The 144179-nt window shown below is 36.0% G+C and overlaps 3 protein-coding genes and 1 long non-coding RNA gene across 5 annotated transcripts; 2 read left to right on the forward strand and 2 right to left on the reverse strand.

The window, feature by feature from the left end:
- The first annotated feature begins 37720 nt into the window (after window positions 1-37720).
- Window positions 37721-65075, forward strand: LOC131164087 (multiple organellar RNA editing factor 1, mitochondrial). The gene is made up of 5 exons (XM_058121048.1): window positions 37721-38205; window positions 52822-52919; window positions 53001-53066; window positions 53237-54012; window positions 64859-65075. Exons 1-5 carry the CDS (start codon window positions 37817-37819, stop codon window positions 64868-64870), a joined length of 1341 nt encoding a protein of 446 aa, XP_057977031.1. The 5' UTR covers window positions 37721-37816; the 3' UTR covers window positions 64871-65075.
- Window positions 65076-94736: 29661 nt separating this feature from the next.
- On the forward strand, window positions 94737-141600 carry LOC131164141 (phospholipase D delta-like). 2 transcript variants are annotated; one of them, XM_058121126.1, is made up of 12 exons: window positions 94737-94957; window positions 98236-98475; window positions 99250-100257; window positions 100508-100624; window positions 100857-101051; window positions 101733-102005; window positions 102111-102179; window positions 102332-102479; window positions 119483-119631; window positions 128123-128296; window positions 129925-130122; window positions 140812-141600. In XM_058121126.1, the coding sequence occupies exons 3-12, from the start codon at window positions 99301-99303 to the stop codon at window positions 141103-141105; spliced, it is 2574 nt and encodes an 857-aa protein (XP_057977109.1). In that variant the 5' UTR covers window positions 94737-94957; window positions 98236-98475; window positions 99250-99300; the 3' UTR covers window positions 141106-141600. The 2 variants fall into 2 exon arrangements, with proteins under 2 accessions (XP_057977109.1, XP_057977110.1); XM_058121127.1 differs by lacking the exons at window positions 94737-94957; window positions 98236-98475 and having other exon boundaries at window positions 99173-100257.
- On the reverse strand, window positions 110649-113058 carry LOC131164142 (uncharacterized). The gene is made up of 4 exons (XM_058121129.1): window positions 112503-113058; window positions 111604-112413; window positions 111394-111512; window positions 110649-111291 (listed from the first exon to the last, which is right to left on the reverse strand). The coding sequence occupies exons 1-4, from the start codon at window positions 112999-113001 to the stop codon at window positions 110788-110790; spliced, it is 1932 nt and encodes a 643-aa protein (XP_057977112.1). The 5' UTR covers window positions 113002-113058; the 3' UTR covers window positions 110649-110787.
- Window positions 131442-141311, reverse strand: LOC131164143 (uncharacterized). Its single transcript, XR_009139219.1, has 3 exons — window positions 140798-141311; window positions 138410-138697; window positions 131442-131841 (listed from the first exon to the last, which is right to left on the reverse strand). It is a non-coding gene; the product is annotated as an uncharacterized LOC131164143 (long non-coding RNA).
- Window positions 141601-144179: the final 2579 nt, after the last annotated feature.

Consider the following 144179-nt stretch of genomic DNA (forward strand, 5'->3'; position numbering starts at 1 on the left):
TATATCATAATACATAACAAAATAATATATGACATTTTAAATAAAAATATGAATATTTTACAATTAAAAGTTTAATTGATAATTATATCAAATTTTCTAATTAAACGTTAATATTTTCTATACATTAAATTATATTATTTTTTAACTAACAATAATCTTGTCATTAATTTTTATTAATCACATATTATTATCACATTAAATTGTGTTAAAAATAATATTAATACTTAAATATAAATTTTAATTATTTAATATTAATTTAAATTTATAGATGATTCTATTCATTCGTTCCAAAATTGAATTATATTTCATTAATAATTATGCTATTAATAAAATAATATACTATTAATTAAAGTTTTAATCAATATTTAGGTTAATTTTTATTTTTAAATAACATTTAAATATTTTAATTAAGTAAAAATAATACAATATTAGAATTACTTCACAGAATGGTAAATCAATCTACTAGAATTGAAAACCTTTTAGAAAAAACATTAGATCCTAAGATAAATAAGATTTTTCAAAAAGGAGAATCTAGTAAGATAAAGAAACAAAAACCTATATATAAGCCTTTTACGTTAAAAAATAATTTTAAATTTAATTTAAAATCCAAAAATGAACAAGATATGGAGAAAATTTTAGAAATACTCAAAAAGGATTGTCAAGATAAAGGAAAGAATGTAAATACTTTATCAAAAGGTGAAGCCATTCACAATCTCGAGAAAAACTTTAATAATCAAAGTAACTGTGACTCAAAAATTAACAAATTGAGAAGTTCTTGGGAAAATAAGAGTAAGCAAACTATTGACTTCTTTTTCTTGCATTTTTTTTTTGAAAATTCAAACGTAATTTCTTGACTTCCGATTTTCGTATGAATTCCTTTTTCATCTACTTGAAATGGATAAAATAACGTAAAGAATGGTGTACCAAGAATAATTTCTTGTTCAATATTTTTGACAAGTATAAAAGTTGTTTTGAGACATATTTCTTTATTGCAAATATGGATGTTTGTAATTTTGTAGTCTATCTGTAATCTTGAGTTATTAGCACCATATAATTGAGTATTAGTCTTTTCGTAATATGCTGTTGGTATTAAACCTTCCTGAATACAATTCATATCAGCTCCAGTGTCTAAGAGGATACGGGCAATTAATACAAATGTTTTATTGACAACAATTTTAATTTCTGTATACTATTTATGTATATTGACTTTTGATAAGTATCCCAAGTAGATTTCTTTTTCCTTGTCTACCTGTGTATAATCTTCTTCATCTTCATATTCAACTACTTCAATTTTTTCCTTTTTCTAAAGATCTAACTTTAAACTGTAATGACTGCATTTATGTTTGAATCTTGTTAATTTGGTCTTTGGTCATATTTACTTCTCTTGTGACTCTTGTATTGTGGGTTGATTATTTTTATTTTCTTTTACTTCTTTCTCACTATATCTTTTGATTATTTTTACAAGATTATATCCTTCTTCAATTTTGGGTAATTTAGATTTTGTTAATCTTTCCTTTAGTCTTGTTAAACATTTACTTCTAATTTTTGGATCTTCAATATGCTTGATCATTTCAAGCATGTCTTCACTTTCTTTTGAGATAACGTTTATTTTATTTGTACATTTATCGCCGTAACAAAATCCAACTTCTTCATTACAAATTTCTTCTTCTCATGAAAATTGTGAATAGTTTGATGAGGTTTCTTGAATATTATAAATAACTTCTTATGAATCAGATGAAGATTCAAATGATTCAGATTCTGATAAACTACTTTTGATTAAAGAATTTTTTTTTTTAAGATCTTCTCCACAATTTAATTCTTTTATTTCTTGTTTAACTCTACAATCTTTTGAATAATGACCTTTCTTTCCACATTTGAAACAAATTACTTCTTTTTTATCCCTAGGTCTTTGTTGTCCTTTATTAATGAAATATAGTTCAGTTCTAGAACAAAGAAGAACCCTTCATTAATTTAAATTGATATTAAATAAATAAAATTTTTAATTTAATTAAAAATATTACTTTTGTTTCAAATTAATATTATAGTCATATGATATGAATATATATATTAATAAGAAGATTATTATTAATTAAAAATAATAATCTTAAATTATTTTATTTAATAAAAAAAATTTAAATTTATAATAAAATAATTGTTAATGAAATTATTAATTAGAAAATATTTATGTTTTTAATTTAAAATATATTTAAAAATAATCATGTGTCACTTTATAATAAAAGTAAGTTTCAAAATATCACTTATTTTTCACACAACAAAACATTAATTATAACTTTTAGCACTTTTCTAGGTCAAAACTCATTATCAATACTTATTAAATTCAATACTTTTTTTTTTCCTGAAAAACACGTTTGTAAAAATGGTTACAAATGATCATGTAGATAGTCATTTTTAACTAAACAAATCTTAACTCAATTAAAAAAATTAAAATTTGAGACAAAAACAAAGGGGAAAAAAAATTTCCACTTCAGGATCAACTAATCCCCTTCTTCCTTGTCTTTTTGCATATGCACAAAGGAGTTTTGGCATCAACTTGTAGACAAGCTACCAGTCTTCTAGGCCGATTGACGGGGCTAGTGCAAATTTGAATTTTGAATTCCTTTCTTCTTATTAGTTGAGCATTTTGATTGTGTCACATGCTCTAACTATTCTCACGTGTTAGGCAGCAAATGAAGACGTTAGCAGTTGGTTATTGGTAGTTATTTTAGTTTAAATTTTCAAAATTTTAAAATTAAAAGATGTGCAGAGGCCATTTTACTACACACCTACAAAGGGAAAAGAGAGGAGAATCGTAGAGACTTCGAGAATTTTCTTGCATACTTGGATGAGGTCTTTCATTCTTGAAATTCCATCATTTTTTTCATTTTTATCATACTTCCATCCATTCCATCTTTTCATATTTCTCTTGAGTTAAACTTCTTCCCCTATGATCTACATTGAAAGGTAATCTTCAAATCAGTCCTACACCATTCTATTTGTATTCTTTAGCATGTCATTTTTGTTTTATTGCATATTTGAGAACGTGAGTTGGCATGATTGATTTTGAATGATTCCTGTGCATGCATTATAGTTTTAAGTGATAGCATATCATCTAGAATTCACTTAGAATGGGATTGTATTATGGTTTCATTAAAATGACACAAAATTTTGAATATCATAGAGCATGTGTACAGGCGGTTGACTATCCTCTAGGGACGATCAACCATCCTCTAGGAACGGTTGGTCCTGACTTGGCCAGAATTGAAATGTTCTTTTTTTTTTGCATTCTCCTCCAATTTTCTTGAAATGTTGAGATGTTTATGTGTTGTATGATGAGATTGGTCAAGTCCTCTAATAATGATTGATGTCAATTTTATGATTTTTCTCTTCAAAAAGTCAAAAATCATTATTTTCAAGTTTTATGGTTTTTCCACTCCAAAAAGCCAAAAAATGTTTTTAGAAAATTTACTTTTTTAATCAATATCCATGATGTGGTTATTATATAGATTAAAAGCTCCTTTTCTAAGAACAAAATAAAAAAATGTTAAGTTGCATTTTATGGTTTTCCTCCAAAAGAAACCAAAAGATCATTTATAGAAAATTTACCTTTTTAATGAGCTATCCGTAATGTGGTTGTTAGGTAGATTAAAAAGGGTTTTTTTTAAAAGCAAAATTAGGAATTTCAAGTTAGGTTTTATGATTTTTCTTTCAAAGAAATTAAAAATAATCTCAAAAATGTTTTTAAATTAAAATTTGAAAATGTTTTTGGGAACTACATATGTTTTTATTTTTCTTCAAAAGATATGTATGCAGTCTACTTTGTAGATCCAATCATATATCAACCAAAAAATTTAAAAGTGTTCCTTTTTCTTCTTTCTTCTTCTTGTTTTTTTTCTTTTGTGCAAGAATGTATGTTTCATTTTGAAATGGCATAATATAGTGGGATCTCCATAAGGTTAAATCCTCTGTTTGGATCATACAAAAGTCTTTTAAAAAAGGGATTAGGGTATAAAAGTTTTCTGTAAATGAATAAAAAGGGAATAGAAGGCTACAACAAGTGGTTGACCAACCATTGTTACAACTTGTATTCGGTATTTTTAAATAGTAATTTTTCAGAAAATTACTTTCCATAAAAAGAGACACTCACAAGGTAAGTTCGATAACCACTCATAAAATAAGTGCTACAGGGTGCTAGTTTTTTGAATTTTATCAAAAAGAATTGAAAGAATTGTCTTCCCTATTCATAATGGTACTTTTGAACCTAAATATTTTTTAAGGTTTTCCTTTATTTTGTCTTTTTCAAAACTAAAATAAATTGTTGAATTCATTTTCTAAAATAAATAGGTAAGTTAGAGAACCAATGATTTGATTGTCTACACTTGCTTGATTTTCAAACAATCACCAAGCACGTTGCAACAAAATGAGCCACTCAAGCCTAGTGTTGACAACTTTGGCAACTCTATTGGGGACTTTGGAGAGCCAAGTCACATCTTATGTGATTGTGTGTTTGTTTATGCATATGTGATATAATTAAATGTGTTTGTCTTTATGTTTATGTCCTTTATGTATGATGGAAAGTTATGTCATGCCATGCCTTGTATGCTTTGACATGTCTATGCATCTTATATCTCATTGTGCTCTAATTGATACACTTCACACTACGCTACATGAGTCCTATACTTGGACTACTATTTAGGATGTGGGAGAAGGAAGGAGTAATGAGACCTTCATAGGGTTTTGTCTTCTGTATAGGTCTCATGAAAATTTTTTAACTTGGTTTGTTCTCCTTGATGACAATCCGAGAGCCTTTTATTGACTTTTTGAGTCCGATCCCGTTTTGATAATGACAAAACACAATTATCTCATATATGCATTGAGTTTTTTTAGCAGGATCATTATTTAGCACGCACGGATGATACGAATGGTAAGCATGATATAGAAGCCACGAGAAACTGAAAGAACATACCATCTGGCTTAATTCATGGAACTAGAAGTGTAGAAGAATGAAGATGCAAGCGTCAAGTCCAAGATCTTTATAGGAATGGGTATTTAGAAATTGAATGTATTTACATATATCATATGATGAAATTTGAAGCTCAAATATGACCTAAGATTGACCATAGGACCTCCAAGTAACATGACAAACCTTTTCTATAAAATTCCTAACTTATACAAATGTTTTCAAATGGTTTTAAAGTTAAAAGAAGGCAAAAACTAATTTTTATAAAGGGGTTAGTCAACCAGCCAATCGACCAAACAGTAAAGATGAGCAATTTTCTTAATCAATTAGTTCTTATCTTAAAGTGGGCTCAACATGAAAGTTATGGGATGTTCTCTTAGCTTTCTATTGATACTAGGAATGTCCAATTTGGAATCGTATAAAAAAAGTTATGGCCAAGACACTGAAAGGTGTACATAGTAGAAAAATTCCCTTCATGTTTCTTAAGTCATATTGATGGGCATTTTTATTAATCCATAACTTCTTGTCTTAAAATTCTTTCAGCATAAAAGTTGTGATATTTTCTCTTAACTTTCTATTTACACAAGAATGTCTAATTTGGAGTTATATAGTAAAAGTTATGTCGAAAACACTGAAGGTCGCTTGCGCAAAACGTTGGTTTAGTGTGGATACGCGCATAATTTATTTTAAATAAATTGGTCCAACGATGAGAAATCCATCTAAGGCTGAGAACTTTTATAAAATTAACCTAGAAACCCTAATGCCTCACTTTTTGCATAATATTGAAAGATTTGAACATTCTTGCACATCTCTTGAGAAGTTTGGAATACTCTTACTAAGAATTATTGCTTGCACTGCAAAAAACACACTTTTACTCAGGCATTCGCATATTCAAGATTTAAGCAAATACACGTGCAACTTCTGCTAAATCTAGGTTTGATCTTGAGGTTTGGAAAAATAGTTAATTGAGCTTTTAATTTTTTATTAATCGATCCATTATTTGTTTATTGAAATATCTTTTTTTGAGTAAGAAACTTTTAAAAAGAAAAAAAAAAATAGGGTGACATCTCCATTTATTTATTAATATACCCTCACTTTTGGCGGAAGAATACCGTGGTTACAAGATAAAATAAAAGGAAGAGTACAGAAAAAACCCTCTAAAAAAAAAACTAACACCAGCAACCAAACCAAACTAGGACAACAAAACTAAACATAACTAACAAAGAAGATAAAAACATGAACACAACCAAAATCAAATCAAAATACACCAAACGAAACTCTAGAATTGAACTAACGACGAACGGAAACGAGACCCCACCTATCCATCCGAAGAATACCTTTCAGATAACATGGTAGAAGCTATTGTTCTTCATAGATTACATTGTTTCCCATTTCTCCTTCTTTAGCAAGAAAATCAGCTGCACTATTGCCTTTCCTATATTGATGCATTACTATGACGTTCACTCCTTCTAGCTCTACCACGAGCTCCTCCCAAAATTCCCAAAGATACCACAAAGAACATCTACCTTTCTGAAACCAATCAACTACAATTTGTGAGTCACTTTCAATAATCACATTAAAATAATGCAAACGTTTGCACAAACGAATTTCTTCCTTGATTGCTTTTAATTCCACACTATTATTCGTACCATTACTAAAATAACTTGAAAAAGCTGTTTTTACCAGGCCATGACAATCCTGAATAATTCCTCCACCTCCTGAAGTACCCGGATTGCCCCTACAACTCCCATCATAATTAAGTTTTATCTACCCTATTGGAGGTTTAGCCCACGAAATAATTTTTTTCAGACCTGTCGCAAACTCCCTGATACTTAGTTTGAAACTCATTCGAAATCTTAATATCCAACTTCTTCAAATTTTGAAAAGAATTGGTGCTCTCAGCAATAAAACTAACCCAGAATCAAACACTTCTCTACATGTGATCTGTACTTTGATAAACTCCTTCCATTCTCGCTTTATATCTTCGGTTCCAGAGGCACCACGTAATCAAACACAGAATCAGCCCGATTAAAATACCTTTAATAGACGAATTTTGAGCATAGTGGAACCAATTTGCCATTTTATTTTTCCAAGGAAGGGATCGTTGGAAAGGAATCCCCAACGCCACACTAGCCCGATGCCAAACCTCTAAAGCCACCTCACCTAAAGAAATAATATAATCAATGTTTTCCTGACTTCTCTGAACGCAGCAATCACAAGTCGAAGTTATCGATATTCTTTTGACCTGAATTCTATCATCTACAACCAAGTATCTAAACCAAGCTCTCCATAAACACATTGAAATTCTTCTGGGCAATAAAGAATGCCAAAACTAGTCATTCCACACAAAATTATCATTTATGCTCCTCACTACCTCCCTAGCCCTTTTTGTAGAAAAACTACCGTCAGGGGCAGGCTTCTATACAAAAATATCCTGCCCACTTTTACCCGTCGACACCTGGTGCAAAATTTCCATTGTTTTATCGGCACCAACCAATTTTAGAACTAAATCAGAGTTCCAATTATTATTCAGCTAGCAATCCTCAATACATAGTTTCTAGTTCAAAATATCCCCGGTGCTCGCAAATAATGGGCCTGATGACAGCCACCTATCGAACCAAAAAGAAGAGTTCCCACTTCTCACCAAAATTTTAACATTATCCATAACTTATGGAATAGTGGTCATAATTGATTTCCAGAACCGAGAGTCATTTGGTCTCCCCTTCCTTATTAATAAATGATCATTTCTACAATATTTAGCCCTGAAAAAACCTACCCAAAGATTATTAGAGGTGAGCAATCTAAAGGTAAATTTCATGAGAAGAGATTTCTAAACTTCCTTAAGATCTCTCTGGCCCAGACCCCCTTCCAAGGTAGGTTTACAAATTTTCCCCCAAGAGCGCCAATGAATCTTCCTTTTATCTCTTACCACGCCCCATAAAAAATTGAAAGAAGAGAGTTAATGCGAGAATATGTGACCTACGAAACCTTAATAACAGACATCAAATGAATAGGCATGCTAGACAACACATGTCTTAATAAAATCAATCTTCCACCTTGCGAGAGCAACTTAGATTTCCACCCTACAATTTTCTTTCTAATCTTTTCCATAAGAGGCTCCAATGTCCTGGACGACAATTTTCCAGACACCAAAGGCGCACCCAAATATGTAACTGGAAATTTACCTTCCATGAAACCCGTGATTCTCAATAAATCACACTTCCGAGCAGGAGTGATGTATTTCGAAAGGAATAACGTTGACTTCGCCTTACTGATTTTTTGACCCGACCACTTCTCATACATTTCCAGAGCGTAAACTAAATTCCTAATAGACATCCTCCCACCATTCGCAAAAATAAGAATATCATCTGCATATAACAAATGCAAAACTAATAGGGCCTCAATTAGATGATTAAATTGACCAATTCGACCAGTCTCATAATTTTTCCTAAGCAACCTTGTCAAAATCTCGTCCATTATGATTAATAAATAAGGAGAGAGTGGATCCCCTTGCTACAAGCCTCTCGTAGATTGAAAAAACCCTTTAAAGGTTCCTTTCATCAAAACGAAAAATCGTGGGGACTCCACAAAATTTTTTATGAGCTTGCAAAACCTCTCAGAGAAACCAAAAGCCTTAAGAACCTTAAGAAGAAAATTTCAATTCACTCTATCATAAGCCTTAGCCATATCAAGTTTTATCATCACATTGTCGCCAACCATTTTTTTGTGTAAAGATTGAACCATTTCTTGAGTAAGTATAATATTTTCAAAAATACTATGCACAGGAATAAAAGCGCCTTGTTCATGCGAGACCAACTTATCAACAACCTCGGTTAGTCTAAAAACAATACTCTTGGAAAGAATTTTATAAGTCATAGAGCATAAACTAATAAGCCAAAATTTATCAAAGCTAGACAGATTATCCACCTTCGGAATTAAAACAAAAAACAAAGAGGAAAAAAACTTGGAAAGAGTAGTGCCCTAAAAAAAAAATCCATTGCCGCATCCAAGAGATATTTTTTTACAATGTCCCAACAAGATTTATAAAATTCATAGACAAATCCATCCGGTCCCGGACTGCTTTCTTTGGGAATAGAGAACACCGCTCTTTTAACTTCTTCTTATGTCTGTTCGACACAGAGGAAATTATTATCAACGTCTAAGATTTGCCTTTGAATTAACTCAGAAAGATCGCATGGTTTAATCGGTGAAGACTCTAAAAGAAAATTTTGGGAAAAAACAGCTGCTTCATTATGAATTGCTTCCGCACCCTCCGATATCCTCCCGTCGTTCAGAATCATACGGTCTATACGACTCTTATTCCGCTTCTAATTGATAACTGAATGGAAGAATTTAGAGTTTTGATCCCTTTCAATCAATCATTTTTTTTTTTTTTTTGTAATTTGTCCTAGGCGAGATGCTTCCCTATTCTTCACACCTGAATCTCCAACTTAGTAGTCAAGTAATCAACTTTGACGTCCTCAGAAAAACCTGCTTGTAGTTGATTCTCTAGATATTCCATCCTTTCCTCAAGAGCTTTTAAATTTTCTCCCAGTCTCCCAAAGACATTTTTATTCCATGCACGTAATGTAACTTTAGTTCTCTTAAGGTGAATAGCAAGTTTCAAAAGACCTAAGGCCGAGTCATTCCTGATCTAGGCATCTTTAATGCATGATAAAAACATATCATGCGAGCTCCACATATTCAAGAACCGAAATAGGGTAGGGCCATACCGAGAGAAAGACGTATTTGTATACACCACCATAGGACTATGATATGAGGATTTCCGACTCAGATATTTGAATTGAGCCGAACCATATAGGTTGGAAAAAACATTATCCAACTATGAGCCATCCCTTCATGGACATTGCACCACGACATTCGTGAGCCTGTGTTTGATAAATAAAAGAGACCATAATGATGTAAGCAGTCATTAAACTCCATCATAGGTAACAGTGGTCTTGGATTTCCACCAATTCTTTTGGTATCCATTCGAATAACATTAAAATCACCCAGGACCAACCAAGGAAAATCTGATTGACCCTCCTCTAGTTGCTGCCATAACTCTCTTCTTTCAACATAAGAACATTTAGCATAGACAAAACTCACCAAAATTCTTTGTCCGTCCTTAAAAAACCACCCAAAAATATTCTGAGTCATGATTGAAATCACCTTAAAGGCATTTATATCCTTCCAAAACAGCCACAATTTACCGCCCTTATTTCATTAGATGTAAAATGGTGATAATTCAGAAAATTACCCAGCATTTCCATCCGCTCCTCAGCAGTGAAAGGTTCTGAAATCACAAATAACCCAACATTAAATTTTTTAATTAGCTTCTTTAACCTACCTCTAGACTTGCCCAACCCCCTTATATTCTAGAAAAGAATTGTATCAGTCATAAATTTATTTTATACGATCAGATAAGAATCCTCTGGGATTTCCTTACATAATTTTTTACAAAAATCCATCCCTACCCTGTATCAGACTCATTCATTTTTTCTTTGCCCTTTAAAACTGATATTTCTTCTTCCTCCCTCTCGGACGAATAACCCCAAGCCAATTCCCCTGATACAAACCTTGGTCCCCACCTTCAGTCAATTTAAAACTATCCATATGATTCACTTCCTCTTGAGATATAGGTTCATCATTTGAAACTCGAGGATCATCATCACACCTGACTTCCTCACAGTCCACTTCATTCCTCTTTGTTGAACCTTCATTCCCATTATTTTCCAATCCTCTCTACGGTATATCAGAGTTTTGTCTTGCATGATCCCCTTTTCCTTGAAACACAAGAATTCCTGCTATTTTAGGGCCCTTATCATTAATCTGCTTCGTCATATGCACATTACGGGGTCCTGCTTATTGCACCACCCTTTTTGCCCCTTTACCCACATTGGTATCGGTTTCTATTACACCGTTATTAGTCTTTGGTTTCCATATCTTTTTTTCTTTATATTTTCCATCCTCCCTTCGCTTCTCTCCCACCCTGCAAACAAATGTCCTTACCTGTAACATTTAGAGCAGAAAAAACCCATCTTTTCATATTTGGCCTATTGCCAAATACATTATTTCGGAGATAAAACAAGAGGAAATCCCTTTACCGGTTCCATTGTTAGGTCAACTTCCAGGCAAATACGTGCCACTGATGCTCTTATACGGTTGATTGTTGCATTATCAGTTCCAAGATAACGACAAAAACGAGTCGTTATTATTTGAAGAAAATCCGTTCGGTAAAGATGCATTGGTAACCCCAGTAAGAAAATACATCGAGGAGCCAACGAAGATTCTTTTTTGGTATCATAATCCTTCGTCCACTTGAACAACCAAAAAGAATTGCCTTCCATAGTTCTACCTTCCCTTGCCCAACCATGCAGAAAGTCAGGTTCGTTTTTCATGTGAATTAACACATGATAATCATCCATAACACTGATCGTTGAAATTTCTGTCAAACCCCACGTTTTCACAATCGATAACCGAATTTTATCAATAGATGGCCGATTCCACAAAAATTTCATTACAATTGCAAAACGAGATTCTTCCTCAGCCTTAACCACCTCTGCTTCTAAGAAAATAAATCCCAATTCCCCATTGATATTAATGGGCAATCTCATAGGAATTTTGAACGCAAACATCTCCACTTTTTTACTCACAACTTGTGCATATGACTGCACCCCGGGACTAGCCTGGACGGCATTCCTCCCCGACGGTGCGGCCATCGGCGGGGGACAACACTGAATTGCAATATATTGAGATTAAAGTTAAACTTTTTTAAATGGAAAAGAGACTAACCTACATTGTTTGATGACTCCCTGAGCAGCGACGACGTGCAGTTTCCGTGATTTGTCCTCGACGGCGACGACTCGCAGTTTTGTCACAAATCATTTATTCTCTAAATCAAAGCCGTGTTTTGGGGCCAGAATCTCTCAGCCCATCTAGGTTCAATGAACCTAGGTTGTTGCGTTCTCCGTTTTCAAGCTTCTAGTGTAATAACCTAAGGAATTTTCTCATGGCCTCGTCGATGAACACAGGTGATTCGTCGATGAGGGTATAAGAGGGTCTCGTCGACAAGGACATGTTTCGTCGACGAGAAGATACCGAGAGGATATTTTGGGCGATTTTGAATTTCATCGACAAAGGGCAGAGTTCATCGACGAATTGCTTCTTAGTCTTGTCGACAAATCCGGCAGTATAAATAGTGCTAAACTCAGTTTTTACGCAGGAAAATTCACAGAAACTCTCTCTCTCCTCTCTCTACAGTCTCTCCCTTCTCTCTCCTCAATTTCAGACCCGTCGACCACCGAATCAACGATTTGAGGCTACCAAGACGCTTTTGGGAAAGTTCTTCCTAAGTCTGCCAGAGCAAATTGTTGGTGGGGCGAAGTTGGATTTCATCCCAGATTCAGGGTAAGGTCTTTTTGTCAAAGGTTGACTTTTCAGCAGTTGTAGGAAATGTAGTACGTAAGGAAATAATAATATTTTGTTCTGGGATTTATGATTTTGAGGATGTTGAGTGGAGAACCCTGCGGGTGTAGGACCCGCCACAATAGGGGATTCTAGCAGGAAATAGGTAAGGGAAATATGCTATGTTAGGCAATTCTATTATGTTTCCAGTATAAATTATACGTTTTTACCAGATTATCATTCACGACAGAAATATATACAATTTATCAACTATGTTATTATGTTTTAAATTATTGTGTGGCTTGAGAATATAGATATAATACAGAAACATGTCTCACAGTAATTTCCAGGATTATGTTTTACAGAATATATTTCCAGGATTACGTTTTACAAAATATATTTTCAGGATTACGTTTTACAGAATATATAGACAGGAAATATGTTTTACAGCAATTTCAGAATACCATGATTATATAATTTACAGTACCATGACATACAGATTTACAATTAATTATAGAAATACAATTGTTATAGAAATAGTTTATATCAGCGTCATGGTTAATACAGTTATTACAGAATCATGGTAAAACAGATAGATTGTATATAGAAATATATTATATAGTAACCCGATAGACCATTACAGATACAGATTACAGAGCACGGTACCGTAGCTATGTACAGTTTAGAGTGCAACCACGTATTCGGATAATACGTGGTAGATAAGTCGATCGTGCCTATGTTGTGAATAGGCTCCCCATCAGATATGGGTTGAGGAGGGCCGATCTGATTGACGAAGTATAGTGGTTTATCCTAGTAGGCCGGCCAATGATAGATCTCGCCTACGGGCTGTGCAACCCTGTCATGAGGGGTTAAATCATAACATACAGTTATCTACAGGGAAGTTTTTCAGTATTTATATGTATATACAGTTTACAAAAATAGAGGATGTACTTATGTATATTGGAAATATTATGAATAGAAAACTTATAAAGACAGTTATGTTAAGCAACTTGAACAAGGTGGTATTTTATATTATTTGTACCGTATTTACAGATTCAACTGTACATAATTATATAGAATCAGAATTTTATAGAATTGTAACTCATTTGCCACACACTAGCAATAGCATATTTCGTCTATTGAGCGTTGGCTCATCCCATTACTTTAACATTTTTCAGGTAATCCAGGTAGGCAAGCAGATTAGACTCGCAAGTAGAGGGGCTTCAGTGTTGCCCCATCAGTAGAGTGAGTATTTTTGGGAGATTAATTTTGTATAACTCTAGCACAGATGAGGGTTTCTTTTTAAGGAATAGTTGTATATGCATATTTTGGGAACATCTTAACGCTCCAGTAATGTGTATATATGTGTTTATGGTTATATGGATACAGCTTCCTGCTGCATAGGTTGATAGTTAAATATATTTATATATCAGAAGGTATCGGAGATATGGAATTTCATGGTATTGATTTCATGGAATTTCATGGAGATATGAAAAATTTTAAAATATTTATAAAGTATAATAGGTCGTTACATCCAACTTTTTGTTTGACCCTACGTGCCAACACCTCGTCTTGTAGACTTGCAACTTTCAAAACCTAGGAGATGAGAAAAGAGCCCTGAAAACGAGTGTCTTCGTCCTCTAATTGATTGTTGGAGAGATCAAGCGCAACCCACGAAAATCCCCAAAAGCCTCGTGAGGAAGAGACCTCAACAATCGTTATCTGAGTGGGGACTGGGGAGGGAGGTAGATCCGCAAGGTGGCAATGGTGGTAGCCCTCTAGCCTCTGGAAAAAGCCAAGATCAAGGCTTTTTCTTGCGGGGTTGGACTTGAAGACTTTCACTTCAATTTGTAGACTGCAGAGATGGTCGTCGCTGGCCTGGCCAAGTAGGGACCAGGGAGAGAGGCGGTGGGCGGAGGCGGTTAGCAATTTCCGAGTCGGAGGCGGTGGCGGCGACCAGTTGCTCCGTTGAAACCTTCGAAGCAGTCCTTCCCGAAACCTTTCACTTCGATTTGCATGCTGCAAAGATGGTCGTCGCTGGCCTAGCCGAGTGGGGACTAAGGAGAGAGGTGGTGGGCGGAGTCGGTTGGCAGTTGTCAAGTTGGAGGCGGTGGTGGCGGCCAGCTGCTTCGTCGAAACCTTTGATGGGAGTAAGAAACTTATTTTTCTATAGTTATTTATTTGAAAAATCTTTTAGGGATAGCTTTCTAAAGTTTGAATCCTTGTGATATTCAAAGTTGTATTTTTATTCAAAGAGATCTATCTTATTGGTGCAAAAAGTATTTGAAAAATATTATTTAAATCTTTGAAATATTCAAAGTCACATTTTTATTCAAAGATTTAATCATACGAGTTATTTGATAGCAAGAACTTAGATCTACATAATACTCAAAGATTTTTTCATCTTACAAACTTATTCTTGAATATTCATTCTGAGAGATTGGAACTATTTGATTGCAAATAATAAGAGCCTCTAAATACATATCCTTGAAGAATATTATTTTTGAAATATAGTGTTTAAATCTTTGCAATATTGAAGGTCGTATATTTATTCAAAGATTCAACTTGAAAAATTATTGATAGCAAGAACATAGATCTGCATATTATTAACAATTATTTTTGAAATGATCTTATTTTCTAATCTTGTATAAAGTATTCTGGAATCGAATCATACGTTTCTCCAAAGCATTTATTTATAAAACCATTTTTGGGAGATATTGATTTAAAAGGTAAATTTGTGAAGCATATCATTCATGTAACGATCTTATCGTTACATACATACTGAGTTTTAAGTTTTATCATATGAAAGTATTAGGAATTTTTACTGTACTCATTAACTTGTTCAGAAGCATTTTTGTGTTCAAGAATTTCATCTATCTATTGTATTGACGGTTCGAATTGTGAATCGAGAATGAGGAAGCTGTGCCTCGTGTAAGCAGTGGAGTAGGAGGAAGCTGTGCCTCTTGTAAGCAGCGGAGTGGGAGGAAGTTGTGCCTCTTGTAAGCAGCAGGTTTGTAATGGGAAGCTCCGTCCCAATTAAAGGAGCGAATTAGTGCAATCCTTGGGGGTTTTGCCCAAGGCGAGGACGCAGGCGGGGTTTGGCCAAATCTCGTTAAAAATTCAGTGTCTGTGCTCTATCTCTCTATCTCTCTTTATATTTCCGTACTTATATTCATATTATATCTGTTGTGCATGTGTTAAATATTGATATGTATTAATATCTAAATTACTTGAGAACAATTGGGTAATACTGAATTAATTGAGATATCCACGGATTAAATCATTTGAGTTGTACAATATTGAAATCGGTGTGTATCCAAATTTGTACTTGTAAGTTTGGGTTTTCAATTAAGGATTGAAGTACCAAAATATTTTTAATTACCCAATTCACCCTCGCTCTTAGGATTACACCTAAATTAACACCTTTAAATGTATAATGTGTAGAGCCTAACCATGCACTAAAAAATTTTACCCTAGACCTTTAGGATAGAGTCTTACCCGATGTTTGGAGATGAACAACATACTAAGACACATGGAGTTGTAGACATTATTCTTAGGGGCATACCAATATTCCATCATGTGCCTTTGTCCTTATAAAATTTGGTTGCAAGAGGAGCACGACACGTCACTTCGATTGATTGAAAAGGACTTTGGGTTGAATTGATATCAAGACTACTTTGATATGTTGGCCTAGTTATGTCGCTAAATCCTATCTTCTTGGTTGTTTATGCATGTGCCTCATGGAATATTTATGTTTTCTCTTCATGCATGGAATATTTATGTTTTTTCTTCATGCACATCTTGATTTATACAATCTTTTGAGGGTTGTGAAAATTCCATGAAGAAACAAAATTTATTTAGCTACTCGTGACCCAATTATGACTAGAGTTCATTAAAATGAAGCATATTTTAAGGATGACACCTGGAGTGGTTTCTACTTATAAGAAGCAAATGGAATTGAAGACACAGGGAAAAGATGTGCTAAAATCGTTAAAATGAATGGAGAATAGAAATCCACAGAGAAGACTTTCATCTCAGAGATTTGAATGATATCAATTACATCTCTTTCTCTCTCTCTCTTGCCCTTATCTCTCCACATGCATATTTTTCTCTCGTTGCATTGTATTTATCAATCCACATGCACCACTGGACCTAGAATCAAATCATCATTATATTATGTATTCGGTACAAGAATCAAGCCATGAACATCCCATGTTCTGTAGAACAAAAACAACATTAAAAAAAATAGAAGATTGGGTAAAGAATATAAAAACATGAAACAAATGAATTTAAAATGGGAAAGTTGAAACACGTCAATGGGCTACTGGAGTTGGATTAAAACTAAACATTACTAGTTTTAGATAAAGGAATTGAGCAAATTTCTTCATTTTATGAATTTTTTCAAAGTGAGGAGAGAATTATTAAAAATCAAAGAACATTACCAATTTTAGAGAGAAAAAATAGGTAGATTTATTCTTTTTGTAGATTTTGCTAAAGTGATGAGAGATGTGCATCATCTGACATAGAAAACTAACCTAGAAATCAAATTTTGGGTATCAAAAATATCATTCAAATTTTGAAATTGAAACATAGGGGTAGGGGAAGTGCTATGACAATTATGCAAAATGGTCATGATTACCTACGGTGAGTGCGAAAATGGTTTGAAGATAGTCTAGATTGTTGTTGCATTGTTAGAAGAGGTAATATTGAATCACAAAAGGAAAGAATGGGAGAGTATAATTAGGAAGGGGGCCAAGCAAGGTTGCATAGGTGGAGAAGAGATGTTGACTTGATAATTATTTTTCTAACACATTTTAAAAATGCAACAAATCAAATTAAGAGATTTGAAGCTCCAACCAATGAGGTATTAGATAAAAATTTAATTTTTTTCAAAATTTGAGAAAATTGGGATTGGGATGTGGAAGCAATTGAATGCATAATGATCTGCTTTAATATATTGTATATACAAATATAAATTATTTATGCAATTGTATATATAATTATATATGAAAAGATATATAGTTTATATATTACATCCCGTTGACGTCACCAGTTCGTGGTCCAATAGATGCAATGGTCTTGCTAAGACGACCATTGATCTGATTTTTAAGACCATGACTCTTAACTCTTTCTTTCCAATACTTTCTACGTTTCTTGGTAATTTATCTTGAGTTATCCACCTCAAATAGGTTTGTTTGACAAATTTTTGTATGAAAGTGGGCTAGATTGAATTGAGAATTCATATTGTGAAACTAAAAAAGTTGCTTGTTTCATTTTTTAGCGGAGCCCAAATGGACCAATAGTGGCTTGAGTTGGCGCTGATGAAAACTCTTTGCTTCTAAAATATTTTTGGACTACCTCACACTAAAAATTCAAAAGAAACAAATTTGAATAGCTTATTGTCTTAAAGGCATCACCCATAAGATGGCAAAAGGATTAATTAATTTTTGCAAGTTTTTGTTTTTTTATTTTTTTTATTTCTCAGCAACTAAACAAAAATTTGAGAATACGGCATATAGCTGCAATGATAAAGGAAGGAAAATGACAAAAGTAACAATACATTATTTCCATGATAAAATAAACCTTGTTTAAAATGTAGGATGTTTGGTTAAGCTAAAATACCATCCTTTCCTCTTTATTCACTTGCCCCTAATTGCATATCTTGCACTTAAGGATTAATTATGGTGATATGTTATAGCTTCCTTATGTGAACATAGGTAGAATATTTTTGTAGGAAGATGGAACAAAAATACTACAAAACCTCGTAGAATAATAGAGATGTAAATCTTGAGGCTAAACATGTCTAGACTAAATTAGATGACATAACTCATTCAAAGCTAGCGGTTTTTTCTTTGAGTTGGTTTAATGCATGGACTTATATTACAACTAAAGAGCAATAGCTCTACGTCTTAAAGATTAATTTTGTGGGGTACCAAGGAGTTTAATTTGTAGGATATCTACCATGTGTGTGCTAAAGGTATATTAATTGGAGAAAACATTTTCAAATATTTGATTTGAGTTGTATTTTTGTAAGATAAACTTTTGAGTTGTCATTACTTTATATTCTTCTTTTGTGTTTGCTTGGTTTCACTAAGCTTGGTGATATGTGGTATTAAAGTAAGTGCTCTTTACTTCTTTTTTTTTTAATAAATCCGTAGTTTTCATATTTATTTGACTCATACATTTCAATTTGAAATAACCGACTCATCATTAGTCCACTAGATGCTTAAACTCCAATCTCACCATCTCCCCTTAGGCACCACCAAAGTTAGTATTAGGATTTTCAGTTAAAAAGGACAAAATAATAATGTTTTTGTGTTTATGATCAATCATAAAATTGAATATTTTTTTTTTCCTTTTACAAATTAACTTTGCATCAACTTTAATTCAACTAAAAAAAATTCACTGAACATTCAACTATACTAAGTTAATTATTTTATAGTCATTTTTATTACCATTCATTAATCTTTAATTCAACTAGAATCATTGAACTCATGATGTCTAGCGTCTCTAAGTAAGACACAGACTGGTTTGTTAAGACCTGCTCTTGTTAAAGGAAACAGTCCTACTTTGACCATTCCAATATGAATCCTATCATATTTTGATCTAAAGGCTTCTAGATCTTCTATACTTAAAAGTCTTTTTTGTTGTCTAACTTCATTCGTAACTAAGGAGACTGACTTATTTACAATTTTGACAAAATATTCTTCATTCACTTCTAATGAACCCTTTTGTTTAATTACTTGAACTTCTGTTCTGATCATTTTCCGAATTTCTTTTGGATCTTGTTTAGGTAAATCTCTACCATTCCAATTGGCTAGTCTTTTCTCAATTTTGCCTAATGAAATTTGAATTTCTTTTTTATCTGATCTTTTGCTTGATAAGGATTCTTTTTGTTCCATTTTTACTTCCTTTAAAAACTTTCCCGTTTTCTTGATATTTTGAACCTACCTATCCATAATCTTTCTAAATTTTTCTTAGTCTTGCAAATTTTATTTCTTCTAATCGGGACCACCACCAGGACCACCCTAAACGCTCTCCTGGCTTAGTGGACTGACCATCGGATTTTCAATAGCTGACCAATGCTTAGTGAAAACAAAACATGCAATTTTTTCAGAAAAATTTTTAAAAAATGATGAATAGAACTTGGACATGGACTGATTTGTTAAGACCTACTCTTGTTAAAGGAAACAGTCCTACTTGGACCATTCCAATATGAATCCTATCATATTTTGATCTAAAGGCTTCTAGATTTTTTATACTTAAAAGCTTTTTTGTTGTCTAACTTCATTCGTAACTAAAGAGACTGACTTATTAACAATTTTGACAAAATATTCTTCATTCACTTCTAATGAACCCTTTTGTTTAATTACTTGAGCTTCTGTTCTGGTCATTTTCCAAATTTCTTTTAGATCTTGTTTAGGTAAATCTTTACCATTCCAATTGGCTAGTCTTTTCTCAATTTTGCCTAATGAAATTTGAATTTCTTTTTTATCTGATCTTTTGCTTGATGAAGATTCTTTTTGCTCCATTTTTACTTCCTTTAAAAACTTTCTTGTTTTCTTGATATTTTGAACCAACCTATCCATAATATTTCTAAATTTTTCTTAATCTTGCAGATTTTATTTCTCCTAATCGAGACCACCACCGGGACCACCCTAAACGCTCTCCTGGCTTAGCGGGCTGACCATCGGATTTTCACTAGCTGACCAACGCTTAGTGAAAACAAAACATGCAATTTTTTCAAAAAAAAATTTGATTGCTTTCTATTCTTCTTTTGTGTTTGCTTGGTATTAAAGTAAGTGCTCTTTACTCTTTTTTTTTTTTAATAAATCTGTGGTTTTAATATTTATTTTACTCATACATTTCGATTTGAAATAACCGACTCGTCATTAGTCCAATAGATGCTTAAACTCCAACCTCACCATCTCCCCTTAGGCACCACCAAAGTTAGTACTAGGATTTTCAGTTAAAAAAGGACAAAATAAGAATGTTTTTGTGTTTATGATCAATCATAAAATTGAATATTTTTTTTCCTTTTACAAATTAACTTTGCATCAACTTTAATTCAACTAAAAAAAATTCACTGAACATTCAACTATACTAGGTTAATTATTTTATAGTCATTTTTATTACCATTCATTAATCTTTTGTTTGTTTGCATTTCAAGTCCTGAATGGGATGGGAACCAATTCTTTGAGTCATATAATTGTCATTGCCTATTTTAACATAATTTCAAGAGAATACTCAAGAGGACTTTAGATGCTCATTCATAAATATCTATTTCAATTATTTGGTACACTAAAGTCGAGTATAATTTTTCTTTTATTTTACAAACATCAGTTGCTTCTATTTGATTAGAATAAAGGAAAAAATATTCAAAAAAAATCAGCGACTTCTCTTTGGTTTTGAACAAAAGAGAAAATCTTTAAAAGAAGAAAAAGAAAAATAATTAAATATATAGATGATTACATGAAAGGATATTGTGTCTATCATATTTCATAAGACACGATCTGTTTGCCTAAAGTTTATAATGAGGTTAATTGGGCATTGAAGAGAATTAAAGGGGATAATAAAGGCCTATAAGTTTAGTTTATAATCTTTGGTATAAAGGTCCATAAATCCTTAATGGGGGAATTAATGAGACAAAGACCTATATAACGATAAAATAGGTCATGACGAGAAGATGTAAGATAATCTTAGAAATTTTAAATCTTATACTATTGTCATTCAATATACACCCTTTCATTTTACTGACTTAGGCATCGAAATGAGTCCGCGGAGTACATCCAAGGTCCTCCACGCCTTTTTTTTTTGGTAAGTGGCCAATAATGTGATCGAGCCAAAAAATCTTGATCTAGATTTTAGTGGCAAAAATTTGTTGTCATCTATAGGAACTTGGGAAGGCTGAATTAATAATGATCATGATCACATCTCTTAATTTTGGTTTCAGTCATACGTTTGAAATTTTTCACCTTTATTAGTTCATTTACTACAACCCAATGTCTCATCACGAACATATGATACTAATGGAGCAATTTATGGCTTTTCCTTAAAAAAAAATGGAAGAAAGTGCTTCTAAAAAATAATAAGAAAAAAAGATCATCCATAACGGAGTTTGGAAATGCATCATTTGGATACGTCACGAAAGGAACCTGTGACGCCCTGATTTCTAAAAAAAAAAATTTCATTTACTAATTATTTATCTACACCAATCGGCCATGTCATCAATTCTAATGCCATGAACTCGACCCACGTTGGGTACCGGGTATATTAGGTCATAACATAAATAAATCACCTAGCAGCGGAAGTCATCATATATAAACAAGCTACAACAAATACACATACCAGAGTATATTCCACCCAAATCCATACACATGTCCAAGTACATTCCCAAACATAAAAACCCTAAAAAGTTATCCAACCTGATCTAACATACTCACCCTGTATATCAGGTTCCCTGCTCCACTCTATCTAGGAGCTCTATCACCAGCTCGATCCCCGTCTCCTGAAAAGTTTAATATTTGGATGAGACACATCTCAGTAAGACGAAATAAATTATTAACAGTGTGTGGCAATATGAGTGTAGTTGTAATAATAAATAAAAGCTCTTTCAAATTGTTAATCATCTGAGAAAATAATGGTATATACGTATAATTACATAAATATATAACATAGCTTTTATAAGCTTTATCCACATTTTCAAATTCATTAATTTCCCATTTCCTTATTCTTTATATTTTTTTCCCTTTTCCCTTTATTTTCCATGTTTCTTTTAATAGGCCCACAAGTATCCTCAGTAACTTGTACAATGCCATGTCTATAACTCATGATCACTTTCCTTTCACTATCCAGCCCATGGGTATCCTCAGTACCTTGTACCATGCCGTGTTTGTAACCCATGGTTGCCCTGAGAATTTTTCTCTATGCCATGCTTCCCCCCATGGTCAGGGTTGTGCGGCCTGAAGGTTGGATCTAACCGTGGTTGGCCGACCTGGTTAAATCAAATAATACCATAAACATGTTTGTAGTAATGAATGACCTATGTCATACCCTGGTCCAGAATCCAGTGGGCAATATACAACCCTACTCTGACCCATTCGCATTGCCACACCACACGCTCTGTGAGTCCATGTGATCCACTAGCATCGGTACCACGCTCGATATCACAACCCATCGCTGGGGTTTACATATCCATCCATCAGGTTTTTTCATTTTTACCATTTTACTTTCTCATATTATCATTTTCCATTTCCATATATATACATACATTGTAGTTGTTACATTGCAATGTTTACATTTCCAATATTCACAAATCAGTATTCATATGTCAATTTCCACATTTCAGTATTCCCAGCATTTCACATCCTATTTCGTCTCATAGCAATATATACATACATACGAAAATACATTGCATTTCACATATTTCGTCAATTCCACCAGACATATATCAATATTTCATATTTTCTTCATTTCATAAAATCATTCTCATATTTCACATATCTCTATATATACATATACTAACATATCATGCTTTCCTTGTTTCCATAAAATCATTTTAACATCCATTTATCCCCTTTCCATTATTTTTCATAAAAATCACGTTAACATTTCCAGTTTCAACCATTTTCCAAGGATATTAATTATCATATCAATTTCCCGAATTTTCCACATTTCAAGTCATATACCACAATATTCATTTCACCATTTTTTCCAAAATCATATGCCACACAGTATCTGTAGAGACCCAAAGAATTATAACAATTAAATAATAAAAGAAGGAGAGTAAAAGAAATTTTCTTAAGAATTTTCAGCAGGGTCTCGTCGATGAGTGAAAGGTGTTCGTCGACGAGCAAGGGTCTTGGGCTCGTTCAAAGGGACATGCGACTCGTCAACTGGAAGATATCGAAAGGGTTGTTTCCTAACTCTGCAACTTGTCGACGAGGAAAAGGTGTTCATTGATGAGCTCCCTTCATTAACTCGTCAACGAGGAGATGTGACTCATCAACGAGGTCCTGTGGACTGACAATTCCATAAAAGGCCAAGACTACGTTTTTCCTGCGAGAATTTGTAGAAAACTTCCTCTCTCTCTCTCTCTCTCTCTCTCTCTCTCTCTCTCTCTCCTACGACTCTCTCCCCCTTCTCTCTAGAAATTTGGCCCCATTCTTCGTCGGTTCGACGATATGAAGCCGCCACGTCACTCTTGGGAAGATTTTCTGCACATCTGTTGGAGTGATTTGTTGGTTAGGCTAATTTGGGAACCATCCCAAATTTTGGGTAAGTTAGTTATTTTAATATTTATTAAGGTATTTGGTATTTCTGGGTTGTGAAAAGTGTTAGATGGGTTTATACTGAAGTTTTGTTGGGGAAAATGCAAATTTTAGGGTGTTGAGTTAGGAAACGTACAAGGGTGATTTTGGGTATTTTGTGGGCTTCTCAGAAGGCCAGGTAAGAGGATAAACTAAGTCAGTTTCCTTATGAAATTATATTTATTATTTTATAGCATTTAATTTCAGGTAAATATGTATATTGCAGAATTATGTTATAAATAATGTTGTTGATCAGAAATATGGTTTTCAAGTATAATATCATAAATATGATTTTAGAATAGATTTTATGTACTGGATATAACCACTTTTATGTGGCATGAGTAGCATTTACCATGGAAACTATGATGATGAAATATTATGCTTTTAAAATAAGCATGTTATTACTATTTCAAGAAAATGTCAAAAATGATACAGAGATTTTCAAACTATGGATTTTATATGATATGTCGGCATAAGGGCCATAGAATTTATATGATATGCCGACGTAAGGGCCGTAGATTTTATATAATATGTCGGCGTAAGGGCTGTAGATTTTATATGATAAGGGCTGTAGATTTTATATGATATGCCGGTGTAAGGGCCGTGAATTTTATATGCTATGCCGGCATAAGGGCCGTAAATTTTATATGATATGCTACGTAAGGTTTTATGAAAATATTAACATGACAGATATTATTATGAAATAGTCATGTATCATTATTTGGAAATATATTATGTGTTATCAGAACCTAGTTGGCTTGGATTAGGTTTTCACGAAGTACGGTACCGTAACTATATGATCACGATCATTTATATGTTAGTGCTGCCACTTACTGTAAGGGGCAGTGGAAGATCGGCAGTCGATGTGGTTTTATGGTAGTGCAGGCGTCCCTCTGGTGTCCGGACCAACAGGGGCAGACCTATCGTACTTACAGACTTATGTTGATCTAACGTGGTTGGCCAGCCATTGCTAGGTCCCGCTTTCGGGCCGCACAACCCAGTTATGTGGGGGTAAGCATGACACCAGCTAGCTATCCATCGAGGCTGTTATTTCATGTATAGCTATATGAGATGATTTTTATGTATAGAAATTCAGTATGTACACCATGTTATGATAAATCATGTTTTCTCAGATATGATACAGGTAATTTTACCATATATGATTTATGTACTGTTATATGTATAACACGAAAATACTCATGTTGCCACATACTGATATTAGTTTATTTCCCTTACTAAGAGGTGTCTCACCCCAGCATACAAAACATTTCAGGAAATCCAGTTAAACAGGCGGACTGAGCTCCACGTCAGTAGAGGCAGTTTATACCACCCCAGTGGGAGGGTGAGTTATTGAGTTAGGGTCAGATGGTTTTTGAATTATGATCCTAGACTTTTCTTTTGGTCCTTTGGGATGTATATATATATATATACTTGGCAGATTTGTAGTACTTTGGTACTGTAACTGTTAGATGGTATGTATGTAATTTATGTTTTTTGTTATTTAGGTTTCAGTGTTGTATTTCAGGTATATCCCTGGTACCCATGGGTATAGGTTGATTATGTTTTGTTGGAATTATTATATTAAATGAAAGAAAAAGAAAATATGGTAAGATAAGCAGGTCATTACAGTTTGGTATTAGAGCCTAAGTTGCTAGGTTCTGTAGACTTTAAAGTGCAGCGAAAACGATACCAGAGTATAGGAAAAGGATTTAAGGATTTGTTCTACAGTATAGAGGCAGGACTTCCATGGTGGTTTCTGTGTCTTTCTTGGGGTGATGATTTCAGGAAAGTCATAGTAAACTATTGTTGAGTTGTGTTTCTATAGTGTAGGATTGGATTTTGAAATGAGATAAGGATGTCAAGATAAAGGATTTTAGTTAGACGTGTAAATTATAAGAATAAGAACCCTAAGCCATGTTTATTGTCTTTTTAGGATGGACCTGGAGGAGGTAGTGCCCATGCGAGCGGTAGTGACGGTGCAGGGCCCTCAAGTGCAGGCGGGGCTGATTCTGATGCGTTGTTATGCAGTGTGGTTCAGCAGGTTATGCTTGAGATCGCTAGGAGCTCCTTTGGCATTTTCAGGAGGAGTTGATCTTGCAGCCGCAGAGAATTGGATGCAGGTGATTGAGAAAGTTTTGACGGTATTACAGTGTATGAAGGAGCAAAGGGTTTTTTTTCGTCACCTATAAACTGATAGGGAGGCCGAGAGATGGTGGACTGCTGTGAGACTTTTGGAGCAGTAAAGGACGACGCCAATAGCTATGATATGGGACCGATTTAAAGAATTATTCTTTGATAGATATTTCCCAGCCACTATCAGAGAAGTTAAAGTGGAAGAGTTCCTGAATCTGAAGCAAGGATAGCAATAGGTCCAACAGTACGTGGCGAGGTTTATAGAACTTTCCCGCTTCGCTTCGTATATTGTTCCTAATGAAGTAAGAAGGCAAGACAATTTTAAAGAGGGTTAAGGCGTGAAATATACAAGCAGGTAGTAGTGTTGAAGATACAAGACTTTGCTAAATTAGTCGATAGAGCAGCTTTGGCCGAGGCTAGCGAGCGCATGGATGCTAAGGAGCAGGGACAGAAGAAGAGATCTACGCCTTCAGGCTTCTAGCAGGGAGCTAGGCAAGGTCAGTGGAGGAAAGGAAACTATGGTAGAGGACAGAGGCAGGAGACTGGAGGTTGTGAGTTTCAAGCGGTGCAAAATTTTCCTGTCTGTCAGACTTGGGGAAAGTGTAGGGAGAGTGTCGAGTGGGGAGAGTCGTCTGCTATCGTTGCAGTATACAGGAACATCTGGTGCGAGATTGCCCTACACCACCAGATATCGCTCCTACTCCCAAACTGTGCCGGGGAGATTATCAAGCGTCTTGTGGAGGTCAGCAGAGGAATGTAGCTCCAGCGAGGGTCTATGTTTTGATGCTTGGAGATGCTGAGACAGCCGGCGATGTGGTGACAGGCATGATTAACGTGCTTTCTTTTAAAATTATTGTATTATTTGATTCAGGAGCCACATATTTGTTCATGTCTATGAAGTGTATTATATTATGTGGGGCAGAAACATAGTTGTTAGACACCGGATTATTTGTAACTACACCGACAAGGTCAGTAGTGAAGTGTAGTAGAGTGCTCCTAGGCTGCCCAGTTGATATTTAGGGGAAAGTCTTGCTAGCTGATTTAATAGTACTGGACATGCATAGGTTCGATATAATTTTTTTTATGGACTGGTTGACAGCCAATTACGCTAGTATAGACTGTCATTTGAAAGAAGTAATATTCATACCTCCGGGAAGATCAAAATTCAAGTTCATAGGGTCACGTGTACAATCCCCATCATAGTTAGTATCAGCCATACAAGCGAGGAGATTACTCTAGCTGGTTGTCAAAGGTTTATGACTTTTGTAAAGTAGGTGTCAGAGAATGAATTGAAGGCAATACACCGGTGGTTAAGGAATTTCCAGACGTTTTTCTAAAAGATCTACTTGGGTTATCTCCCAACCACGAGGTAGATTTCGCTATTGATCTGCTTCCCGGGACGACACCAATCTCTAAAGCTCCTGACAGAATGGCTCTAGCAGTGTTGGGAGAACTAAAGGATCAGTTGCAAGAATTGTTGAGTAAAGGATTTATTCGGCCTAGTGTATCACTGTGGGGAGCTCCAATGTTATTTGTAAAGAAAAAAAGATGGGTCTATGAGGATGTGTGTAGATTATAGGGAAATTAATAAGGTGACAATCAAGAACAGGTATCCTCTACCCCATATAGACGATTTATTTGACTAGCTTCAGGGTATGAGGGTTTATTCCAATATTGATCTCAGATTAGGCTACTATAAGGTGAAAGTAAAAGCAGAAGACGTCTCGAAGATAGCCTTCAGGACCAGATATGGGCATTATGAATTCCTTGTTATGCCTTTTAGTTTAACGAATGCTCCTGTTGTATTCATGGACTTGATGAATAGAGTCTTTCACCAGTATTTGGACCAGTTCGTTGTAGTTTTCATTGATGATATACTAGTCTACTTGAGGAGTTTTGAGGAGCATGAGACGCATTTACGGCTAGTACTTCAGATGTTCAGGGAAAAGAAGTTGTATGCCAAGTTTAGTAAATGTGAATTTTGGCTAGAGAAAGTGTCATTTCTAGGGCATGTTATTTCAGGGGATGGTATTTCATTATATCCCATCAAGATTAAGACAGTGTTGAATTGGGAAAGGCCGAATAACATCCAGGATATTAGGAGTTTCTTGGGACTGGCGGGTTATTACCGTCGGTTTATTGAGGGGTTTTTAGTTTTATCAAGACCTCTCATATAGTTGACTTAAAAGAATGTTAGGTTTGAATGGGATGAGGATTGCGAGCAGCTCCCAGGAACTAAAATAGAGGCTTGTCACTGCATTAGTATTAATCATTCCGTCAGGGGGTGATGGTTACGTAATTTACAATGACGCGTTTTTGAAAGAGCTTGGCTTTGTATTGATGCAACATGGTAAGGTTGTAGCTTATGCCTCCCAACGGTTGAAAGAGTATGAAAAGAACTACCCTACCCATGATCTGGAATTGGATGCGGTGGTGAACACGTTAAAGATTTGGAGGTATTACTTGTATGGTAAGAGATGCGAGGTATTCTCCGATCACAAAAGTTTAAAGTACTTTTTCACTCAAAATGAGCTGAACATGAGACAAAGAAGGTGGTTGAAACTTATTAAAGATTATGACTGCACTATTAGTTACCACCCAGAGAAAGCAAACGTGGTAGCTGATGCTCTAAGCAGGAAATCAGTGGGACCAGCACTGACAGTTATGGAGGTTCAGCATCCGATCTAGATGGATCTAGAGAGACTCGGTGTAGAGTTGGTAGAGAGTGATCCTCAGGCATTTATCGTTAGCCTGGTAGTGCAGCCTATTCTAGAGGAAAGGATTAAGACAACTCAAAGAGATGATGCAGAATTAGGAGAGCTGATGACTAAGGTGCAGGACGAACAGGGGAAGCCTTGAGGTTCCATTCCAGGTTGTGTGTGCTTGTAGATATGGACATCAGGAGGACGATATTAGAGGAAGCTCACTGGTCCTTGTACACAGTTCATCCAGGTAGTACTAAAATGTATAGGGATATGTGAGAGTTTTATTAGTGAAGCGGCATGAAGAGGAAAATTGTCGAGTTCGTACAGCAGTGTCTGATGTGCCAGCAGGTAAAGGCTGAGCACCAGAGGTCGGCAGCCAGTTGCAGTCACTTTACATCCCAGAGTGGAAGTGGGATCATGTATCTATGGACTTTGTGATGGGTTTGCCACCAGCATCGCATGGTCAGAATGCTATTTGGGTGGTTGTTGATGGATTGACAAAGACCGCTTACTTTATTCCTATTAAAGTCAATTACTCCATAGATAGACTGGCAGATATTTATATTCAGGAGATAGTCCATTCTTATGGTGTGCCAGTGTCTATAGTGTCAGACCGAGACCCACGTCTCATGTCACGATTTTTGAGGAGCTTGCAGGAGACTCTGGGGTCTCAGTTATCTTTCAGCATGACGTTTCATCCTCAGATGGATAACTAGACTGAGAGGGTGATTTAGATATTAGAAGATATGTTGCGGGCATGCGTGTTAGATTTTGGGGGTAGTTTGACTCAGTATATGCCGCTGGTAGAGTTCGCATACAATAACAGCTATCAGACCAGCATTGGAATGACACCTTATGAGGCGTTTTATGGTAGGAGATGTCATTCTCCTCTATACTGGGATGAGTTAGGGAGCGGCGAGTTGTGAGGCAAAAGTTAGTGTAGCAGACATATGATAAAGTTCGGCTCATCAGAGACAAAATCAATGCAACTCAGATCCGGCAGAAGAATTATGCTGATACTCGCCGCAGGAAACTAGAATTTGATGTTAGAGATAACTTGTTTTTTAAAATAGCTCAATTAAAGGGAATTATAAGATTTAGAAGGAAGGGTAAGCTTAGCCCTAGGTTTATTGGCCCATTTGAGATCCTTAAGAGAGTAGAGTCAGTTGTCTACAGGCTAACCTTACCACCCGTTTGGTCCATAATACACGATGTGTTCCATGTCTCCATGTTAAGGAAATACATCACAGATCCCTCCCATGTGATCAGCTATGGGGAGATAGAGCTCGGGAATACTTTGCATATAAGGAGGTACCAGTGCAGATTTTGGACAGGAAAGAACAGGAATTGCGCAATAAGAAGATTCATTTAGTAAAAGTCTTATGGAGAAATCATGCGATAGAGGAAGCTTCATGGGAGCTCGAGGAGCAGATACGACAGAAGTATCCGTATCTCTTCATCGGGGATCAGTAGTAGTTGAGAAAAATTACTGGTAAGTATGTAAAAATTTCTTTTGTGCAGGTTAGTTAGATGTAATAATTTTCTAGTAATAGATAGTATTTTGGTTGTGGGAGAATTTTATTTTATGTGTATATGTAATCTCCCAGAGCCTTGAATGTAACCACGGTATTCCTCCGCCACAAGTGAGAGTAAGTAATAAAATAAGTAGCCCATTTTCTTTTAAGGATAGTGCCAATATAGATAGTAAATTTCGAGGACGAAATTTTATAAGAGGGGAAGAATGTAGAGACCCAAAGAATTATAACAATTAAATAATAAAAGAAGGAGAGTAAGAGAAATTTTCTTAAGGATTTTCAGCAGGGTCTCATCAATGAGTGAAAGGTGTTCGTTGACGAGCAGGGTTCTTGGGCTCGTTCATAGGGAAATACGTCTCGTCGGCAAGAAGATACCGAAAAGGCTGTTTTCGGACTCTGCAACTCGTCGATGAGGAAAAGGTGTTCATTGAGGAGCTCCCTTCATTGACTCGTTGACGAGGAGATGTGACTCATCAACGAGGCCACGTGGGCAGACAATTCTATAAAAAGCCAAGACTACATTTTTCCTGTGAGAATTTTCAAGAAACTTCCTCTCTCTCTCTCTCTCTCTCTCTCTCTCTCTCTCTCTTTTTCTTCTACGACTCTCTCCCCCTTCTCTCTAGAAATCCGACCTCGTTCTTCGTCGATTCGACAATCCGAAGCTACCATATCACTCCTAGGAAGATTTTCTACACATCTGTTGGAGTGATTTGTTGGTTAGGCTAACTTGGGAACCATCTCAATATTTGGGTAAGTTTAGTTATTTTAATATTTATTAAGGTATTTAGTATTTTTGGGTCGAGGAAGGTGTTAGATGGGTTTATACTGAAATTTTGTTGGGGGAAATGCAAATTTCAGGGTGTTGAACTAGGGAACACATGGGGGTGATTTTGGGTATTTTGTGGGCTTCCCAAGTGGCCAGGTAAAGGGATAAATTAAGTCAGTTTTCTTATGAAAATATATTTATTATTTTACAACATTTAATTTCAGGTAAATATGTATATTGTAGAATATGTTGGAAATAATGTTGTTAATCAGAAATATGATTTTCAAATATAATATCTGAAATATGATTTTAGAACGAATTTTATGTACTGGATATTACCCCTTTTTGTGTGGCATGAGTAGCATTTACTATAGAAACTATGATGATGAAATATTATGTTTTCGGAATAAGCATGTTATTACTATTTCAGGAAAATGTCAAAAACGATACAGGGATTTTCAAACTATGGATTTTATATGATATGTAGGCGTAAGAGTCGTAAATTTTATATAATATGTGTACCGCCCCGACCCTTTACGTGGGGCCAGAGTGCTACTAATTCATTCATTTACCTGATAATCCATATATTAATATCATGTACACAGCGAAAAACATAAATATAATCTCCACAATTATATAATACTAGAGTTTACTATACCTATCCATATTCCAAATTAACTATTCACCACCTATACTCATATATATACATGTCTTTAAAACATTATCTACAAATACCAATATTCACAACTATTCATCTACCTGAAGACTTCAATACATAAAACATAAAACATAAAATATACATCGCAAAATTAACATAAAAATATACCCTTTTCTCTTTCTATTTCCCAAATATGTTATAAAATCTCGAGCTCTATAAGCTCGATCTCGAGGGAATATTGAAAAAAAATAAATTCATATTCGGGTGAGACACATCTCGGTAAGGGAAGAAACAATATATTAAAACAATGTGTGGTTAACATGAGTTTATATAACAACATAATATTTGACATTTGAAATCGTTAACATAATTTCTGAAATCATTCTCTGAACCTAATTAATCACATGCAAAAGATTTAACTCACGATATGACCCAAGGATAGGGGTGATTACCCGCCCACACAAGTAGCACCCATTTACTCTGATACATTGGCAACCCGAAGGTCACAATTGATGCATACCAGGGCACTCACCTTACTCAGTAAACCCTCAAGTATTAGATTGATCTCGTACTCATACAATTCAAACAAAGACTTACCAGCGAAGGCCCCAAGTATAGGGAAATCTACCCGTCTATATAAGTGATTCCCTCTGCTCTAGTATGCCATGCTGCTATTACTACATCTGAAGTTACTAGCACGCTCACCTTTCTCAACAAGCCCTCAGGCGAAGAGTACGCCCCGCCCCAATCGTAACATGTTTTACGAGCATAGATACTTCTAATATCATAATACATTATTCTTTCTGTTATTATTCAACCATTCACCTATGTTCATGTTCATAACTTTAACATTTCATTAAGTGACTCTTTCCCATTTTATATTGTTCACATTTCACACTTCATTTTCATTTCATTCATTTCCATTTCATTTCATTACATACCCAGCATCTTTCAGCTGTTTTACCCAGCATTTTTTAGCTGTTTAACCCAGCATCTTTCAACTGTTTTACCCAACATCTTTCAACTATTTTACCCAATATTTTCAGCTGTTTTACCCAACATTTTTCAGTTGTTTACATGATTGCATTAACACACACAAGCAGCATAGTTCATATTATATTTCATTCTCAATGCCTTACTTACTTAACCTGCATCTCATACATTTAACATATATTTGCACAAAACTTACATTTACTCATGCCACACAATTTAGTATTAAAATTCACACATTGCCTGTAAAATAAGCCAACCAACATTTAGCATTTATATACTGAAAATACCTTTTATTTTTTACATAATTATCGTGAAAGTATTTTTCACTTTCATCAGCTCATTTTCGCATATACTTACCTAATAAACAGCCTTAAAATCGAAAAAAACATAATTTAAATGGTTGATATTTTAAACTCATACCAAAACATATACACGTATATATAACACAATTTATTTTTCATCAAATTCATAAAAAATTATGGTTTAATATATATATATATTTTCTACTTACCTAGTTTCTTAAACTACGCCTATAAGGGTCCCGAAAAGATACTTGCGGCGCTTACCCGGATCCTGAAATAAAAATCCTAATTCAATTAAATCAACCCTAAATAAAAAATTATTTTAATATTTTTTAGACTCATAAATTTTAAATAAATAATTATACCCTTAAATATAGTCAATTTACTAAAATTTTCAAATCTCACTCTCGCTTTGGAGTGGGATCTAGAAAACCCCAATTAGAAATTTACTTACGTCAAAATGACGATGATCACGACTAGAATCCCATGGTGATGTATGATCGTCGATTTAACGACAAATTTAATGAGAAATTGAGAAAATAGAAAATTAGTCTTACCTCAGGAATTGTGCCTACACCACTCTCACGACAAATCCACTTTAGTAGAAATGTCGGTGGCGAAGTTATGAGCCTAACGATACCTTCTGTTTCCTGATCAATCGAATATTTATCGAGAAAATAAGGCGAGAGAGGAGGAAGGACGGAGGAGGCGTCGACGAGAGTGACGGCGCAGAGAGTCTCTATTTCCTAATTCAAATCTTGAATTTCTATTTCCTAATTCAAATTCAGGATTAAGCTATGTATATATTATATAATATTCTAAAACATATATATATATATATATATATATTATATTATATTATTTAATAATAATTATTATATAATTATTTAATTATAATTTGATTTTATTTTAATTAATTAATTATTTATTTATTTATTTTTTAGGACTCACTACATCCTTCTGTAATATACATATATATGTATACTCACATATCCATCATATCATTTATTTATTTACATTAATTTAATAATGTTTAACTAATTAATTGATTAATAATTTTACTTAATTAAATAATTTTAATTTTAATTTTTTTCAGATTATTACAATATGCAGACGTAAGGGCCGTAATTTTATATGATATGTCGGCGTAAGAATCGTGAATTTTATATGATATGCTATGCAAGGTTTTATGAAAATATTAACATAACATATATTATTATGAAATAGCCATGTATCATTATTTGAAAATATATTATATGTTATCAGAACCTGATTGGTTTGGTTTAGGCTTTCACAAAGCACGATACCGTAGTTATATGATCACGATCATTTATATGTTAGTGCTACCACTTGCCATAAGGGGCAATGGGAGATCGGCAGTCGATGTGGTTTTATGGTAGTGCAGGCATCCCTTTGGTGTCCGAACCAGGAGGGGCAGACCCATCATACTTACAGACTTATGTTGATCTAACGTGGTTAACCAGTCACTGTTAGGTCCCGCATTCGGGCCGCACAACCTAGTCATGTGGGGGTAAAACATGACACTAGCCAACTATCCATCCAGGGTGTTATTTCAGGTATTACTAACTATATGAGATGATTTTTATGTATAGAAATTCAATATATACACCATTTTATGATAAATAATGTTTTCTCAGATATGATACAGGCAGTTTTACCATATATGATTTATGTACTGTTATATGTATAACACGGAAATACTCATGTTGTCACACACTGATATTGGTTTATTTCCCTTACTGAGAGGTGTCTCACACGAGCTTACAAAACATTTCAGGAAATCGAGTTAGACAGGCGGACAGAGCTCCGCGTCAGTAGAGGCAGTTTATACCACCCCGGTGGGAGGGTGAGTTATTGAGTTAGAGTCAGATGGTTTTTGAATTATGATTCTAAACTTGTCTTTTGGTCATTTGGGATGTATATATATATTTAATAGATTTGTAGTACTCTGGTATTGTAATTGTTGGATGGTATGTATGTAATTTATGTTTTTCGCTGTTTAGGTTTCAGTGTTGTATTTCAGGTATATCATTGGTACCCATGGGTCCAAGTTGATTATGTTTTATCAGAATTATTATATTAAATGAAAGAAAATTTTTTTTGGTAAGATAAGCAGGTCGTTACAGTATCTCATTTATCAATAATAATAATAATAATAAAAATAATTCAAGAAAATTATAATAATCCATTTCATAACTAAATCAACCAATATTTCACCAAAATCCTACTATAATTTATTCCCCTTACTTGTCTTACTGAGATGTCTACACAATTCAATCCTGGGTCCATGGCATTTCTAGCTCAAATCTATAATTTCCATTTTCCCATTACATTCAACAGAATTCTAACATAATTTCCATAAAACATTTTCAAAGCTCCCAATGACCTAAATAAATTGTTAAACTCCAAGATAATCAACTTATCTCAGCTTTCCTAAACTATGCCCGTAGGGTCCTAAAATTCTGCGGTGCTTACCCGAGTCCTGAATTCATTAACCCTAATTCAACTTGAGAATGTTTAATATTTAACATTTCCAAATCTAGAATAATTAAATAATAATTAGTCCCTTAATAATCCCCTTAGCCTAATTTTGGGGTTATGCTTACGACGACCTTACGAAAAATTTGCTTCGTTAGATTTGTAGAGAATCATCCATAGATTCTCGTGGTGGTGTCCGATCGTTAATTAGACTTAATATTTACGAGAAATTGAGGTAAAAGTGAGAATTAAGCTTACCCCAAGAGATAGGCCTACGCTACTCTTATGACAAATCCGATCTAATAGAAATGTCAGTGGCGGAAAATGAAGTCCAGCGATATTTTTTTAGATTTTTGATCGGGTGAAAATCAGTCGAAAAATTTAAGAGAATGGGAAAGAGAGACGGAGGAGACGAGAGAGAGTGTGAGAGAATAGAGAGAAAAGAAAAATAAAATAAATGCACAGGGGGAGGGGCGACTGCAGAAGAATGAAAAGGGTTTGGAATCCAATCCATCTAATTCCAAAAACATATATTATATTAATATTATATATATATATATTACTTAATCCATATATATATATATATATATATATATATGTATACCTATATATCTTTTCAATCATTTATTAAATTACTTTAATTTAATAATCCTTAATTTATTAATTGATTAATGATTAATATATTATTATTCATTATTTATTTATTTATTTATTTTTATTTTTACATACACTGGGGTCGTCACAGAACCAATGCATAAACCTCAAACCTCCAAGACATCAAAGACTAAAAACAATCATAATAGATATATTTCAATTTAATTACACATGTATGAAGTAAATACGGTCCTCAAGAGCAGGAATCATTTAATAGTAAAAAATATTTTTGTTTTAAAATAATTGACAAATTTTTTACTCATTTTAAAAATTTTTAAGATTCATATTAACAAGATAAAAAATAAAGAAAAAAAACTTGTTTTCTAAATTTTTAAATTTTATATAAGGTAATATTTAAAATTATAGATTTTAGAGTTTAAATTTTGATTTATATAGATTTACAAGAAACTCTATGCACAATGCACACAAATTAAAGTTTAAAATCCAAATTATGTGTTCTCATATGTAGAGTAAGAGTTAAAAATCTAAAAATAAAAAATAAGAAAATGTTTCCAACTTTTCTATATAAATTTGAAAATTTGAAAATAAGGTGATATTTATATAATTATTTGAAAAAAAACTATTTTCAAAAGCAAATATTGTCAAAATTATTTATTGTCGATCATTTATCTCATACAAATATTTTTTAAAAAATTAGCTAGTTTTTAATAAATTTTTTAGAAAACTAAAATGAAAAATGAACATTATTTATGGACCTAATTAAAAACCGTGATACATAAATATCTCATATCATTTATTTTCACATCAATCATATCATTTCACATATATACGTGTATCATGAAAATCATCGGCCCGTACGCCGGTATTACACATTTTATCATAGCTCGGCCCGTACGCCGGCAAATCACATAGCACAGCCCGTACGCTGGCAAACCACATAGCACGGCTCGTACGCCGGCAAATCACATAGCACAGCCTATACGCTGGCAAATCATATAGCATGACCCATACGCCGGCAAATCTCATCCACATAGCACGGCCCATACGCCGGCAAATCACATATACATATAAAAATATCTTGGCCCGTACGCCGGTTTTCCATCATAGAATTCCATATCGTCTCTATTAAAAAAAAAAACAGTATTTCACAACATTTTTATACTCATGCCACACTAAACAAATTTTCTACGTATTTAACATATCATCATTTAAACAGTATTTTCCAAATATAAATCATATATATAAATATATTTATTTTTCCTGAAACCAGATGTTACATATATATACATACATTTTTTCAAAACAAAACTAATTTAGTTTATCCCCTTATCTGATTCCTGAAAAGCCCATAAGAAAATCTTTCCCGTACCCACAAGGTTCTCAACTCAATACCTTGAAAATGAAAACTCGCAGAATTAAAGTTTAGTATTTTCGTACGTACAACATTTTCTATAACTACCACTAAGTCAAATTCGACTTAAAAAGTCTTACCTCAACTTAGGGATGATTCCCAACGTTTCCAATCAAAAATCTATTAAACTCTAAAATCTATAATTTTAAATATTACCTTATATAAAATTTAAAAATTTAGAAAACAAGTTTTTTTTCTTTATTTTTTATCTTGTTAATATGAATCTTAAAAATTTTAAAAATGAGTAAAAAATTTGTCAATTACTTTAAAACAAAAATATTTTTTACTATTAAATGATTCCTGCTCTTGAGGACCGTATTTACTTCGTACATGTGTAATTAAATTGAAATATATCTATTATCTATTAAGCACGTGTAGTGCACGTGTCCTCCTTCCGGTTATTTTGAAAACCAGCGCATGGACATTTTTAACCAGAAAAACACAGGAGAAGAATTCTCGAAGCTTCACTCTAAACCCAAAACCCTACTCTCTTCTTCTTCTTTCTACCCCGGCTGCACTGCCAGCTATGGCTCTATACTCTTTGCGTATCCGTCGATCCCTAACCAGCTTATCCTCTCTCCTCAACCACCACAGAACTCTCTCTTCATTATCCACGCCTCCACGCTCATCTTCCTCTCTTCTCCGGGCTTTCATTTCTTCATCATCGTTGTTGCCCCCCCCGCAGTGCGCAGCTCGACAAGTTCAATCTCGTCCGTTCAAGTCAACATCTGTTTCGCTGTCGTCTTCAACCACGTTCAACAACGAGACCGAGATATCGCCTGACACGATCCTTTTCGAAGGCTGCGATTATAACCACTGGCTGATCACTATTGACTTCCCCAAAGACCCCAAGCCCACCGCGGAAGAGATGGTCGAGTTTTATGTTCAAACCCTGGCCAAAGGCCTGAACATCAGGTCCCCTCGTCTCTCTCCTCTTTTATTTCTTAACCCTAGAAAATAAAAACGAAAAAATTGTTTTAAGCGCTAAGGCTCTGTTTGGTAAAGGAAGAACAACCGTTTGGAAAATATTCTCTATCTGCTGTTTGTCGGTCCACATAAAAATGTTTATGGATGTGTTTTTAGAGCACTGATTCTTTGACAACGGGGAAGTTTTGGAGGTGCCCCAAATGCATTGGACACCAGCACTCTTATTTGACATGAGTCCGACGCAGCTTCGGGCTTATTATATATATATATATATATATAATTTACCTGGACATGAGGACACTTCAAAAAGATTAAGGCTTCTACGGAATGCTTATTCTATAAAATAAATGAGTTTAATAGGTTATTTACAATTAGTTATACAAAAAAATTATGTTGTTATTATAAAATAAATAAAAATGTGAAACAACTTTATTAGTCTATAATAAGGAATAGGTAAGGAACAACTATTCCCAAATTTCATCATAGAGATATCTATTCCTTTCTTATTACATGTTGAAAGAAATAATTAGGAATATATAAGGAATAATTGTTCCCTTGATTTCCAAAATTTAAACTATATTCCATCTTATTCTAATGAACAACTATTCTGCCAAACCAAAGGAAGTATGCGGCACTTACATGACACAACCGGTCTTTGTATTGTATGAGGAAAAAATGAAAACTTTAAGGGTGTGTTTTAATATATCAAATTTCGGAGATTTCATTTTCTTTTTCATCTTAAAGGTTTATTGCCTAAATTAAGCGAACTTGTAGCTTGCATTGACCACATTATTTAAAAAAAAACATTGCATCAAGCAATGAATACTTAAAAAATTAGAGGGACCATATTTATCAACATTAAATTCAAATTCAGTCAGTTAAAATTTTACCTTGAATAGTATGATTTAAGGATCATGTTTCAATTAAAAAAAGTGTTATTAACACAATCATATATAAAAGATATGTTGTTTAAATCTTTGTGTCCTTGCTATGTCATGTCTTGAATTTTTAAGATTTGCCGTGTCAACATGTTACATGCACTATCCAACCCATTCGTATGTCACTTTCATGCACGGAGCATGTGGCATATGTACCCTTGTGTGCCATGTAGCTTGTGCTCGCCAAGGTCTTAAATTTCGTTTTTGACTCAAATTTCAAAGCTTCAAAAATATAGAAATTTCCATTTTGATGTAAATTTCAATTTCGGTTTAAAAAATAACAAAAATCAATAGTGAAGCATGGAATCCTTGTATGAAACCTTAGAAATGGTTAATAGACATATTGATGTAAGTTGTAGGACTAATATATTACAAGTTAAATACATCTATGTTGTGTATGAGGTCGAAAAGTTGTAATATAATGTGTATCAAACATATTTGTAAGATAATGTGCATTAAACATATTCAATTAATACAAATGAAATTTGTTAATCATTTAAATATTATTTTTTATACAAATAATGATAATTTAGATATGAATGGTTAAATAAAATGTTGTTGTAAGTTTATATAAATTTAAATATTATTTATTATACAGATAATGATAATTTAGACATGAACAGTTAAATAAAATATTGTTGTAAGTTTATTTGTTCATATAATTTCAAAAGCCCTTGTAATAATCTTTTATTTTGATAAAAAAATATAAATTAAGAGAAAAATTTCACTTCACTCCTAAATCTCTCATTTGAATTTCAAGAATATTTCATTCTATGGTTAAAATTTTGACAAGTTTCCCTGAAATTTTGAGATTTTGATAAATTTTGGATGATTCGTTGAGATTTTGACGGAGATTATGTAAGACAGAAATTGACTGGAATTTCGATTTTGAAGGTGACGGAAACTGGAAATTTTGATGGAAATTTTGACAATTTCATGGAAATTTAAGACCATGGTACTTGTACGTCGCTGCGACATGCCCACGTGCAATGTGTGCTTGCTTGTGGCTGCAAGATGCACACATGCTCGCTCCTACATAAGTTCTTCATAACTCTATGCTTGTATATGCATATAAGTGTGCACGCATATGGGAAAATATATGAACATAATGCCGTGTGCAAAATTAATAATTGTTTTTGTGTAGTGTCATTGCCTTTGTGCGACCAAGATAAGGTTGGTGAGCAACAACAGCAACAACCCTCAAGTCCCATTAGGTTGGGTTGGTTACATGAATCTTTTTTCGCCAATTCACCCGATTCAGAGCATTTTGCTCAACTAGATTAAGAGTTATTAAATCTTTCCTTACTACCTCATTCAAAGTTATTTTAGGCGTACCATGCCTTTTTTTTCATGTTAGAGACAATAACTAACTCACACCTCCTCGCAAGTGTGCTTCTAGGTCTGTGTTTCAAATGCTCAAATCATTTAAGCTTCCCCTACCCTAACTTGTCTTCGATCGGTGCTATGCTTAGATTATTGCATATTTATTTTACTACTTTGCTTGTTGCTCATATATCTATACATTTTTTTGATAATAAAAGAAGAATTTTGTTAATTTAGTAAGAATATATAGCTAGGAAAATAAGACATCTCCTTAACAAAGTTTGAAAAATCTAGGTAAAAAACAAAAAGAAACCACTTGAGGACTACAAAACAAGAGAGAAAACCCAGCACAAACAAACACTCCAACACATAACGCTAGTTGTGCTGAATATCAGAAAAGCTCATCCCCTTAAAATTCCCTTGTCCCACACAACAAAGAGAAGCCAAATAATGTATCTTTTCCCAAGCTAGCAATTGAGACGACTTCTTCCCTAGAAAAATGCGCGCATTATGCTCCATCCACAACCCCCAAAAGACTGCAAACAATGCATATTTTCAAAGCATTGCCTTTTCCTTCTTCTGGCAAAGCCAGCAAAAGACACTACCAAAAAATCCTCCTCTATTTTGAAACTCACCCAACATTCTCCTAAAATACGAAATAACTTATTCCAAACCCTTCAAGCATAGTCACAATGAGTGAACACATGTGATGATGATTTTGAACAATTAAAGCAAACTTACAAAGGAAAGCTTCAAAGGAGAGGGGGTGGAAGAGTTGGGGCAACGCGATGACCATAAACAAAGTGTACAGTTGTATGAGGAAGTGAGGAAGAGTGAGTTCAATTGTTCTTGAAAATTGTGTAAAGGGGGTAGAAATGATACTAAACACAATTTAAACCAGACGGAAGGATTGATAGATAAGGGGTCGTTGTCCCTTACCCTTGAGCCTTAATCGGACATGGTGGACTTTGTTGACATTCGTTCGGTAAATTGGGGGGGGGGGTGTTGAGGAGAACGCAACTATTTCTATGGTCAGTCTGAATTCATACAAATTTGGAAAAAAGATATTTCTTCCCTTCCTATTCAATTCGTTATTTTTTCAGACACTTTATGCCACACGGAGTGTTCATTTGGAGGCAGCCCTTCTAGCATTGGTCTAGAGGTAGGAAGAGAGAATCTAGATCCAAATAAACTCTTGGAGGACTTGGGTTTGAAATGAGTAAGCCCAATAGAGGTTGAGGTGAAATTGTTAGTGAGCTTAAAACTTATGAGCGGAATAAAAGGTGCAGAAAGAACTTAAGAACCTAGTTTCTTATTAAACTTATGAGCAGAATTAGGAGAGATAAGATTTTGAGAAGTAAAATTAAAACCTGGAACGTGGAAGTTCTTTAAGATATTCGGTCTAGGAAAAAGAAAAAAAGGCATTTTGTAGGGGCTTGTTATATTAGACGGTCTAGCGAGAGGGGTGGGCATCCTCTTAGAAGAATATTTTTGTAGAATTTTATTGACTAATGTGCTTGAACTTATTCTAAGTAAAGATATAAGTCGGAGGCAGAAATCTAGGATGAAGTAGGTCAAGGATGGGGATTGTAACAAGAGATTGTTTCATAGGGTGGCGAGTGATAGGAGGAAAAGGAATTTAATTAAAGAATTTGAGGATGATAGAGTTTGGTGACTAGGAATTTGGATTGTGTTGCAACCTAATTGTAGACTTTTATAGGCTTGTATAGGAACTCATTTTTTGAGGATGTAGGAAGAGCAATAATTGATGGTTTGCACTGGTGCCCTATCTTGAGGGATGGAGTGGAATGGCTAGCTTAAGAGGCCTTATGAGGAGGAGATTAGAGGCATTGGATTTGAAATAGATGGCCCTAGAAAAAGATGTTATACAATGGCTTTTTTTTTTTTAAAACGATTTTTGTGCTTTTTTGAAGCTTGATCTTTTAGAGTCTTTAAGTTTTTTGATAGCGGGATGGTTTTTGGAAATTTCAACTCTACATTTATTACCTTGGCCCCTAAAATTACTATTTGAGTTAATGACTTTAGACCAATTAGCTTGGTTACAAGTGTTCATAAGATTTTAACTAAAGTCCTATTCAAGATATTATCAACTATCTTGGTGGACACCATCTCCATAGTCATATTGCTTTTATGGGTGAAAGACAAATCCTAGATGTTGCATTGGTGGCTATTGGCTAATGAGGTGATTGAGGATGCAATTAAAAGAAAAAGAAGGGTTTTGGTTTTGAAATTGGACTTTGAGAAAGCTTATGATTGGGTTAGTAGGGGTTTCTTGAATAGAGTTACAGACATAAAAGGTTGGAGGAAGATGGTGGCAATGGGTTTTTGGGTTTCTCTCCTCTGTGGTCTTTTTTGCCTTAGTTAACAAGGAAGTTAAGTCTTGGGTTTGAGCTTCTAGGGGTGAGAGGTAGGGTGGCCCCCTACCCTCCTGCCTTTTCACTATAGCAGCTGATGCTTTAAAAAGATCGATTGATAGAGGGGTTGAAAGAGGTCTGGTGGTAGGGATTAAGGTGGGTAGTGAGGATATGACAATTTCCCTTTCTAATGTGTTTATTGTTCTATAGGTTTTTGAGAAGGTGTTGGGGTTAAAAATTAATTTCTCTAACCTATGTTTAGGGGAGGTTTTGGATTTGGATTTGTGTGCATTTGGATAAAATGTAATACAAAATTATATTAAATTTTGTCCAAATCCACCCAAATCCAAATTAAAGGCATGAAATCCATGCTCCTAGACGTGTTAAGAGTGTTTTGGTGGGAAATTGTATTAAATTTTGTTCAACCAAATCCAAATCAAAGAAATGAAATCCATTCTCCGAGACACGTTAGAGCGTTTGGTGGGATTTAGCATGGACTTGAGCCCTTTTTCTAGGTTAGCGAGTTGAGGTGTTTTGATCTGGCCTATTATTTTTATTTAGGAGTTCCTTTAGGGGGTAATATTATTTGTGTTGGGACCTGGTATTTGAGAGAATTGCTAGGGGTTGGATGGGTGGAAAGGAGCACTTTTCACTTTAGGGGGTTGCTATGCATGTCTTTCTTCTATCCCCTTGTATTATTTATCCCTTCCTAGAATTCCTAAGATAGTTTCCCGAAGATTAGAGGAGTTGGTGAGGGATTCCTTGTGGTTGGGCGATGGTGAATGAGAGTTCATTTAGGAGGGTAGAACATTGTGAGTAGTTCTAAACGGGATGGATGCTTGGGTCTAGGTAATTTGGTGTCTAAAAACATCTCCTTGGTGGGGGAAGTGGCATTGGCATTTTCAACCTTATTCTCTTTGGCACAAGCTTGTTAGCAACAAATTTTTCCTTTCACAAGAAACGGGTGGAATGCTTTTGCAGGAATTAATCTCTAGTCCTCGGAGATTTGTGTCTTAAACCTTTTGGTCTTTATTTTCTCATGTTTGTTATAAAGTGCATAATGGATGTGTCTTTGGCTATTGGTTTCCCCCATTTGTTTTGTCTATCTCATCTTCATGAGCTCCTATTGCAGCCCTTCTTAGTTGCAAGATGGCAGCCTCGACCACCTTTCTTGAGATTTTCATTTTGGGAGGAATCTTTATGAGAGAACTAATGAGGTTGCGAAGACTATTATGCTGGATTCTTTTTGCATCTAGGTGGTGAGCAATTAACGCGTTTGAAATCTTGATTCTTCTTGGGATTTCTTGTGCAATCATTTTTCTCTCATTTGGTCCATAACTCTAATGTCAACCCCTGTGGTGTTTATTTGTAATCTGTAAGGGTAAAGTTCCTTCAAAGATAAAGGCCTTTTCCTTGTTGTTCATTCTTTAGAAAATCAATACTAATGATTTACCTTAGAAGCAAAGACCCATCAAGGCCCTATATCCTGATAATTATGTTCTCTGCTTCATGAAAGGAAAACATGCTCTCACTTGTTTTTACATTGCCCTTTTTCTTCGGGACTTTGGAATATATTATTTGGGATATTTAGAGAAAATTGGGTATGCCAAACTTCTTTGGAACATTTTTATATTACTATGTTTGAAGGCTTTGGTAAGAGAAAGTTTTGTGGTGATGTATTGTGTTGGGTATTATTTGGTGCATTTGGTTGGGAAGAAATGGCAGGATCATTAAAGGTGTTTGACTTCCACTACTTTGCTTTGGAGCAGAGTGTGTTTTTTGACGTCTCTTTGGTGTTTGGCAAAAGGATTCTTTTGGCATGTTTCTTTGGAAGATATGCAGCTGGATTGGCTGTTGTTACTTTTTTGATTTGTCTTGTATTTGCTTTGTGTATTTACTTTTTATTTAGTTGCTTATTGTAATGAGAGGATATCTTGTTTTCCATGGGTTTTTTTTTTGATTTTCCTTTCTGTTTTCTTGATTGTATTCCTTCTTTCTTCTTTTTGTACAATTCTTTGTTTATGAAAAGAAATGTCATTAAGGAATTGGAATGAGATCCAGGGAGTAGGAATAGGAAATATACTCAGTTTGGAGGGGATCAGAGATTGCCCTACCAGGCCAATGTTGGAGGGTCTAAATAGGATTCCCATCAAGGTAAGCTCTGTTTAATGGATAGAGAGAGGCCTTTGAAAGATGGAGCTGATAAAAAAATGATGGAGATGTGTAGATAGAAAGCCCTTGGCCCTAATGGTTTCATGAGAGTGAGGGATCTTAGCCATTAGCCTTGTTACTAGCTTGCACAAGATCCCTTCTTAGTGGGCAATTTGTTTATGATCTTAATGTAATCCTTGATGTTTGCGACACTCTACGAAGTGGTTAATGTTTTGTACCACAAGATGGCATCCCCTTGATGCCTTATTGATGTAAATTTCTCTTTACTAATAAAAAAAAATAAAAAAATAAATAAATTAAAGGCGTTGTGAATCGTGGCTCACATTCTAAGGGAAAGCATGAAGAAAATCAAAATGCAGCAGTGCAGCAGGGTTAGTATTTCTATTTTGTCTGAAGCCGTCGATGGTTTGGCTCGAAACAACCTACACAAATTTTGAATTTTGAATATTTGGACGTTAATTTGGTTGGGTCTCGGGGGGAAACTTCCGAGGAGGCTTATATATACATAGAATACATTATATGTAGTGTGCCTTGTGTGCCTAAGTGTCAAGGGGTGCCAAGGAAGCCAAAGGGGTGCCAAGTGTGGTTGAGAGTATTATTGAGAGAGTTCATGTATTGTTCATTTAATTTGGATAAGGAGATAGTGAATTCTTGCTGTTTGCTCCCGTGGATGTAGGCATTGCCGAACCACGTAATTCCTGGTGTCATTGTTATTGTTATTGCTTTATTTACTTGCTATGGTTGTAGAATTATTCTGTATTCACCATTTAGATTGCTGCATTGTATGTTTGATCCGTTGTACAAATATGTATATTTTGCTATGCATGATTGGGGGTTTTTACACAACAATTGGTATTAGAGCATTGTTGTAATGACCTTTGCATCTTCGTCTGCAAAATTTGATGTTGTCAAGTTTGATGGAACCGAGAATTTCGGTTTGTGGCAGAGAAGGGTGAATGATCTTTTGGCAGCAAGGCATGGTGAAGGTCTTATACAAAATTCATCCGGAAGGTATGGATGAAGTGACTTGGGATGAGTTGGGGGCAATGACAGTATCAAGCACCCGACTTTGTTTGGCTAATGACGTGTTGTATCATGTCATGGATGAGGATTCTTCGGCATCAGTTGGCGAAAATTGAAAAGTCGATATATGTCTAAGGGTCCGTCAAAATCTGCAAGTGTAGTGAAAGAAGATTCTGAATGCAGTGATGGGGGGATATGCTATGTGTTTTATCGGGTTTGGAGTGTCTCACGGATGATTCTTGGATCCTAGATACTAGATGCTCTTATGGCATGACAACAAATAGAAAATGGTTCAACACCTACAGGTTAGTTAATGGTGGTTGTATTTTGATGAGAAATGATATTTCATGCAAAATACTTAGTATTAGAAATGTCAAAATCAAAATGTATGATGGTGTTTTAAGAACCATATATGATGTAAGGCATGTACCGGGTCTAAGGAAGAATGTCATTTCATTGGGTATTTTAGACTATAACGGGTATAGTTATAAGTCTGAAAGTGGGAAAATGAAAGTGTGTGAAGGCGACTCGATAGTGATGAAAGGAGAAAAGGCAGTGCGAAATATCTATGCACTGCAGGGTGTTATGGTTGTAGGTGGAGCTACAGCTGTAGAATCTGAGTTAGATGCTCTGTGGCATTTGTAGTTATGGCATATGGGTGATTACATGTATTCAGATGTTTCGGGACCGGTGATGATAGCATCACGAGGCAGACATGTTTTTCGTGGGTATAGCACGAAAGGTCGTGGTTTATCTCATGTGGCACAAGCCTCATGTGTTTCCTAAGTTTAACTTGTGGTTGAGGTGGAGAACCAAACCGGGAGAGAGTTCCTTAGGTAAGACATTGTGGTTGACTACGCTGATTTTGTTCAAGAAGTTTTGTGAACAGGGTTGGTTATATGTAGGGCTTACAGGGTACTTCTAGGTGAAGTTAGTGAATATGACACATTTCTCGTGTGACCGATCGCCAAAAGTATCGCTAGATGGGAAAGTTGCAGGTGAATTGTGGGCAGGTTTTGTGGTAGACTACTCGGTTGTCAGTGGATGTCCACTGGTGCACTATTCTAGTGATAGAAGATCTAGGCTTGGTGTTATGTCCGGACTATACATCTTTTTGGGGTGTAAGAAAGGTGGGTGTAAGTTGGGTGATCCTGTGGCATACAAAGGGGTGATCGAGGACTTGACTTTTGGTGATAAAGTCATGGGGCAGTGTACTTAGGTAAAGGAAGAGAAACAAATGTAAAACTGCGGCAGCAGCAATCATGTAATTCAGGTGGAGTTAGATACTTAGGGCAGAAATGCAGGGAGTTCTATCTCGGGTCAACAGTATCACGGTTTGAATGGACATGTGATGTAGGTGGAGCTATAGACTCAGGGTAGAGATGACATTGTTCATATTGCAGGGAGTTTTAGCTCGGGAGACCAGCAGGATCATGGTGGGCCTATGTGCACTATCAGACCACCACTCAGGTATAAATTTGACGTTCTGGTGTTTCATGTATTCATTACTACCAACAGCAAGGTTCGTACTATTTTTCAAGTTGCAATGCATGACAAAGGAAAAAATAGAAGGATAAGTGTTATGGTGGAGGAAATGGAGATATTGCATAAGAACCAGGTGTGTGAGTTGGTGAGGTTTCCAGTGTGGAGGAGGGTGATAGGATGCAGCGGAGTGAAGTATCTGTTGTGTGTGAATGACATGTTATTGGCTGGGAAAGCTTTGATTGAGGCTGATCAATTGGGAGTTTTGTTGAAAGGTTTTGACATGAATGTGTTGGATACGGCCAAGAAGGGTCTTGGTTTGCTGATTCGCATGGACAAGATGAAGCTACCATCGGCAAGTTCAAGCGGCATTGCTTGGGCTTGGTGTTTGCCTAACGTCCCAAGTTCAAGGTAGAGCAACAGATTCATGTTTTTGGTTTCTCCTAAGGTGGAGTTTGTTGTGAATTGTGACTCACATTCCAAGGGAAAACATGAAGGAAATCAGAATGTAGTAGTGCAATAGGTGTAGTATTTCTATTTTGTCTGAAACTGTTGACGGTTTGGCTCAGAACATCCTGCACAAATTTTGAATTTTGAATATATGATTGTTATTTTGGTTGGGTCTCGAGGGAAAACTTCCGAGGAGGCTTATATATACGTTGAATACGTTTTATATAGTGTACCTTATGTGCCTAAAGTGCCAAGGGGTGCCAAATGTGGTTGAGAGTATGATTGAGAGAGTTCATGTATTGTTCATGTAATTTGGGCTAGGAGATAGTGAATTCTTGCCATTTACTCCCATGAATGAGTGAATTCTTGCCGTTTACTCCCGTGGATGTACGAATTGCTGAATCACGTAATTCCTGGTGTCATTGTTATTGTTATTGCTTTATTTACTTGCTGTGGTTGTGGAATTATTCTGTACTCACCATTTAGATTGCTGCATTGTATGTTTGATATATATATTCCGCTGTGCATGATTGGAGGTTTTTACACAACAAAAGGGTTTACTAATACAAGGGTGATGGATTAGTTGAAAGATCCTCATTTAGCTGCAACACTCGATATACCTAGCAATATGTGACCCTAAAGGGCCATGTTGGTCCAATAGTACTTTGTGCGCCCTTGTGATATACCAACCATTTGTTAGTACTAAGATTTGGGGTTGATACTATTGCAATGTGTCTTAGGAGGACCATGCATGCACACAAGGACATTGAAGCAAGTTTCTAGTTGGCATTCTTCAACACGCAATGCATATGTAATGCAAACAAATTATGCACATGAAAGTGTAGTGAATGTGCGTGAAGAAGATTTAATATAACCAACTTGCCATGTTTGAAGTCCAATTCTTAATGTTTCAAACATTACCCTTTGGTCCACTAAAAATATTTTTCTTGAAATATTAAAATTCCTAGTTTAATAAAAGATTTTTTTTTTTGAAATTATGGATTTTGGGCTAAAATGGTTTTGGGTTTCCTTTCCAAGTTTATTCATGTTTAGAGAAGGCATTCTTGCCAAATTAAAATATTAAATAAATCAAGTGGCAGGAATCGTAAAATGAGCCTTCACCTAGTTTATTCAATTTTTAATATAGGAGCTTAGATAACCCAATACAGTGACCACCACCCCTGACATGGAGTGGTAGGAATCCAATTAAATATAAAGGAGCCGTTGTTTTATTATTTTTAGGAATTTGGACTCCAAACTTGGCATGGGCATACTAAAGGAAGTTAAGGTTTGATAATTAAGTTATAAATTGAGAAGGTTAATTTTTTCTGGGGGAGATCCATTATTTCTAAGCACCTCAATATACCCTATTGATCTTGTTATGTCTAATATTTCGAGTAAATTATTAAATATTAGCTACCTCTATCACAAACCACATGATTCTAATCAACATTCATCGTCTGATCAACATTTAATTGAAACTCAAACAAATAAAAGATGAATAAATAATCACCATACTTTTCTCAAATAAATAAAAGATGAATAAATAATCACCATACTTTAAATAATAGTAAGATTATGTTAAGAAATGCACAGAAATATTTTAGCTGTCGATTTGGACATGGGATGACAATCCAAGCTGCCTACTTATCCTCATTTGATTGGGAATCAAAATTGTTGTTGTTGATGATCTCCTATTAAGTGGGCCATACATGAATAATGCGCATGCATGTGCTTATGCACACGAGATTCACACATTGAGCATATAGCTTGAGCACAAAATGCATCCTTGCAATAACAATCATGCCTCAATAATCACACACCCGAAACATGCTTTTCATATTGCAAATTAACCTTAAAAAAACAAAATGCATTCAACGTAGTGTAAGTATAGTTGGAAGAGCCAATTGTTTTGAAGGGTGTTGCTAGTGAGAGAGTTAGCATCTGCAAGGAAAAAAAAAGTAGAGGGATGTCTCGGACAATGATAATGTAGGCGTTAGTATTCTTTTTTTAATAGATAAATGGCATTTAGTGATTTTGAGTGTGATGGGGCTTTGCTTTTGGGCAAGATTGGGGATCAGCATGGCTCTATTTTGACTCTTCTTCTGATTGTCGTGGGTATTTAACTCATGTGCTGCCACCTCCAACAGATGGATCGGAGGGGTTTAGTATTTTTGAAGATGATGGTTCTGTTAGAAAACAAATGAGTAGTGATGAAATATGGCTGATCCCAGTTGAAAAGACTTTCGTGAAGGATCTTCATGCTCAGATTTTGTTGGGAAAATTGGGTTTACGCTTGTCTGATTGTGGAGGAAACGAAGTTTGGCTTGATGGTGGTAAATCTAACATGAAGAAGGGTTAGAGGGAACTAGCAAATTTGGAGTGCTTAGTGAATTACGATTGGAAGGGCTTAAAGAGGGGTTTCTTCAGTTAATTTTAGTTTTTTTTTAATAATTTTTTTTGTTTTTGTTTTTCGTATTCTTATTTATTTATTTATTTTTTTGATGACATTATATCTTGCCTAGATTGTATCCTCTCTCTCTCCCTCTCTCATTCTCTCTCAATATACCCTTTTTTTACTCAAAAAATAAATTCATTCAAGGTACCCGAGGTCCATATAGTGGGAGAAACATGAACATCAAAGCAAATAATCAATCGAGAACCCTATGCAGTATCCAACAGATCACAATGGCCCACAATCCCCCTAATTTGACCAAAGAATACTTGGATAAGGCATCAAGCAGCAAGAAGAGAGAGGCCAGCATGTTGCCAGTGGCAGGCAAGGGGCTTGACATGGATGCTGTTCAGTGCTGATTTTCATAGTTTCTCCCTTTCCTTTCGCCGTTTCAAACTTCAAATTTGCCTTATCCAAGCCTATTTGGTGATATGGCTGAATTTTGAGCACCGCTTCTATTTTAGTCCAGAAATACCCTTTAAATGGTTTTAGTTACCAAAGAACAAATCGTTACAATATGGAGCTTAAAGATTGAATAAATTGCACCAGACCCTTGTATTTGTGAAAATTTCTACCATTTTGGCCTCATTTTAATGAAAAGAAATTAATCATTCATTCTTTTTGGGAATCTATATGTCTCTTGAGCTTTTATTAGGGTTTATTATGCACTTGTCTTTCGTAAGTGAATCAGATGGTTGAAATTGAAGGTGAGATTTGGAGGTTAAAGGGCTGGGTTTGTAGAGTTCCTGTAACTCAATATAAAACCCTCTCCTAAAGGCTGTAGTTTCAGGTTTTTTCCCTCGGAATTTAGCGAAAAAATTTCAGATATGAGTTCTTTCTGTTGGAAACTGTTAAGGACTTGTCTGTTTTTGTCCCTCTTCAATTTCCTAGTATTCTTTGGGTATTTTTCTGTTTGTATTGCTGTTGGAAGTGTGTGTTCAGTGAGGAAAGCAACTTTCATGGTGCCTTGTTGCATCGGCCTGGAACAACCAGGAAACTAGAACTTTGCTCAATGATGAGTAGCTAGCAAACAACCCATTTGATTGCAGCCATGCCCACACATATACCCGGTCAGGAAATTATTCTGCGATTTAACTCCCTCCTATGTCGATCAATCCAATGGGGAGAGAGGAGAGAGTAAGATTACCAATTGAGTTGATCTTGGGCCCCATTTGGGTGACCTCTTGCATATGACAGTCCCAAATTATCAAATAGCCCCAGCACAATGTTGGTTATTTTGCTTTCTTTTATTTTTTTTATAAAATGAAGTTTCTCTGGCTTGTACTCCTATTTTTGGTCTCAAATGATGTGGATAAAATGCAGCTGAATTACATATAGCTGCTCAAATGAACTGCTGAAGAGGGATCCATAATAACTATGTTAAGATCTTGAGCTTAATATTTTTAACAATTAAACTAGTGATTTTGGCATGAGTTCACCCATGGACAATTTTAATAGCATGCCGTTGTAGCAATGTGAAAATGCTTGATTTTACATTCTTTGGAGTGGGCTTTATATTTTTTGTTTTTAATTTTTTTTATGATTAGTCAACTGTTGAGCTGTTACAATTTTAAGATTTGCATTGGAGTTGTGATTTCATTTCTTTTGGTAAATGTTAGTTAAATATTGTTGGGATGCTGGACCAAAGAAGGACAATTTAGAATCTCATGTTACTTCTTTCAATTGATGTTGTTGCTGTTGTTTTTCCCCCTTTTCTTTTGTTTCTTTCTAATGGCATGTGCAGTTGAGTCTAGCACCAAGAATTGAACATAACCAAATGGTACCTTTTTTATGTGGGTAATAATTTCATTCTTTGAATATATCTTGGAGTAATGAGGGGGGTTTTTTTGGGGGGGGGGGGGGTTTAAATATTTTAAATGATAGCCCTGAAACTATAATCTGTCATTACCTGTTGGTTGGCTCTTATACACTGCAATACTGCATTTAAAGTTTGGATAATTTGGATACACAATTTACAGTTGCATTTCTTGGAGAAAAAAAAAATCTTTTCAGATTGAGAGTTGTTGGAAGAAATGTTTTCATAAAGTGAGACCTAATATGCTATGTATCTCTAACAGCCATAAGTGATGCAATTGAGGTGGACCTTTTATACCTAGTCTTAAGTTGAAAAAAAGCATCCCTTCCTGTGGTACTTCTTGGTTTCTACTTTGCACCATTTTTAAAATGTTAAATTGATTATGTCATTTAGATTATGGGTACAAAAAATTTCAATCTGTTAATTTTGATTTGGCTGCTGATGGATATCCTTTTTGTCTCTTTTATGTTTTTATTGCATCTTGTTTTAATTGTTACATAAGATAGCATTATTTTAGAGCTTAATTAATTGAAATAGCCAAGCTGATTATAAGTTATTTTTTTTTTTCAGTGTTGAAGAGGCAAAGAAAAAAATGTATGCTTGCAGCACAACAACTTATAATGGCTTCCAGGCTGTGATGACAGAAGAAGAGTCGGAGAAGTTTAGAGGTTTGATACTGTTGTATTGACCACAAAAGAGGATTATATTGATAATGGATCATGATTCTTTTCCTAATTTTCTCGGATCAGGTTTGCCTGGAGTTGTGTTCATATTGCCAGATTCTTACATTGATCCAGTAAACAAGGAGTATGGAGGTAGTCCTACCCTCCCTTAAGATATGTCTTGTTATTATTTAAAGGTTTTTTTTATTGCATTTTATAAGCTGACTAGTCATTGTGATGTATTCAAAATTTTGGATTTTCAAATATCATTGTGAGTTAATATTTTTTGGTTTATATTCACACTGTTCTTCCATAAATTTTAGGAGACAAATATGTGGATGGAGTGATCATTCCCAGACCTCCTCCTGTACAGTATGGGAGGACTAGGGGAGGATTCTCTAGAAATAGAGACCAGAACTTTGGCCGGAATTATGATCAACCTTTCCGTGGAGGGAGGCGAGAGGTGGACCCAAATCAACCAAGAAATCCTCCATCTGGTCATCAGGTTTCCGTGCAGGGAGATGGAAGAGACTACAGGGCCTCACAAAGTTATGGTCCACCCCAGCAAAATTATGGTCCACCACAGCAAAATTATGTTCCCCCACCACCACAGCAAAATTATGGTCCACCACAGCAAAATTATGTTCCCCCTCCACCACAGCAAAATTATGGTCCACCACAGCAAAATTATGATCCCCCTCCACCACAGCAAAATTATGGTCCAATAAACAATAGAGGTTATGCCCCTGGAGTAGGGGACAATTATCAGGGTGATAGGCCAAGGCCTTCATATCAGGGTGGCAACAATGCGGGGATTTATAAACAGGGAGATAGGAGGGATTATGCTCCTCAACAAAGGGACTTCAGAGGAGATAATCAGAATTATGCTCCTCCACAAGGTGCAAATTATGGACAAGGAATGGGCAGAACTCATGGGCAAGGAGTAGGTGCATCTTATGGACATGGAGCAGGGGCTGACAATGAGCAGGCTTACCCAAGCAATGGAGGAAGTCAAAGGTTCCCACAAATGGAGCAAAGAAGTGGCATGCAAGGAGAGCAACGAGACTATTTGCCCATGGGACATGCAGAGGCAAACCAAGTATGTTGATTTTTTACTTATCTAGTTTCTGTATGAACCCTTGACTTTATGTGCACCAAATCATGTTTTGGAGTCTTCAATATATATATATATATATATATATATATATATAATTTGTTTGTTCTATTGTGATATATAGTGTGTAAAGGTGTGAATGTTTATAACTGCTTATTTTTCTTGCTTGCAATTTGCTAGTCAATTAATTTAACCTTTCTTATTTAGAGTGTGTTTTAAGGTAAATGATTTTTTTTCCGATATTTATCTTTTATAATTGAGCAAAACTTGACCTAATGGTAGAGTGCTACTCTCAAAAAACAAGGTCACAGGTTCAAGGCTTGAAAATAGCCTCTCCAAATGTGAAGGTAAGGCTGCATATATCATGTCCTTAACCTTGGTACAGCTTGGGAGCCTTGTGAATTGTTCCTCTAAATGTTATTACATTTTGGAAGAGTTTTAGAAGATGTAAATAGGCTTTCTCACTCTACATTTTTTTCAGGATGTATCTTCTGTATACTTTCATCTTGATTTTGAACCTGATGGATATTTTTAGTTTATGTGATTTATGTTTTGGTTAATTGCTATAAAAGATGATGATAATTAGATATTTCTTGAAGTTCAAATGTCAATAACAAATCATTGAAAGCTTCATGGTGAAAAATTATTTGATCTGTTGCTGCACAATAGAAACAAAGTCCTGGTATAACAAGCAAATTAAACCCTTGCAAAAAAAGTTCTCCAGTTCAATTACTAACCTGTCTATATTATACTTTATTTTAGGTGTGCTTCTAGAGTTGACACTCAATTGTTCACTCTTCCTATTTTGAAGGGTCCATGATGCGTTCTGTTGGTTTATGGGCCTTTGAGTATGGTCTTGCCGTCTAGGTTTGGTCTCCTAATTGGATTCTAGAAGGAAACCTGTCTATAATTAATACTTCAAATTTTAGGTGTGCTTCTAGAGTTGATAGTCCTTCTCAATCATCATTCTTCCTATTAGTCTTGTCACAAGTCTTCAAAAGATTCTCTCCAAGGTCCTATGCTAAGAGACTTCGAGAGGTCTTGGGGATTACTATAGCCATGGCACAATTGGCATTTCCTAGATATAGACAGATTCTAGATGCTGCACTTATGGCTAACGAGGTAGTGGAGGATGTAAGGAGGGGGATTTTATTCAAGATGGGTTTCTAGAAAGCCTGTGATATGGTTAACTGGGGCTTCTTGGATAGGTAATGTGTAGGACGAGGTTTGGGGAGGTGTGGAGAACATGGATCAAACGGTTGCCTGAGCTGGGCCAATTTGTCAGTGATTGTCAATGGTCAACCTAGAGAGTGGTTTAGAGAGCTTGTATGAGGCTTAGGCAAGGGGCTTAGGATTTGGGGGTGATTAGTGGCCTTTGCATGGGGAGAGGGAGGAAGCGGAGGTATCCCACCTTCAGCTTGCAGATGATACTATGTTGTTTCTCTAGGACGGCATTGCCAAATTCCACAAGGCCATTACCTTGCTTAAGATTTTTAAGATGATCAAAAGGCTAAAGATCAACCTGTCCAAAAGTAGGGTGGTAGGCATTAATTTCAGTGCTAACGGGTAGAAAGCTTCAAAACCTTTGCAGGATATGACGTGTGTCTCCCTCGAGTGGCTGGTTTCCTATCTTGGCCTCCCTCTTTGGGCAATCCAAACTCCTTGGCCTTTTGAGACCTGGTGATTGAGTGGGCAGGCAGAAGATTGAAGGGTTGGAAGTCGGCCTATTTATCTCTCAGGGTTTGCACGACACTCACTAGTGCTTCACTCCCCAACACCCCTATCTACTCTCTCTTTTTAGAGTGCCCTTAAAGGTGGCTAGGGCGCTGGAGAAGCTGATGCATGATTTCCTTTGGTTGGGTTTTGGAGTGAGTAACAGGGACCATTTAGTTAGCTGGGATATTGCTAGAAAAATCCAGATCCAAAGAGGGACTAGGACTCGCAGCATGGTATCAGAAAACATCTCCCTAGGTAAAAGGTTGTGGAGGTTCCCTTTGGAAAACTCCCCATGGCACAAGGAGATTGGAAGTAAATATGGGCTTTGTCAAAATGGTTGGAGACTAAAGCAAGTGGTATTATCTCATATGCAAGCCCTTGGAAGTTCGTTATCTAGATAGTGTGTTAATACTTTCCTCTCACTTGTTTCAATGTGGGTAAAGGGAGCAAAGTTTTTTGTTTTTGGATGGGAGAGGTTTCTTTGGAGTTGAAATTGCGTTGGTTGTTTTTCCTCTTCACAAAAAGGGAAAACAAAAGAGAGGTTGAAGAGCTTGCCATATTTATTTTTGTATTGGTTTGTTCTGTTCCTTTCAATAAGATGGATGAGAGAGTGTCGGAGGGCAATTCCTTAATCCTTAGGGTTCTCCTCAAAATCCTTTCTGTCACATCTCCTAAAGGCACCCTCTCCCAATCCTTTCCCTTAGAGTCAATCCATTTGGAAAGCTAAGGTTCCCGTTTGGACCATGTCGTTTGATAGAATTAATATGCATGGCATGTTACAAATAAGAGAACCCTGCATTTCTCTCAGTCTGAACATGTGCTTGATGTGTGGTGAAACAAACACCCACCTGTTTCTTTATTGCAAGGTGGCATTGTACCTTTGGAATGCTCTCTTTTTTCATATAGAGGAGATGCATGTGTGGTGCCTCGTAATGTGAGGGACCTCTTGTTAGTGAGGTATGGGGGTTTTTAGTTCAAGTAGAGAGGGGCGCTTTATGGAACAGAGCCGCTTTTCTGATCATTTGGACTTTTTAGCTCGAGAGGAACACGAGAAGTTTGGGCATCTTGTCCATGTTCATTATGGGGTAGAGTGGCACTCGGCTTCTTTTTGGGCCCATTCTCTTGATTTCCTTTGGGGATTATTGCTGTCCGATCTTCAAAGGGAGTGGAGGGCAGCTCTTTTGTAATCTTTTTGGTTATTGATCATTGTTAATGTTCTACGTCGATATCTTGTACTTTGGCTTGGATATTAATAAAATTTTTTCTCTCATCCAGCCAAAATTCGCACGAGAGTTTTTTTATGTTGTTAGATTTCTATAGGATATACAAGGATGCTCTAGCGTTACTTTTAAAATGAAGTCTTTCGATAATCTTATTAGAGAAAAGTGGGTTGAGGGATTTCCCTTTGGCTAAAGCCATGTTTACATGGTCTTTTTTCCTCTTTCATTTTGGTTTTACTTTTTATTTTTTTTTTTTTGGGGGGGGGGGGGGGGGGGGGTTTTATCAAATAGCTGAAAATGGAGTTAGGAGCTTTGTGAAGTTATAGACACAATGTTGGTGGCTAATGACGTGATTGAGGATGTGTGTAGAAGGGCAGGAAGGGGGCTTATCTTTAAGTTGGATTTTGAGAAACCTTTTGAAATGGTGAGCTAGGGTGGATAGAGTTATGATTAGGAAATGTTTTTGGGCTGTGTGGAGGAAGTGGGTTAGAGGTTGTTTGAGTTCTATCAATCTGTTGCTCATTGTCAATGTTCTGCCTAGGGAGTGCTTCAACAACTTAGGGGGCTTAGACAAGGGGATCAATTATCACCATTTTTTTCACTCTTGTGGTGGACGAGTAGGATGCTTAAGTGCACCTAGGATTTGAGGGTGAAAAAGTGATTAGATCTCTTTCGGTGGGAGGAGGTTGAGGTGTCTCATCTCTATTTCATGGACGGTACCATGCTATTCCTTGAGGACAATGTTGTGATATTTCAAAAGGTCATTTTCTTGTTGAAAATCTTCCAAAAGTTTTCAAGTGTACTTTTTGTTGGCAACCCTAATTCTTTGGTGTTTTGGGATCTGATGAATGAGAGGGTGGTAGGAGATTGTTGGGGTGGAGAGGGCGGTAGGAGATTGTTGGCGTGGAGAGGGCATACTTATCTCTTAGGGGTTGAATCACAGTCATTAGTGCCTTCTTCTAACCTTCCAATTTATTTCTTATCCATTTTTTTAGTGTTTAGGGGTGTTGCTAGGATTCTTAAGAGGTTGATGTCATACTTGTTTTGGTTGGGTAGTGGAGAGAATAAACCACCTCATTAGCGGGAGGGTTCCCCCCCCCTAAGAAGTTAACTCCCTTTGGCACAAGGCCATAAGAAGTAAATATGTACTTCATCGGAATGGGTGGGGTGTTTCCATGAAGTTCATCTCCTCGGTTAATTATATTTTCTTTCCTCTCACCTGTTGTTTCACAGTAGTTAATGGTAGTAGATTTGGTTTTGAAAATGCTTGGGTGGGAGACCAGTCTTTGGAGTGCCCTGTTCTTTTAAATTTTCTTCCCTTGACAATTCACTTATCAGCTCTTTCTTTTCTTTCAGGGGAGGGGGTTACTTTCTTTGGAGTTCCACACTTTTAGGAATCTCAGTGAAAGAGAGGTTGATGAGCTCTCCAAGGATCATTTTGTGCCGTTTGATGGGGAATGAGAGGGTTTGGGATGGTGATTCTTCTTGTATCTTTTTCTTCCAAATCCTTCTTCCATCACCTCTTGAGAATTCCTTCCCCAATATTTTTCCTTGGAGCCACAACATTTGGAAGGCAAAGGTGTCATTTAGGATTCAAGCTTTCATCTGGACTATGATACTCAATAGGATTAACACACATGATGTGTTATAGATTAGGGGCCCCTGTAAGTATTTGCTCCGTGGTACTCTCACTTCTTGAAAACAGCAGGAATGAAAGAGGGTTTTAGCACTGTTCGATTTTTGTAGTTCTTGTGGACTCTTTGGCTTGAGAGGAATGCTAGAACTTTCAAGGGTCAGTATAGCTCTCCTTGTTCATTACAAGTTATAATGATGCCTTTGGCATCTCTCTAGGCTCTTTCTTTTGGTCTTTTCTGGGAGTTGTCTCTGTCTCAACTTCAAAGAGATTGGAGGGAAGCTCTAACTTAGTTTGTTTGCATTGTTTGCACTTTTCTTCTTGCCTTTTTGGAGGTCATCTCATCCTCCTTGCCTTGTAATTGTGTTTTTTTTTGTTAATAAATATCCAAAGAAAAATTTGTGGAAGTGTGATTCCACTTTCATCACCTTAGTTCCTATAGTAAACTTCATCACCTTAGTTCCTATAATAGACTCATCTATTTGGGTGAATGAGTTTAGACCTATTAGTTTGGCCTCTAGTGTTTATAAGATTATTTCCAAGTTACTTTCTCTTAGGTTGAGGGAGTTTTTAGATGATACTCTCGCTAGTTCAGTCTGCTTTTGTTGGTGGAAGGTAGATATTTGATTCATTTTTTGTAGCTAATGAGGTGGTTGAAGATGTCAGGAAAGGTTGAGTTTAAATTAAATTTTCAGAAAGCTTATGACGGTGAATTTGAACCTTGATTTTGAGAAACCTTATGATAGAGTGTATTGGGGCTTTTTGGACAGGGATTTAGATAGGAAAGTTTGGTTTAAGATGGAGAGATTGGACTAGGGTTGTCTTCGTTTGCTTCTTTTTTAATAACCAATGGTAAACCTAAGTCTTAGTGTTTGCCTCTTACAGAGTGAGGCACAGTGATACTTTTATCTCCTTTTCTATTTGTTTTAGTTGGAGATATTGAGTGGGATTATTGATATGGCTGTTGATGGAGATCTTTTTTAGGGACCTTCAGAGACGTTGTTTACTTGTTTTGCATTGTTAGGTTACTGATGACACCTTTTTTTTTTTTTTTTGTTCTTTTGTCGGTTCTTGATGATAGGTCCTTACTTTGTAAACTATTTCTTACAGATTTTGCGTTAGTGTTAGGGTTGAAGATTAGTTTGAGTAGGTGGGTTCAAGGTGCTATCTGAGTCCAGGATGTGCATTCTGCCGTCAATGCTCTGGTGGATTTGCATGGTCTTAGCCCTTAGGTTGATTCAGGAGTCCAGTTTAGTGATAACACCCTTAGTCTTTGCAGTTTTGGGATCCAATTATTGATGAGATTTTGAAGGGTCTTGATGGTTGGAAGGGGCTTGCTTTGCACTTGGGGGATTGTATTAGTTTGATCAAGACCCGTCTCTCTTCAATTACCCTTTTTTTTGTCTTGTTTAAGGTTCTTCCAGAGGTAGCTGCTAGATTGGAGGCGGTTATGGTAGATTTATTTGGTTGGGCACAAGTGGAAAGAGGGATCACCTTGTGTCAAGGGTGATTTATAGGTCCATGGATTTCGTTGGGGGTGAAGGTCTTGGTGATTTGGTGTTCAAGACCCTTTTGCTTATGCTAGCTTTTATAGAGAAATAGAAGGAAAAAAGTGCGAAGGATATCCTAAGATTGCAAAGTCAGCATGAGGACCCCTTTTCTTATGCAGTTCCTCCAAATGCTCTATTTAAGAAACTGAGGTTAAGTTTTACTCCTGGAATTGATGGACAGCCAATGGAAAATTTAGGGGCTTACTTTATAGATATTAGTTTAGAGAATAGATTTTTTTTTTTAATTTTTAATTTTAGTTCAAAAAATTTGTTTGTTTTAGAAGTTCTAGTTAATTTGAGTATATGTTTGGGTATTTTATTAGTTCTTTGTGTGTGTTTTTTTTAAATAATTATTTGTTTTAATTTAGTGTGAGGTTTTAAATTCACTGTTATGTGTATTCACTGAATTGCATGGTTAGAATGTAGTTGTAAATTGAAATCAATTTTCTACTACTTTTTTCTCTCCTTCCTATGTTCTATTCTTGCTGTATTCCTCCTCTTCTCCTCTTTTTTTCCTTCTCTCTGTTTTAGTTTTTTTTTTTTTTCTTCTTTCTTCTCTATTTTATCTCTTTATCCTTCTCTTCTGTTTCTTTATGTTGTCCTAAATCACCTGTATCTTGACATTTGTGTGATGTGTTATGCTAGTAATGAGTCTCATGCTCGCATATTCTTGATTTCTTTGTCTTGGAGTTTATGGAATAAGATTTTTGGATTGTTTGGTGATTACTGGGTGCCCCTATTTCCTTAGAGGCCTTTTTGTTGATTATTTCAAAGGTTTGGGGCACTGCAACAGTGGAGAAGGTTAAATGGTGGTATGCAGTTTTTTATATTTTTAGGGTGGCCTGTTTGGAGAGTAATGGTTGTATCTTTTGTGATTGCCCTGTGCATATTCATTTGGTTTGGGAATGGTCGTCTTTTTTGCATTCTTGTGTGGATTCTTCTGTTTGTTTTAGTTGGTATTGTTTCTTTGATCTTTAGAATGATTGGTTGGCTTAACTAGTTGTAATTGTCTTCTCTCTCTCTCTCTTGATAGCAGTCTCTTCTTTCTTTTTTGGTTCTTTGTTTGGTTGCTTTATTTTTTGCTAGATACTTTATATGTCTTATACAATCTTCATTATCTTAAAATATTTATTTTGCTATAAAAGTACTTCAAATGTAATTCTAAATCATTTTGGTTAAATTTGACTATCTTTCATTTTGAACAGTGGGGATATTTTTGTTCACAAAATGATCTACACTATTAATACTTTCATATAGGGATCTTTCTATCCAAAAATTGTTTACTGTTTATACTTCTATATACAATAGATATAGATATCGACAATGACAATTATATATTTGTGAAGATTTCAACTATTAATAATATATCACTGAAATTTTAATTGTGAATTATTTGATACTTTGCAATGGAAACAAAATCCTTCAAAGCTAATATTGGAAGCAAATTGAAGTTGTGTGCAAAATTTTTAGTGTCAAAACTTAACCTATTTAAGATAAATACTCAATGTTATTTTATATGACTTGTTAAACTTAATTTTTTAAAAGAATGTTGCCTTATTTTTTAAAGAATAGGGATAATTATTATTATTTTTACTTCTAATATATGGTATAATTGGTTTTAGGCTTTTGCAATGATGGTTAAGCATTTAATGATTTGTTTGTGATCCTCCATTTGTGGTGTTCATATGGGTAACTCTCTATTGAGTGAACAATATAGCAACTACTCATGCACACAAGCACGCACACGCACAAACGCTTCATTTATAATGTTGTCCCTGGCCAGTGTGAGCATTTTGGGTTGCAACATGGTTTAGGGATTTTTCCACCAGGATTGGTAAGTATGTTGAGTTGTGGCTCAAATTTAAAAGGGTTATTCACTTGAAGTTTGTTATTAGTGGGAGATTTCATAAGGGGTGAGGGGGCTTGTTTCCCTCCACGCATGAAACCTCCTTTTTCCTCTTAAAACACATGTGCACAAGGGTTTTTTGGGGGGGGGGGGGGGGTAGCAAAACTCCCTTCAGTACAGTACGTTTTTTGAGTCAAGCTGTAGAGTCATTGTAATGTTGTACGAGGACATTTTGTGGCTTTCACATGGAGGATATATATGTGTGTGTGTGCTTGTAACTTAAGAGTTGAAACCCTAAGGCAGTTTTCCTTGACGAGATAGTGGAAATTGCATAAAGGTTCTATGGATGTAGGCACACAAATGAACTGCATAAGTCATTGTGTTATTTTCTTCTGTTTTTTCTTTTGACTTCTTGTATGCGTGCGCATAACCCTAGCGTGCTTTTTCACAACAATTGGTATTAGATCACCGGGCTTGTGCTAGTTTTTTTTTTTTCTAGAGTTTGTATCTTGATTGGAGCAAGGATGAGCGGGATGAAAGCCAGCTTGGTGGGAAAGGAAACCAACTTGTCGATTCAGAAGCCTTACTGGCACTAACAAGAGAGAAATCTGATGAAGGCAATCGGATGGAACTAGAATATTGTACTATCCAATCTTGTTTGGCAGATTTTTTCATATTCATGGAGGAGAAAACTGCCAAGGGTCTATGGATGAAATTGAATAGTTTGTAAGCAATATCAACAGACTACTCTTGAACAAGTTACATATGTTCTTCTTAATATGCTTGTGAGTGGAGTTGCGAATTAATCAGATTCTTGGCGATTTGCTCAAAGTGGAGGTGAGGATTGAACGAAGATAAAGTGTTATCTTGTTCTTTCTTTGTTTTGAGCACTTGGTTATGATACTGCTACCAAAGCTATGAAGAAGCTTTTGAGGTTTTCAGGTCAAACAAAGTGAGGAGGAGACGCCATGAACTGAAGGGCTTTGTTGCCAGGGCCGTGCATATGAGAGGGAGATCCAAAGGACAAGGGCAAGCAGAGGGGCAAACTGAATTCTTAATCAAGGGCCAACAACATTGACTGCTTCAAGTGCTATTGAAACGGGTTATTCTAAGTGAGATAGCCCTCTTTGCAAGAAAAAGGAAGAGAGGGAAGACCAACCATCAAGTTCCGCAAGTGTGGTGTAGATAGTTGAGATGGTGAAGAGCTCTTATGGTTTGGTGAAAATTATTTTTAGGATACTTGGATTATGGATTTTGTTGCTCCTTTCATTAGTTTCCAAATAGGGAGTGGTTTTGATGCCTAAAGGGATTGTGATGGTGGGTCCTTTTGGGGGATTATCATCCTTGTGCTGTCATTGGCGTCAAAATTTGTGAAAGTCGGAATGTTTTGTGTCATTGTCAGGACATTACAAAATGTTTAGACATGTTCCAGAATTGAAGAACTTGCTCTCCGTTTTATGTAGAAAAGATTGTGCATGGACTATCAACAACTCGAGTAGTAGAATTCTGGAAGTGTCAAAAGAGTTGTGTTGGTTATGAGGTAAACAAGTTGATAACAATCCATGTCAGCTACTACATAAACAATTGTGGATGGTGCATCAGCTACTTCATTGGATACCGACATGGTTAAGTGTATGTGCTTAGGACATGAGTACATGGGATATGATGGAACTCCATAAGAGAAAATTGCTAAAAATGTTGATACTTGTTATATTGTTTTGGGTAAACATGTATATTGAAAGTCAAGTATCCTCCTAGAAGAGTAGAGGCATTCAAGACTATATTCACACTTTTGTTTGGGGGTCTGCAAGGGTGTAGCAGCTGGGAATGGAGCCTAGTGATCACCCTGTGACTCTGATCTGGGTTTTAAACTATGATCCAAACTTGTTGGGTTCGAGATTGTTGATTGTAGGATTTTAGAGATTAAGGAGGCTGAAAATGATCTGAATTTGGAGAAGGGGTTGTTTCCGGGTGGACAAGGTTTAGCAAGGGGGAAGTTTTGATCAGTAGGATATTACACTGAGGGTAGAAGGTGATCCCTCAGGATTGAATGGATCTAAGTTCTGTCAAGAGGAGTGTCAGGTGATGGTCCTGCCCAAGAGCAAATCTTGGCCTTTTCACTGATGGTTGCTCCCAAATGAAGGTAGATTCTGAAGCAAAAGAGAGTTTCTGGTGTCCAACAGTTATGGCCTGGTTGGTTCTGATCAAACTTCTTAGTTGTAGAATTTCTGAGTTGCATACTCATTTTGAGCATGGGGATGAGCAAAGAGAAATGGCGATGGAAGTTTTTTGATGGTGGAGGTTCATCTGATATAAGCAGCACTTGTTCTGGGGCGAAGGAGAGATTGGGATTCTGATCACATGGGAAGAAAATTGGGACAATAAATATGGAGAGGAGGATGACTTTGAAGGGTTATGATGAGGATTCATTGCTAGAGAAGGCTTCTCATGTCTCCAAAAATCCTTCAGTGAGTTGTGTCTATTTGATGGGAGGTAATATTTTTAATGCTAAAGTTTCTCACGGGTGAAGGATTTAAAGGGAGCTTCCAGGCGGTTACCTGAAGTTGTTTTAGAGGATGTAGGTCACATTTTCCTGTATTTCCTTATTTCCCTTCTATTAGCTTTTCTTTTTATTTGAAAAAGGAGAAAAATGTCATTTAAAAATATAATTCAGTTACCTGAAGTTGTGTTTGGGTACCTGTAGTAAAAACGTAGGGCATATTTGGACTCTTTTTGTGGTTATTCTATATTGAACAGTTTTGTTAAGTAGCAAGTTGTTTCTTTTTTTTTTTTCTCTTTCATGTTCCCTGCAGTTTCTGGTGCATAGGCAATATTTGACATATTTGTGCTGATTGCTTTGCTACAGGGGAGATACTGAGAAGTTGCAGACCAAGTTGAGGAGATAACGAGAGGAAAGTGCATCTGAACATTATCAAATGAAAAAAGGTCTCACCTGTATTCTCAGTATAGAAAGGAAGATCTGTGCTTTTTGTTCTGCCTGAAGAAAATTCTAGTATCACTCCTATTAGATAGTTGTGTTATATACCTCTTCCACCTTCTGAAAATGGAATTTCCAAACCAAATCTTTTGCGTTCTTGTTTTTGATTAGTGTTGTTCTTGCTATTTTTTATCTTTATCTTTAATTATTATAATGATAATAATAATAATAATAAAAATAAATGTACAGGGAGAAATTTGATAGTTTTCCTTTTTTTTCAGATGAAAAACAACTAAAAAGCTCCAAGTTGGCCTTTTGTTTGACCAGTTTGTGAGCTGTTTATTTATAGCTGGCATTAGAAATTTTCAAGAAAATCAAGGTTGAACCACTAAATAAAATATTACCATGTTTGTTTGTAAGATATAAATGATTGATGGAATTAAATATGCCATTTGTTGCTAATGTCTCCCCTAAACATGTATAAGTAAGATTAAGATTTAAAATTCTTTGTATTCTTTTTCTTTTTTCTTTCACGAAAGTTTTTCGGATTAATGTTACTTTTTACCCCCGATTTGAGTCAGAGATGATAATCGCAATTCGTACTAATTAATTGGTGTCTTTTAGATTAAAAAATAAAATGGGTAAAATAGGTATGTTAGCTTAACTCGTCAACGCCTTTAAATTATTAATTATTATAATAGTAATCAATTTGATGCATCATATTTGATATTATGAGTATGTAATTAATATATAATTTACATAATTATATAATTGATATTTACATAAATACGTAATATAGGTATGTAATTAATTTGGTTTGGTTTTGATAATTAATTATAGTTCAAAAATTTATATATGTAATTACATAAATATGTAAATGTTGATAGGCCGGTTTGAGTATGTTCACAATAATGGTGCTACGCTAATCCTTTGAAACTAATTGCCCAATTACATCACCAAATTTATGATTTGCAAATCTATGTATGTAATTATGGACATTTCATTTAGAATTTATACCTAATTACGGAGTTATATATGAACATAATTTATTTGGTTCGATGATTTGAACCCATTAATATCTGTGTATGCAATTATATAATGTATATACGTTGTATATAATTAGTTTGACTCAATCATGTGATCCAATTAAGATGAGTGTATGTAATTATGTAAGTTGTTCAGTTTATATATATATATGCACTTACGTATTTAAGTAACTATAGCTACTATACTTATTTAAAATCAAACTACATAATTAATATGATCATTTGGATACGCATATGCACACACAAAATTTTGTAATTATTAACAATTTGACTCAAATTTGTACATAAATAGTAATTGGGTACATTCTATTTGGTTTGGTTTCTGAACCAAATTAATTAATATGCATGAATATATGTAGTTACGTAATTAGTTTAGTTTAAATGTGTAGTAATTATATAAGCATATAATTATAGTATTTACTGTACTTATCATTTGAAATTAAACTATGTAATTATGGTGATGTTTGAGGCTGTAAATTTTATCTGGTCTCCAATAATTGGTTTTGCATGCTCTAAAATTAAATGGAAAATAAATTTACCAATATTTGAATAGGTAAATAAGTCAGTAATGACTTCACCACTTTGATCTAATCCACTTTTACCTATACCCATCTATTTAACATGTCTAATTCCCCATTCTAAAGCTACCCTTTTGCATCATCTTAAGCTTGTTCTCATTGCTTGCAGTATTGTTACTACTGGTTGGCCTCATCAACATCAAACAAAATTTGCCACATTAATGGACCTTGCAGCATCAGGTGCTACAATATGCTTTTACCTTGGATAATTATAAAAGAAGTAATTCATGAAAAAAATATGTTATTTTATCCGACTTAAAATACGATGGGAATAGACATTAATACAGTGGAATTGGGGGATGTAGCTTATTTTTGTCCATTCTATATTGTGGACTCTAAAAAAATTGTATTAATATAAGAACATACTTCTACCATAGTTGCTCTAGTATAAATCACTCAATCTCACAATAATTTAATAGTATCTTTTAACCTAGGTCAAAACTAGATGCCTTCAATTGATAGTGAACACGTGTTGTTTATAGACTATACTATCAGACTCCTACTCCGACTCTTTCTACCATCAAGAAAGCATATCTGTAGTGGAGATAGGACAACTGTTTCCATGAGATAAGAATGTGATAATACTCTTAATTATCGTCTTAATTATCACTAGAATGTGATAATATACTCTTAATTATTACCAAAATGTGATAGTACTCGCCTTAGATGTATACTATTTTATCTTTATGTATGTGATAAGGGGGCCATGTAAGTCTCTTTTAAAAGAGACATTTACATTCTTCCACTTGGCGTACCCAAAAATACTACTTAGGTGATAAAATATTTGCCTAAATTGGCTATTTTTGGAATAACTGTAGCCATAAGAATTCCACTCAAATAAAGAATTTAATACATGAATCAATGATGGTTGTATCCTTTAAATGGAACACTTCCTTTCTTGTACTACAGTGTACGACATTCTTTATAAGAGTACTTTATGAGCTAATACCATATGAATATATTTTTTATTGGTAATTCATAATCCTTTATTTATAATAGATATTTCTTATGGCCACAATACATAAATATTTACTTTATTTCGAGAACAATGTTTGAAACAAAAGTAGAAAAGCAAACTTAAATACAAAATAAACTAACAAGTCCCATACGATTCACATGATCTCTATACTATTTAGTTGACAATCCTTTAGTCATGGCATCAATGATCATTGCTTGAACTAATATGTTGGATATCCATTGATGCTTCTTGGCATGATCTCTAATAGCAACGTACTTTATGTCAGTATGCTTGCTTTAGCTTCAACTTTTGTTAATATTAAAGGAAAATATTACAGCTAAGTTGTCACAATAAATCTTTATTGATCTTGCTATAGAATCAATAACTAGCAACCTAGAAACAAAATTTCTCAACATGAAGTTAGTAATGTAGCTTGATAGCATATAGGAAATTGCCTCGACAATGCTATAATAGTTTACTTAATGCTTCTATAAGACATTGGTCCTCCATCAAGAAGGAAGACGTACCCTTAAGTAGACTTTCTCATGTCTACATAACCAATGAAATATGATTCTGAATACCCAATCAACTCCAAATGGTTAATGTGTCTTTAGTGAATTTGTAATTCTTGTTTCCATTCAAGTACCTTAGACCTTCTTAGCAGGTTTCCAATGCTCAATTCTTGGATTACTTTAGTATCTTCCAAGCATTGTCTCTGCAAATCTAGGATTAGCTCTTTGTGCAGACCTAAGCATACATCAAACTACTTACTATTGATGCACATTGAATATTCTTTGTTTTTTCCTTTTCCAAATCATCTCATGCAATTGATCCTTTTTAACAATGGGTGCTACTATAGATGCCCAATCTACCATTTAAAAAAACATTTTGAATGTAGGCTTTTTGAGGTAGTGCAAATGTCCTTTGGGATCTATCTTTATGAATCTCTATGCCAATGGCATAACAAGCTTCAGCTAAATCCTTCAAAAGTTTTGGGAAAGAAATTTTTTGGTTTCATGTAGGAACCACAAATCACTACTTGCAAGCAAAATGTTATCTACATATAGGACTAGAAAAATGTATTTGCTCCCACTAACTTTGAGGTATATACATTGATTAACGATATTCTCATTAAATCCATATGAGACTACAACATTGTTAAACTCAAATATCATTGGCAGGAAGCCTATTTTAGCCCATGTACAAACTCCTTTAGCTTACAAACAAGGTGAATATTTTTTTTTTCAACATAAAAATGTTGAGTCATGTATAGCTCCTTTTCTAAGTGCCTATTGATGTATGCCATTTTCACATCCATTTGATGCAATTCTAAGCCAAAGTGAGCTACCAAAGCCATGATGATTTTAAAAGAATCCGTTATAAGCACTAGTGAGAAAATGTTATGATAGTCAATGCCTTCTTTTTGAGTGTAACCTTTGGCCACAAGTTTAGATTTTTATCTTTCTACATCACTAGAATAATGTTTTTTTGGTTTTATCAACCTATTTGCAACCAACAACAATAGATCCCTTTGGTAATTGAACAAGATCCCATACTTGATTTTTATACATAGACATCTTTTCTTTCATGGCATCATACCACAATATGGCGTTTTCCCCTCTTGTGGCTTGTGAAAACAAACATGGACCATCCTTCGGCCCAATATTAAAATTAGACTCTTGAAGGTATACAATAAAGCCATAAAAATTTGTTGATTTATTATTCGTGAGGAACTCCTTAATTTAAGTTCTTCATGTGCGTTTCCTATTTCTTGAACTGACTGCTCTTAAATTTGTTGTTCAATGACATTTGGTTGATTCTCTTAAATGCCAATCAAATTTCTTGTACTTGGAAGCAATTAGATGATTATTGTGTTTGCTCAAGATGTAACATCTAAGGAAAATCACTCCCAATATAAAAAAAATCCTTAAGAAATTTGATATTTCTTGCCTCAATTATAATCACTCCCAACAAAAACAAGATCCTCAATAAATTTGGTATTTCTTGCCTCAACTATTCTTGGAGTGCATGAAGGACAAACCCGTACATATAAATGATTCAAACTAGGTTTACACCCATTCATTGCTTAAAGGCATTATAGACAATCTTGGATGGAACCATGTTTAAAATAATTGTACTCTTTAAAACTTCACTCCATAAGGACAATGAAATATTAGAATTACTAATCATGCTTCTTACCATATCCATAAGTATATGGTTTCTTCTTTCCATTACACCATTTTGTTGTGGTGTACCAAGCATCGTGTAATAAGCCACAACACCCTCTCGATAAGGAACTTTGCAAATGGACCTAAAATTTGTCCCTTTTCTATATACCTTCTACAGTGCTCCTGACCTCCATTTTTGCAGTTTTAATTTTCTCTTTTTGTTTCTTTACCTTTGCCTTATAGGTCTTGAAAGCATATAATGCTTCAACCTTATCAAACAAAAGATAGAGATACATAAATCTAGTGTGGTTATTAATGAATAAGATAAAATATCTCTAACCATTTAGGCAAGGAGTATTTAATGGTCCATAGATATTAGTGTGTATGATCTCAAAATTTTTTTAGCCCCTAGTGGAACCTTTTTGTGAACTTGTTGGTTTGCTTTCCCTTGATACAATCCATACAAGTGCCAAAATTAGTAAAATCAAGAGTCATAAGAACTCTATGATTTATTAATCTTCTAATTCTTTCAATGGAGACATGTCCCAATTTCTTATGCCAAAAATAGAGGAATTCTCATCAATCCTGCTCCTTTTAACACCAATATTGATATGCATTGATAAATAGTTGAGCTCAAAATTGAGGTCTAAATCAATTCTGTATAAACCATCAATCAATGTTTGACTACCAATAGAAATTTATTTTTCAAGAGATCAGAAGTTGTTCCTTCAAAAATAAAACCATAGCTAGAGTGAACAAGTCTTGAATTTGAAATTACTTTTCTAGAGAAAGAAAAAAAACATAAAAGACATTTTCTAAATCTAATATAGATCCAGATTTCAAAATCAATCTAAGTCTCCATAGCTTCAACTTGAGATTGCATATAATTTCCCAAAGTCTGTGTATGGTATTCACTATATAGATTGTAGAACTAGAACTGATCCACCATGTATTGGTAGGAGCCTCAATAAGAAAATATTCTTGACACACTAAATAATAATGTGTTTGCATAATATTCTTGAGCACCCCTTCATAATAGTCAAATGAATTATTAGGAAGCCTTGTCAGATCACACAAAATTTTCTTCTATAGCTTTCAAGAAATTTGTTACATGCCTTGTCATTGGGGTGTTGGCTAGTGCCTTGTCAGATCACACAAATTTCTCATCTATAGCTTTCAGGAAATCTGCTACATTAAAGCATTCATAGATAGAACCCTTGATACTCTTACTTATGTGTGACTTTATGGGCATCAAACTTAAGTGATTAGATCGCTCGCACTACTCATGATCAAGATCAATCTTATCCTGTGGCATATTTGAATTTGTTGGAATGTGTGGTACATTCGCTTGGAGTGCCAAATCCAAATCGACCCTCCTTAAGGAAAAGAGAACATTTTTTTGACCAATTACCAAGTCTAATAAGGGTGAAGATCATGCTATGATTTTACATAAATTGTTTGGCCAATTAAGGAAGTATTAGTTGAAGTTAAACCCCAAAAAATGTGTATTTAGAGCTACATTAGGGAAATTGTTGGGCATCATAGTTAGCCAAGATGGAATTAAGGTAGACATGGATAATTGAAAGGTATCCTTAAGGAAATGAGAACATTTTTTTGACCAATTACCAAGTCTAATAAGGGTGAAGATCATACTATGATTTTACTGGCCAATTAAGGAAGTATTAGTTGAAGTTAAACCCCAAAAAATGTGTATTTAGAGCTACATTAGGGAAATTGTTGGGCATCATAGTTAGCCAAGATGGAATTAAGGTAGACACGGATAATTGAAAGGTATCCAAGAAATTCTACCACCAACGTCCCAAAAGGAAATTCGTGGTTACTTTAGAAGTTTGAATTACATAGCAAGGTTTATTTCAAAGTTAATCAGTACATGTGAGCCCATCTTCAATTTATTTCATAAGAATGGTCCTAAAATTTTGAATAAAGACTATTAGGAGGAGTTAGCCTTAGAGGCTACATGAGTTTTATTATCTTGTTTTGATGATAACAACCCATTATTGGTTCTATGTGAGCTTATCTTTACATGTTAAGTTTTGGCAAGAATAAATACAAATTCAAAGATTAAGTAAAATAGCAATAGGTTATATATCATAAAAAAGGGGGAGCTTGTTAGCCCTGGGGGCTACATAATTATAGTTGATATGTTTTGATGATATTAACCTATATGTTGTTCCTAGTGTTTTTCATCTTTGTAGATTATGTTTAGTACAGGTTCCAGTGAGGAATACATGAAGTACTGGATCAAAGACAAAGATCGGACCGAGTTGACGTTCAAATGGGGAGATCAAATGGACACGTACTCAGAAGGATCCAAGCTCAACCAAAGGATGCTTATTCATGAATTATATGTAATAAGGGTTGTGTGTGGTAGGAACGTGTTGTAACTTTTGCGTTTTGTTTCTTGCATAATTTCTGAGCAAGATTTGAGCAAATGCATGCATACTAGGACACATGAGTATATAAGATTGCACTAAAATCACAAACTCAATATTCATAGTTTTCTAATATAAAACAAAGAGTTTGTCAAACGAATCCTAAACTCAAATATGTTTTTATAAGGGACAAGTTTTCAACATCTTGGTTTTATAAACATCTTCATACTTAGTCCTGGTTTTATTAAAACAAGTCTTATGTCCTAAGGGTTCAAAGAAAGTAAAGTATATTTTCAAGAAAGGACATACAAGTATATAAGATATCAAAATGGTTTTTCAAATGTGTTTTTAATGAACAAGATATCATATATTGAAGGGGAAACTCATTTGGACAAGTATTAAACTTTATTAGACTTAATATATTTCATATACTTTTGTCCAAGAATGTTTTAAGTGATTAAAAGACTTTTTGGTTGGGTTTAAAACCTCACTTATGCACCTATCAAATTTCTTGAACACCCTTCGGTATTTGGGGCATAATTTTTACTAGAAGAGTCCAAAAAGCACGATTTTGGTTGTTGTTGTTGTTTTTTTTTTTTCTTTTTCCTGATTCAGGGGTCTGGTTGACAAGAGTAGGGGAATGGTCGACCAACTTAACCAGTAGCTAATTCCTTCTCGCGAACCAGGTGTCTGGTCGACCAGTGCAAGACATTGGTTAACCAGCAAGCATGACTGGTCGACCAGTACAGGAGAATGGTCGACCAGCGGTTTCAGCAGAGTGTAATACATGTGTAGAAAACGGCTAGTTTTGTTTGGCAATTGCTCCCAACGACTAGTTAATGACTATAAGGGGTTTTTTTCTATATATACAAGTTCATAAACTTGTTTAGCAAGGTTTTTGATTATTGTTGATCATATTTGTGAAAAATATCTTTGAATCCGAAACCTAGCACTTTGCACTTGCATTTTAGTTATTCATTCACAAAGTGCTCAATCCTCTCTTGCTCATTGTTCTTGTGTGAATCAATTCTTGAGAGATAAGAGTGAGGATTTTATTGTATTTCATATTAGCTCATTTGAGGAGCAATTCTTTGTATATCATATTCGTTGTAAAGGTTCTTTGTGAACCAACTTGGTGAAGGTTCTTTGTGAACTGAATTTGCAAGGCATCTTGGTGATCCTTGTGGCTTTTGGTGAGCGCGGTAGGGATTTGTTCCCAAGTGTAGAGATTTGTTCCCGAGTTATAAGACTTCTCCGCTGGTGAAGGAGATCATAATGGATTGTGGAATCCTTGGCTTGGTGCTAAGGTGTGGGCGTAGGCTTGGTGCCAAACCATGTAAAAATACTTGTGTTGATCTTTCTCAACCATTCTCTTAATTTTATTATCTTGTGCTTTATTTATTTTATATATATTGTGATATAATTTCTTGCAATCTTGCCAAGGGATTTTATTTTGTAGAGAAAATCGAAATACGCATAAAGAGTCCATTCACCCCCCTTTGACTCTATATACTCCCGGCTGGGATGGTCAATAGGAGGTCTTCATGAAGATTAAACAATACCTTCTAAAGCCAACCAGCTTGAGGATTCCGCTACCTTGCTCATTTAATCGGGTGGAGCGGCACCGTTTACAATACTCTTTACAGGGCGGAGTCTCCCTAGCTCACTTAACTGGGCGAAGCCAAACCGTTTCTCCTTACAAGGTGGAGTCCCCTTAGCTTACTTACCGGGTGGAGTCAAACCATTTCTCCTTACAGGGCAGAGTCTCCCTAGCTCACTTAACCGGGTGGAGCCAAACTGGTTCTCCTTACAGGGCGGAGTCACCCTAGCTCACTTAGCCAAGTGGAGCCAAACCGATTCTCCTTATAGGGCGGAGTCTCCCTAGCTCCCTTAATCGGGTGGAGCCAAACTGATACACATATATGAAAATTTGCATACAAATATGAATGCTTCTCAAATAAGCAGAGATGTATAAAATGAAGTTCTATATTCACTCTCAGATGATATGAAATTAAGCTCAATAGAGTATGGTAGTTTTCTTAATGAAACTTTTGGAATCTTTGAATAAAATGTATATGATGAATATTTCAACGATTCAACCCCAAATGATTTCTTCCAAAAAGATAATTCAAAAATTTGTTCAAAGGAAGTTAGGGTTTTTGCTCAAAATGGATTTTGCAAAAAAGACAAGTGAGCTTTTGAATCTTGCAATGTGATGCTTAAAGATTCACAAGCTATAAAACAAGTTTCCCCAAAAATATTTATCAAAGAAATAAGCGGGAGAAACTCTAAGCTTACTCTCAAAAATGATTTTCAAAATAAGAAGATGAGTGAGAGTAAATGCTTTAAAATGGAAGAATAAATGCCCAAATAAATGCTTCTTTCAATAACCCTCAAATGCAATCAATTTGCAAATGAAAGAAGTGAAAAAAGCCAATGCTCTCTTAAAAGGATTTTCAAAAAAATGAGAGTAAGAGAGTATAAATGAATAAAGCACAAAATAATTTGAGAGGATTTTCAATATAATCAAAAGTTGTTAAATGAGTTTATGAATGAGCTATTTATAGACTCTCTCAAAAATATGACGGTTAGGGACTTATTGGGCATAATTAGATTTGTTTAAGCAAAAATTAATGACCATTTTTGACTTAAAACTCGCCCAATCTGAGAGTTCCGATCGACTAAGGAAGGCGTTGGTCGGCTAGCCTAAGTCAAAATTCAAACTTCCAGAGAGTTCTGGTCGACTGGGGAAGGCGCCGACCGACTGGCCTTGGGCGATTTTCCAAAGCCGCGAGAAACGGTTGACTAGCCTGATAATCCGGTCTACCGAGCTTGAAGGCCAGCCAATTGGGGCTTTTATGTGCTAACATGGCCGATCGACTGAGCTTTAGAAAGCTGGCCAAATACAAAGGCCGGTCGACTAGGCTTTTATGCTTTGACAATAGCCAGTTGGTTAGGGTTTACTCAATACATGCCAAATGAATGGCTGGTCGACCGGGGCTTGTAAAACATAAAGGGGTGGGGCTTCATAAAACTACCTAAATGGCTGGTCGGTCGGCTGGGCAAAATAAAGCTTGGAAGGGCCGGTCGACAGGGTCTCGATAAAATTTTAGTTTTAGCCCCCTTTTGACCTCAAAACCATTTAAAAACCTTTGTAAGATTTTATCATTTAATAAAACGGTCTTTCATTAAAGGTTAAGTGCCCTAAGGTTTGTCTATGATCATGTTTGAGTTAGCATCGTATCATAAAAGTCATGCATTATTATAGACAAAATCTAAATGTATTACAAATCAAATAACACATGTCTTCTTCTTCTTTGCTCTTCAATCCTTATGAAATGTGCTAGTCAATATGAGCATACTGGAACTGCTATGAAAATGCAAGAAGTTTATTTGACGGCTACGGACCAGATTTCACATAATGATGTGTTTTGTGAAATTATTTCAAAAGAGTGTTTAAATTGTTTAAATTGCACAATATGCTTTAGGAACCCTGGGGACTGATAGTGTAGGCACGGATCCGTTGCAAATGAGGGCACCATACTTTTGATCTATATGAACCCAGGCTGTATTGAGACAGTAGAGGTGGTCTTAGTGTGAGTTTTGCCTCTTGATCGTGTACCCTGGCTGTATTGAGACAGTAGGGGCGGTCAACCCCGATTGTGGGAATTTATACATGGTATAGAGTTTGAGGGTGTGTCCTATCCTACATATTTGTACATTTATGTAATTGTTGTTATGTACTATGAGGCTGTTCATATGTTGAAATGGGCTACGTATTTTACAATTATGGAAATAGTGATTATATATGTTTATGTTTTTGTTAAACACTTAAAGCATGCTGGCCACACAATGTTATTAGTTTAATCGTCCCTTATTGAGAGGTGTCTCACCCTATCATACAAACTATCTTTTCAGGTCCTTATCGAGGTTGAGATTAGCAAGGAATGGGGCAGGGTAGTGATTTGTTTTTGAGTGAACGTCTCCACGAGCTCGATTTTGTAGGTTATGTTATAGGTTTTTAGAACTTGTAAAATGTTGTAAAACTTGAGGATGCGTCAAGTATCATACAATATTGTATATGGATGTTGAAATAGATGTATGTATCTATCAGGCAGTTAGAATTCTGGTAATAGTTTGATGGATATTTATGTTTTTCCCTGCGTATATATCTGTTGGGAAGTATATCAGGTACACGAACGTCATTACAGTAACACCAGGGTCGTAAGTTGGGACTGGGGCGTTACAAGTGGTATTAGAGCCTAGGTTTGCTAGGTTCTGTACACTTTGATGGTTAGTGAGTAAATTACTAGATTATTGGCTGTAATGAGATAGAATTAGAGAGTTAGTCGGGTTTTTGTCTGGAGGCTCGGAGGCGGGATTTCCTTCGACGGTCTTCTGTGCTTTTCCGGGAATGACAATTTTGGAAAAACCATGGTAAATCCATCAATGGTTTCATTTCCAGGTTGAGAGACTTGACTCGGATGTTGAGATGAGAGGTTAGACGGTCTAGTGTGTATGGGCTGTCGGTGTCTCGAATACGTGTTGTTTAATATTCTTGTTCCATATTTGCATTTATTGTGTTAAATGTGGAATGATTAAGTTAGCTTTTACCTATGTGCAAGATGAAACCCAGAGGGAAGGGGATTATAGCAGGAGGCGATAATCACTTGGATGCCTCCAGTGAGGATGAGACTGAGGCTCCTGTGTTCCTCTGCGATATAGCGAGGCAAGCCAGGAAGGAACCCAGGAGGGGTTCTAGGGAGCAAGATCAGATGGTTGCAAATAGAGGCTGATCGTACCAACAGTTCTCCAAAACGAATCCGCTGACATTTTTGGGAGGGCTAAACATGATTGCGGCGGAGGACTGGTTACAAGAGATGGAGGATTTGCTGGAGGTGTCTGAGTGCACAGAGGAACAGAAGGTTAAATACTCCGCCCTCAAGCTAGTGGGGGAGGCTGAAAGATGGTGACGATCAGCTAGGCTGGTCGAGGAGCTGTGCCTAGGGTGCGTGTCAACTACTTGGTGTCACTTCATGGAGGTGTTCTTCACACGATACTTCCCTATCACCACCCATGAGGAGAAGTCCGAGGAGTTCCTCCACTTGACTCAGGGATCGATGCTAGTGCAGTAGTACATGGCTAGGTTCATGGAGTTACCTCGGTTTACCCCTCAGATGGTTTCAGATGAGCCGAAGAAGGCTCGTATTTAAGAGGGGCTTAAAGTAGGCTATACACGCACAGGTGGCAACGTTGATGGTCCAGAGCTTTTGACAAGCTTGTGGATAGAGCCATGGCGGCTAAAACTAGCATCCAGGAGGGGGAGAAAGAGGCGAATCTGAAGAAGGGGCTTTTTCCCCAAAACTCGCAGTCAGGCTCCGGCAAGAGTTATTAGAAGAAGTCCGGTGGTCCTTTAGGCCAATAGCAGCAGTAGTCAGGATCTCAAGCTTCTTAGGGGAGCTCAGAGAAGCCAATGTGTCCTAAGTGCCAGAAGCAGCATTGGGGCGAGTGCAAGTCTCGATTCAAGGGCTACTGCAGGTGCGGGGAGTCAAGGCATCTGATATGAGACTATCGGGCGACAGTGACTCTCCCTTCAGCATACTCAGAACTGGGGTGGTAACCAAGCACCTTGAGGTGGTCACTAGGGAGGCACCGCTTAGGTTAAGGTGTACTCAATGACATCAGGCGATGCAGAGAATGCTGACAATGTGGTGACAGGTACCATTTATAGCTTATCATATAATGTTGTAGCTCTTTTTTATTCGGGTGCAACCCACTCCTTTATATCTCTAGAATTTGTTAAATGGTGTGGAGTGGAGGCTCAACCGTTAGAGGTTGAGTTAGGGTTAGTGGTGGTATGCAATAGAGTGCTCAGGGATTACCCGATAGAGATTCAGGGGAGGAGGTTTCCTGCCAGTCTAATCGTGTTTGATATGCATAGGTTTGATGTAATCCTAGGGATGGATTGGCTGGCATCTAGTTTTGCGAGCATTGACTTCCGTAGGAAGGAAGTAGTGTTCAGGCCTCTTGGAGAGCAGGAATCTCTATTTGTTGGGTTGTGTATACATTCTGCACCATGGATCCTCTCGCTGATGCATGCGAGATAACTGCTTCTAGAGGGTTGTTAGGGATACCTGGCGAGTGTGAAAAAGTCACCTAAGGAGGGATTGAAGTTGGAGGATATCCCAGTGATAAGGGAGTTCTCCGATGTCTTTCCTGAAGACTTGCTAGGGTTGCCTCTAGATAGGGAAGTGGAGTTTGCTATTGAGTTAGCACCGAGGATGGCACCAATCTCCAAGGCACCTTATGGCTCTAGCTGAGTTGAAAGAGCTAAAGGAGCAGCTGCAGGAACTTTTGGACAATGGGTTCATCAGGCCAAGCGTGTCACCCTAGGGTGCACCTATGTTGTTCGTGAAATAGAAGGATGGGTCGATAAGGATGTGCATCGATTATCAGGAGATCAATAAGGTGACTGTGAAGAACTGATATCTGTTGCCTTGGATTGACGACTTATTTGACCAGTTGCAGGGCACTCAGGTCTTTTTCAAGATCAATCTGCGGTCTGGGTATCACCAGCTGAAGGTGAAAGCATAGGATGTATTGAAGACTGCTTTCTGAACCTGGTATGGCCATTACAAGTTTTTGGTTATGCCGTTTGGTTTGACGAATGCACCTACAACATTCATGGACTTGATGAACAAGGTGTTCCACGAGTACCTGGATAAATTCGTGGTGGTGTTTATCGACGACATCTTGGTGTATTCGAAGAGTCCAACAAAGCATGATGCTCATCTTAGAGTAGTCCTTCAAGTACTTAGAGAGAAGGAACTATTCGCTAAATTTAAGAAATGCAAATTCTGGCTTGAGCAGGTTCCATTTCTAGGGCACGTGGTGTTTAAGGAAGGGATTTCAATTGACCCAGGTAAAGTTGAGGCTGTAGTTGATTGAATGAGACCAAGGAACATGCATGGGGTTTGTAGTTTCTTTGGTCTGGCCGGGTGTTATCGTCGCTTCGTCAAGGGTTTCTCTAAGTTGTCGGGCCCTTTGACGCAGCTTACCAGGATGGGTAGCAGGTTTGGTGACCAGTGTTGAGGTGGCACCATATGAGGCCTTGTATGGTCGTCGGTGCCGAACTCCGTTATACTAGGATAGGGTAGGTGAGCAGCAAAATTTGGGACCGAAGTTGGTTCAGCAGACCTTTGCAAAGGTCGAACTTATCAGAGAAAGGATTAGATCAGCTCAGAGTCAGAAGAAGAGTTATGCCGATACTCATCGACGGGAGTTGAAATTTGATATCGGAGATTTGGTATTTCTGAGCGTTGCTCCTATGAAAAGAGTGATAAGGTTAGAAAGGAAGGGCAAGTTGAGTCCTAGGTACATTGGACTGTTCGAGATCCTGGAGAGGATAGGTCCAGTTGCTTATCGAGTAGCCTTTCCCCTGACCTTATCTAGGGTGCATGATGTGTTTCATGCATCGATGCTGAGAAAGTACGTGCTAGTTCCGTTGCACGTGATCAATTATAAGTGCTTAGAGATTAGTGAAGCACTAGCTTATGGTGAGATACGGGTTCAAATTTTGGATTAGATGGATCAGAAGGTACGGAAGCTGCGTACCAAGGACATACCATTGGTAAAGGTGCTTTGGTGTAACCATGCAGTTGAGGAGGTTTCTTGGGAATTCGAGGCCAAGATACGTCAAAAGTATCCTCAACTATTCAAAGATGTTCAAAGTTAGACAGGTAATGTGGATATGTGACCGTATCCCTTTTTGCTTATGGTAATGGTATGTGGATTGTCTTTGGGAGAGTTTGTATATGTAATGTGAGCTTCCGAGACTATTGTATGTAACCATGGTATTCCTCCGCCATAAGTGAGGGTAGGTAATAAATTTGGGATAAGGCTGCTATGTGGGTGGTCGCTGGCTCTTCCTAGAGACAAAGCAGTTAGAGTTCAGACAATGTGATAGGAACAGTTAGCAAATTTCGAGGACAAAATTTTTTAAGGAGGGGAGATTGTAGTAACCTGATTAAAAAAAATATGTATAATAAATAAATAAATAAAGAGATATTTTGGAGAAGATATTTTGAAAGGAGATATTTTGAGATATATATATATATATATATATATATATAAATATCTTGGAGGAGATATATATTTTGATTACTTAAAGGTTAAGTTAGGTTTTTCTTTATAAACTCTCATTCTCCCTTTCTCTCTTTTGACATGAACTCCACTCTCTCTCTCTCTCTCTCTCTCGCTCTCTCTCTCTCTCTCTCTCTCTCTCTCTCTCTCTCTCTCTCTCTCTCTATCTCTCTCTCTCTCTCTAGACACGAACTCTACTCTCGCTCACTCTCTTTAAGATTTCCGGATCGTGTGTTGCCGGAATCGACGATCTGACATTGCAACGTGGATCAAGGAAGGAATCTCTACCAGTTCTACGGATAAGAATTTCATTTCAGAAATTTTTGAGTTTTTCTCAAAAATTGAGGTAAGGGTCGGTTTTTGCTTTTAGTCCAATAGATCTGTAGTATACGAGATTATACTGAAGTGTTGTTCTTCAAGTATTAGGTTTCGGGGTTTTCGTGTCGTCGATTTGAACCGTTTAGGTTTGCGGTTGGGAAAGCTAGGGCTTGATTCTGGGTCGTTTCAGACTCCGATTCACACGCAAGTAAGGGGGTTATGTTAAATGATTTATACATTATGAATCAATTGAAATGTTGAAATAACTCTTTGATATCGAGTTATGACAATTTTAGGGTTTTCGGGCCTCGGTTCGGTAAACCGGCTTTATTTTTAAAACCAACCAGTCAAATTCAAATGTTATATTTTTAGAATATTGTACTTGTCATTTAGGACCTTTTCACCGGTTAGAAATGTTGTTTTCGTTGTTAAAAACCCGTACTATGATATTAACTGTTTATATTTACTTTCAGGTTGTTTTTGAATGTGGGAAATTGTGTGGCAGGTGTTGATGTTGTGAAATACTGGAACTGTTGTGAAAATGCAGGAAGTTTATTTGACGGCTACGAACCGAATTTCACGTAATGGTGTGTTTTGTGAAATGATTTCAAAAGAGTATTTAAATTGCTTAAATTGCACGATATGCTTTAGGAACCATGGGGACTGATAGTGTAGGCACGAATCCGTTGCTAGTGAGGGCATCATACTTTTGATCTATATGAACCCAGGCTGTATTGAGACAGTAGGGGTGGTCTTAGTGTGAGTTTTGCCTCTTGATCTACCCAGGTTGTATTGAGACACTAGGGGCGGTCAACCCCAAATGTGGGGATTTATACATGGTATAAAGTTTGAGGGCGTGTCCTATCCAGCATATCTGTACATTTATGTAATTGTTGTTATATACTATGGGGTTGTTCATATGATGAAAATGGGCTACGTATTTTACAATTATTGAAACAGTGATTATATATGTTTATCTTTTTGTTAAACACTTAAAGCATGCTAGCCACACACTGTTATTAGCTTAATCGTCCCTTACTAAGTGGTGTCTCACCCTATCATACAAACTGTCTTTTCAGATCCTTATTGAGGTTGAGATTAGCAAGGACTAGGGGAGGGTAGCGATTTGTTTTTGAGTGAGCATCTCCATGAGCTCGATTTTGTAGGTTATGTTATAAGTTTTCAGAACTTGTAAAATGTTGTAAGACTTGAGGATGCGTCGAGTATCATACAGTATTGTATATGGATGTTGTATGTGTGATGACCTGCTATTTGTTCAACATTTTTTTTAATATCATTTGTCTGAAATACTACTAGTAACATCCTAGGCCCAAAGGAGCACCGGGGAAAATTCTATACATCATACAAAACTAGGCAGCGGTAAACAAAACTAGGAACTGCTATATATAATACAATACCAGAAAACTATAGAAATCTGAAATATATTTACAATGCAAAATGCCCAGTGACGTCTCTATGATTTGAAAACTATCTCAAAACAATGTTATGTTAAAAATACCTACCCTTCCCACAAAGCAGCTCAAGTCAACCTCTACCCTTGAGCCTGATCTGCTCGCCTAACTGGATCTCCCAAAAAATGGTAAGTCACTAGGATGAGACAACACTCAGTAAGTGAAAATATGCTATTACTAGTGTGTGGAGCTTGAGTTAAATAGTTAAAATACTGAAATGATACTATAATATAAGAAAACTGATAATAGCCGATTAGATGATGACAGAGGTTTGATACAACTCGGAGAGATTGCAGTGGACTAGGATCTTCATAGATCATTACAGATTGGCGGATGTTCAGATATAGATTGACTTACCTGATAGGCCAACTAGTGTAAGTCCATCCTACGAGCCGCACAACCCTATCATGAGGGGATATATCATGATATACGGATCCCAGGATATAGCAGAAGTTCCTATGTACAGATATATCACACAATAGCAATTTATATTATTATACTAGTAGTACCTTCAAATAGCAAACTCAGATACACAGTCATATTTTAAAGATTAGACGGAATCCACATGCTATCTGAGTCATGTGGTTGCACATGTTTGAAACTAACAACGGTACCGTGCTTTGCTGTATATCTCTGTCTGTAATATCCACATGGGTTTGTAACTGTGTAATACTGTATACATATATAAATATATAATAATCTTGCTGCTTTTAACATGATTTCAAAAACAACCATAACGCTATATTTCTGAGCTATATTATCTGAGATATTTGACTGAAATATATATATATATATATATATAATCTATCCGTATCATCTGTGCTTTTTGTCTGTGCTATCTGTAATATCTGTATAAAATATCTGTATATAATATTTGTATACTCTGTATATAATATCTGTATGCTCTGTATATAATATTTGTATACTCTGTATATAATATATGTGTGCTCTGTATATAATGTCTGTATATTCTGTATATCTGCTATAGCATCTTGATGTTATCACTGTATTATCTGTCTGAATAAATTGTCTGAGTGTTATGGTCTATAAATCATGTTTTTCTCTAAAAATATTGTAAGTCTCATTCATTTCTAATATTCTAAAATATCTAAATATCTGTATATCTGTAATACTATAAAATCTATATATATATATATATATATATATATATATAGTACTATATTAAACTCATGCCACACATTTGAATAAACATAGTCTCATGCTCAATTTTTATAATTCTATTATAAAAATAATATTCATAATTCTCTAGAAAAATAATATGATTTGCATGCTTGTAAATACTCATTCATAATATTCTGTATACATATTAAAACTACTAGCATAGCATATTTCCCTTACCTTAAATCTGAAAAATCCGTATAAAATTCTGGCTCTATACCTGCAGGGTTCCTAACTCAACATCCTGAAAACAATATCCCCTAAAACAAAACATTAGTATTTTTTTACCTACAACATTTCTTATAACTGCAAGGAAGGCATAATCTGAATAAGATACCTTACCCTGGATTTGGGATGAATTTTAAACCAACTTTCCCCACGATCTGCTCCGGCAGACTTCCAGAGAACTTCGCCAAAAGCGTCGTGGTGGCCTCAGATCTTCAATACGGTGAGAAATGGGTCTAGGATCGAAGAGAGAAGGGAAGGGGGTCATAGGAGAGAGAGAGAGGAGGGTTTCTGCGCTGAAATTTGATTAAAAATTTGAGTTTTAGCTATTTATAGGGCCGAATTCGTCGACGAGACATGTCACCTCGTCGACAAGTCCTATAGAAAGCTCGTCGACGAACTTGCACTCTCGTCCATGAGTTCTAGTCTGCTTTAAACCCTCTCTCGGTATCTTGTCGTCGACGAGATGGGTCTTCGTCGACGAGATCCTAAAGAGCCCTCGTCGACAAAACCCTTGTGTTTGTCGACGAGTCCTGTAGAAATTCTTGGGTTATTACAGTATGTATCTATCAGGCAGTTAGAACTCTTGTAATAGTTTGATGGATGTTTATGTTTTCCGCTGCATATATATCTGTTGAGAAGTATATCAGGTACACATACATCACTACAGTAACACCCGGTCGTAAGTTGGGACGGTGGCGTTACATCAACTCCCTATATTTAAATTTAATCCCCAACATATTTAAAAACCCAAATATAATCAAATCCCCGCAGTTTAATTTAACCCAGACATACAGATATAATTAAAATAAAATAATCAATTTAAATCATGCATATTTTAAAATAAAACATGACATAATCTAGCCCACTTACCCTAACTCTGGAGTGGTGCTTAAGGCGTGCAAAAGACGAAATTTCTCCGATTAAATCTTTGAAGAGCGGAGCTGGGACCCAGGAATGATTTTTGTTATTCAATTTGGGAAGATTTTGCAGAGAAAATTGTGTGTGTGTGTGTGAGAGAGAGAGAGAGAGAGAGAGAGAGAGAGAGAGAGAGAGAGAGAGAGAGAATTTTCCACATTTTAACATATCCATATAAACAAACAAGCTTTCTACCGTTCATTTCTATTCAAAATATCATACCATATATCCTAGGTTTCTAAAATCCATTTCGAATGGTTGGTTTTTGAAATAACGTTCAAATTCTTAAATAAATAAGTATATTAATTTAATCAGTTCAAATTAAATAAAATACCCGACTTAACTTAATCCCCTTACCTGATTCTTGAGAAATCCTGCTAACACCCTAGCCTACGCCCCACGACGTTCAAAATCCCTAAAATCATGAAATTCCAAGTTCACTACATTACTCTTCACAATCCGTAGAGTAACTTTCCCTAAAATTTCCCTAAACTAGGAATACCCTAAATAGCTTAATAAAACCTAAATTATTAAACTTACCCCCGATTTAGGATTGGTACCCTGGAGCTCCAATTCAAAAACTCACTCCGGCTAGATTGTAGAGAATCTCCCCACGAATTTCTTGATAATTTCCATTCGTTAATTTAGCTTATAGTTTAAGAGAAATTGACGTAAGTTTGAGAATTGACCTTACTCCATGAGATATACCTACGCTGCTCCCACGACAGATTCGCTTGAGTAGAAGTGTCGGTGGCGGCAAACAGAACCCAATGGTATTTTTAGATTTTCGATCGGCCGAATATCGAAGACGAAATTGAGAAGAGTGGGAGCGAAGAGACGAGGAGATGAAGGGGGGGGGGCGGCTCTGTTTTCTTCCGCCTAAAGGATCCTGAGATCCTTCAAGATATATAATATATATATATATATATATATATTCATATTTATATCATTGTAATATTATATTATTTAATTAATAATATTAATTTTTTAATTTTAATTTTAATTTAATTTAATTTAATTTTTTTAATTATATATATATTTTTTGAAATTTGGGGGTACGTCAACCTCAGCAGTTATGGCTTCGCACCAGATTATGATGGACTTGGAGAGGTTGGGTGTAGAATTGGTAGAAGGGAATCATCAGGCGTTCATTCCTAATATGGTGGTTCAACCGACTTTACGGGAGAAAATCAAAACAACTCAGTTGAAAGATGCAGAGTTGATGGAGATTGTAGAGAAGATACAGGATGAACAGCGCACAGACTTTAATGTTGCTGAGGATGAAGTTTTCAGATTTCACACTCGATTGTGTGTACCAAATGAAGTAGAGATAAAGAAGACAATTCTAGGGGAAGCTCGTTGCTCTCTCTATACTGTTCACCCGGGTAGCACGAAGATGTATAGAGACTTGTGTGAAACATTATAGTGGAGTAAAATGAAGAGGGGAATTGCTAAATTTGTGGGTCAGTGCTTGACATGCCAGCAGGTGAAGGCAGAACACTAGAAGCCAGCGAGACCACTTCAACTATTGGACATCCCTACGTGGAAGTGGGAGCATATCTCGAGGGACTTTGTATTGGGATTGCCTTCAACATTGCATGGGCGGAATGTCATATGGGTAATGGCTGACAGATTGACGAAGACTGCCCATTTCATTCCGGTTAGAACCAGTTATTTCATGGATAAGTTGACAGAACTCTATGTTCAGGAGATAGTTAGAATACATGGCGTGCCTGTGTCCATCGTTTCAGATTGGGATCCACGGTTCACTTCCCGTTTCTGTAAGAGTTTGCAGGGAGCATTGGGTTCTCAACTCACTTTCAGTACTGCATTTCACCCTTAGACGGATGGATAGTTCGAACGAATCATTTAGATTTTCGAGGATATGCTACGGGCATGTATGTTAGATTTTGGGAGCAATTGAATTCGATATCTGCCATTGGTTGAGTTTGTATATAATAACAGTCAGCAGACCATCATTGGAATGACACCATATGAGGCTTTGTATGGTCGCCAGTGTTGATTTCCGTTGTACTGGGATGAAGTAGGTGAGCGGCAGATTTTGGAACCAGAACTTGTTTAGTAAGCCTTTGCAAAGGTTGAACTTATTAGGGAAAGAGGAAAATTTCTCACAGGATCAGGATCCTTCGTGGTAACTTTTATATATATATATACTTAGGATTATTACACTAATTTTGTATAAATATTTTTGGGATTGTTACATTTATCCTTTATGACAAGCTCACCTTTGTGTTGTGTATGGAGTTTGTTGAATTCATCTCCTAACTTTTTTTCTGCCATTGCATCTATTACATAAAAGAGGAAGAGATTGACGCTCAATTTAGGTCAGCATTATGCTCTATTTATTTATTTTTCAACACATTCCAATAAATATATCAACTAATGAGATTAAAGGATGCAAGACTCCGACTGATGAGAATTTGGCTAAAAATATAAAAAAATTAAAAAATACTCAAAATTAGGACCGAAGATTTGGAGCTTCTCATCCATTCCATTATATTTTATATATTATAGATTTTAAGAGCACAAGGTCTTATTTTAATATCTTAATATAGTATAGTAAAGTAAGGCATTGTTTGATATCATTTATGTTTCATGTTTCTTGTTTTTATTATTATATAATAATTTAAAATTATGAAAACATTGCTAGTAATTTATTTTTGTTGTCAGTTTTCACTTATTTTGGGGAAAAGACAAGATTTTATGATTTTCAGTTATTTTAGGCACCTTTTGCAATAGTATTTCTAATTTCCAAAATTAACTTTTTTATTTAATTACAAATTTTATAGATAATTTTTTAATTAAATAAAATAAAATGACGACATGGATTTAAAATATAATTGTAATAATTTTTAAAGAATAAAAAAAATTCATTCATAATGATTTTTACTATTTTTCAATTGTCATGTATAATTAGATTGCTCTTGTGCTAAAAGTGTTATTTGAAATATAAAAGCTAAATAAAATAATTATATTAATTTTTATTTTTATTATAATATTTTAAATTTATGTTGTCTTTGTGTTTTTATTATGTCAATCATATTTTTAGTTCGTATTTGATTCAAGGACCAAAATGAGCATTTGTTGAATCATACTTTTATTTTATTCTAGTTTCGAAACTTATCGAACACATTACTAAGTTTTTATTTTTAACTTATCTTTCTTATGTTTAATTTTCATTTTTAGTTTTGTTTTCATAATTTTTGGCAAATATCAAATGACCCGACAATTTTTTTTTTTTTTTTTTTAAATCTATAGCTAAAAAAACATATATTATAGCATTTGAAAAATTGTTGAGATTGTTTACAATAACTATGGAGTCTTTAATTACCTTATGTTTGAGAGAATTCTTGTAGAATTGGATAAAATGTAATACAACATTATCTAAAATTTTGTTCAAATTCAAGGATATTCAAATTTAATATCTCAAATTCATGCTCTTAAATGTAACTTTAATAAATTTAAAATTTTCACACTTAGTATTTCAATATTAATTAATTTTCAAAAGTATATAGACGTATATGTTTGAGTTTGTAAATGTCTTATTTATATTATTTTTATCTCTGTTATTAGAAAAGGGATTTCTTTTTTTTTTTTTTAGTATGATTTGAATATCTCTAAAATTTCAATAAACAAAATTTTCTATAACCATCTATGTATATTTTAAAAATATTTATATGACTATTCATAAATATTCTAAAAAATATTCCTAATCACCCATAATTTGTCTAAAATAATATTTTATAATATATTTATTTATTATTATTTTTTTTAAAAAATATGTTATTATAATTATCACTCTCTTGCCTGATGAGTTTTTTCTCATTTAATTATTAAAGTAAAATAAAATATTAAATAATACTCTAATTGAGAAAAAAATTCCCAAACTGATGCTCCCGTAATCTCGCAACTTGGTGCTGTGAGATTGAAAGCTCCAGCGAGTGGGAAGGTGACACGTGGCAGAGTAAATCTTGCAGGACCAAGTTACGAGATTTACTTTATCCAATTAATTCTCGCATGTTCTTCCTGCGAGATTTACCCCATATATATATATATATATATATTTGTAAAATAAAAAAGGCTTTATAACCAATTAAAAAAACAAAATATTTTAATTCGACGTTAATAATGGAAAATTTGTTTTAATTGTAAAGAAATTATAAAATATTTTCCAAGGAAGGCTTTTGAATGTACTTAATTTTTTTGACAAAAAAATTATCGATTATTTGGAAAAAAAATTCAAAAAAATAAGTATTCTTTACAAATAAATATATTAACAATAGTTATAATAGATAAAATTAGTTTTAGATAAATATTTTGGTATATAAGTATTTTTTGTAAAACATTATTTTCGTTGGAGCATAAATTATTTAAATCTCAAGGAGTTAATTTTTTAAAATATTCCTATTTAATTTATAAAATTTAAATTTTTAGAATTATTTATTCATAATTACAAATTATTATCGTAAAATTGGAGTATTAATCAAAAGAACTTGATATTTACAAACATTTTTGAAAAAAATTTAGAAGATATTGATAGATATTTACGAATCTAATTTTACTTACTTAATAATTGACCCCTAGTTAAATAAAAATGAAAAAAAAATTATTTTGACTTATCTGAGTGGGTAAAATCCTTAAAAACCATACTTAACTCGATCTAATATATATATATATACTGTGACATTAAAAGCTCACATTATTAATTGTTTTATATTGTCAAGATAAATTAAAACCAAATTTATAATTAGTCTACAAACCAATCAACAAGTAATAAATAAGTGAACTAAATACACTTAGGAAAATTACAGGTTGGTACCGACTCTATGAAATCAAAGTTATTATTATGACCTCCAGCAATTTCAAACGCTTCTAGATGTTGCGATACCATTCAAACTTAAAATAAAAAAAAATTTCTATCCATTGTCATTTTGGGTTGGCTTCCGCACTTTGCATGTTGCAACATATAACTGTTATGTATCATTTTTTACATTTGGCAAAATTTAATTCTTTGGAGCAAATGTCTAATCTTTCACTATTTAGTTAAATAAAAGTTATTTTATTCATCTAAATTTAATTTGATTTTTATATTCACTTGACTTAATTTTTAAATCCATTAATCGCTAGCAATAGTTGGTAAGTCAAATATCCTGCGAAACAAATTTTTTTATTGGACCAAAATAAAAACTAGTCACACAAAAAGAAACAAACAACTAAGCAGACAGATTAAAAAAATAAATAAACTCAAAGACCAAATTCAAGAGAATGAAGTGTGCACAAGACACATGACTGTATAAATGAAATGAAAATAATCAAATGTTATACAAGTGAAATGAAAATAATCAATGATATACAAATGAAATAAAAATAATCAATACTATACAAATGAAATAAAAATAATCAATGATATACATACAAATGAAATGCAATGAAAATAATGTTAAACTACTCGGTGCCGCAGCGAGGTTGTCTCCGGGGTCGTGGTGGCTACCGTCTGCATCTGCCCTCTCCTTGCTGGTCATCTGCATCAGGTGTCCTGTCCCGTTGTCCTGGATGTGGATCATCTCTACCAAGAGGTACTTCGTAATCATCATCCATGCAAAGCGCAAGCGGTGAGAACTGATATGATGTCTCAGGACGAGAATGAGGCGGCATAGCGGGTGCATCGACCTCCTCCCCATAAAAAATGTCGTCCAATAAAAATGACATCGATGGGGTGGCAATAGAGTCAGATGGGGCGTCAGCCGGTCTACTGGACTGTCCCGCAATATCAGTTGCAATGGAAGGCGCATACGGTGCTGACGAACTGAACACGTACTCCACATGTACAATTGGCGGCGAGGAGATGGGACTCACTGGACAACTAGAGGAGACATGTCGTCCTCCTCATACTGGAGCTGGTCTCCCTCCTCGTGTTGGTACATCATGTCGAGCAGCTGGGATCCATCGACCGTCCTCGTGGACAAGGTTCAATGCAGCACTCATCAATTGATGGATAGCAGGATCTGACAAGATTTGATTTGCCTTATATACTATGTTAGCCTGCAGGATATGAAAATATTTGGTTAACCCATGCAAATCGTAACATATAAATAACAAAAGGAATTTTGGGTTAAAGTCTTCTTACGAGGCTCAAATATACAACAGCGGTCCTATCGACGAAGCGGCGTGTGATGGACCTATACCAAGTGAAGTATGGGTCATCTAGACGCATCAGACCGTCCTCCGCCACTCCTGGTACGATGTAGTCTTGCCAATGCTTCCACACAGTAACGAATATCGCATGTGTAATCGCCCAATTTGTGATCCCTCAACCGCACCCATCCATGTCGTGGAGGTCATCCCCAACTATATCTACCCCTGATATCAGAAAATGGTTGGGAATGCCCTGTCGATACCTGAATTGCCACATGACTCGGTCGAGGTGATACCACTCGATAATATGAAAGCATATGAGTGGCACTCGGGCTACCCACAGGTCACTCCCGACACTGCATAGTCAGGAGGCAGGTTGGCTAGAATCTCAGCCGTGTAGGGTCTCCATAGGAACTGCACTTAAACATAAACAAAAGTTAAGTGAACTATACATACCTGAAAGAAAGAAAGAGAATACTATGAGATATACTTTAATTGGATTATACCTCATGATCCCGATGCATGTCCAACTCGAACCTATACCAAGGTAATGTGTGTAACACAACCGTCGGTGCTCTCAAGTCGTCCCTCCATCTGTATAAGATGAAATGTAAGTTTCCGAATGTAACGAAAAGTAAGTACTACAAATTAGTATTTGTAGTGCTTATAAAGTGAATGAAGAGGGACAAATGTTGTTGGAACTAACTAGTATGCGAGTGGGAGTGGGTCAATCGGACGACCGTCCTGACCCCTATGAATCTGCAGGAAACCTCGTCGCGTAGGAGCTAAGGACGGAAATCTCTCCCAGGCCCAAACCTGTAGTAGGTGAAGTGGGCCAGCAATTTGTGTCTTCAAGTGGTGAGCGGCGCGACACATCTCCCTGTATAGCCAAGCCAAAGTAGTGGACCCCCAACCGTATGAGCGACACCCTCCCAAGTCCGCAAGAAGTGGAAGGAACATCAGATGCGCATAGCTGCCTGAAACGTCACAAAATATGACCCCACAGATCAAACGCAACAAGTGGGCTTGTGCACGGCATGCTATAGTCTGTGCATCTGCATCTGCCAGGAGCTGACGAAAGATATCTCCCTCAAGGAATTGCATACGGATCTGTGCACCAACCATTTCGTTGTCGAGTGGCACAACTCCCAACAAAATGCTCGCACATATTACGCAGGGCGAGTCATCCCTGACGGTTCGTAGGTCCCTCTACTAGCCCAGTAGTATGACTAGTGACGGGTCGTCGATCAATCGGCAGCTCAAACAAAATGGCGACATCCTGGAGTGTGACAGTCACCTCCCTATGAGGTAGGTGGAACATGTGCATCTCAGGTCTCCATCGCTCCACCAATTCTGTGATGAGATGCCAATCCAGCTGGATATGGACAATCCGATAAATACCATAAAACCTAACATCGCGTATCAAGCAGACGATCCAGTAGTCTGCCTCCAAACAGCGCTTCGCAAACTGCGTGCCCCCTCAGCAGAACAAGGGGTCGGCGTGCCCATTAGCCCACGCTCGGCTGGCTTGGGGATCATCGCCTATCGTCAAGACGCTTGGATGAGATGACTCTGAATCAATCCTGCAAAATGCATCATCGCATTATAATAAATATATACAAAAGAAGAAGTGTCTGAATGAGTCCCAAAGTGCCGACGATCTCAATGCGACGGTCCAGCTGCATCCCTGGGTTGGGTCCTTCTCGGACACCTTGTGTGATTATGTCTTTTTTGATGACATATACTGCACGTGCTCCTCTTCCTACCTTCCCTTTCGGCAACATGCCGTCTATAATTTGAACATTTTCCCATTTTTACCATGTCCCCGAAACGTTTGCAAACAATGTAATAATCCAGTCTGAGCATGCGAAAACCTATAATATCTACCAGCATGCAATTCACATCATTGCATCACCCATGCATAAGGCATTCAGATTAATATGTCACTGAAATTTATTATTAATTTTTTATTGGATTAAGAATTAAATAAGTTATATTAAAAATAAGTTGCTTGATTTTTAATTTTTAAATGAAAGCTCTAAACTAAATAAATAATTTTCACCCCTTCACTTTATCACCTAAGTACCAACAATCTTGATACGTAACTTAAAAAGATAAGAAATGGAATCTTGACAAATTTATGGAACCTCTTCTAATAAAATCATGACATTAACATGAGGATGTGATTGAATTTGCTATTTATTTTTACATGTTTACATATTTATTACATATAAATACAATATAATTTAAAATAATTAAACTTCCATTGCCACACATTTCTATGTATTCTTCATTAAATTTTGGATAGTTTTGTAAGTTTCTATAAAGCTTATTTTTAAATTCTTTAGAAATTCTTATTAACTGCAATTTGAGAAGTTTTAAGCCGTTTATATAAACTCATTTCGGAAAATATAATTCAATTAGCACTTTCACTTTATTCTACCATAGGATTAAATAACTCAATTGAGTTTAAAAAATTATTATCTCAATGCATGCTTCTTATTGTCCTATCCCCCCCCCCCCCCCCAACTGGTACCATATTTTTATATAATTTATTACTACCACTATGCACAATATGACATAAAATTATGAATAAATAAAATAAATAAGTTTTTCAGAAAATTAAAAACATATATTATGAAAATATCCAGCATATGATTTCAAGTGCTAAGTTAGGAAGTAAATTATAACAAAATTTAAATGATATTTAAGGGATCAATGGAACAACTGAATCTTCAGTTTCAAAACTTGAAGTGGAATACAATTTTAGACAAGTTGACTAATTTGAAGAGTACAAAAGATCATAAAGCAAAAGTTATACGGACAGCTATTATCTATAATATATGAAAAGTGATGAATTTGGTTGTAATTGAAGGAGACACTAAAAATATGAAACATAAGATCAAACAAGCTATTCAAGAAACAAAAATTCATTAGAAATGTAATTCTTACAGTATGTAATTCATACATATAAAATATGACAATCACATGTTATATATATACATCAAGAATAAGATTATTTTTTATTACATAATAATATATTTATTATTATCATTTAATAAAAACATTTTAATGTAAGTTAAAATAATAAGAACATAATTATCAATTAAAATTTTAATTAAAAATATTTTTAATTTTAGTGTAAAAAAGATTAGAAACTAATCATATATTTTAACATATTAATTATTGATGCAATATAATTTAATTTTAAAATTAAGAAAAAAATCATCTATTAATTATTGGATCTAAAATTATCAATATAGCATCTCATGATTGTTGAACTATATGCATTGGATCTAAAATTATCAATATATCATCTCATGATTGTTATATATATATATATATATATATATATATATATATATATATATATATATATATAAATTTCCAATACACTTATAATAAAAATTGCAATAGAAAAATTAAATGGAAAACAAAACAAAATATAATACATACCTCAAATTTGGGAGTTTGAAATAAAAACCTTCAATCAATGAATTGAAGGTAATTTAGACTAAATACTGCACACTAACAAATCAACCAATCAATCAAACAATATGTATTTTCAATTCAAAAAAATAATGAGCTTAAGGTTTCAAAGACCTAACCCCATCTCCCCCTTTTATAATATTCCTCCTCAAGCAACTCGTGCTAGCAACGTTCACGAGCAGCAACGTTAACCCTTCGCCAACGGTAACCTGCAGTGTCTGGTCTCTACTCTCTACTGCACTGGTGTTGGCTACTCTGCAATGCAAAAGTTAATTGAAGGAGGAAGGGGCAAAAGAATGGGCGAAGCAAATCTCGTAGGACCAACTTGCGAGATTTGCCACGCGTCAGCTCATATAATTTCTGTGCAGCAAATCTCATAGCTTGGTTTTATGAGATTTGCTCAACCCTGTGCCACGCGTCACCTTCCCGCTCGCTGGAGCTTTAAATCTCGCAACTTGGTGCTGCAAGATTTGCTTAGCCCCGTGTCACCTTCCCACTCGCTGGAGTTTTAAATCTCGCAGCACCAAGTTACGAGATTACGTGAGCATTAGTTTGGAAAAAAACTCCATGACTGCCGCTTGTATGATATGATTTCTACTAATTATTAATTTTTATAAAAAATTTAAACGGCCTCTACGACGTGTCAGTAGCAGAGCGCGCTGGGTGCTAGAACTTGAAAGTAACCGCCTCTTCAAATTTAAGCGCTCTCTCCCTCTCCTCTCTTCTTCTCTCTCTCTCTCTCTCTCTCTCTCTCTCTCCGTGTTAAAGAAATGGCTTCCATCACTCGCGCTCGGCCCCTGCGATCTCCCGCTATTTTCGCCTCTCTCTCTCTCTCTCTCTCTCTCTCTCTCTCTCTCTCTCTCTCTCCTGTTGGTGTTGGCCATACAGGCATCGTCGTCTCAAGCTCTCTCGTTTTCTCCATCTGCTTTTCTTCGTGTCTCGCCTCCTCTCTCTCTGATCTTCATGAATCCCTTCGCTTCTTCAGGTATTCCTCGCCATTCTTATGAAGAAATTTAATTTCGCGCAATATGATTCCAGGGTTGCGATCTTCACATGTTTCTTTAAAAGAACAGAAATTCGACTTTTAATTAATGATTGTGGTGTCATTTAACTTTTTGTTATCTGTCTAGATGGGTGTGTTGTAATGAGCATTTTGGGAATTTTGAGGAGTCCTGATTCTATCTCTCTGTTCTTGTCACTTCTTTTGATTGCTTGGTTGGTTCGTTTCATTTATCCCTGTATTTCAGTGTGGTGTTTGATAGTTTTTTTTTAAAATAGTGAATTAAAACCTCTTATAATCAAACTCTGGCATCTTGTTATTGAATTTACTCCTTCCAAAATCAATCCGAGGCCTTTAGGCCTTTAGAAAAATATTGTAGGCCTAAATGAAAACAGGGAGTCCCAACTAGGATTTTAACATGACCTCAGAGTTTAGAACACCAAAGATTTCTAGTCCTGCATGTTGTAAATATCACAGATAGTCTTCTTTGATACTCTGTCCTTGTCCATGACCAAGCTCGAATGCTAGAGTCAATGGGTTTCATTCAAAAAGGGAAATAAAAATGGAGATTCATAGTATGGCAATGATAATCACTTTACTTTGATCATGCTTCACGTGTTACAAAATGGCTGGGCATGGTTGAGTACCTCAAAGAAAGATGATCCCCCTACTCAGTTTTGTTTTACTTTTGCTGTTAAGCAAGAAAAACCACCTGATCAGAACCATTAATATCCAAGCAATGGATGATTGTGCTGGTCTTACTAACAATCAGTGAAAAGGCTTGACAACTTTTCATCTGGACTGGAAAGAACCCATTTTATTACACCTGAACCATGTACTCTACTGCCTGTTCTACAAGTCTCTTTGAAACAAATGTTTCCAGAACACATATTTCCTAACTGAATACTGCTTGGAATTCTGGAATGCTCATGAGAAAAGATTGTCTGTAGTCAGAAGTGATGGGTCATCACTAATCCAAACGTTTCGTCTGGGCTAACAACATTAAGCCATAGCACTCTTCCTATGTCTAGCCTGCACACTTCCATATGAGTCCTGCATGTTGAATGGTGTATTTGAAGGGGATAAATAGCTTCAATGAGAATTAGAAATGGGACATCCTGACCTATAGCTCTGGTACCATGTTAAGTGATCACTAAGCTCAAAAGCTTAAGGAGTTAGGTTGTGGGCCAACAATGTCCATCAAGTCCTTAACTGCTCACCTCTCTCCACTTTGAACTTGCTGAAAATTGCTCATTTCTGAGATTCCTTACTGCAAACCATGTCTGTGGTTGCCCACCACCTTGGCACAGAAAGATTAAGCAATGACTATATCTTTCGGTGTCTTTAAATGCCAAAAAATGTTTCCTTTCCACGTCAAAATTTAAGGACTATACAATTTCTATTATAACCTACCAACTATAGCGGAAGGGAGTATATTGCAGTATGTAGAAACAACACATTATAAGTGGGATTTAGTTCCATGCTTCAGTGGATTTAGTTCCATGCTTCAAAAAAGACTTGTTTTCCCACAGAGAGAGAGAGAGAGAGAGATTTATTTCAACTGGTAGATTAAATTCCTGCGGATAATATCCTTACCTACTGATGTCAAACAGCAATTTTTCTAAGATTGATCTTTAACCCCCCAAAACTGCCTCAATTTTTTTTTCCTTAAAAGAAAGCAGTACTGTTGTGCTTCAATTGATCATGAGATGATCTAAAATGTTGAAGGATGTCATTATCAACTCAGGAATGAAAGATCTATAGATTTCCATCATCTTCTATTGAGTTGCTTTTAATTTATTTTAATTGTATTTTGACCACAAAAATATGTACAAGCTTTGCTTATGGATAGGAATAGGAAGTGAGGTGCAGTGTCCTGTTGATTAATATTTATATTTTTAAAAAAAAATTAGTGAAAATTTTTTTCATGCACAAAATAAATTATAAATTTATAATATGAATGGCTGTAGCTTGCTCCCTGTCTTCTTTGTTGCCCTCGCAAGAGATTGGGTTACATTTTTTTTTTTTTTTTTAAACTTTAAGCACCCATTTGTAAAACGCATTGCATCAAGATCCTGAATTTCTTGAACAAAAAACAGGAGACAAAAGATAGGAATGGGTTATGGAGCAGGTTTGCTGTTTACGCATATTACATTATTTGCTAAGTTCTGTTAAATAAACAAATGTAGATTTCATAAACATACTCACTATGCATTTAAGCCTAATTGGAACTTAGCTATTGAGATTTTAAAGTCACGCTTGATAAAGAAAGTAGATTTCACTAGGTTTATATTTTTTTTAGGTATTTCACTGTGCTCAGCTGCAGATTAATTTTGCTTGGAAATATTATATCATCTAGAGAATCACAGTCAAAGGTTGAAGTTCAATTTGACATCAAGGATCAGTGAGACAGTTCAATCTGAATCCCCTTCCCCCCACCCTGACCAAAAGGGGGAAAAAAACACTCTTTTTATGCACCATGTAATGGACCTAATTTTCTAACCTGGACAGGCCAAAAATGTGTAAGAGCGCATGCTTGTATTCTGATGGAATTAGCACATGATGGATGAGATCCAGTAATACTTGAGACCTATCCTTCAGGAAATAGTGTTTTGAAGGTTTTCATATGGTGCCAATGCTTATTTTGTTTTATTTTATATATTTTACATATTAACAAAACTGGGTAGTTTCTGTTATTCTAGAAAAAAGTTTTGGTTTGGATGTCATTCCTTTTAGGTCTTGTTAGTGTATTTCCTCTTTTATGTTCAACTATTTTCAAAATTTTGAGCATTCTAGAGGCTGTGTATAAAGAGCATACTGATCAGTCTAATAACTTGAACGTTTAAAGTGTTGCACGTTATTGACTGCTGGGATATTTTTTCCTTTTTTCCTTTTTTCCCTGGCCAAATTTTAAAGGAGAAGGGCACTTCTTTATGTCCATGGTCTTATGGAAAGTCCAACTTCACAAATTTTAAATGAATGTGTTTCATTAGGGTCATAAATAGAAACTGGCTAGCATAAAAAGAATGTCCATTATTTAGCCTGAATATGAATCTGTATATATGTTTGTGTGTCCATCAATATAATTTAGAGGTGGGGGGGGGGGGGGGGGTAGATAAAGTGTTCATTGGGAGAGAGGAAGAGGGTGATGCAGTGTCCATTCAATTGCAGTGTTCCTCCAAGTACATGTACTTGCGTGTGTGTTTGTGTATGGTTGTGCAAATGGTTAGAATCTGATCCTTTTTCCTTTCTTGATGTTCCAGTGAAGAGCAAGCTTTGGATCAGTTGAATCAGTGGCGGGTCTATGTAATAGTTTTGCACAGCTGCATTTATGTTACATGTTATTTGGGAAACTCAGTTAGGGAGGCAAAGAGACAGCTTCAGAATATGAGCCTTTTTGTTTTTTTATGAGTGAAGTTGGGATACGGCATTGGTCACTTCTGGCGGACTATTTTATTTCATGTGAAGCAAGAAGAATTGTGGAATTGTTTTTATTTTGATTGGTTGGTGCTCAGGCTTTGTGTTTTAAATCTCTTCTTTGTGCTGAAATATAAGTTGTGGCTTCTTCCAAAACAAAAATTAATATTTCAGAATTTTAATAATTTTAATTATAAAAATACACGTGGGTGGCCCTCATTTGTTTACATCTTGACATAATAAATTAAACTAATGCCCACATTAAAATTCACTTGTTGTCTGCCTCTCACCCCTTTAAAATATGCTCTGAGTTAGTTTTAACTCTTCTTTAATTTTTATTAATCAAAGGTTTACATACTGTAAATAGATTTCCTAATCAAAGTTTAGTACTCTTACTTCATGGCTTATCTTCTGTTTGGATTACTTAGGGCACACAAGAAAGCACTTTTTTCCTTTTGAATTCCAAATACTCAAGATCTTATTCTGCATCTATATTATTAATTTGAAATTTAGCATGTAATTATTTTATTTTATTTATTTTTTACGAAAAATGGAGTTCAAATTTTTCATGAAAGGAAATAGAACATAATGGACTTAGCACTTCCTTATTCATCCATGGATAAAAAAGGTATATCCTCATAAAAATAATGTTTTGGCATGCCTGAAATGTGAACTAAGAAGACAAAAATTATCTAATTATTTGTGTTGCCAACCTTTTTCTTACCAAATAATAACCTTGCCTTTATACACAAATATTTTATCCTGTTCGTGCAATGAGATGAAGTTTTGGCTTCATTCAAGTTTCTTTTTATAATCTGATGTTAGTTTTTGATTGTTTAAACCTATGGAATTATTTTCAGTCAGAAAGGGATGCATTAAGGATTGGGTCCTTGCCTATTTCCGAGTTGTTAATGGACAGTGACTCTTACTTTCCCCCAGTAAGCCCAAGGGGTGGAGTTGGGGTTTTTGGGGAAACTATGTTTTTGCATGGAGAACTGGATTTGCGGATATTAGAAGCGAAGTCTCTTCCAAATATGGATTTAGCATCAGAAAGAATGAGAAGATGTTTTACTATGTTCGGGCCCTGCACATCTCCCTTCGGAAAGAAACATAGAAATAAACATTCGGGTGGGCATTCTATTATTACCAGTGACCCTTATGTGTCTGTTTGCCTGGCAGGGGCTACTGTAGCTCAAACTAGAGTAATTGCTAATTCTGAGAACCCTCTGTGGGATGAGCACTTCTCTGTGCTTGTTGCTCACCCTGTTGCAAAAGTGGAGTTTCAGGTTAAGGATAATGATGTTCTTGGGGCTCAACTTATTGGAGTGGTGGAGATTTCTGTAGAGAAAATAATCTCAGGAAACACAATTAATGGTTGGTTCCCTATTGTTGGTTCTTATGGGAGTCCCTTGAAACCATATCCTGAGCTGCATCTTTCTATTCAGTTCAGGTCAGTTGGAGAAAACCCCATGTACAAGGATGGTGTTGGTGCTGATCCAGACAATTTAGGAGTGCCTAAGACATATTTTCCACTCCGAAAAGGAGGGAATGTGACACTTTATCAGGATGCTCATGTTCCAGATGCAACGCTACCTGAAATTTTACTTGATGATGGAAAAGTTTTTCAGCATGGTAAATGTTGGGAAGACATTTGCCATGCCATTTTAGAAGCTCACCACCTGATATACATTATTGGTTGGTCCATATACCACCCTGTAAAGCTTGTGCGAGAGCCAACGAAGCCATTACCTGCTGGAGGAGACCTTTCTTTGGGAGATTTGTTGAAGTACAAGTCACAAGAAGGGGCTCGTGTGATTCTTCTGATTTGGGATGATAAAACTTCACATGACAAATTTCTTTTGAAAACGGTAACACTTGTTATGCATTTGCATGCCCATGAAAATTATCTTACTTAATAAACAAATATATTTGGTTAGACCATTAGATGCTGAAAGTTGTGTTTGGTGTTGATGAACAACTTATTTTGTGTCATTGTGTACATGAATAATCATTTCTATGCTCCATTGTGGTAGATAAATGGAGAGGACGACTTTCAATCTTGAATTACATTTGGGTATATGTGTGTGCTCAATAATTAATTATGGACTTTGAATGCAGGAAGGCGTCATGCAGACACATGATGAAGAAACTAAAAAATTTTTCAGGCACTCGAGCGTCCATTGTGTTCTCTCTCCTCGTTATGCCAGCAATAAGCTTAGTATTTTCAAACAACAGGTGTGGAATGTTATCCCCCTATTTGGAGAACAAAATCAAGTGGTGTTATAAAAGCTATTGCGCATCGATAGATTGCTTAGGATAAGATCCTTACCATCATTGGCCACTTGTTTTCCGTTGCTGCTATTATTTATTCTTTTAAGTTAGAAAAGTTAGTGAGAAACCCATTTATTGTGTTGTACTCTTTTAACTATATTCTTATTTACTGATCTGAATTAACCTTCTAGTCCAGGTAGTGGGAACCCTTTTTACACATCATCAGAAGTGCGTACTTCTTGATAGTCAAGCTAATGGGAATAACCGAAAGATAACTGCTTTTATTGGTGGCCTGGATTTATGTGATGGCAGATATGATACTCCGGAGCACAGGCTCTTTAGTCATCTTGAGAGTGTCTTTGAAAATGATTTTCATAATCCGACATTTAATGTAAGTGGTTATTACTTATTATACATCTCTAGTACTTGCATGTAAGGCTGCTTTTTATACGTCGTTGCATAATTACTTCAAGCTAGATTGTTTCTGGAATTTTTTTTGTGAACCCTGGTCACTCCATGGCCTTATGTGGGAATTTATAACATATTTGGCACTGTTAGTATGACATAACTTCGTCAAAAATGAAGCTTGTTTGCAACCCTTGTCGTACTTTGTGTTTATAATGTTCTTTTTGATTCTTAGGGATGGCAGGATAAATTATTTCTTCTTGTCAGAATTTTTGAATTTGGGCTTGTGAATATACTGAAGTTGCTTCATGTATCATCTCCTCTCTTTTCTTGGGGTATTGGATGTAATTGGCATGTTTAAATGTGCCTGTTTATCGTTTTGATGCTACTGACATAGCATACATCAGGTTGCATTTGTTTTTTATATTATTTTAGATTACTTCATGATGGCCAATATTTGCAGACAATCTTATTATATGCTTGGTATCTAGGACTGGAACAGAATCTAATGCCATTTGATTTCTGCGTGTTTTTCATTCTTCTGCCCCCCCCTCATTCTGCTTCTTAAACCGAATGTGCTGTCAATTTTCAGTATGATGATAAATATTTTCAAAATGTCCCTTAAAAATGTTGTACTGAAAATTTGTATTCCCACTAATATGTATAGTCCCATGGCCGTGGCCCGAGACAACCATGGCATGATCTGCACTGTAAAATTGAAGGTCCTGCTGCCTATGATATATTGATAAATTTTGAACAAAGATGGAGAAAAGCCACAAAATGGCGTGATTTCAGGCTTAAAAAGGTTGCACATTGGCATGATGATGCTTTAATAAAGCTAGACCGCATTTCATGGATACTTACTCCCTCATCACGTGTTGGTGGGGATCATATTGTACGTGTTGTTGAGGAAGAAGATCCTGAGAACTGGCATGTGCAGGTGTGCCTCCTTTGGGAGGGTAGCTTTTCTTGAGAGTATTCTTTACCACATATTACATTATGTAGAAAGTTTTGAAATAGATTCTAACCCATATGTACTTTTTAGGTATTCCGGTCAATTGATTCTGGATCTGTTAAGGGTTTCCCGAAGGTTGTTCAGGAAGCTGTAGCTCAGGTAAGAACAAGACTGATGCAATGCCTTGTAATGCTTGTGGTATTCTATGGTGTTATAGTTAATTTTTCCAGCTTTTTAATGAAACTATATGCTGGTTGGTGTTTTGATGTGAGACTATGTGAGTGAAATTGTTCCTATAATTCCTCTTGCAGCATCTTATATGTGGGAAAAACTTGAAGATAGACAAGAGCATACATGCTGCATATGTGAAAGCAATAAGATCAGCCCAACATTTTATATATATAGAAAACCAGTATTTTGTTGGGTCTTCTTATTATTGGCCGTCATACAAAAATGCAGGTAATAAAGCACTGAGTTTTCAATTTTGTCATCATCTATACTTGCTAGCTCTTGTTGCTATCCTGATTGATTACTGCATTTATCATTTTTCAAGGCCCGATCCAGTTCTCACAAGAATGCCATTAGTAATGATATTCATCTCTATAGCTAGTTCATTATGTTGTATGTTTATATATATTTAGCAAGTTTAAAAAAAGGTTTGAAGTTTGTCTTCCAACTGACATCGATCAGCATGAGTGTATTTGACTTTTACACCATCTCATATTCAGTTTTGCATTAGATCGGATTTGGTGAACAACATTAGGTGCAGCTAGACCCATTTTGACTAACTACATGATCCTTCATTAGAATGTAGCAGGTTCTTCTTTGCAGAAGGAACATTAAATAGTGACCATTGCAGTCCTCAAAAGTTAAGTTTGTATGGAGCAGCATATTATGTACATGTTGAAAAGAATGTTACAATACAATTTACATTCTTAACAGGAGGGTGAGCTGGCATTGCCAGTTCATCTGATTAATCAAGCATGGAGCCTATTTAGTTCTCTGTTTAGAAATACAAGAGATTTGGTATTGAACGTTTAGGTGATCCATAGTAGCTAGTTATTTTTCCCTGTTTTTTTCCTCAAAATTTTCTTTGATTCCCACATTTCCCTGAACTTTACTTTCTGTATGCTTCGACTGGTTTATGCCTAAACATCATTAAGAAAAACCCTAGGTTAGGCCTCTTTCTTTAAGAAAGAAACCAGCTCTGTTAATTTTAATGTCTGACCTACCCTCTTTTCTTTCTTTACCTGTATCCAGTCCACAATTTTACCTAAAGCTACTATGCAAGCACCACCTTGACAGTGGTGGATCTTGAAATTATATATATATTTTTTCCTTTTGGGGGGAGGGGAAGGGGGGAGGGGGGACTATATGCTGAAAAATATTATTGAAAATGTTCATGTTTATAATTTTTTTTTTGATCTGAAAATTATAATTATATAAGATCAAAATGGATATGTGCAGCTACACTGGGCATACCCAGGAGAGGAGCATTTAGCTCCATCCAATCAAAGTACTATCTACAACAAACAGAACTACATCAAACCTGGGCATACCCAGGGGCCTTAAGGCCAAAATAACTACAACTCAAAAATTCAATAAGTGACTACAATCAGTCACTCCAGAAAAATCAGAACCTATCAACCAATCAAGTGCAATAGGAAGGGAATTTGTCATACACAACTCGATAAATGTGGGTCTGGATCACTTTGGCATTCGGTTGAGTAACAGCCCCCTCAAATTTCTTTTTGTTTCTAAAATGCCACAAGTAGTACACTGTATTGGCCAAGCAAGCTTTCTTAGCTACCGCTTGAATTCCAGTACCTCTAGCCTCCTTATGTAGCCATTTAAGGCTAGCCTTGATAGTTGACATACTTCTAGAAATTCTCAACCAGCCCCTAAGATGGTTCCAAACCATTGAGGACAACCTGCATTTGAAAAATAGATGCTCATTTGTTTCCAATTCAGTGCGACAAAAAACACAAGTTTTATCAATCCCATCCCCATTGTATTTATCACAAGTAAGCAGCTTCCCCACTGTAGCCAACCACAGAATGAAAGAATGCTTTGGGGCACAACCATTCTTCCAGATCAGGTTCTGCCATAGAACTCTTCTTCCTTTATTTCTCCAGAACTGGTATGCATCAGTGCACATGAATTGCCCATCCATATCCCCGTTGTTTTAACTGGATCTCAGCACTGGTAATGTCCCTGCACTGAAGGAGCAGCAGATCTTTAATCTCTATCAGCTTATTAAGGAGTGGAGAGTCTTCATGCTTAGCTGAAGCTTCCCAAATACTTCCACCTTTCAAATAAACATGACTCACCCACTTTGACCAAAGAGCATCCTTTTTGTTGTGGATATTCCACAAGGTCCTAGTGAGGAGAGCCCTGTTCCATAATTTTGGGTCCATAACCCCTAGTCCACCCAACTATTTAGGCAAGCAAACATCCTTCCACGCAACCAAAGGTCTCCTCCTGCCACCCCACAAGAAAGCCCTACAAGGTTTGACAATGTGAGCCAAAACAGAATGGGGAATAGGGAAAATAGAAAGCCAAAAACAGTCAACCCCTTGTAGCACAGAATTTATGAGCTCAAGCTTTCCAGCATAGGATAGAGTGTGCCTTGAGAAAAGTGTGATGAGTTTAATCTTGTGGAGGCCAAATGAATTCCCAATTATCTGAAGGGAAACTCCCCCAGTGGAAAACCTGTTAAGGCCTTCAGTTCCTCCAGTTTGTTTCCAAAAACCCCTGCACAGTACATATTTGATTTAGACAAGCTTGCCCTCAGCCCTGAGCAATCAGAGAAGTCTCCCAAGCACTCCATAATCTTCTTAACTGAAGAATAGTCACCTCTTGCAAACATGATTAGGTCATCAGCAAAAAAAAGGTGAGAAATCTTAAGATCTCCACATTTGGGATGAAATTTAAAGTCTCGGTCACTCTCCAGGTTCTTTAAAAGCCTTGAAAGATATTCCATGCAAAGAACAAATAGATAGGGGATAGGGGATCACCCTGTCTAAGCCCCTTCTTCCCCTTGAAGAAACCATATAAAACCCCATTGACGGAGAGAGAGTAAGAAGTGGATGAAATGCACTGCATTACCCACCCCACCAATGCTGCAGGAAAGCATACTCTTCAGGAAACTCCATGAAACTGAGTCATAAGATTTTTTAAGATCAACTTTTATCATGCATCGAGGGGAATGCCTTTTTCTAGCATACTTCCTAACTAGCTCCTGTACTAGATAAATATTTTCCACCATATATCTTTGCTTTATAAAAGCTGATTGAGCATTATTTACAATCTCTTCCAACCCTGGCTTAATTTTGTTAGCAAGGACCTTGGCAATGACTTTATAAACCACATTACAGCATGAGACAGGTCTGTAGTCTTGAACTGTGTTAGCATGCTGTGATTTAGGAATCAACACAATTGCAGTTCTATTAAATTGCTTGAGAAGCTTCCCATTTCTGAAAAACTCCTTAACTGCCATAGTGAATTCATTGCCAATGATACCCCAAGCTTTCTTGAAGAACCCCGAGGTAAAACCATCTGGCCCAGGAGATCTGTCATCTCCAATGCTAAACAGGGCACTTTTAATCTCACCTTCAGTGACTTCAACATTTTACAGGCTTGATCTTCTTTCAGAGTAGGCCCATTAGCAATAACCAGGGGGCCCACAGGTTCACACTGTTCCTCCGTACCCAGCAGCTTCTTATAAAATGTCAAGAACTCCTCAGCTACCTGCTGTTGGGACCTGGTGCACTCACCATTCTCTTTGGTGATAGCAGCAATGTGACTTCTGGCAGTGTGCCTTCTCATTAAGGAATGAAAGAAAGCAGTACCCTGTCACTATTTTTAAGGAATTTGCATTTAGCTTGTTGGGCTAAGAAACTTCTGTTAGCTTCTTCAAGCTTGACAGCCTTTTCTCCCATTTCTCCACGAGCTCCCTCTGCAGTCTTCATTATCAGGGTTGTCATGCAGACCTTGTTGAGCATTTTTTAAGTCCAGACTAGCCATTTCAGCCCTTGTTGAGATATGTGAAAAATGCAGAGCATTCAGGATTTTCAGGGGCTTCTTAACAACCTGTAGCTTCTTGGCCAACCTGAATAATTTGCATCCCTAAAATCTGAGCTTCCAAGCAGACTTAACCACTTTCTGAAAATCTTCATGCAATGTCCACATATTGAAGAATTTGAAAGGCCTTCTCCCAAGGTTGTCTTCTTCTAACAGAGAGACAATGCATGAGGCATGGTCTGAGAGCACCCCAGGGAATTGAAATTCAGCATGTGTCCCCAGCCCCATTAGAATCCATTCATTAACAGCAGCTCGATCCAACTTACACCAAACTCTGTTGTTAGACCAGGAGAGGTAGCATCAGTTGATCTCACATTTGACAGCTTATTAACAGAAAAACACTCAGCGATATCTTTAGTTTCATATGCAGTAACTGAGTTACCATTCCTTTTCTCACAAGCCTGCATCACACAATTAAAGTCCCCCAGCAGTAACCATGGGATTGGCCTACCTGACCCCTTCTGAGTAATGCTCTGCCACAAGGGTCTTCTAGCAACCATAGTGTGGAGCCCGTGTACAAAGCTTACCTGAAAGCAAGTAGAAGAAATTAAACAGGTGACAGAGCAGTGTATTACCTGAGGTGATTTGTCTAACACTTGGATTCTAGATTTTTGAGGATTCCAAACTACCAAAATTCTATCAGCTTCATGAACATCAAAGTTGTTGACATTACACCAATTGGCTAATCTCTTCTTCATAAAGTCGTCCAGCTTTCTACCATTCAATTTGGTTTCGAAGATACTAAGCACATCAATCTTCTTTGATTTAATGAGGTCCAACACCCCATTGTGTTTCAGGGGCTTATTAAAGCCCCTGATATTCCAGCTTGCAATCTCTATTTTGATTTAGAAGGGGGCTTTAACCTCTTTCCAAAAGTTTGAATGTTGAATTGAGATCCCTTACCTTTCTTCTTTTTCTTAACTGGTACGAACTCTTCTACTCTTTCCTTCTCTTTAAACTTCTGTTTCAATATATCCACAAGGGTTCTTTGCCCTTGTTCTTATCAGTAACTCCTTCTTTTCCATTAGACTACATCAGCAGCATCAGAAATTTCTGTGTTGGTGTTATCACCACATACTATAGTTTCAACCTCTGCTTGTGGATCCGCTGGATTATCAGTGTCACTGTCAGCACCTGTATCTTTCTGGTCTTCCACTAACTTTATTCCAACAATCTGAGAGTGAACAACCCGATGACTACATTCAGCAGCATCAACAGAAGGACCCTCTTTACCCGTAAGGCCTCCACCAACCTTCTCTGAGATTACTTCAGATATAGGCTTTTTGCCTTTTTTCTTAATCCCTGGGTTTTTTTCATTTCCCTCCCTAGGATTGCAGAAGTTCTCTGTATGGCCAATTGCTTTACATCTTTTACAGAACCTGGGTAAACTTTCATACACCACCTCCTGCATTATGGATATATCATCAGGAAGCCACACCATAACATTGTGTTTCACCTCCTTTGCAATGTCTACTTCAACAAGAACCCTGGCATACGAAACCTTGTCCTTGTTAGTAGTTAATTTATCAGTGTACATTGGCTTACCAATCTCTGAGCATATTCTGCCAATAGCCATTGGAGTCCGCAACTCAAGTGGCAAGTTCTTCAGTTGCACCTAAACAGGGAGAGTAGTCCTTTGTTCAGAGTCAAATTGAAAGAACTTGGGCATCTTCTTCAATATCAGGGTCCTCCCATAAATCATGTAAGGGCCATTCTATAATACATTACAGAGGTCCTCTTCTCTCTGGAGCTTGAAAATTATCCACCCCTTATCATGTTGAATAGAGTCCACTTGTACTTTCCATGACCTAACTAGAGAGTTAAAAGCAGACTTACCTGGGTGCTTACCAGTGAAATAGTCGACCAGGTGTTTGCTTGACATCCCCACTGAATCAATCAGCTCTGAAGCTGGTATACGAGCACCATCACCATTTGCTGTAAAAGCTGGAATAGCACCACAATTCGAAGGGTTCCTGTTGTTTGCAAACAACTCAACCCAGGCAACCCTTTTGTTATTCCTCATAATTGTCCTCCCTACTTGGTTTCCTGTTGAGAGCAATCTCAACAGTGCTCTCAACAGGATTTTGCTTCTTTAAGATTGGCTCCTGAACCCTCTCACGAATAGTAGCAGTCCCCTCTGTATCATCCATAGCATTACTCATATCCTTCATACCCAATGTTTCTGATACGTAGGGCTCGTCATCATCCCACGACCTTCTCTTTCCATCCCTCTTATCACTGTTAACCCCTTCCATCTGCGAGCAACTATCCTCAGTTAACCCCATTTCTTCAAGTATTTTTTCATTCAACATCATAGGGATATTCTTCATTACCATATCCTTCTGTTTGCTGGTGGAAGGGCAAGCAACTATTCCCATCTGCTTCTGAAGTTTATCAAGAAGGTCCGAAGGAGTTTGCATGTCCCTCGAATCTCCTTGAGTATTCTGTAACACCTCTCCAGAAAGACAAGCAAACTCAGTAAGTATTTCATGATTCTTCTTTTTACTCCACAATCCTTTCTAACCCTTTAATCTCAATGAACTTCAATGCATATTTCACTTCTTTCTTCAAATCATCTTCCTTCTCAGATTTTCCTGGTGCCCTATTTGCAACGTTGCGACCCATGAGCACACCCAAAAATTCAATTTTCAATTCTGTAATCTGAGACAACACTCGAACACTGCTGGAGGTTGGGGAGACACCTTCGTCCACCTTCAAAAGTGCAAATCCAGCAGCCAAGAACCAAGAAATCAATGGAAAATCCGAAGCAAGAAGACAAACCAGCCCTAGTACCGTGCATCCCTTAGAGAGGGAAGAGAGCTTCTCTCTCTAACACGATTCTCCAAATGGTTCGTTAATTCGGATTTTGTTTCTCACATTTCTGGGGGATACACCAAAGTCGGCAGTGTGTGAGTCACAGAGAGAGAGCAAGTTGAACCTGCTTCCGTGGTTCGTGAAGCTGAAGCAGCAAGTGAATGATGGGCAGAAGTCGACGACGACGATGAAAGTGAGACCACTGTAACGGCGAGCTACTCGAGCGAGAGAGTGATGGGCAAACAGCGAACTGGCGAAGGTACAGCAACACCGCGAGGCGAGGGTTGTCTTGTCACAGACTCACAAGGCTCCGTGAGCAAGCAATGGGCGGCAATCGACGACAGCGACGAAAAATTAGTTTACCACATTCCCACTTTGTTTCAAGTATGTTTATAATTATTATAGTTCCTGCTGGGTTTTAGGCTTTTAGCTAAATTATCTACCCTGAACCCATCCTATCTCTCACCACCACCTCAGCTGTGACTGCCATGTAACCATCCAATGCTGATGAAAACAAACTCCTGACACTTCTTTGACAAAGATTTACTAAGAAGAACAGAGAGTCACTTAGTCTTCCAATCAATGTTACCAAGAATGTGCAACGTTCTGGTTTGCAGGATTGAGGTATGGTACATGCTCTAAAATGTGGACTGTTAGGGGTATACTTAAATAGATATTTTGGTGAAAAAAGTTCAATGGCATTTGTATATTTTGGAGAGGACCTTGAGGTGTTTTGAGTGTTTCTAAATGCAAAAGAGAATTTTCTATTGTGGAGCAGATTAATAATGATAGAAATAGACTTCATGTATGATGATACCTAACTTTTAACTAAAATAAGTTATGTGAAAAAGCATTGAATTAAGACTTTGGATCAATAGATTTAGCATTCTAGAATGAAAATGTATCACTTCTTGGAAAGTTCGTACCAATACGTGGTTTGCTAGGGTGCTAGCATTTTATGGTAACTATGCTCCCAATATCCGACCATAACACCCACCAGGCTCACAGCCGCACTCAGTTCATTGTCCAGCGTCTCCACCACAAGCAGTGAGGGAGACTGGGTGAGCCAGTGAGGGCCATAAGGTAGACGGCTGAAAATTTCTTGTGAGGTCTCGATCAAAAGGAAATTAAAAGGAGTTCTTTCTGGTTTGAAAGTTGCAAGACCAAAACCCATAAAATTACCAATTAAGCCCACAAGAGGCAGGGTTCTGGTTTTTTTTGGGGGAGGGGGAGGGACAGGGCAATAAAGTGAAAGCATGAAGGGAGAAATTTTTTGTTGGAAGCTTGGGGATTGTTCCCCCCACCGTGCGCGCGCGCGCTTCTGCCATGTCATCAAGCACATCAGCAGACTTGCCATATTGGCAGACCTGCCACTTCATTGTCCTGCCCATATGGTGAACTGCCCTGAATATTGGGCTGATTCAAACAAGATTCCTGTTCATATTATTATTTATTTATTTATTTTTAAAAGGAACATGGTCACAAATTAGGAATGCCTGTGTCATACTTTGGGCACAATATCAAGCCCTCTTACACCCATAGTGGTCAGAGGCGCGAGGCAAGCCGAGGCGCAAAGGGTCTTTGAAGTCGAGGTGCGAGGCGAAGGCGCGCGCCTCACGAAGGTGAGGCGCACAATTATTAAAATGGTGTAAAATATCTATTTGGGGTAATTTATATATGAACATATGAATATCTAGTGATATTAGAATTTAAAATGCCAAAACATTCAATAAAAAAATTGGAAATTTAATAAATTGCCAAGACGAAGCCCAAAAGTATCAACAATTCAACATAGTTCAACATCAAAAGAAAAGAGTACAATAAAAGATTCCAAATATAAAATCTAAAAATCCTCCTCAATCATCACTCATCACTCATCATCAACTAAGTCGGTGAAGATATCATCATCTTCCTCTTCATCATCAGAACTGTTTTCTCCAACATCTTTTTCCTCTTCCGTCTCCTCTGCACTATCCACTTGGATTTCATCCTCATCTACAAGTTCCAACATTGTGGTCCGACCCCTAGCACTGGTTGCACTACTAGATGAAGCCCTTCCTCTTCCTTTAGATGATGATGGCATATTTGTACTTATTCTTGATCTAGTGTGATGCGGGGGGTTATTTAGTCCAGCAGCTCTAGCAACAGAATCCCAAGTCAAATTATCATCTTCAAACACAAGTTCATCATCCTCATCAGAATCACCATCCATCCTACCAATCAACCACTCATTACTATCATCAATGTCCTTTAGGAGGATGGGATCAATGGTGTCACGTTTGTCGTATCGACGACTCAGAGTTCGATTATATTTCACAAATACCAAATCATTCAAGCGTTGCTGGGATAGCCTATTTCTCCTTTTGCTATGAAGCTGCAAAAAGTTTAAAGTAATATGGTTAATAATGATTCTAAAAAGCAGTAGATTGGTAGTTCTTGTTCTTAATAATTAATCCATGATATACTAATGACTTACATGTTGAAATATGCTCCAATTTCTTTCGCAGCTGGTAGCACTACACGTGAGGCTAAGAATTTTCACAGCAAACTTTTGCAAGTTTGGAGTTGTTGATCCATATGCCATCCACCATTGTGCTGTTATAAAATAAATTTTAAATGAATACCTACTAGGTAAATAGAAAAAATAATTTTCAAAAATGAAGAGCTAGTACAAATGCCACTTTACCTAGTGCTTTTGTCTTCCTTTGTCTCACTGCCAAACTAATTCCAAAGACGCCACTAGCGGCATTGTATTTTTCCAACTCATTTGAAACTTTATCTTGCATTTCAATAGTTGGCAGTAACCTTCCAATACATTTGTACAAACCCGACATAATTTCTTCATCTTGCAAAATGTTGGGGTTTGAATAGAAAAATTCTGGATTCAAGTAGTGTGCAGCTGCATGCAACGGTTGATGGAGTTGACATCCCCACCTCGTATCAATAATTTCAAATGCCTCCTTGAATTTATCCTCTCTCTCAACAAAAGCCTTAGCTATGGCTTCCTTAGCCCTATCCATTGCTTCATAAATGTATCCCATTGCAGGCTTCTTTTCCCCATCAACCAAACGGAGTACACGAACAAGTGGACCTGTTAACTTAAGAGCATATACGATGGTACTCCAAAAAGTAGGCATCAAAACAATAGTAGCTGCTCTTTTGCCAGCCGCCTCCTTTGCCCATTTAGTAGTATTCCAATCTTCAGAAGTAAACATCTTCCTCAAGTTGTTCTTTTGAAGATGGATTGAACGAAGGGTGATGAAGGCAGTTGCAAATCTTGTAACTGCAGGTCTTAGTAACTCCTTTCCTCCAGTGAATTGTCTCATCAAGTTGACAACACCAACACGATTATAGATATAGCCATTCAAAAAAATTGCCCTTTTCAAAGTTGCATGAATTGAAGGCATCTTCCCAATATCCTCCAAAATTAAATCAATGCAATGAGCAGCACACGGTGTCCAATATAAATGTGGCCTCTTTGCTTCCAACAATCTCCCTGTTGAAAAATCAAGGAATGAAGCCATTAAAATATTAAAATAAACAATATATACACTATAGAAAGTAGTTCTAAAAATAAGTTCTTACCTGCTGCAACATAGTTTGACGCATTGTCAGTTACCACTTGAATCACATTTGATTCTCCAATTTCCTCGACCATCTCATCAAGTAATCTATACATTCTATCTGCATTCTTGACAATATTAGAAGCATCAATAGACTTGATGAATACTGATCCCCTTGGAGAGTTCACTAAAAAGTTGATTATGTCCTTATTAGCAACTGAATCTCTCCAACCATCAGACATAATTGAGCAGCCATATTTTGTCCATTCCTCCTTATGGACCTTCAACAACTCTTTCATTCGACTAACTTCCTCCTTTAGGTAAGGAACTCTCACTTCATGATAGCTAAGTGGCTTTATTCCAGGACCATATTGTCCAATCGATTCAAGTGCCACTGCAAAGCTGCTCAAACGTACAGCATTAAATGGTATCCCAGCATCATACATCCACCTAGCAAAATCTCCCATTGCCTTTTTTCTTAGTTCTTTCTTGCACGCTTCATTTATTGATGTTTGCTTCATCTTCCCTTCTTTCCTAGCTTGAACCGCTTTCTTTGGATCGGGAGTAAAAAACAAGTTTATAGGCCCCTTCTGTTTTGGTTTCTTCAAGTTGGATTGGTATGATCTTTTCCTTCCATCACTAGTAAACACTCTCTTGCCACGAATGTCAATTTCTTGAACTTCATCTTCTTCATCTTCACCGTAATGATCTATATCATCAAAGTCGGGCAATAACTCATTTTCCTCCTTTTCCATATCTTTCTTCAACATATACTCTTTAATCTCCTCACATCCATGAGCAGGGCACTTAGAGCATTCTTTCACATTTCGAAATCCTCCGACAATGTGTTGTTTTGCCCGAAATATTCTTCCCCTTGTGACTTTAGCACAAAAATTGCAAGTCAAATTATTTCTATTTTTTTGATCCTCCAAATGTGCATTCTTCCATGCGGGATCTTTCTTTGCCGAGGCCTCACATCCAGAACTAGAATCCATTTAAGATTTTAGACTTGGTATCCCGTATCCTAACTGAAAAAACAATGCATCATATATTTTAAATTTAAGACTTACATAATGCATTTCCAAACAAATTAAAAAACAGTAGCTAAATTTCAATAAAAAGAATAAATATTATGTATTAGTTATAATTTATAAACTTAAATTAATTAAACTAAATATTATAAATTAACAAAACAGTAGCTAAATTTCTGTAAAAAAAATAAATATTATGTATTAGTTATAATTTGTAAGCTTACATTAATTAAACTTAATATTATAAATTAAAAAACAGTAGCTAAATTTCTGTAAAAAAAAATAAATATTATGTTATTAGTTATGATTTATAAGCTTACATTAATTAAACTAAATATTATAAATTAAAAAACAGTAAGCTTACATATAAAGAAGAAGAAGAAGAAGAAAAAGAGCAGGCAGCAGTCAGCAGTCAGCAGTCAGCAGTCAGCAGCACGCAGCAAGCATGCAGCAGGAAGAAGAAGAAGAAGAAGAAGAGAAGAGAAGCAGCAGGCAGCAGGACGCAAGCAGCAGCAGCAGCAGCAGAAGAAGAAGAAGAAGAGAAGCAGCAGGCAACAGGATGCAAGCAGAAGAAGAAGAAGAAGACTTACAAAGGTTCGAAGGCTTAAAGACGATCTCCAGCTGGTTCGAAATGTTGAAGGCGACGTGACGAACTCACGTCGTGCTCGAAGGCAGTCAGACGAACTCACGACTGCTTCGAAGGCAGGCAGACGAACTAGCGAGGGCTCCGGCTGGTTCGAAACAAAGTTGCGCAGGTCGTGCTTCTTCAAAATGTTGAAGATGAACTCACGATCCTGGTCGAAGCTCAAAGACGAAGTCGCGAAGGCTTCCGGCTGGTTCAAAGGCTCGCAAACGAACTCACGAAGGGCTTTGAAGGGTCGAAAGGGGCTAGGGCTCTGTTCGTTTGAGTCGAATGATGGATACGAGTCTGGCTTGGGCTATTTCTCTCGTTTAAATGGCTTAAAAAAACACAAGGCGCGCCTCACTGCGCCTCGTCTCACCTGGGGTCGCCTCTTGTAGGTCGCCTCGCCCCACCTGGTATGAAGCGCCAGACTCATCGCCTCACTGCGCCTTGCGCCTAGGAGGCGCGCTTTTAACTAATATGCTTACACCTTTGTCAAGTTTGGAGAAAATGTTTGCAAAATCTTCATTAATGGAAGATTCCTTGTCAACAGCAACGACAACAATAGCAGCAAGCCTTAAGTCCCACTAAGTGGGGTTGGCTACATGAATCCTTTTTCGCCAATTCACCCGATCCAAAGCATTTTCCTTTATTAGATTTAGGGCTATTAAATCCTTCCTCACTACCTCATTCCAAGTAATTTTAGGCCTACCCCTACTCCTTTTCATGCTAGAAACCATAACTAACTCACTCCTCCTCACAAGTGCTCTACTAGGCTTGCATTTTAAATTCCCAAACCATCTCAGTCGCCCCTCCCTTATCTTGTTTTCAATCAGTGCTATGCCTAAATTTTTGCGTAAATATTCATTTCTTAATTTCTCTTTTAATGGTAAATCACTCATTCATATTAGCATACACATCTCAACACTTTCATTATTTGTATATATTGTTTCTTAGTTGCCCAACATTCTGAACCATAAAGCATAGCTGGCCTTATAGCCGTCTTGTAAAACTTTCCTTTTAATTTTAAGGATATTCTACAATCACACAACACACCTGACGCACTCCTCCACTTTACCCAACTTGTCTTAATTCTATGTGCTACATCTACTTTGATTTTTCACCTTGCATAATATATCCAAGATATCTAAATCTATTAGTGCTATTAATCTCTAGATTATCTAGTTTAATCTTCTCTCTGTTTCTACTCCTTACAATACTGAAATTACGTTTCATATATTCTATTTTATTCCTACTTATTCTAAACTCTTTAGATTCTAATGCAGCTCTCCAAAGTTCTAGCTTAGATTCCACTTTGCTCCTACTATCATCAATCAACACGATATCATTTGCAAACAACATATACCATGGGATCTCATCTTGGATATTCCTAGTAATTGCATCAATTACTAAAGTAAAAATATAAGGACTTAAAGTGGAACCTTGATGAACACCTATTTAGATTGGGAACTCTCTAGAGTCTCCTCGTACGGTCTTGACACTAGTCACTACTCTATCATACATATCCTTAATGACCTTCGTATATCTACTGCAAACTCCTTTCTTTTTTAATACCCACCAAAGAACTTCCCGAGGCACTCTATCGTAAGCTTTCTATATATCAATAAAAACCATATGCAAGTCCTTCTTCTTTTTCCTAAACTTATCCATTAAACTTCTTAAATGATAAATAGCTTCTATTGTTGATCTCCCAGGCATTAAACCAAATTTATTTTTATGAAATCTTGGTTTCTAATCTTATTCTATGTTCAATAACCCTTTTCCCATAATTTTATCATATGACTCATAATCTTAATTCCACGATAGTTATTACAGTTTTGAATGTCACCTTTGTTTTTACACAGAGGTATTAACGTACTTTTCCTCCATTCTTCTGACATTTTCTTGGTTTTTATAACATTATTGAATAGATTAGTTAACCAAATAATTCCTTTATCCCCTAAACATTTCCAAACTTCAATTGGTATGTTATCTGGTCCTATAGATTTCCCACTTTTCATCTTCTTAATGCCATCTTAACTTGAAGGACTCTAATTTTACAAATAAATCTCTTATTTTTAATCTTCTCTTCATTTGTCACTTCCAAGTTCAATCTTTCATTTTGATTTTCATTGAACAACTTATCAAAGTATTAAGACATTATAATTCTTGTCCTTTATACATTTTACAAAACCTAAATCTTTGCATATTCTTTCTCTAGCTCGAGCAAGTCTATAAATGTCTTTTTCCTCTTCTTTTGTATCTAGCTTAGTATGCAAAGTATCATAAGCTCTATGTATAGCTTCATTGATAGTCCTCTTTGCATTTTTTCTCGCTTCTTTATATTTTTCAAGATTTTCTATATTTCTACAATTTTGCCATATCTTATACCAATTTATTTTTGTCTTAATGGCTTTCTGGACTTCTCGATCCCACCACCAACTCTCTTTACTACCCAAGTATCTTCCTTTGGACTCACCTAAAACCTCTTTTGCTATCCTTACATTAGAATTCGCCGTTTTATTCCAAACAGTATTTGCATCAACCTTATCCCCTATTGTTCAATCACACTTTTGTTCATTTTATCTTTGAATTTTACTATATTATCTCCCTTCAGGTTCCAACTAGTCCACTTGTGTTGATTTATGCTACTCATTCTCTTCCATTCTTTAATATGTATATCAAATACTAAGACTCTATATTGTGTAGCCAAACTTTCACTTGGGATAGTTTTACAATCCTTACAAGATAGATAGCCTCTAATCTTAATTAAAAGGAAATCTATTTGGCTTTTATTGTCCTCTTGAAAGTTATTAAGTGTTCTTCTCTTTTTATAAAGCAAGTATACAATATAACCAAATCATAAGACATGGCAAAATCTAAGATTGTATCATTGGACTCATTTTTATTTCCATATCCATGGCCTCCATGTATCCTTTCATACACTATATTATCCATCCCAATGTGACCATTCAAATCAGCTCCAAATATGTCTTTTCAAACGTTGGAATCCCTTGTAAAATACTATCCATATCTTACCAAAATTGTCTTTTTAGATTTTCTGCTGAGCCTTATTTGGGGAGCATATGCACTAATGATGTTCACTATCTCTAAGCCTAAAACTAACTTGATTGTAATGATCCTATCCCCTATTCTTTTAACGTCTACTACATTATCTTTTAAGTCTCTATCTATAATAATACCTACCCCATTTTTATGTTTCTCTTTGCCAATGTACCAAAGTTTAAATCCTAATTTTTCAATTTCCCTAGCTTTCTCTCCTACCCATTTTGTCTCTTGAAGGTAGATTAAATTAATTTTCCTTCTAAACATTATTTCCATACATTTTTCCCGTAAGAGTCCCTATATTCCAAGTACCTAATCATATCTTAGTTTCTTGCACTAACTTATTAACCCTCTCTCTTTTATACTAACCCAGTCTATTCACTTGATCTACTTGATTTTGGTAAGAATTCATGATAAAAAGATCTAACAAAGTTTGACGTTGGCTGTTAGCTACCTAACACAACCCTGCTCCTTTATTCGTGCTTGGGACCAGCTGTATGTACAAAGAATTTGTGTTACACTGGTGAAGTACACGTTTTTTTTTTTTTAATTTTTCAGAAAACTTATTTTCAAAGGCAGCTTTCTAAGTTACGCCCTACAACTAGTAGAAACTACTCACACAATATAATGCATTCAATTTTTTTTTTTTTTTAACATACAGTTTTGGGTGTGCATGCTAGCTAGACTAAAATCCACACAATAATACTTTTTGAAAAAAAATAAAAAATAAAAAATAAATTTTGTTATATTCCAAGACTTGCAAATGAAAACACAAAAAACAAATACTAAGCCTACAAATCCTATACAAAAAATTACCATAGCTAACCATCTATTGAAAAAAAAAAAAAAATTAATAGCAGTAATAAGAAAAGAAATAATAAGAGAGGAGAAGATCTCACTGGTGGCTGAAACTAAAAAAGTGAAGACAACTGCTTGAAAAATACCCTTTGATGCTGGAAAATTGATGCTGGTAATGAGAATCAATTGAAGAATATTTAAGCAACCAGGAATTGCAAGAATTCTTCAATCTACCCAAATAGGAGTTGGGTCGGAAAATGAATCTAAAGTTTTGGGTCAACCAGGATTTGATTTTCTATGGCTTCGGCTGCCATATTCTCATCTTTTCCGCAGGAAATTTGATGTTGCTAAAGAAAATCAATTGAAAAATATTTAAGCAACGAGAGATTGCAAGAATTTTTCAATCTAAATTCAAGATTCAAAATCCAAGAATATTGAAGAAACAAGATTTCTCGACCAATAAAATCTTTATTGCTTTTTCATGATTTTATGGCTAAAGAAACAAGAATCCTTGAATTTGTTTGGGTCTTTTGGAGAAAAGAAAAGAAAGGATAGGAAAAGAAAGGAAAGCAAGGAAGTTCCTTGTCAACGCTTTCTAGAAATGGTATAACTCATACGCAACTTCATCTTGAATCCCACTCACAGCCTTATGACAAATCTTGGGTTAGTAGCACTAGTTTACATGTGTGTGAAAGATGTTCAGTTCCTATCCAAACGGGTGACTATTTTGATGATGTTTTGGTTTGACATCATACGCTTCATACCCATGGGTAATTGCCATCTGCTCCTTGGTTGGATGATTTTGAGTTTGACTCAAGGGCACGAAGATACACATTTTTCACTATTGTGGCAAGAAGATTATTTTGGAACTTGCTTTACCAACCAACCACAATATTGATCATGTCAAAGTTACTCAACTGGAAGACATTGTAAGCAAGGGCATACATGTGCTTGAAGACATCTAAAGTCTTTGAAACCTAGTGTTGAGTTTGTCACTCCTGATGTGTTTATAGATGCCAATTCTCCATTCAATTCTTATCTTTCTTTGGTGCTATCAAAGGAACAAAGTTTCTTGAATCCCTGAAGCACCCACTTTTGAAGAGTTGAAAGTTTCAACACTTCTTGTTTTTGATCCACCATTTCAAAATTTTAGGCCAAATATTTTCCAACCAAGGGAGATTTGATGTAGAAGAAGCTGGACCAGGGGTAGACCCTTGTTGGATGCTGATTTAGAAGAATTGGATCAAGGGATTGTTGGGTCCTAAACTATGTCTTTAGTTAGTAGTTATTCGGTTCTAGTTGGGCATATGCATAGGTGTATTTTTAATTTATATTTAGGGGTTTCTTTGTAATTTTATTGCAATTTAAGTAGGATTTCTGGTGAGTTTGAGAGTAGAAATTGGAAGCGTGTTTCCTTGTTTCTCCTTTCTTCTTCCCTTTTGATATTTTATCAACATGCTTCTGAAATTTCATTCATACTTGCAGGTGCAGATAACTTGGTCCCTATGGAACTAGCTTTGAAAATTGCTAGCAAAATCAGCACAAATGAGCGGTTCAGTGTGTACATAGTAATACCAATGTGGCCAGAGGGTGTCCCCACTAGTGCTGCTGTGCAGGAAATTCTTTTTTGGCAGGTTATCTTCATCTCCAGTTTGTCATGAATATATTTGTGCATGGTACTCCACATGCTGTCAGAGTAGTTATTTTTTTTTTTTTTTGCTTCAAGGTTTCTAGATGGATGACTTAGGGATTCTTGTCTGATCATGGTTTTATTTTCTTTCGTTTTTGTTTGGCCTTTTTTTTTTTTGTTGTCATTCACCTTTTATTTAAATTTAAGTGAGAAGAATCCAATGATAAATGTTGACATCAAAATATTATTTTTAATTGCCAATTGAAATATATGGCCCACACGAATCAATTGTCCATCGGACTGGCTGCAAATTCAAAAATCCACTGAAAAAATCGCTTTTCTTGGCTCATAGAATGGAATGGAATTAAATTCTTTTGCATAATTAAAAAAATTCTTAATGACAGGGAGGTGTTGGAGCTTGCCTCTTTATTAAGTTTGTTGGATGGTAGGCTTCTTTCCAAAAGGAGAGACTACGGGTGTAGGATTCTTGATTCTTCTGCGGAGTAATCTTGTATACCTTTTCTTTTAGTACTGAATCCATAAAAAATGTCTTTCTTGCTTAATAAATCCATTTCGAAGGCTAAAATTCCCTCTAAGATTAATGTTTTTGTTTGGTTGGTAGTTCTTAGATCTTAATGCAATTAACACTAACAATCTGCTGTAGAGTAGGAGGCCTTTCAAGCCTTTATCTTGGATGTTTGTTCTCTTTGTTTTGAAAAATCAGGATATGCTTCTTACCTGTTCCTTCATTGCTGCTTTTCTTGGAGGGTGTGGAATAATCTTTTTAGCTTATTTGGAGAGAGTTGGGTGTGTCTGGAGTAGATGGAGAATTTGTTGGCTATCTCTTTTTCTGGTTTTCAAAGGGGTAAAGATGATTTGGCGTTATGGAGGTGTTCAAGTTTTCAGTTTTGTGGGGTAATCCGGTTGGAGCAGAATGTTCGTATTTTTATGAGGAAGAGGATGCCTTTGATTATGCTTTGGAATAGGAGATTCAATATTGCCTTCTCGTGGGGTTTTGCAGCAGGATGTTTCAAAAAAAAAAAAAAAAAAAATCCCCAGGATTTACAGAATTAATGGCTGACAGTGCTGTTTTACTAATTTTTTTTTGTTTCGTTATTGTATATTTTAAGAGGATTTCTTGCGCTCCTTTTTGTATTTCTTCTTCTTAATAAAATCTCTTCTTTTTAAGGGGGCTCTCGCAATGGTGCTGCTCTCTCACGAAAAATCCTCCCTTCGCACAGCTTGCTGGTAAAGATGATTTGGTGTTGTGGAGGCGTTCAATTTTGCAGTTTTGTGGGGGAATTTCATTGGAGCAGAATGTTCGTATTTTTATGAGGAAGAGGATGTCTTTGATTATGCTTTGGAATAGGAGATTCAATATATTGCCTTCTCGTGGGTTTTTGCAGCAGGTTGTTTCAAAAAAAAAAAATTCCCAGATTTACAGAATTAATGGCTGACAGTGCTGTTTTATTAATTTATATATTTTTTTGTTTTTTTTATTGTATATTTTAAGAGGATTTCTTATGATCCTTGTTGTATTTCTTCTTCTTAATAAAATATTTTCTTTTTAAGAGGGCTCTCACAATGGTGCTGCTCTCTTGCGAAAAACCCTCTCTTCACACAGCTTGCTGGTGCTCAAAATCATGGTGATAGTACGAAATGATGGTGGGGTTTTGCTAAATACAGGTTGAAGGGAAGTCCTTCAATCGAGATTGGATAAGATAGGGAAGGTTGGAGCTCTGTTTGTCCTTGAGAAGAACTGTAAGTGCAATTGTTGGGTATGTCTCTCTTCAGTTGTGGCTTCATGGTTTTCTTAGAGATTCTCGTCTCACGAAAGTAGGTTGTGCAAGGGTTTTCAAAGAGTTCTAGTGGGTATTCCGATTACTGGATGGGGATTCATGTGACTAGGGCAGGGAAGTTCATGGAAATAGGGCTTGGATGGAGGGGTAAAAGGTATTCCATTTTGTTCCTGAAGGGCTGAAGGGGGATGGATGGTCTTGATTCGGGGATGCGTTCGTTGCTGTGGAAATTTCTTGTCAGTCTGGATCTAATAAAGCAGATAACAAGAGAACGATAATCGTTCATGGAGTCAAATTGTCTCAGGCAGCGCAAGTGATGATGGAGGTTGCTCGATTCCTAAGAGCGTGCAGGAGGGATTCTGCCCTCACTGTGGGGGAAGAATGCATGAGAAATTCACTTCGTCAGCTTCGTACAACCAGTCAACACTGGAAGGGTATCGCTTCTGGCTGAGCAAATGAGGTCAGAGGCGGCTAGGGTTTCCTGCAGGGGTGATGGGTTGATGAAGATTGAGTGGGCTGGGCCTGGTTTGACTATTGATATAGATTTGGGCTGGCTGTTAGAGAATAATAAGCCTGTTTTAAACTCTTTGCTGCGCTTGCTGATGGAGGCCAAAGAGCAGTCTTATGATAGGCTTGGGCAGTGATAAAATGCAGACAGGTCAAGAGCAGGCCCATAAGAACTTTCAGGTCCCAAACCAAGCTCTCCAGCTCAAATCTGGGGAGGCTACGGAAGGTGAGAGATTTTCAGAGCAGAAGCAAGATGATCAGAGGTTATTTTTTAACAAGACATAGGATGATAATCCTAATCTGCGCCCCTCTTCAAACAACATCCTTGGCAGGCATCAGGAGGGGTGTTCCAGTAACATCAAAGAGCAGGCAATGGAAGTAGGAAATTATGTTACTTCTCGTCGACAGGAGAAGATTGATAATAGGGGAAGCTTCAAGGGTGAAAGGGGGGATTATGGCTCTAAGAATTTTAAGTCTTGGGAATGTGAAAATCAGTATTTCATGCTTGGGTCAGTAGGAAATCTTGATGGTAAGGGAGTTAGTTTGGATAATTTGAAAAGAGGAAAGTGTAACCTGTTGTAAGAAAGTGCAAACTGGTGTTGAAGGGAGGAAACTTAATGGAGAAATGTGAGACTTGTCAGGTGAAAAAACACATAAAATTATTAAGAGAGATTCTAAAGGTGTTTTAAGTATTGTGGAGGAGCCAATTGGTGAGAAGGCCAAATGGTGCAAAAATAGTATGAGATGGGGAGATGTTACGGATGAGGATAGTGTAGGGAGTAGCGATTTTGAATGCAAAAAAGGATTACTTTTGGATCATATTCGGGAGCAGTATGGATATTCCTCTGATTCTTCCATTGATTGCCTAGGGGGTTTATCTTAAGCTGCTGCCGCCTCCTCCTTTAGAAGGCTTAGAGGGAATTAATATGCTTGATGATGAGGTTAATAAAGTTGAACAAAAGGTTAAGGATGGAAATCTACCTACTCCAGTCCAAGAAATCTCCAGGAAAGACATTAAAACTCAGTGTTTGTTGGATGAATTGGGCCTCAAGTTGTCTGATCAAGGAGGGAAAAAAGTTAGGCTTGAAGGGGGGAAATCAAAGGTGAAGAAGGGTCAAAGGGAACTAGCTAATTTGAAGTGTTTGGTGAACTATGACAGGAAGGGATTGAAGAGGGGATTTCTGGGTTGATATTAGCAGTTTCTTTTGTTTTGCTTTTAGTTTTTTCCTTTTATTTATTTTTTTCTAGAGTTCTATTTTGTTTTCTCTCTCTCTCTCTCTCTCTTTTTTTTGAGGATTTAATATCCTCGATATGATTGTACATTCTCTTTCTTAATAGATTTTCTTAGGCTATAAAAAAAATCTCTTCTTTTTCTACAAAAAAATAATTAAAAAAATCTAAACGTAGGTGACTACAAAGTTAAAATTAGTTTCAGTTGGGGGGGGGGGGGGGGGGAAGGGTATCAGTAAGGAAAGGATTTAACAGAGAAATTCTTGTAATGGGGATATTTTTGTCCTCAAGTCTATTTTATTATTAAGAATATGTAAGAAGGAAGAGGTGGATCTGTACGTAGGCTCCAGGAAACTACCGCCCAATTTTTTCTTCTCTTCTCTTCTTCTCTTCCCCTAATCAATCCTCAAATCTGATTTTCTAGCTGGTTTGAGAGTCATTTAGTGACACCGTTCCTCTTGGTTAGGCTGTGCAGCTTCCTTGGTAGGAAGCAATGTTATCTTTTCTCGGTGGTTTGCTGATGTGAACTCAATTATACTCTGTTTCTGGTATACTGCTGTTGCTATTCCTCTGTTTCATGGGCTGGTACTGTTTGTGCTGATGACGTTGTTTTGATGCTGTGGTTTGTGTTTTGACTGCTCGCAATATTGTATGGATTGCTGTTCTTCAATGACTTATTTCCTTTTCTTGCCTGCACTCATTTCTAGCTGCTGCCAACCATAATGCCCGTAGCTGCTGATGGGTTGTTTATTTACTGCCTGCAGCACTTTGTTGTGGTCTGCCCTGTTCTTTGTGGTTGTAGTTCCGCCTAGGATATTGTAGCCTCAGTCCTGTAGTCAAAGCTTCCTCTTGAATTTATGGATCTTGGAAGTTATGAAGTGCTGTAAGTTCTGGACTTTTGAAGTCCTGAAGTGCTGTTTTTGCTAGTGTGAGCTGCCTGACTTCTTCGCAAGCTTCTTCCTGTGATAATTCAGCTACGGTTACTGCCTCTAACTGTTGTTGGGGAATTTTGGAGGACAGGGACAAAGTTTGGATTGTGGTCATGGCAACAGTTGTGTAATAAGGACGAGGATTTTGCCATGTTGCACACATTGTGGCAAGTACAATCATACTGTTGATTGCTGTTGGGTTCTTCTTCGAAAACCGGATTGGGCCAAAAATCTCTTTCTAAGTGCGATTCTACTTTTTATACTTCAATTGCACCTAGCCAACCCACTGGGGAGTTGAGTGCATCATCTACCATGTCCTATAGGAGTATAACAATCTTGTTTGCATGGTTCAACAACACCAAAGGCCAAACTTAGTCTTCTACATCTAATACTACCATGGCCCATTTAGGTACAACCAGTCTTCTTGCCACTTCATTCCCCTCACCTTGGATTATAGGCTTTAGTGCCTCCTATATGATATGTAGTCCTAATTTGTTGCATAGAAAAGAAAAAAAAAAGAAAGATAGTTCTAATTTGTTTTAAGTCCTTGAATCTCACTACTTCACAATCTAAGGTTACTCTTGCCCATGGTTCAATTACACCGGTTTCTAGTTGTGGCTGTATCTATTCCTTCTATTTCTTTTTCCTCTATATATGTGCATAAATTTCCCTTGAACCTGTTATAAGTTGGTCAATTAACTAAGTCTCATAACTATTTTGTGACCTTGTTTCCTTCTCATTGTGTTATTTAATATCTTTGAAGAAGAGAATTGGTGGGGGGCTTGAGAAGGATGGCATACTATTTTAGTAGTGGTTATAGAGGATCCAGTTCTTGTCATACGACTTCCTCAATTTCTACTCATGGTGTTTCCCATGATCAATGACACACTTGTTTAGGTTATCCATCCCTTCAAAAACTAAAAGTTTTTCCCATGTTCAAGTTTGTTTCTCACTTTGAGTCTTGTGTGTGCTAGCTGGAAAAGCATATTAGGAAATCTCCTGTCTAGAGTCAAGTCTCTTATTCATTCAGATATTTGGGGTAAAGTTAAAATTTTGACTAGTCATCAATATTTTATGTCCTTTGTAGATGCTTTTTCACGTATGACCCAAGTTTTATTTGTTAAAAGATAGATCTGCATTTTTGCATGTGTTTTCTCAATTCTTCAAGGAAATAAAAACAAAGTTTGGCATTGGTTTCAAATTTTTTTGATTTGATAATGTGCTTGAATTTGTTCAAAATGAGCTTCAACCTTTTTGCTTAGCTAAAGGGATTATTCATCAAACATTATGTACACATACCCCTCAACCAAATGGAGTAGCTGAATGAAATAAACAGACATTTACTTGACATAGCAGAGTCTTTACTCTACTCCTTCATGTGCATGTTCCTAAAACACTTTGGACTGATGCTCGTCTTATAATCTGCTCAATAGGATGCCCTTTGGTGTTCTAGGGAGACTCCCTTTTCCATCGTGCCCCCAAACATATCCATGTTCTTTGCTATGCCTCGTGTCTTTGGGTGCACGTGTTTTGTTCATGTTCCACATACTAATCAGGACAATTTCTCTCCTCGTGCTGCTAGATGTGTCTGTCGGGTATTTGAGAACTCAGAAAGGTTATAGATGTTATGATCCCCACACTCGCAAGAAATATGTTGGCACTGTTATCACCATTTTTTAGGGGATACCTTGTTCCTCTAGTGTTAGATCCTCCTTGGATGAATCTATTTTGAGTCCATCAACAATTTATGATCCCCCATTCTTGTGTTGATCCTCATATTCCTTTACTTATCTCTTTCAAGAAACCTTTTGCTCCTCTTCCAAATCCATCATGTGCTCATCTAGAGAAATAATTGGGGGTTAACGATGAAAAGAACGCAAACATCACTACCACCATGAGCTTGCCTCTCCATCATTGTTGCATCAATGACTTGAAATTGCCCATTGCTCATCAGAAAGATGCTCGAACATGTACTCACCAATCCTTAGTTGCTTATCCTATTACTTATTATGTTTCATTTCTTCACCTTAGTCTTATGTGTTATTTTGTTTGGTCTATTTCCTTTGTTTCTATCCCTTCCTCACATATATTGGAGCGCTTGCTAACCCTTGGTGGAAGCATGCAATGGATCTAGAAATGGACGCCTTAACCACTTGAGGGATATAGGACTTATTTAGATGTTTTTGGGTCTACGCCAATAAATATCTTGAATGGCTTAAGGCTTAGTTGGTTGCTAAGGGGTACGCCCAAACATATGGTATTGATTATTTCTCTCCTATTGCTTGACTAAATGTTATTTTCCTATTTATCTCATTTGCAATGAATTTTGATTGCCTTCGTAGCAGTTGGATGTGATGTGAATACATTATTGTATGGAGTTTTGCAGGAAGAGGTATACATGGAGCAACCTCTAAGGTACGTTCCTTAGAGGGAGGATGGTAAAGTATGTAGGTTGCATAAGACCATTTATGATCTTAAGTAGTCTCCTTGAGCCTGGTTTGACATATTGAGTTCTTTTCATTTGGCTTTATCCAGTGCTACTTTGATTATTCAGTTTTCTTTCACAAAGAGGAACCAGGTGTGGTTCTTCTAGTAGATTATGTTGATATCGTTATCATAATGAAAAAAGTGGCATTGCAGAAGTTAAGCAGTGGCTTCAAGTAAAATTTCAAATCGAGGACCTTACCCTGCATTACTTTCTTGGTGTTGAGATTATAGGATATAGGAAAGGATTGACACTATCAAAGCAAAAATATTTGTTGGACTTGCTAAGTGAGACTGGTTTGTTGTCAGCTAAACCATTTGATACTCCTATGTATCTGAAAATGAAGTTGTCTAGGACTGGACTTTGAAGATAAACATTGATATAGGCAGTTGGTTGGCAAGTTGATCTACTTGATCATCATTAGACCTGATATATCTTTTGAAATGGGGGTGGTGAGGCAATTTATGAATCCCAAACTACCACACTGGGATGTTGTTTGTAGGAAATTGGCAGTATCTTGAAAGCTCTCTTGGTAGAGGTTTGATATATAAATGTAATAGAAAGTGTGACATTGTGGAGTATTTTGATGTAGATTGGGCTGGCTTTATTGATGATTAAAGGTCTACTACTGGACACTGTACATTTGTGGGAGGTAATCTTGCTAATTGGCCTAGCAAGAAACAATTTACTGAAGCAAGATCTAGTGCTGAAGTAGAATATCAAGCTATGGTTTATGCTATGAGTGGGCTTACATGGCTGAAATCTCTTATAACAAAGATGGGATTCCTGGTAACAAAGCCAATAGATATGTTTTTTGATAATCAAGCTGCCATTTATATTGCTAGCAATCCAGTGTTTCACTAGGACAGAAGTACATTGAAGTTGACTACCATTTTTTGAGAGATGTTGTGTTGAAGAAGGTCATGATGACTCCTTTTATGAAATATGTGGATTGTGGATCAGTTAGGCAATGTTTTCACAAGGCTTAATTTAAGTGCGCCTTGTCTAATGGTTGTAACCAGATGGGTGAGGTGACATTATACACCTCTTGCTTGAGGGGGAGCATTAGAAGAGAATATGTTATTTTAGTAATTAGGCAGTCCTGAAGCTGTAACTAGGTTCCAGTGAACTGCAGCCCATTTTTTTCCTCTTTTTCTCTTCTTTTCCTCCTCTCGTCTTCCTATCTTCTTCTCTCCTCTATATTTAACTTTACAACAAACATTTTTGAATCTACTCCATTTAGTTTTCTTCAAGATAATGACTTTCATAAACAAATGCAAACATGAGCATGCAAGTGTGCACACATGCATGCACACAGAACAAGGGCATTGAAGGTGGGTAGTTTTCCTAGCCCTAAAATATATTCGAGAGGTGATTGATGTTTAAGTACTTAAAATTGTTTGGCATAGACGTATCTTACAATTTTCGATCAGACATAAATTAATATCATCTATAATCTTGCGTAGAAGTATATTTACTGAAAAACTTGTCTCTTTACAATTACTGGTAAATTCTAAAGTTAATATTGAATTTGAATGGCTTCAGGGACAGACGATGGCTATGATGTACCACATTATTGGAGAAGCCCTTGAAAATGCAGGCCTTTCTAAAGAGTTTCACCCACAGGATTATTTGAACTTTTATTGCCTTGGTAAACGTGAGGCTTCATCCCCAGAAAATTCTTCTCAAACAAATCAGTCTTCTGAAAACCGTGCTTTGGTATGTTCTATTCCTGCTGTATCTGGAACTGTTTCTTTTGGTTTTTATTCACTTAGTCCATGGATGATGGGATTCCTGTCAAGACATCTACTACATGTATTTTTCTACATTGACTAATAGATTTACTTCCCAATCTGAAGCCATATGTAATAATTTTATATTTATTTATTTAACAGAGAATTCTTATAATGAAAGGGGGAAAAAAACATTTTGCATGACTACATTTTGTCAATTCATGAGTAAACAACACTTCTAGAAGTCAATATTCTTTCCACTGCCATCCCACTTCCTTGTTCCCTCTCTTCCTCTGTTCCCCACATTCTTTGTCTTGCATGCATGTATATGTGGATGTGCGCTCTCTGTGATTGCTTTTTCCTTGTCATAATTTATTTAAGCATTATGCATGTACTGTGCTTTACCTAATTTCTGTCACTTTCCTAACTAGAAAGTACGACAGGATCCTTTTGGTCCAATTGCAACCTTAGTCCGTTTCTTGAAACTTCAACTCCATCAGATCTTGGGACAAACCCGGCAATTCATGTACTTTACAGCTGAACATGTCTGGCTACTGGCCACCGTGATTGGTTTGACCTTATCACAGTTGGAGCCTGCTATTGGACATTTATTTTGCACATTTAATTGCCTCTTAATAAACTGGTATCTTAATTTTGAATCAATTCAGTGAACTGGATGCACCTCTTAATATCCTCCTAAAATCTTATTAATGCATCTAAAGATCTAAATTGATAAGACATGACTTCTGCACTTATTGCCCCTCCTAATCATTTGACTGGCTCAGAAATTCATGACTTGATTCAGTTATCAGCACTTAACATTTAACATTTAATTTTATCAAATGGTTGGTCCCTTAGGTCCATTGGCATCAAATCAACGAGCTTAGTTAATTTTTTTTTTTATAGCTTTCACCATTAGATCATCGTTCGGAGGTTTACTTTTCTCACAGTTCTCGAAGAACATTGGAAAGAGTTTCAGACCTCAGACAAGAGTAAACATTCCACACGGGTTCTCCATAATTCACATTTTTGCATGAATTTAGATGTTCACAGAATTGGTTTCATAACTTTTATGTAGCTATCTTTGTACAAAAGCTTTAGAACCCATATTATATATTGTTTCTACCATTTATTTAGATGTTCACAAAGTTTTCTGCCTATGCGCATGTTTGCTTTTCGAATAGCTTCTATTAAGTTTCGAACATTTGCAAATGTGATATCAGGTTTAGAAATCATATACTATAGTGCCTTCATGCTTTACTTTTCATTGCAGTGACATGGCATGTGAACAAATTCTTCGCGCATGTGTTAAGTTTGTCCTTTAAGGATTACAAGCTTTAGCTCTCTTGATAAATTTTGCAACTGAATAATGAATATGATGAGGCATAAAATTAATTCCATAACCCAGACAAAATTCCTTAATTAATTTTGTAAATTCATTAATTTGTTTCATAAAATTGTTTTATTTTACTTCAAAAATTATCGATTATGATTTTTTGATTCTGTTTCCTCAGATACTTTAAAAATCGTGGGGTTTTTTTCTTCTAATTGGAAGTTTGATATTGCTGTTACAAATTATATTGTCATTAGAATTGTATTTTTTTTTTTGGGTAGGGTTTGGCTCAAAAATTTAGAAGATTTATGATCTATGTTCATGCCAAAGGGATGATAGTTGATGATGAATACGTGATCATGGGATCTGCAAACATTAATCAGAGATCGTTGGATGGTTCAAGGGACACAGAAATTGCAATGGGTGCCTATCAACCAAAGTACACATGGACAGGAAAGAAGAGTCATCCACATGGCCAGGTTTAAAACTTCAGCTCGTAAATTCTCTTACTACAAATGCTAGAATGATGATTATGAATTATCATGTGCAATTTTTTTTTTTGCATTGCACTTTTTATCCAATTCTGTTTCTTTTTCCACATCTATCACTTGAAACCATGTATGAAAAATGGCCTAAAACATTTTATTACTGAGTGGACTAAGTGCATAATTTGATTTGGTATCATAAAAAAAAGACTCTTCACAAGCATGGTTTTAAATAACAGCAGCGACCATTACGTAATGGTTTTTTGGTTACCAATACCGTTACATACCACGAAAGAGAAAAATCAGAGTCGTAGCAGCTGTTACGGACTGCAACCGTTATGTAAAGGCTGCTACGCTGTTACGTAACCACTATAAGATTCTTACACCAAAAATATTATTTTATTTTTTACTTTTTTTTCTCACTTTTTCCCCCTCTTTCATAAATCATCCTCAATATACTATGTGGCAAGAGGGGGAAAAGATTATAATAAGGATGACAATGATACAAAATTTACTATTTTTTTTAAATACTCACAAGAAATGCATCAATTAACAATTTGAAAATACTAGCTTGTTAGGAAAATATTTTATTTTTATAATATTAGTAATAATTTGATATTTGTGTTCTATATTTTTCAACTTCAACCTTCTTTCTTTTCTAGTTATTTTATATTTGTATTATTTTATGTCTTATGTGTCTAATAGATTAATGAAGTGTATAATGTAATTTGTTTTATTAATTAATGTAGCACACATAAGAATTTATAACACAAGAAAAATGAGAAGTATAAATATGCACACACATGTAATTTTTCTATCAATGTTGGTTTAAAACAAATGTAAACTTCTCGCCTTTACCAAATAGCTTAGTTAGTTGAACTAAAGGATCTAAAATACACTAAAACACTTTCTAAGAAGAGTTAAAAACTTAAAACATGCTAGTATACTAATATGCACAAGGTTGTGCGTGCTTGAAAAAAATTCACAGCCACTACATCCGCTTTCGATTATGTAACATCCGCTACTCCTGCTTCCTGTTACACCCGTTACCATACGTTACGTTATGCACTACTGTGATTTAAAACCACGTTCACAAGTCAAGGCATTGAAGAGAGAACTGATTAAAGCGTGGCGCATTATGCAGATGTTCTTATGCATAAGGTTAAAAACCCTAAACTCAAGTTCTAGGGGCCTGTTTGGTTTAGTTTTGGATATCATTTTCCCTATCTGAGAACAAGGGACGCAGGAAATACGAAAAAGGGGAAAAAATGGCATTTGGTTAGTCATTTTTGGAAACTGAGGATTGTATCCTGGAAACACCTCGATTTTAGGGTTCTATAAATAATGCTTTATATGAATTCAGATACAATATAAGACTCCCAACCCTTTCATATCCCATCACTCACAGGTTCCAACATCACCCATTGTTGCTCATCACTTGCAGCTGCCAATGCTGACCACCATCATTGACCGCATTGTCCACTGCTGCCAACCACCACCAACACTTACTGCTTCCTACCGCTGCCATCCACCTCCATGCACCACTGCCTGCCACTGCCAACCACTACCATCCACCGCTACTCACAACTGGTAACCGCCACCCACACTGCTCACCAAAGTGGGCCACTGCTGCCCATTGCCACCACCAACCACCATTCACTACTGCTAGCCACCACCTCCACCACCAAATGCTGACTGCTGAGTGCTACTTCACTTAAAAAAAAAAAGAATAAAAAGTTAGTTTGGATTATTCAAACACCTTCCATATTTTCATTTTTAGAAAACTAAACTTGAATGTAATCGTCCAAAAACATTTTTGAATACGAAATATGCGTAACACAAATTTGTTGTTTTCATTTTCAAAAACAAGGATCCAGATGGAAGTTTTTGGATCCTTTATGAAATGGGGTCATATAATGTCTTGATTCCAACTGAATTCCGATTGATTTCCCTCCGTATAAACAATAAAATCTTGCAGTGTACTTTCCATTATTAAAATAATACTTCTTTCCTAAAATAAATTGATGAAAATAAAATTATAAATTTAAAAAGTAAAATTAAGATATCTTGAATTTCATAACTGATGTGTAGGGCCTTCTGTTTAGGAAGAACTCAAACCACCTCAAAGCCAGCTCTGGCATCTAAAGGAACTGCTGTGAATGTAACTCAATAATGCAGCGACACTTGTAGAGTTCTCACGATCCTAATAAATCATTTGATACTGCTATTGCCTCCCTAACAATGCATCACAAATATAGCAGTAGAATAAGAAACGAATTCCACCAAGCATTAAATCTGCTCAAATGCAAAATAAACATCATCCCTAAATCTATTCTTGTAACAAAATATTTGCACTTGGTGAGTCTGAAATGATTGTATCCCAAGCTGACGAACAACATGATAAGGACTTGGATTGATATCAGTTCCAATATCAAGAAAAGCATTCACTGGTGTTGAACTCCCTCATGTGTATCTACACCAGCATGATGCAGTTGATCCTTGATGGATAAGAGGGTCTTTATCATCTGAGTCCTCCTCACCACTCGTGGGCTCTAGTAGCTTGTTCACATTGTCCTCCTCTTTGCCTTGGTGATCCTTCTCTACAATATTTAGATGCTTTATCTGAGGAAATTGTTGATATGAATATCCCTTCTTGCCATATTCAAACCATTCCAACTAGTGCTTACAATCTTCTTTTGAGTCAACTGGTTTAGTTTGAACAGAAGTGGCAATTTTTTGGGCTCAAGACAGTCTACCTACCTTTCCAATTGTCATTTATATAAGTGATCTCCTTTTCCACATTCTAGCATGGGAAGCACACTGAATACTGTTCAATGGAGTTGGAATGGTGATAGCGTACCATAATTTGATTCCATATCTTATGTCTTCCAATGTAATGGTGAATTTGTTGCTGCACATTTTCCTCAATTGACACCTTGCAACAAGCTTATGAAACTTATGTGCATAAGCCTCTGCATCTTTTCCATGACGAGTGAGAGAAAATAGTCTGCACTGACCATATCTAGTAAGCAAGAACTTTCAGTCTCTTTGATCCTATTTCATCTGATCACAGGACCTCTAATTGATACATACATCACTGTTTTTCTACAAGATACTAACACACCTTGTGAGGCAAGTTTTGGCTGAATTTACCTCATCTTTATTCCCCAATAAACAAATTTTTTTCCTACTTGATCTGACCAATCATGAGAATCATCCAATTCAGCCTCCCCATTAAGCTTAGAGTAATCTTTACACCAAAATTAGGCTTAGTAACATGTGGAGCTGCAATTGACTGTAGAACTCCATGTATCCCTTTTTAGTCATAGACTCCAGTCAAGCTATTACAGTAATCAGTTTGCTATTAATATCTGCAACGTCCTTGATGTTATATTCTTGGACCATAATGGTGCCAGCTACAAACGAGAAATGAAGGAGAAGAGTGAGAAATAAGATAGAGAGAATAATTGTACATTGCAGAGAGGGAGAGAGAAAACAGAGCAAAATTTTTTATTCAACTCAAATTGTAAACTATTTCATGAAGTACAATTGCTCAACTACACATACACTGTACTGGTAACTAGAACACATAATTTCACGATAGCCACCAAATAAATAAAAATAAAAATAGAAAACATAGTGTTGTAAAGTTAGATATGGAGGAGAGAATAAGAGAAGAAGAGAAGGGAAGAGAAGAAGATGAGAAAAGAGAAAGCTGGGCAGCATTTTCCTGGAGTATACATACAGTGTGGTCTGCCCTCTTATATATTATCAATAATAATCAAGTCTCAAAGACCTTAGCACAACATAATTACTAAAATAGCATATTGCCTTCTAACACTCGTCCTCAATCTAGATCTGTATAAATATCACCTAACCCCAGCTTGTAACAACCATTAGACAAAGAGGGTTTAGATAAAGACTTTGTAAAAGCATTGCCTAACTGATCCACAAATTTCATAAAGAGAGTCCTCGCAGCCTTCTTCAACACAGCATCCCTCATAAAATTATAGTCAACTTCTATATACTTTGTCCTCTCATGAAACACTGGATCGCTAGCAATATAAATGGAATTTTGATTATAACAAAAAATATCTATTGACTTAACATATCTATTGGCTTCGAAGAATCCAACTCTGACATAAGAGACTTAGCCATATAAGTTCACTCACAGTATGAGCCATAGCGTGGTATTATGCTTCAGCACTAGATCTTGCTACAGTAGTTTGTTTCTTGCTGTGCTAGGTAACTTGATTAGCTCACACAAATGCACAATACCCCGTAGTAGTAGTAGACCTTCGATTATTGACAGATCACTGCTCAAGCTGCATTAGAGTATCCCACAATCCAAATTTCAATTACATTTATAAATCAAACATCTGCCAGGAGAGCCTTTGAGATACCATAAAAACCTACCAATAGCATCCCAATGTGGTTGTTCAGATTTTCTATGAACTCACCGCCCCCACTGCAAAAGATATGTTAGGTCTAGTGGCAGTCAAGTTGATCAACTTACCAACCAACTGCCTATATTGACGTTTGTCTTCAAAATCCGATCTAGCTTCCCTAGACAACTTCACAGGATCTGTAAGAGTATTAACTGTTTAGTTCCTAAAAAACCAATCTCATATAGTAAGTCCAACGTATAATTCTTTCTGACTATACAATATGAATACCAAGAAAATAATGTAGAATACCCAAGTCCTTAATTTGAAATTTTTCTTGAGGCCACTAAACATTTACAATCCCATTCTGGTAACTGCCAATGATGATGATATCATCAACATAAACTACTAGAAGTACCACTCCTGGCTCCTTTCTGTGCACAAAAACTGAATGATCAAAGTAGCACCGGATAAAGTCAAATGCAAAGACTATAACCCTAAAATATTCAAACCAGGTTCAAGGAGACTACTAAGACCATAAATGACCTTATGCAACTTGCATGCTTTACCATCGTCCTTGTGAGCAACATACCTAAAAGGCTGCTCCATGATGTCTCTTCCTTCAAATTTCTATACAAGAAAGCATTAGTCACATTCAACTGGTATAAGGGCCAAACAAAATTAATAGTCAATGAGGTCAATACATGAACAAAATTTAATTGAGAAACAAAAGAGAAGGTCTCAAAATAATCAATACCATATGTTTGGGCGTACCCTTTGGCAACCGACTAAGCCTTAAGTCATTCGTTAGAGCCATTAGGAAGATATTTGATGGTGTAGACCCAAAGACACCTAACCAACTCCTTACCAAGATGAAGTTCTACCAAGTCCTATGCCCCTTGAGTGGTCAAGGCACCCATTTCTACATCCACTGCATGCTTTCGCCTAGGGTTACCAAGTGCTTCAACATGTGAGGAAGAGAAAATTGAGGAAATAGACAAGGTAAAAGAACACTTAGGACTATGAAGGTGAAGAATTGAAACATAATGAGCATTAGGACAAGCAACTAAAGATTGTTAAACAAATGTTTGAGTACCTTTCTAGTTAGTAATAGGAGAATCCAAGTCACACTGGGATGATCTTCATAACTAGAATTTCAAACAGTAATGGCAAAGACGTGGTTGTAGTGATGCCTGTACTTGCTTTCCATCATTCATAAACTTTCAATTTTTTCTTTGGATCAGTAACTGATGGATTTGGAAAAGAAGCAAAAGATTTCTCGAGAAGGACAACAGTAGGAAAAGGAGGATCAACATGAGGAGGCACCATAAATCATTGATGGAGTGAATGTAGATTCATCCAAAGAGGACCCAGAACTAAAGAAATAAGATGTCCCATAAAAAGAGATGGCATCGCGCTAACATATTTCCTATAAGTGTGGGGACCATAAGATTTATATCCTTTATGAGTTCTTGAGTACCCAACAAAGACACATTTAGCAGCATGGGGAGAGAACTTGTCTTGACTAGTATGTGGAGCATGGACAAAACATGTGTCCCCAAAGACATGAGGCACGATAGAAGGCATGGATGTTTATGGGTACAGGATGGAGAAGGGAATTTGTGCCTCTAGAACACTTGAGGGCATTCTGTTGAGCAGAAAACAGGCAGTAAGAAGAGCATTGGTCCAGAATGTTTTGGGAACATGCATATGAAGAAATAGAGACCATGCTATGTAAGTGACTGTCTATTTTTTTGTCAGCTACCCAATTTTGCTAAGGGGTATGTATACATGATTTTTGATGATCCCTTTATCCAAGCAAAAAAGATAGAAATTATTTTGAACAAATTCAAGTGCATTATCAGATAGAAAAATTTGAATTCCAATGCCAAACTAAGTTTTTATTTCCTAGAAGAATTGAGTAGATACATTAAAAAATGACCTATATTTTAACAAATAAATCCAGTTCATATGCAAAAAATCATCCATAAAAGGACAAAAAATGATGATGATCAGTCAAATTCTTGACTTACATAGGCCCTTAATATCTAATGAGGGAAAACAATGATTTACTACGATACTCAACCAATAGGACACTCAAAATGAGAAATGAACTTGAATATAGGAAAAAATTGTAGCTTTTGAAGGGATGGATGACCCAAACAATCATGCCATTAATCAAAGAAACGCCATGAGTAGAAATTGTGGAAGCTATATGACCAGAGTGGGACCCACCATGACTGCCATCGAAATAGTACAGGCCATCCTTCTCAAGCCCTCAACCAATCCTCTTTTTCATCCTTAGATCCTAAATAATACAATGAGATGGAAAGAAACCAGTTATCAGACCTAGTTAATTGACTAATTGATAGTAGGTTCAAGTTTAGGCACATAACACAGATGAAAGAGGAATAGAAGGAATTGAGAGAATATTTCCTGAATCAGAAACCAGTGTAATTGAACCATTAACAAGGGCAACCTTGAGTGTTAGCAGGGTTCAAGGACTCAAAACAAATTAGGACTACCTGTCATATAGGAGGAGGCACTAGAATCTATAATCCAAGGTGAGGAGGATGAAGAGGCAAGAAATTCGGTTCACCTAAATGGACCACGGTAGCATTAGATGAAAAAGGCTTAAGTTTGGAGTTGTTGAACCATGCAAAATAGATTGTTAAACTCCTCCCGAGATACGGTGGATGATGTACTAAACTCCCCTGTGGAGTGGCTAGGCACATTTGAAGTGTCAATAGTAGAATCACCCTTTGCAAGAGACTTATTGGCCCAAGTTGGTTTCTCAAGGAAATCCTAGTAGTGATCAACAGTATGATTTTCCTTGCCACACTGTATAAATGCAACATTGACACAACAAACTCCTCATCCCTAATACACAACAGCTGCCACGACTGCAATCCAAGCCTCTTCTTTGTCCTCCAAAACTTCCCCTACTAGAGTTAGAGGCATTCTCCATGGCTGAATTATAGCAGGAAGGGGCTAGAGAAGAAGTCACGCTACACAAAATAGCATTAAACAACACTTTCAAGACTTCAAAAAACCAGAACTTACAACACTGCAGACCTTCCAAAATTCAGAACTTCAAGCGGCATCTATGACTACGAAATTGAGCATACAATATCCTAGGAGTATTTATTTAACCACCAAGAACAGGGCAGTCCACAGCAAAGTACTGCAGGCATTTAATAAACAATCTGGCAGCAGCTCCATGCATTATAGCTGGCAGCAACTGGAAATGAATGTAGAAAAGAACAGGGAAAAAGTATTTGAACACCAACTGAAACCAACCAGAAATAGGTACACTATTACAAGCAATCAGTCACAAACACGAAGCATCAACACAGCACACAAACGTACTGCAACTGATTGCTGCTTGTGGAACAGAGGAACAGCTGCAGCAGCATACTTGAAATAGAGTATAACTGCCGTCACATGAGTAGATCACCATGTATACACACAGCTAACCAAGGACGCCGCACAACCTAACCAAGAGGAAGGATGCCCTTTAAAAACACTCAAAAAAGCCAGAAAATTAGATTTAAGGACTGATTAGGGAGGATGAGAAAAAAAGAAAAAACAAAAAACAGAGTACAATGCTATAAAGTTAGGGATGGAGAAGAGAAGAAGAAAAAAGAAAAAAGAATTGGGCGGCAGTTTTCTGGAGTTTTAAGTACAGCTCCAGTCTGCCCTCTTATATATTATTTATAATAATAAAGCCTTAGAGAAAAAAAATAGGAAAAAATACCCCCATTAACACAACCTAATTACTAAAATGACATATTCTCATCTAACACAGTTTTTGAAATTTAGCACATGAATCCTAATCTCCTAATGCAATGTCTAAAATATGTGTTGAATTGGCAGCCTAAGTGGAGGTGACAAACCTCAGTCAATATTCCCCTGCTTGAAAAGAACTTGACTCCAAAGTAGCATGTCGGAGGATCTGCAATCACCTTCTGGGATCCCTGTTTGGGCTTCCACACATTCACATTGCTGGCATGCAAGCAGTCATTGCTGGAGTGCCCGCATTGCTTGCAATAAGTGTGCAATCATGGGTTGCATCTCAGCTACCTTCATTTCTCTTCACCGTGATGTTTTTCACATCCAACCATCATGAGATTGTGGATCTTTCATCTTGATACCCCTTGAGGAGTGTTGGGTGGAAAAAGCTGCTGCTCAGCAATTGAATACAAAATTATAGTGGCAATAGAAACAGAAAAAATAGCTCAAGAATGTAAAGGATTTGAATATACAACAACAACAACAACAAAAAAACCAAGCCTTAAGTCCCACTAGGTGGGGTCGGCTATATGAATCCTTTTCCGCCAATTGATACGATCATGAATCATTTCTTTTGACAGATTTAGGGATATTAAATCCTTACTCACTATCTCCTCCCAAGTTATTTTAGGTCTACTCCTACCCCTTCTATTGCCCTCCACAGTAACTAACTCACTCTTCCTCACTAGCGCACTATGTGGCCTATGTTGCAAGTGTCCATACCATTTGAGTCGTCCCTCCCTCATCTTATCTTTTATAGGAGTTACACTTAACTTACCGCGAATACGTTCATTTCTTAATTTATCTTTCAATGTTATACCACTCATCCATCTAAGCATTCTTATCTTGGCAACTTTTACTTTTTGGATATTCTGTTTCTTCGTCGCTCAACATTCTTATTCATATAGCATAGCTGGTCTTATAGCTGTTCGATAAAACTTCGCTTTTAATTTTAAGGGTATTCTACGATCACAGAGCACACTTGAAGCACTTTTCCATTTTACCCAACCCGCTTTAACCCTATGCATTGCATCATCTTCAATTTCTAATGTAAAGGAATTGAAGATGGATAGGATAATTGAGTTTCTAGGGTTTGCAAACCCCAGTAGAGGACTCAAATTTGAAAAAACAATTTTGAGAAAATGGATTTTTTTTGTTGGGGGGGGGGGGGGGGTGGGCTTACAAAATAGTGCTTTATATAACAAGCTGCAGAAAGCTCTGCAATCTCAGAATAATTATATTTTAAACACAAAAAATGACTAAGAATATGCACTTAATTAAATTCATGTCATAAAATTTTAGCAATCATAAATTAAAAAAATCAACACTTAAATAATCCAATTAACCTAAAATATAGAGGTATTATGGTGTCTAAATATTAAAAATATTATGACAATAATTATAACTTTCAGTTCATTAATGATTTATTATTTTAAATATAATAATAGTGTAATAATACCATATTATAGGGGCATTATTGTCTAATCCACCAAAATAGCAAGGTCAATTTGGTTTAAAAAGTGAGATTCTCAGGGAATGAGATTCCCATGAAACTTCCCCATGGAGAGGATGGGAATTGGATGCTCATGGTTTGTAGGAATTTTTCATTCCCAATAATGTTAATGCCTGGCATGTAAAATTTTTGTACATCAACAAACATGGGAATGAGATGCCATGGGCATCACCATTCCAAGAATGTAAAAAGATGCCACAAACCAAAAGCATCCAGCTACACTAATTAAACTGCAACTTTAACATGAACTTTACCGCACCATATTAATGTGAACATTAGTTTAAATCACGACAAAAGCATCCAGCTACAGTAACATGAACAGTAATTATTGGCTGTTTGGCCTTTATTTTGGACCTGGATGCTCCTGCATCAAAAACTTGAACAGGGACGTGTACATTATATCTTCCCTAGGCCCTAATATCATGTGGGAGCTTTGTGCACTGTGTTTTGCATTTCTTTTTTCAATGCTCCTGCATATAAGATATTATCTTTGTAGAAGTTTTGGGCTTAGGAATACCTAGCATAATGCCGGATAGACACATGCACATAGAGGCATATCCATTTATTTGAATGGTTTTCCCGACCATAATGACTAAGAAACTTTATACCAGGGATAGAACATGGTTAATATCTTATGTTTCAATTGTATAACTGCAATCCCGAGCTAGGTTTGCTCAAGTGGTAAACACAAATTTGGGCATTGGTAATCCCAAGGGCCGAAGTTCGATTTCCCATTTATGGTTTGCCGCGTGAATTACAAGGATGTATGAATGGGTGAGCAGAGGTGCCACCTGGGTGGGTCTGAGGGGCTAGCCCAGGTAGGAGTTTGGAATCATAAACAAATGCAACAGTGAAATGGAAATTCTAGAATGATATACCATGATGCAGGCCTATGTCTTTATTGTACAAGCAACATAACCTGGCATGCAGAACAGTTGCTATGTTGACATTTGAAGAAGTTATGATCCAGGGGAACAACCTTGTTGGATGCAGGTGTATGGTTATCGGATGTCTCTCTGGGCTGAGCACCTTGGCTTCCTCGAAGATTCTTTCCGTGAACCGCAGACCCTAGAATGCATTGAGCATGTGAACAAAATTGCTAAATGTAACTGGAAGACTTACGTGGCTGAGGGAAACAAGGAGATGAGAGGTCACTTGATGAGTTATCCAATTAAGGTGAGCCGAGATGGAAAAGTCAGTCCACTGCCTGGTCATGAATATTTTCCAGATGTTGGTGGGAAAGTTCTTGGAGCATCTACCAATCTTCCTGATGCTCTAACCACATGATAATTATCACTGAAGCTCGGAAATAAAGTGGACAAATTTTAAATTGCACTTGGTTACAATCCCGGTGTTTTATGAGGGAAACCAAAGGGCGGCAACCCCAAGGTGGTTCTGACGCAGGAAGCAGCTATTAAAGAGTAGAGAAACTGGAACATTCTAATATTGCAGGTATGGTTCCAAAAGGATGCCAAGCTTAATGTCAGCTGAAATATTTCAGAACTGTTTAGCTGCTCCATTGCTTTTATACACCATCTACTGAACTGAAGTGACCCAGTGTTAATGGGGGCGGCTCTGGCGTGAGGTTTAATGTCTACACCTGTATATTATTACTCTTTGATTCAGAATAAAATTTTATGAAAGTTTGTACTAGTTGCACCATTGATACTACTGCAAGAATTTGAAGTTCAGTTAGTGTGAAATCTTCATCATCCAATTGGATTATTGTAATATTTGGAGCAAGCATGTTGAGTATTTAATGAGTTGGGAGGCTTGAACGCATCTAATTCTCTTTGCTTTTTGCCCAAGACTTGCCGCACTTACTCATTTATTATGGGAGAAAGTTCAAGACATTTGCATCATAGGTTTTTTTTTTTTGACAAAAAGAAAAGAAAATGAGAAGGAAATATGTTTCTATTGTATTTTTCTCTATTATGACCCTATTTTGAGGAAAGAAGATAAAAAAAAAAAACAAGGAAATTTTTTTTGTTATATTTTCTTGTATTGAAATAAAAATTTGGTTTATATAATTAAAACTACAAAAAACTAAATGCTAATGATGTTTGAAGTTAAAAATTCATTCATTGATTTTATTATACATTTTATTTTTCTCGTTTTCTTTGATGATCAAACATGAAGAGTATGTTATTTTATATATTTTTTTTCCTAGCAATCATATTTTGCCAAGCAAAGGTTGTAGTCATCAAATATGACTCCAATTAAAAATTAAGAAAAATCAAATGTTAAAATTATATATATTTTAATTGATTTGCCTTATATATATTTTTTTTTTCTTCTTTCTTTGATAACTAAATATTATAAAGTGGCTCTTTTTCATTTTGTTTTTGTTTCATTTGGAATTTAAAAATTATTAATGAAAGAAATTAAGAACAAATTTACTTTTATTTATGTTTGGTTATTAAAGACAGTGAAAAAGAAAATAAATATATAACAAATAAAATAAATAATAATTTCATGTGGGATTAATATTTGATTTTTTTTATAAAAAAATTATCATTTTAGGACAACTGTTTTTGTTTTTAATAGATTTTTATGCAGAAAAAATACAATGAAAATAAGTTTCCTTATTATTTTTTATTTTTTCCCTTTACTCAAACAAAATCTTCAATTAAAATAGAGCTTAATATTTTTGAAGTTCTACATAGGTAGGATATAGGGAGATCCGTAATCCTTAGTTCCATTTGGTGTTGGAGAAAATAGATTTTGAAAATGGCATTTAAAAATTAGCAGTGCTCTCGTCCCCACCCCTATGCCCACCTAAAAAAGTTTGCCTAGACTTTATTTAACATTTGGTAGAATGGAAAAACTATATGACAAATATGTAGAATTATAAAAGATTAATTCCATTTTATTCTATTTTGCCGACACTGAATTTTATTTGAGGTGCCGATGAAGAGAGTTTTACATAATGATTCCAAACAAGAAAACAAAAGAAAGGAAAAAACAAACAAATAAATCAAACATACATACAAAGTATGAAGTCGTCAACTTATTTTTTGAAAAAAAAATAAAAATAAAAATAAAAACCCTAAAGTCTATGAAAGTCAAAGATTAGGTTTGAGAACACAATTGTGCACAGAGAAAGTGCTTGACTAATCATCTCAATGATGGTTGGCTACTAACACCCTTATCGTCACCTGTCCCAAGAATGGTTACTTTGCAATTATATGTGTGTGTACATGCATAACAAGAAAGGTAAATAAAAGAAATAAGAAGGAAAAGCACCCCTTTCAATCATTCAATCAATGACGTCGTTACAATAATATCATTATTATTCAAAAGCACTCCGTCAAGAAGCTTAGAGTATTGCTCTTAAAAGGGATTGACATCAAAACTCCAATTTTGAAAACTATGATAATGAAGAAGATAAGGAGAATTAGTTTGACAAAAAATACAAGCTTTTATTATCAATTTAAAAATTGCATGTGGAGAAAAATGGTTAAAAGAAATATTGGGTTGTATTATTGATTTGAAAAATGCAAAAATTTGATTGAAAAGTTAGGATTTTATCATCAGAAAACCATGACTTAGAGATGCCTTTAAAAGGGGGGACAAAATTAATAGAATGACTTCTCATTTCATAATTTTCTACATAGTTTTTAAAAAAGTTTATCATTATATTTTATAACAACAAAAGTATACTAAGGAAAAGGTAGAATATACTATGAAACAAAGATAGTACTAATAACAACATAGTAGTATAATAAATCCCACGCACAATGCTTACCAACACCTATATCCACATTAGTTGCATACACATTATCTTGCACTACTAATAATAGTATTAATTGATATAACCTAACAAAGACCCCAACATTAAAACTTAGTTTAACCTATGCATGTAAGATCAAAAAATTAAAAGACATCAAGAGATCAATGGAAAGGAGGTAATGTTCATTAATTAAAATATGGGATTAGCACACCAATCTTTACGCTTAAGTAACATATCAATAGCCAAAGTGTAACTCTTGCAATCTACTAGTAGGGAAATCAAGAAGGAGGCATCCCAAATGCCTATAAAAAGGACCGCTAAGGAAGGTAATACATCTCATTCTTACTCACTCTTTTACTATTGCGATCATATAATCCTTCCAAATTTCTTGACTTAGGGATCAAAATGTTCCCCCGAAGTACACTCAAGATCTTCCAAACCCATTTTCTTTCATCCTTGTCAAGTGATCAAAGTTGTGATTGATCCAAATTATTCCGAACAAATTTTGGCAACAAAAGTTAGCACAGTTTGTGGGAAACTTGGAAGGATTTCTTTCTAAAATTTAATCATGGTCGTGTCACACAATTATGAGTTCAAACCCATTATTGGGGATCAATCTCCCCAGTTA

The sequence above is a fragment of the Malania oleifera genome, chromosome 9 (genome assembly GCF_029873635.1).
Source record: "Malania oleifera isolate guangnan ecotype guangnan chromosome 9, ASM2987363v1, whole genome shotgun sequence".
NCBI lineage: Eukaryota > Viridiplantae > Streptophyta > Magnoliopsida > Santalales > Ximeniaceae > Malania > Malania oleifera.

Bases quoted from the DNA above. Each gene is read 5' to 3' on its own strand.
- LOC131164087 (XM_058121048.1), top strand. From the start codon at position 37,817: ATGGCTCTATACTCTTTGCGTATCCGTCGATCCCTAACCAGCTTATCC. The intron at 38,206-52,821 runs GTCCCCTCGTCT...TTTTTTTTTCAG, and splicing joins GCCAAAGGCCTGAACATCAG to TGTTGAAGAGGCAAAGAAAA. The intron at 53,067-53,236 runs GTAGTCCTACCC...CATAAATTTTAG, and splicing joins AGTAAACAAGGAGTATGGAG to GAGACAAATATGTGGATGGA.
- LOC131164141 (XM_058121127.1), top strand. From the start codon at position 99,208: ATGTTAGTTTTTGATTGTTTAAACCTATGGAATTATTTTCAGTCAGAA. The intron at 101,052-101,732 runs GTAAGTGGTTAT...TAATATGTATAG, and splicing joins TTCATAATCCGACATTTAAT to TCCCATGGCCGTGGCCCGAG. The intron at 119,632-128,122 runs GTTATCTTCATC...GAATGGCTTCAG, and splicing joins AGGAAATTCTTTTTTGGCAG to GGACAGACGATGGCTATGAT.
- LOC131164142 (XM_058121129.1), bottom strand. From the start codon at position 113,001: ATGAAGCAAACATCAATAAATGAAGCGTGCAAGAAAGAACTAAGAAAA. The intron at 112,414-112,502 runs GTAAGAACTTAT...ATTTTTCAACAG, and splicing joins GTCAAACTATGTTGCAGCAG to GGAGATTGTTGGAAGCAAAG. The intron at 111,292-111,393 runs GTAAGTCATTAG...AACTTTTTGCAG, and splicing joins ATTGGAGCATATTTCAACAT to CTTCATAGCAAAAGGAGAAA.